The 127,138-nt window shown below is 37.8% G+C and overlaps 3 protein-coding genes across 3 annotated transcripts; all 3 read left to right on the top strand.

Moving 5' to 3' along the window:
- The first annotated feature begins 25,524 nt into the window (after window positions 1-25,524).
- Window positions 25,525-82,063, top strand: ubl3a (ubiquitin-like 3a). The gene is made up of 5 exons (XM_038278754.1): window positions 25,525-26,159; window positions 69,801-69,909; window positions 75,954-76,040; window positions 79,533-79,610; window positions 80,278-82,063. The coding sequence occupies exons 1-5, from the start codon at window positions 26,133-26,135 to the stop codon at window positions 80,328-80,330; spliced, it is 354 nt and encodes a 117-aa protein (XP_038134682.1). The 5' UTR covers window positions 25,525-26,132; the 3' UTR covers window positions 80,331-82,063.
- A 30,293-nt stretch (window positions 82,064-112,356) lies between these two features.
- On the top strand, window positions 112,357-113,431 carry LOC119779238 (olfactory receptor 11A1-like). Its single transcript, XM_038278826.1, has one exon. It carries the CDS (start codon window positions 112,412-112,414, stop codon window positions 113,381-113,383), a length of 972 nt encoding a protein of 323 aa, XP_038134754.1. The 5' UTR covers window positions 112,357-112,411; the 3' UTR covers window positions 113,384-113,431.
- A 6,267-nt stretch (window positions 113,432-119,698) lies between these two features.
- LOC119779239 (olfactory receptor 1-like) lies at window positions 119,699-121,167 on the top strand. The gene is made up of 2 exons (XM_038278827.1): window positions 119,699-120,009; window positions 120,103-121,167. Exons 1-2 carry the CDS (start codon window positions 119,749-119,751, stop codon window positions 120,712-120,714), a joined length of 873 nt encoding a protein of 290 aa, XP_038134755.1. The 5' UTR covers window positions 119,699-119,748; the 3' UTR covers window positions 120,715-121,167.
- Window positions 121,168-127,138: the final 5,971 nt, after the last annotated feature.

Genomic DNA, 127,138 nt, shown 5'->3' with positions numbered 1-127,138 from the left:
ATCGTCTGAAGATAATAAGAAACACAACGGAATCTGCAAAAAAAGTAAAGAGCACTTACTTGAACAGTTCAATACAACCTTCTCAATCCTGATACAATACTAATATTGAAAATTGGCTCATACCGATATTGAGCTTGAACCATACCAGCTTTTATTACTTATTTTATGCTGTTTAATATAAAAAAAATTAGGATAAAGTAATAATACTAAAACAGGGAACAAATGTCAACAGTAAAATGTATGAAAACAACAGACCCATGTACAATCAACCAATGAGTTACAGAAAGTTTTCACAGACACAGAATGTTCAGGACAACACTTGTAATAACATAATAAACAAATAGATAAATAAATGCTTTTAAAGAGACAAAACATTTTTTAAACAAATCAAAACCAAAAACAGCGTATTTTGCCATCACGTTTCCAATTTAATGGAGATTCATGTTGTTAAAAGTGATAATAAGAGGTAAGTCACCCATGGTACCTGGCAGGTTCCCTGCTTTTAACCATGGTTTAGATATTATCATCCGAACTGTGATACGGGTTAGTCTAATATCTTAATATATATATATATATATATATATATATATATATATATATATATATATATATATATATATATATATATATATATATACATATATATATCAGTTCCAAGTTTTACTGATATACTGATATGAATATGGAACTGATATACTGATACAGAGATAATGGCTAACCAACCAGACATCGTGTTCATCGACAAACAGCAGAAGAAGGCAGTAGTGATAGATGTGGCAATCCCAAGCAATAGCAACATCAAGAAAAAAGAACACGAAAAGCTTGAGAAATACCAAGGGCTGAAAGAGCTAGAAAAGATGTGGAAAGTAAGAGCAACAGTGGTGCCAGTGGTAATTGGAGCACTGGGGACTGTGAACCCCAAACTGGGAGAGTGGCTACAGCAGATTCCAGGTAAAACATCAGAGGTCTCTGTCCAGAAGAGCGCAGTCCTAGGAACAGCTAAGATACTGCGCAGAACCCTCAAACTCCCAGGCCTCTGGTAGAGGACCCGAGCTTGAGGATGACACATACCACCCCACGAGGGGTGAGAAAACAGTTGTTTTGTTTGTTATATATATATATATATATATATATATATATATATATATATATATATATATATATATATATATATATATATATATATATATATATATATATATATATATATTTTTTTTTTTTGTTTTCGTTTGTTTATTCTTTTTACAGAGTACGTAACTTACAACACAAAGCATTGAATACTACCAGTGAGAACAGGGGCATAATATAATACACATGCTTGTGTAGATACAAATCCAATGTTAAACAGCCAATAGTTAACAAATCCTGTGAAGCTGGGAGTAAATATGGCCAGCACTTCAAATGTAAGAGCTAATGATTAATTACAGTAAAAACAATGTTAAGGGGAGATTCCAATGCATGCTGTCCACTAGGTGGTGCTATTGCAACTGTTGTTGGGCTATAGGGAAACCTTTAGCACAACATTGTGCACAGCAATAGCCCTTTCAGCTCAGGGTCTTTACACATTTTATGATTTATAACATAAGCTGTGAAGTAGACTCATTTGATCTTTTGGTTGCATTTCCAAAGCTATGACTAAGGATGCTTTTAAAAATATTTTTAATTTAAAAGGATCAGAAATGTGCTCCTTATTTAAAGTTATTTCAAAACAGAAAATATACAAGATAAGTACATTGGACACTTAAAAATAAATAATTGTTCTTTGAGGAAATAGATAAAATTCCGTGGGACTGGATGAAGATTATTTATGAAAATCAGTTTTCAAATCTTCTCCAAGATTCTTAATTCAGTTTGTGCTGGACCTTGGATGGCCCATTCTAAAACTGGAATATTATCTATGATTCCTGTGTTTGGGATTTCATTTGTAACAGATGCTCTGCCATGATTGCTTATTATTCAGTAAGACATTTTGAAGGAATTGTTGCCACATTTGAAAGGAGCAGACAAAATGCACATTTTGCACAAATGATACAGATTAACGCTTGATAGACTTTAGTTCAGCTTATTCTAACAAAACTAAGTTTGTTTTATTTCAAAACAATTTACTCATGATAGTAAAAATCTAGATCAAGTTATCAATTCTTAGTTTATACAGAGGTGCTGCGTTTAATTTCTCTTCCTTCTTTGAATGCTGCAAGCGGTTGAGTAGGTGGTGAAACCAAATTTCAGTTCTTGTGAAATCAGATTTCTCATCTTGCACTGCATTGCATGATTCACCTCTGCCTATCTCTGTGTACAATCAAATATGCTGTTAACTTATTGTGGTACTTTGACAGCATATCTTTGTATAAAATGTCACTCTGAGTGAGTGTTTATTCACAATCCCTCCATCTATTTAAATTGTTTTGTCACTAAAAGCACATAATGATGGAGTTTAAACTTGCATGGTATCAGTATTTACCAAAACAGCGAGCTTTCATCCTCTTTTAAGAGGCAGCCCAATGTCTACAACAGAATTTAAGCAAAGCTGGGCTGGTTCGTCTCGGCAGCCAAATAATGTTGGGTGGCTTAAAAACAGTTCATGGACTAGCTAAACTTTATTTTTGATTCATGTATATAAGTTCAAGGCCTGTTGTTTACATTTCAAGTCACTAATAGGTCATTATGAGCTCAATGGTATGGGAAACAAATTATGTAGATCATTGTATTTTTAAATGATTATTCGATTTTTGGTAAGTGTTTGATTTTAATGAGAACATCAGTCCTTTTATGTGAAGATGCTGCAGTCAAAGTCAAAATAAGAGTCCTTTACACTCCTTGTAAAGCAGTACCTTAGTGAGAATGTAAACTGGATTGGACTGTTATTATGGGAAGAGTTTTTTGTTTGATTTTTTTTTTTTGTTTGTTTGTTCCCTCCCTTTTTTATTTTTTTTTTCTGTTTCAATGTGAAAATATTTTCCAATAAATTTATCAAAGTCTCAATTGAGTCAAGACATCGAGTCAAAGTCCTCACCTCTTCCATTAGTGATGCAGACAGGCTTAGAAATCTTCTCTATCAGGAACATTTGTAATTTCATAATTTTCTTTCCTTTAAACATTTAAAAAATCTTCTTCTGGTATATCATCACCTTACATCCTCATATCCTCATTAGCTTTTGAGGGTTTTACCACCAGTTTCCAAGGAAATGCAGATAATTGACCAAAGGCAAAACAAGTTTATTTATATAGCACTGTCTATCTACAAATAAACTCAAAGCGCTTTACATACAAATATTTAGATGCATTAAAAAAGAGCTTAAGAAAAGAGAAAATATATAGCGTAAGTGTTAATATAATACCATCGATACAAAACTATTCATCCTGATATGGTGTATTATACAAGTTAAAACTGTTAAGAACATACTGCCGACATACCAGGCACTGTTTGTCATCCAGAAGATTTGTGTCAGGAAGAACAAAATGAACTTTTGCTTTAAAACTTATCTCTCTTTATATATTTGAAATGTGAGTCAGTCTGAATGAAATCATCCTGTATGACAGTAAAGATTTAAAAATAGTCAAAAACATATATACAAAATGACATTTTTTTCTTTAAAAGTTAAAGTTTTAAAAAGGACTCATTTTAATCAGGCTTTTAAGGTATTGTCTTTATAATGATAAAACTGTGTCCTGAACCAAAAGAATACTGACAGACTAAAATGAATTTACTGAGAACTGTGTCTATTAATGATTTATATAAACAAATAAGCTGACATACTTCACTGAACATTGTCCTCTAGAAAAAAGAAAAAAAACCCTCTTTCCCTGCTGCCAGTACTGCCTGAAAAAATCTTCTTGTATTGTTGTATTCATTGTTTAACAACCAAAATTTCACATTAGATTTTTTTTTGTGTTCTGTCTGTGTTTGCATGTCTTTCTGGCTCCTAGATGCATTCTTGCTTTGACCTTTTATTCCTTGTAGTGACAACAGCCAAAACAACCAAACATTTGTGTTCAGTCTATAAAAAGAGTTTGAAAAAGAAGCTTTCAATTAACACGTTAAATTGCTTTCAGAGATGAATAGAGCAGCGACAAAGTTTACTCACATAGGAGCAGCAGGACCTGAAAATTACAGCACCCAAGTCAAAAGAGTGATGCAATAAAATGGCATTTTATTTAAATAAATTATGGCCTTGTGTTACTGCAACATTCAATATTGGATTATTAAAGTGTTTTTCAAATGAATTGAACTGAACTGAAATCTTACACAAATATAGATAAGTACAACTTAAAAAGTATTTTTAAGGGGTAATATTTACATTTAATTTAAGTATATTTATTCCAGATATTGAAATTATTCTTTGTTTGTTATAATCAAACATTTTCTATATTTCAAAAACATAGTTTCTGCCATAAATGTGAGCCTAACTGAAATTAATGTCCTTTATCACTTATATAAACACTCCTATAAGCAAATATATGATAACATTTTGTTTTTATGACTATACAGGTATTAATTTGTTATTAAATACAGCTGTATTCTTCCAACCCTGATTAAAAACAATTGCCTTCAAAGTGAAATCTGATCTCCCTGTCTGGTTGTTCACCATTTATAATGATGCCATATCACACCACATTTGAGGGTTAAACAAAGTCTGAGACATCTAGCAATATATGTATTTGCACGACTTAGAAATTAGACAAAAACAAGAAGCTGCTGCCCTTTGTAGAATAGCTGCTTAAAAGAGCCACTTTGCCTTACTTTTGAACCAGATTCATCACGCTCTGCTTCACATCAGCACCTGTCTTATTAGAGAACATAAACGTTTGTTCAGAGGTGGATTTAAGAAATTTGGGGCCCTAGGCAAAAACAGGCATGGGGCCTAGAGCCCTGCACTCCCGCGGTAGTCCTGCGGGACTCGCGGGACCCAACGCAAAGCAGTGCGGCACGGGACAAATATTGAAAGCTCTTTGCGGGTGCAGGCGGGAGGGAGAGCGCACAGTGCGGATGGGGGCGGGAGCAGTCCCACAAACTAAAAACGTGTTTTAGAAAGTAAAATAAAATGTAAAATAAAGTCATAAATTATCAGTCTATGTCTATCATATATATACATCATCACCGTGTCACCTAACTCAGGTCATGCACTATGAGTTGAAGAATCAGCCAGTAATGTGCTCAGCTAAGCACAGCGTGTTTAATTCCTCAAACTAATGACACGAATTGCCTTGAGCAGTAGGCGAACGTCGGAATCACTATTACAGGTGTGGGTGGGAGCAGGACTGAAAATCATAATTCAGGACTGAACACTGCGGGAGCGGGCTGGCGCGGGACTGGAAAATCTGTCCCGCGCAGGCCCCTAATGGGGTCCTTTGAATTGAGAAGACAACAAATAAAACAGACCCATTATACAGATAAAGACATTTTAATACAATAGACATTCATTATTATTTCTGTTTTGTCCCTCTCTTCTTGTCCATTTTTCTTGTTGTTTTCCTCTCAATGTTTTGTACTCAGCTTACTTTTCATGTGAAGGCAAAAGTTAAAAACACATTCCTTCTTTTTACTGTAGACAAGCCATGATCTGCTTTCCGTTCCCCATTTTTCAATTGTATGAAATAATAGCTGCATGAATCATAACAGCAGACAAGATAGAGGAGAACAGGAGGCGGGGTTATGTACTTGCTCTGGAGAGCAGAGTTCGGTTCTTTTATATGTTGTTGTCAAAGTCTCCACTAGCAGAAAAAAGTCAGTATATTTGGCACTAGCCGTTTTTTGAAATGAACGTGGGGTCTAGCTTTGGGTCTAGCTTATTTGGTTTGGATAAATTGGTTTGTTTTGGTGGCAGTACTTGGTTTGTATGTGAACTGACTCTATGGCCTACATTTTGTTCTAGCACTGTTGGCACTGTTAGGGAAATCTATATCAGTGTAAAGGTAAGGGCAGTGTTTTAGGGTGTGGGGAGGTCAAATGGTTTTTTACAGCTTTCTTATACACTGGTTTTGCTTCATCATATCCACATATTGATCAATATTACCATCATCTTTGCATTCTGCCATAAACCGCCACGAGGAATTTGGATCTCATTCAATACTCAGTTTGTGCACAATAAATGGGAGCATTCCCAAACGTATCTATGTCTCGATATTGCCTTTTGAGGCTGTTAGGACCCAGATTTCACAGAACCAGAAGCGAGACCAAAATCGGAGGCAATTTGATGGTCGCAACATGTATTTCTACTCAAAATCAAATAATACCTTTTCATTTGTTAGATTTATTTGCTTGGACAAGCCTTTTTTCAGAACAGATGCATGCTGATGTAAGGAAAATTTTCAGATTTTGATTATAGAAAAATTTCTGCACACAGAACATAAGTAAAATTAATGAATTTTCCTGGTTCTGACCACTTTAAGCACCCAGAATGGACCTTTACAAGGCTTCTTATTTTCTATAATTAAGCTACAAGCTCAGCAACTCATGCTGTTGCTGTTTCTGCGTTACAGTAATCTGAATGACATGACTGAATTAAATGGTTAAATGGACACTATTTGGAGTTAGGGTCAGCATAAACCACATATCATTAGGAATACAAAGCTAAATCCAATTACAAAATTCAAATAGTTGTGTTTACACAATGCGCTTTGGTTCCAATCTTTGCAGGCATCATTCTCTGAACGTTTAATCCTGTTTCATTCTAATCGCGGGTGAATGTCTGAGGATGTTCACTGAATGTTCATTGTGATGCTTAGCAGACATATTCTAATGTTCAGTGTTTGGCAAGTTCTCTGCATTACCAATGTTGACAAATACTGAACAAAATTACAGCTACAATTGTCTGCCAAAACGTTTGCAGCATAACTAAATAAATAATTTACTGCTTTTGGAAGTGATTGCACACATTAGTTTTAATCTAATCTATTTTTGACATTCCATAATAGCTAGCTGGGCTGTATTGCTAATGCGAGCCTTTAGGTGAACAGAAAAAAAAGGTAATTAATTTAATTTCTATTCAAGAGGCCCTGTAAACATGCATTTAACCTCCAAATTCTTTTGGATATGATTGTATCTTAACTGCAATGGACCTCAAGCTGTTTTACTTATATGATGTTCCGTACACAGGTTGCAACAAAAATAAATCAGTAACTCATCTGTATCTATTGGGATAAATTAATCTCGTTACATCATGTTAATCTCTATTAACAGAATGTGGGTGAAAGGACTGTATAGGATTAAGAGAAGGTATAATATATATTTATTTATCTATAAACTCATTATACATTATATATAATACGGTATATACAAACTCCTTATATATTATGTATGATATATAAGGAGTTTGATAAAAGAAGGGAAATCTGCCTTTAATGTTGCTTTTAACCTCACAATAGGAAACCATGTTGTGTTTTTCATTCTCATCTCCTCCACCAGTTTGGTTTATTGAGAGGCATCATTGTTGAGACAAACAAATCAAGCTTGAAATTGAAATGTCAAAGGAGCTCCAGAACAGCATCTTGATTTAATCCTTAAAGTAACCACAGAAGATGACATTACCAGAGGAAAATGAGTTGATGAGGAAACAAAATGTCTATTTGCTCTCCTCTGCCTGCACACATCAGTGCAGGCAGAGCAAATAGACATTGCCTCGGCCTCATTCTCTGGGACATGCTCATACCTTTTAACACCAACACACCATTGATATCACCTACACTGATCATACTTTAACCATGGAGCTTATATGCAAATACTTCTCATCTGGGAGTAGTAAATGAGCTGTTAAGCACATGATGCATTTTTAATTAGAAAAATGACCTATCTCTAAGGCTTGCTGAATTTATAGACTGAATAAACAAGTCATTAGAGAAAGCCATGGGAACCTTATTGCTTTTGGTACAGACTGAATGGGCAGTTTAAGTGAATAAATATGCATAAAGCGTGTTTAAAATGTTTACGAGAGTATTGCAGACCACACTAACCATTACCACTGTGCAATAGCTTAGCATTATAAGTCTTTTTTATGTAGGGTGATTGTTATTCTCAGAACTATAAATTCACATTAAACCTTTCCATGGCATGACAAATCACAGTCATCCACAGACTCACACTTATAGGCAATCCCGAACCACCAATATATTGCATCTATTTTAACTCTTCTTACATTATGTAGTGTTTTTTCTTTGTTTTTTGCTTGTTTATATGGTACTGGTAGTCAGTTCCCAGTGTTTGTTTTGGCCGTCTGTAATATATCTTTGCTTGTGTTTCGGTTGTGCGCATTACAACAAATCCTCCATTCTGATTGCTTAACTCACCTTCAGGAGCAGTTTGAGGAAGGATTTATGTTTGAGTAGTTTAGTTGAGTAAACCTGGTGTGAAATTTTGCTTTTCTTCTGGAGAAACAAACTGCTTTTCATTGATTTTTCTCTGCAATAGTCAGACTGGGAATGGCTAAGGGTCTTTAGGGCTGCAGTCCTTTTCACTGACTTCTCTAAGTCAGCACAGCTTGCTTGCAACCCCTCTACCCACACTCTGAGTAAGCTTCTGGTTACCCACCAAAGCGACGTTCGGCTCCAACTAAAGTCGCAAGCAACTCATCCCCAGAGCTGCATAGGTCGCTCCACTCAGAGCTCAGCTGCTGTTACTCCTCCTGTTACAGAATCTGTTCATGGGTGACTTATTAAAATGACATTTTGCTTCTGACACTGGCTGGATGCTCAGCTCACCGAAAGCCTTTTTCAGTACTTCCAGCCCTTGTTTAAAATGCTTTATAAAAGCAATAGAGATTTTTTTTCTATTGTAGGTTATAAAATTATTTTCTTCTCACTGTTGGAAACACAGATGAGGGTCTAGACTTCATATTTTCTGAACAAACAAGATTTCAAAGTAGAGACACTGGGTTTTAAAAACAAAAAGGATGCACACTTGATGCCTATATTTAAGTTAAGAAGTAAAGCAGCCATAAGGTTCGAATGGGCTTGATTAATTGTTCACCGCACATAAAAACTGTTTGCTGGTCCAGAGCAAATAAGAGAGTTTTAACAGCATGGCAAGATGGCCTTAGAGAAGCAATGATTTAACAATTAATAGGAAGACCTAATAAGACTTCTGAAGCAATGATGTTTGGACAGATGATTTGATATACCGGTAGAATTCTCTCTGTCAGTTTTTGCATAAACTTAACTAAGTGCACACTGAAAAACTTGATCTAAAGGTGAGTAAAAACCTTCTGGAAAAAGTGTATTTTTCCCTCATTGGAGGAAATAAAATGAGCTGCCAAGTGAATAAAGATTTTAAAAATCGGATAACTATACATACTCTGATAATAGAAAGAAAATTGTGATTTTTTTTATTTTTCTTTTATTTCATGTGCACAAATTTCATTCCATTGGCAAATCAGGATATTTGACAACCTTAAATAACCAAAGAAAGTAATTTTAAGAAAGACTTAATTTAAGTTCACTTTTTGCTGAGCCTGAGTCTGGTTCTGCTTGAGGTTTCTTGCTTTAAAAATGAATTCTTCCTCTCTACGATCGCTACATGTAAGCTTGGTGTGAGGGACTGTTTCCGAGTCAGTAAGACGATGCAATCAGCTGGTTTTCTTCTGATAGAAAACTTTTAACCAATCTGACTGTATGCTTTGTTTGAAGGATTTCTGTAAGTGTCTTGAAATTACATGTCTTGTGCATCATAGCTGTATAAATCTACTGAACTGAATTTAATCTATAGCAAATATTATGTTATATGTCAGGCGGTGGAGGATTTGGGGCTGTTTCACAGCAACAGTAACTGGGTATGTTGTTTTGATTAAAGAGATATAGCAGAAAAAAATATCACACATTTGTTTCTTTACTGAAAACATGCTACAGTGTTAAGATCTCTCAATACCTTGCTTGTAAGGAAAGCAAACCTACTCAGCTGGGAGGAAAAATAAGTTTTTGAGTGCTTTCACAATATCAAAGAAAGCTCTTTAAAATGGAACCCAGTCTGTCAGAAGCCACAACATCATTAATCTGTAGGATTATAACCCAGATTTTGGCACAGATGTTCATTAATGGATTGGTTATCAGCGAAAATCATCAATTTGATTGAAAATTTTCCACCATCATAAACACAGTGCATTTGGGTAAGGGAAATACCAGGAATGAAGTTCTGCTCTTTTACTACGGTTTAAACATTAATCTTCTGAAAACTGAGATTGACATGTGTTGTGAATTTGTGTTATATACGGTAAATAAACTGCACTAAAACATAAAAACAACATAAACCTGCATCCTAATCAGCAAAATCCTGCAATCAGCAATAGTTAAAAATAATAAAACATAAGCTTTGGTTAGTGAGTGAGGGATAACATTTGTGAAAGAAAACATTTTTATGTATTCCGGCAGGACTGCATATGGCACGTTTCCTTAACAACTACACAAGAGATGTGTCTATTCGTTAGCTTCACATTAGGGGAAGAACTTCAGTCTCTATCAATTTTGTCTAAATATTCTTGTTTCCAAAATTGTCTGTGTTAAAAACATTTGGACAGGAAATTGGCATATAGAGAAAGATGGGGGACCTGTAAGAAAGCTGAGAATTCAGCTCAGTTATTGCAGCTTGGTTTATTTTATCGTAGAGTTTGGCTGTTATCAAAAAACCTTGGCTTTAAAAACTTCACTGCTGCTGCTGCACTGCAGTTCTTATTTTGTACGAAAAGACAATACATTCCAAACTTCAAAACATGCAGAAAGCAAAATAATATTCAGATTACAGTGCAGATGAGGTCCAAAATGTACAGAAAGATGTTTTAATTGCAATTTAGAAGAAAATGTATGCAGTTAAAAAGTTGTTAAATTGATATACATTGACAGACTGAGTTTGAAACCCTAATCATAAGCTTTTTTTTGTGTTTCTGTTTTCAAGCCGTTTCTGATTCATCAATTCATGAATGAAAATTGTTTAAAACATTATTTTTCCCAACTTAATTATTTACTGTGTTCATAGGGGAGTCTGGAGAGAGGTCTACATTTTTGTGAGCAAATATTTTTGCATTAGTTATATCTGATAATATGCACATTGTTTTTGTAAAAAAATATATAGTTAATATGATTATTATGATCATAATTCTTTAAAATCAAATTATTTTGATGTCTCCTTCAGTACATGGCACCCTATGCTCCTCACACACTGCGTGAGGAGTATTGGGGCTGATGCCACCAATAGTATGGCTAAAATGGCTAAAATGGCATGTTTTTGTTGAGGCCATGCATAATACTGAGAAAAAAATTATTTGACAGAAGGAAACAGTAATGAGCTAATTGAAACTTTTACATGGATTCTTTACGTTTAATTTAAGGTTTTTTTTATGATGTTTTTTATTCACATATTATCAACATAAAGCTTAGTTAAAGTTAATAAAAGTGGATTCATGACACTTTGATTACGGCTGATTTAGACTATGATTATTTTTATTAATTTCTGTACAATAAAACTGCTTAGATCTGTATAAGTTATGACCCATGTTTCTGTTCCATATTTATCGATTTTTTATTTTAAATGATTGATTGTTAAAATGATTAGATATTGAAATTATTTAATATTTATAAACAAATCTAATGAATTAAAATAGAAAGAAAAATGGAAGATAGGTAAGATTGGACAAAAATAGTTATTTCTCATCTTTCTGTTCTAATACAATGATTCATTCTGGAAAAATATAATAGCTCAGGCAAAGAAAAACAGGAATATGCAATTTCCAACCAAAAATGAACCTTTCTTTGTCATGGGCTTCTTCAGAAACTCCTGCATAGACACTTCCTATTAAGGCTCCATTACAGCTGAAATAGCTCTTTCCAAGAACTGAAACCACATTGGTAAGGCTTTATGGAGTTGCTACATTTATTCATAATACAGCCTTATCTTCTCTTTGGCATTATGAATATGACTCATGTTTGACTGATGCCTCATCTTTTGATGAAGTTCAATCAAATTGTGTAGTTAGGGTTTGTTACAGTCATAGTAGCTAATAGCATGTTAAAGGTATAGTGGAGGATTTTCTTTGTCCGGCTGGATCATCAAAATAAGTAGTCCTCCTAATTGTCAATCATTCTGGTGATATGTTAAAGTAAAGCCGTCCTATGTCTCATGTCCATTTTCACCAACTAGTGGTGATTCTGATGGATTGGAAAAATTGCAAATATTCTTCTGGAAAGTAAGCTTGCATGAGAGATGCAAACAGCAACTTTTAAACAGAGCGTGTACAAGGGCAAATAGGCTCGTGCATGCTCTCGCTCGCATTGGATAGTCGTTCTTTTTCTGGAGCATGTGCATTTTATTTTTAAAGTGGAGAGGGCGGGTCTTTTGAAAAAAGTCTTAAAAATCCTCCACATTACCTTTAAAACTTTATCATAGTTTCAGTTGTTTACATCTAAAGTAAAAACTATGAAATACTCTCCAAAATTCCATATTATAGAGTAGCAGTAACTTATATATCTGCATATTAATATTCATAAATTAATGTCTAAATTTTCCATTAGTGTTTAGACAGAGATTTGGTCTTGATTTGATTAGGTCTCCCTCTCTTTCTCATGACGTAATTTCTCGCTATCTTTATAGGGACATTTCTTTGTATTCATTAATTTCCTATTTATTTTCATGGCTGAATCCAATTTCTTACCCTAAACATTAGGAAATCATACATAAACCTAACTTCAACCCAAGAATATTATTTTTTCTTCATATGAGCAGTTGATTGGTACCTGTAAGTCCCTACAAAGAAGCATATTCCTTGGAAATTGGCCTCACACTACCTCTACAAGGGAATGAATACATGGCCACACACACACCGACGCTGTTCACTTCTTCAGGTCCACAAACAAACCAGTCACCACCTGGAAAACAATGAGTCTAAAATAACCTGTAATCCTGTTATTTGCTCTTTAAGTTACATGTGTTCATTAAAAGAAGACTGAATAAGACAGATGATCCTCTATTCTTGTGACATAATCTGCTTTTCTGTTATGTGTCTAAAGTATCCCCCTGGAGAGAAAGATGTCTCACAGCTGCTTTTGTCTTGAGCTTTGAATGGAGGATAGTGATAATTTCTTCCATCCACATTCTAGCAGTAATGCCTTTTATACCCTGCTGATAAGAACCCCCAACCTCTTACTTTAAACCTCCCTAAATCCTCAGAGATGAAGGAATAAAAAAGGAAGGAGTGAAAGACAGGAAAGCTGTGGAAAAGAAGTGGAGGCTGACTCACAGTATGTTGGCACCACTGAGATATTTGCTACAAAGCCACCACTGTGCAGCCCCACCCAGGCAAAAAATTACACTGTTAATGTGTATGTGCCCGTACATGTAATGTTACCTGAATAAAAGTACTGCAGTGAAGAGAGACAAGACAAAATCAAAACAATAAAAGGAATTATTATTATACAGAAACATGACATACTGTAGGGTAAAAGTATTCCCATCATTTTGTCAGGTTACAACAAGAAACTTCACACAAAGCCGAAATAAAATGAAACAGAGTAATATAAATTTGAATAGCAAGGTACGCATCTTTAATCTAAATTGAACTGCATCAGCTTCCCTCTAAGAGACAACAGCATCTAAAAAAAAAGGCTTTTGCTACCACTAATTCTGTTTGTCTCAGCAGAATGTCAAAAAAAATCACAGTTGTTGATAATTAGGGTGAGGGTTATACAAAAATAACATTGGCTGAAATGAGTGTTGGATGTTGGAAGCTACAGGAAATAATCCCAACATTTAAAACATCACATGTGGAGCCATATACAGACCCACAGCCTGTGTCAGAGTGTGTGTACCACCATGAATAACCACGGAGGAGTCATGAAAATAAGCCACACCTGAAATTTTTTGTCTCCAGGTAAAGGAATTTCAGAAGAATCCTTAAACAAATCCCCCTGTGAATGAGTCTGTGAGAAAGGTGGGCAGACTAGAGAGGTGCTTACCTCCCCTCCTGATCCGCAGGACAACAGTCAACAAGAGATAAGCTCTGGCTCTGAGTGTCTCAGTGTAAGTCTGAGCCAGATCCATCTCAGATTTAGACCTGTGCTTTCAGATAGACCAGAACTTGTGTCTTTTTTTTAGGTTTTGGGGAGATTGGAAAAGGATTTATAGAGACCAAAAGGAATAGTTTTCAGATGATAACAATGAATCTCAGCATATTTCAATGTTGTTGTTTTTTTGTTGATAAAATAAAGCAGTGAATCATTGCTTTACATATTTTAAGCTAAACTACATAACATTTGATGCAAATATTAGCTTAAATATAATTGTTTTTTTAGGCAATTAAATATGCTGTTTATTGATGCTCCATGCAGACTGCTCTTCTCAAAAACTCAGTGTAACTTAAGAGGACAGATCAGTCACTGAATGAGTCATGTGACCCAGAGAGCTGCTTTATTCTAACTATAAATATAACTGTTCTGTAAATAATTAAGAGATTTGTTAGTGTACATTAGGGGACAAATGGCATGATGGGGACCACTGGGCATAACATGCAGATTATATAGAAATTAAAGGAGCCTAATCACGTATCATGCCTTTAAAAATAACACCTAAAGCCATATGTTCATGCTTATGGTGTCTACTAGGTCGTTTTTCAAATGTTGCATCAGTTGTGATCAGATCATTATTAGACATGGCCGCTATCTGCTGGCAGTACTTACTGCCACATCCATCAATTTGCCAGCTTCTGAGGCATTAGCTCCTGCTTCAGTGAACTTCAATGTTCGGAGTATATTACGAGAGTTACTTGTCTTTGTGTGTGTGTTTTTTTTCTACTCATTTAGCGCATGTGAATTATTGTACCTCTGGTCATGTGTCTTGTTATGGTAAATAAAAAAAACTGACATTTACGTTAACTAACAATTTAAGTAAAAAAAAAAAGTGTAAAACACAGAAGTAGAACTTAATAAGCCAGCAGGGTGCAATAATTCATTTGGGAGAGGCATAGAAAAGTCATGGTGCATGACTAGGCTTCTTTAAAGCAGACTAAGCTTAAAGAAAACATCCCTAGCTTTGAGCATCCCACAGAGCTCTGCTCAATCTGTCAACTAAAATTGAATGAGGTACAGCTGCAAACATACAAAGACATGTCTATTGGGAGCATTAATCAGATAAGCAAGCAAGAGCCCCATGTTAACTCTGGAGAGTTACATAGCCAGCTACATTCCAGTGGGGGAGTCATTCAAAGCAAAAAATGGCTTCTTTAAACGTCCTTTTAGAAAGAAATTCATAAGGACTCTGCATGAAGTTTGTGACTAGCCATGAGAGGATGGCTAGTCACAAACAGGGGGGAAAATTCAGCGTATGTCACAAACATACAGAAGAAAGTACTTTGGTCAAACCGGAATAAAATTTAGCTATTTGGTCTCTAAACAAAAAGATTAGTGTAACAAAAAAAGGAATGCTGCACCTCCTGCTGAATTCACCAACCTTATGGTGGTGGCAGCATCATGTTCAGCAGGAACAGATCAGTTGAATATAGTTAAAGCCATGTGGACATAAGCAGAAATATATACAGATCAATATTGAAATTAAATTAACTTAAGACTACCATTTGAATTTCTATATAAAATTGATTCAGAAATCACATAGAATTATACGCTATTATGTCCGACATTTTAATCACTCATCGAGAAGAGTTGAATGAAGTGAGTTAATTGTAAAATAAAGGCCTTGAGAAGTCCAGCTTCAATTTTGGGAAGACATACGAGTCAGAGAATGAAACGTGAGACATGGTGGTGGCAGCATCATGCTGTGGGAAAGCCTGCTCAGACATTAAAAACAGCTGATGTTTGAATATAGAAATATATAATAATATTAGGCACTTTCTGTAAAATGTGTAATAAGGGGCATGAATACTTTAAGACAGACCGTTAAATAAATAAAACAAAGGAAATTCTTCACTTTTCATAACACAACATATATTCCAGTCCATCAGCTGTGTTTGAGGTTTTCACTGAGGCAAATAACCTTTCTCAAAAACAAACAAACAAAAAAACAAGTCTTGCTCAATAGAAGTGACCACAGACAAGCAGAGAAGAGTCACAAAACACCACTGTGGGATGTTGTGGTAGGGAAATATTTGCTCTCTCCTCCAGGATATCCAAACTCCATGGCCTTGTCTGACCGAGAGCATGAAACGTCACGCTGGGTGTTTTGCTGCACCGGTGGCTGTCAGCAAAACCTCTGAACCACAGTCCAGATATCGAGGCTTGTCTGCTCCGTCTAAGAATAGTTGATGACACACAGTGAATGTTGTTGAAATGTGGCAAAGGTGGGGAGGCGGCAGGAAAAGCTGCGGAGCAGGTTCTGAGTACTGCTGTTCCAAGTCGGTGTTTATATGCGGAGCAGTGAGTGTGCCGCCCCTTCAAAGTCAAAAAGCCGCAAATGTTTTGTAGTTACAGTGGCAACAAAACATGGGCTTCTCTGAAAGGGATAATGCTTCAACTCTAATCATATCCTCTGACCTTTGCAGCAAACAACCAACAGTTTCTGAATATGTGCTACATGTCAACAACGCCTGTATGTGGCGAGCAGAAGGACGGCAGGTGCTCCGAGGAAACTCCAAACAGGAACGCAGTCAGTCGACTCACAGGGACACAGAGGCATATTGTCTCTGCTCTAAATGCAACATTTATATTTGATCACTTGAGCTCAGTGAGAGGAACTGGGAAACTGTAGTAAAGGTGACCTGGGAGTTCATATTACACAGAGCAGCACTGTCAAACAAGTAGAGACCAAACAAGTACAGACAAGTGCTGAGGAGGGAAACCTCGGCTGGCCACACAGACACACAGTCTGAACACATGCTAACGCTGTAACCTGAATACATTTAGTGCAAGAAAGTGTAAAGAAATATCAGTAAATAGTTGTACACATGCATTTTTTATGAAATGGGAGATGAAGGATATCTTGTAATAAATAAATACCTGCATAACATCCTGTCTAAAGTACTTTACAATTTCCAAAAACCACACTGTTAGGTATGGAAATTCAATTACCTCATCTAAACTTTGTCACGTTGTCTGGTTGTTTGACTTTTTGGTTATTTTGTTATATATTCAGCGTCTTTTTGATCATCCATGGTAGAATGGTCTTGCTGTATTTACTACATTTCTATGCTCATTTTAAGATGTATTAACACAAGGAAGGTCCTTCGGTCTTATGGTTTGTGTTGACAAAATTCAGACTTTTTCATTGGTTGTATGAGGAGGTCCTTTTAGTGGGTTGAGTATTAGAGGCACAATTCCTCACCAAGACAGTAAAGTTGAAATGTGGTAAATAAAGTTAAAATTTGGAGAATGAAGTTGAAATATACCATTGAGAATAATGTCAATGTTTTTTATAAGTCATTTCAGAATAAAGTTGTCATGATTGGTTTAAGGAATCTGACCCTCATGCAGAGAAACCACTCAGAGAACACGGGGAAAAGTTGAACAGGTTTATTTGAAGTGATGTAAACAGAGGTTGGATCTGGAACTCAGTGAACTGGTGAATCGGAACTGGAAAGTCTGATGGGGAGATCACAGAGATAAGTTCAGGGACCGTGGGAAATGAGACTGCGGCTTGAATTATGCTTGAGAGGGACTCATGTTTAAGGGGGCTCTTGTCAATCCTTGAATCCAGTCTGTGTGGGATGATTCAGAGAAGAGGGAACTCGTTGGAGAGCGGACAGGTAGACATACGTTGGACCCGAAGGAGTAATGGAGCAGACTGTCACTTGGATTTCAGATGGGGACTTGAACGGATCATGTGGAGGTTTTCCCCTGCTCAGTGTAAACTCAGTATTTCCTTCCAGGGGGAGAAGGTCCAGGTATCCAGTTTTCACAGGAAGGCTTCCTGTCGAAGAGCAAAGACAAAAACCCATAAGACTCAGATAAACAAAGCTAGGTTAGACTCTGCTAATCTCAGCTTGGTTAGAGTTCCCAAAACTGGCAAACACTCTGGCATGGAGGTAGTGACAGCCCACTGCTCAAATACTCCTCCAGTAATGAACCAACAAGCCGCAGGTGTGCAGGGAGGCCCAAACGAGGACAGGGCAGTACCTGGTGGTGGAGAGAGAAGAAATACTGAAACAACCCACACAAACTGGATTTCTAACAAAAGCGAATAATGGTGCCAGCGGATATGATAATGACAAATATCAGCTCAACCTTGCGCCATTTGGTGCCGTTTGTTAGCCTACATAATGCGAAAGTGAGCTTTTTATTGACAGTTCAAGTTTATTCTTTATAGTTTTTTAATTTTACTGAATTTTTTTCCCCTCCCTCCCCAAAGTAGTCTGTCATACTTTAGCCACTTCTCAGTGTATTTATTTCATTATGTTTTCCTTTACATATTATAACTTGATTATAATTCTTTTATATATATATATATATATATATATATATATATATATATATATATATATATATATATATATATATATATATATATATATATATATATATATATATATATATATATATATATATATATATATATATATATAAAGGTTTAAACACTTGTTTGCGAATATAGATATGCACATTTTGTAAGGCGCTTGTAGGTCTGTTAATTTACCTTTTTTTTATTTTTTGAGAATGAAAGAACTGGCTGGGGAAGAGGACATTGCGACCAGGATGTGGAGGAATCTGTCAGACTTCTGGAATACCTCTAAATTTAAAAGATTTCAAGAGAATTTTATGTTTTTGTGCTATAATTCTGTTGCAGTGATAATGTGTTGGTTTAATATAGATTTTCAGGTCGTTTGTCTTAGTTTCTTCCTTTCTGCTTCCCTCCTTGGTTGTTGTAGGCTCACCTTTGTGCATAAATCCCCCTTTATGTTTATTGTTAGCAGGTCAGTGTTTGTTTGTAAGCTTTAGTGACATTTGTCTTTTATGACCTAATTTGCTTTGGGCACTTTTCAAGAATTTCCTTTTTTTTTTTTTTGGAGTATTAGCTTTTTATTGGATTTTTGTTAACCCTTTTTTATGATTAAAATAAACATGGTGTTTTTTCTACTTCTTTCTTGTGCCTTACTGATTGGTCCCTCTCAGTATGGTTCGATTTCCTACTGCCCTTTTGCAGGTGAACTATGACTTGTAAACAAAGCCATGCCACTCATGCCAAATGATTTTTTTTTTTTTTTTTTTTAGACTGAATTGATATGGAGCACAAACTTAAAAATGGAGGAAAACTATCATAAAATCCTATATCTCTGCTCTGCTCCTTTGTGCTGTTATGGTGGCTGCTTAATCATGGTTAGTGTAAAGAGCAGCTAAATCAAAGCGGTTATCAATACTCGGTTTCTAATAGCGACAAATTAATGCTGATAACTGAACAGGTCAAAAAAGGACTAGGTTTCCAGCAGCTGGGTTGGATCGGAGCCGGTCTTTATTTGCACCAGATGGAACTGAACCAGGTTCTGTTTAGAAGGACATATAGACAACCTCAGAACCTGGGTCTTGATGAGGTTGCTTGGTCTGAAGCAGGGATTGTGGATTCACACCAGCAAAAAAAGTCACGACCAAGGGAGAAAGAAATTGCTGGTTAGTCTTGATGCATAATTTCATACTTAATCATTAAAGTTGATTCTTTTTTTTTTTTTTTTATTCTTTTTATTAGGTTTTAACGTCAAAATACAAAATGTGCAAAAATAATTAAAGTTGATTCTTAAACATTTTGTAAATATTTTTTTTTACTGGAATCCATACCTCCTTGTTTTTTTATGTTCAAAAGTTGTTATTAAAACATATAAACAATTATTTAACACTTTAACAGTGAAGGTGTTTCATATCAACAAATTTTTGATTTTGGACAAATATAACCCAGGTTAAAGCTGCGGTAGTGAGTTATTAGAAAACCATGGCGTTAGCCTGAAAATTTGAACAGGCACCCCTTACAGGTCCCCCTTCCCATTGCTCTCTGGTGAATTACAGCAAACAAGGTGTTACTTTAATACCTACAATGATGAATATAACTCTGATTTAGACAACATTTGGTCCCACTCCAAATTAGTGTCAAATTTACTCCATAGCTAGTGTCAACTTTTTAGAGTTAATTTAATCATTTTAGAATCAAGAAGACCACTCAGGAACTGACAGGTAATCATCACCAAATAGAGTAAAAATGAATGACCATTAACTCCAACACTTAAGCCGATTTATACTCAGTATAGTTGTAAATACTCAGAGTTGACCCTGGAATAAAGGCGGATAAACAGCTATGGTACATTCAGTGGTAGGGACTAAGCTACAACTATATGCGTCACAATGACAGTCGGCCAAAGAACACCAGCAACTTTGAACATGAACGATGGTACACAATGTGGAGAGTAGGGGGTTTATGAACAGCACATACACGGTTGATTTAACTGACTCTGCTAAGACATTCCCTCTGGCTCTGTTTCGCACTTTCTGACTCAGAGCAATGTTTTTTTTTGATAAATGCCAGTGGGGACCACTGTTGCTGAAATGCTATTGAACTACTTTATTTACTCAGATGGGTCATTTTTTACGAAATTTATTTTTCCTACAGGTCTGACAATATTTAGCTCTGGTTGTGGCTGATTGAATTTAACTCTAGCTCTTCCAAATATTGCCATAGTTAATTGCCTGTTTAACAAGCTGTTGGTCTGTCTGAATAGCTTTTCTTTTAAGAAATAAAATCCTAATATGTCTTGAAAAACGGACAATTACACTCACTCAGTCACTGCCCTATTTTTTCTTCACTGACCTTAATTTGGTGAACCAAGCAAATCAGGTTCACACCTCACTGCATTCTTGCAGGCACGTTCTGTTGGGTTTGAGCGTGTTCGTGTGTGTGAGGGTGCAGGGGACATGTGTGTGTGTGTGTGTGTGTGCGCTTGAAAGCATGTGTGCATGTAGGACTCACTACCCTCTTTTCCACTCTCCCTTTATGGCGTGGAGATTAGGTTGTTAATCCAGTAGACCTCATAGAAAGAGCCTCTCCTAAAGCCACAATGGATTTCAATCAATCCGGTGGGGAGAAAAAAGACCTGCTGTTGATAGGCATCCTGATCCTGTATACGCACACACAGGCAGAAAAACCCCAACACACACAAAAAAGTACACACAAACATGCGTTTCTTTACCAAGAAGAACATTCGATCATGTGTGTATTCACAATTACCAATATTTATTTCTTAAATGTATCATCTTTTACACCGATTTTCAAAGTACGCTTGTTATATATTTTTATTTTTGAAAATTAGTGCATAAAACCAGTACTGTACCTGCCTTAATCATACAGCTTAACTCAAACCTTTACTGTCTCACTGATAGACATTCTCCACTCATCCTGGCAGAGCAGTGACTTTCTCATTCACTTTTTTTTTGGCTCTTTCATTCACAAAATGCAATCTTTAATTTAAGAATATAATAATGTCTTATTGTCTTATTGAGGACCTTTTTCAGTACAGACTAGATTAAAACACTGTTAAAACACTTGACAGTAAAGTATATTAATGTTTACCTTTTAACTCTTCACTATTATGTTATTCTTATAAATTTTTCTAAGGTCCACATTTGTGTGACCATTTTTCTATAATCTTTTTGCTACTGTAAACACATGAATTTCCCAATTATGGGACTATAAAGGGGTTTTCTATTCTATTCTATTCTAAACTTAATAAATTCAACTTTATTTGAGCAACTCGGTTTTAAAAGTCATAAGAGAAAATCATTGAAAATATCAATTGTGAATAAATTTTTATTTGTTATTGGAAACAAAAGTTGAAGTTTTGCATTGAAGCAAAAAAAAAAAGGCATTTTATTGATTTTACTTTTTTTGGAGAAAGTGTTTCCATTCTGTGTCAAAGTCAACCCCCCCCCCCCCCCCCCCCCCCCCCCCTTAATTTTTTTAAATCTATTTTCCACTGTCTATCTCACTATCAGCCCCTTTTCTCAATAATCATGAATAGTAGTGTCCTCCGTTCATGATCTCTTTGCAGAAACACTCTGTCAGTCTGGGGGACTGCCGCCATGTTCATTAAGCAGTACAAAGAGAGAGACACCAAACACGGGTGTAGAGAGATTCCGACTTCAAAATAAAGTTCTGGTCCTAATGGTAAAAATAAATAAAAATGCTAAAATGGTATTTCTGAAACAAACACAGGTTGATGTTTATAGATATTCCTGTCAGTATTCCCATTCTGTCTGCTATTACACAGTAGCCAGAAAAAGAATATTACACACATTATAGTTTCCCCCATTATATAAAAAACACAATGAATTTGTGTTAAAAAAAGAAGTGATAAGATAAATGGCAAACTGAATTCAAATCTATAACTCTCATATCCTATTCCATATCCTGGCAGCTAAGGTTAACAAAATGGTCAGTCTGGAAGCCAAGCAATGTCAAGGAAAAAACGAAATAACTTGCCAAAAGGTGTATTGATGATCTGACAGAATTTGGCCAAATTCCCAGAAATAAATCAATTCAATTCAACTCAGTTTATTTATATAGCGCCAATTCACAACACATGTCATGTCAAGGCACTTTACAGTTTAACCAGATCATACAGTCAAACTGATTCAAAGTTTTCTATTTAAAGAAAACCAGCTGATTGCATCGATTTATTGACTCAAATGCAATCCCTCACACTAAATCCTTGAATATATGGTATTGTTGATGCTTTTGTATAAAACAGTGTGGTAATAGAGGTATATCTAGACATAAAATTACACCGTATTTAACTTTTTTTTTTACTAGTTTGTATAAATCTACTCGAAAACCAAATGATATAATTTGTAAAAAAAAAAAAAAAAAAAAAAAAATATCCACTGGACTTGGTTTCCAAGATTTGAAGACGTTTCGCTTCCTCTCCAGGAAGCTTTCTCAATTCAAATGTCTGGATCTGCAGTGAGTTTGAGTCTTTATATAGACAAGGCCTTGTATTGCTTGGAAACATGCAAATGGAAACCGATGAGTGGGTCGTTTGGTTCCATTGTTAGCCTGTAATATCTAATTCAGATTACTCACTGCGGATCCAGACATTTGAATTGAGAAAGCCTCCTTGTGAGGTAGCGGAATGTCTTCAAATCTTGGAAACCAAGTCCAGTGGATTATTATTTTTTTTTTACTTTTACGGAATGACTATGACCTGGATGACTGAGAATCTTCATCAGCAAATAATACAATTACAATTTGTGAAGCAGACTGTGATTTAGAAATACCTCATCTACAGAGTAGGGAATTTCAGCAATGTTAGTGGCAAAGCAAACAGGCACAAGAATATAAAATATAAGAAAAGATGAACATTATTAAAGAGTTAAAGATTATTAAAGACTGTGCAGCAAAGGAAAAAACCTAATCTCAGAAAACGCTTTGAATTATAAAAAAAAAAAGAAGCAAACTTTGATTAAATGAAAAATGTTCAAAATAAAAAAAACAGAAACCTGTCTACAAACAACATGGCAAATAACAGTCAGGATGTAAAAAAAACCCTTTTGGAGCAGGTAAAACTGTGCAAATAAAGGCATTTATGTACAAAAATGATTACTGTGCAGATTGAAAACTGCTACTAGTTGCAATTCTCAACACTTATTATGGCTTTTAGTAGCAGTAAAGATTTTACAGTCTGACAACAGCTTATTTCTGTACCTTGGCTGCAGTATAGTCTTTCACTGACTATCTTGCTGAGCATCAGTAATTGGTCCACCAGTTCTTTTGTTTTCGCTGCAGTTTGATACGAGATGCTACTTCTGGCACCAGTCTAAGTTAGTACTCCAAGTCACTCTCTTTTGCGATGCACTGAGGATGACAGCCTGGGGAATTGATGGAGAAGCCAGCTTTAGCAGGGTTCTTGGCTCTTAGGGCAAAATCATTGGAATTAGCAGATATAAAACACACATGTAAATTGTAAATAAATTATCTTTAGATATAACATTAGTCTATTTGAAACAAAATGTAATTAATTCATTTCAAATGAAAAATATGTTATTGAACTGAAAAAGAGACAAAATGTCTTAACTTTTTTTCAATGGGTTATTAAAGAAGTTAATAGCTGTAGATTGGAAGGATCATTTTTAGGTGGTCTGTGGAGAAGCATTTGACACAGTTTATCTTCATGTTTTGTTTATTAAATGGTCCTCGGAACAGGATAATCAGGGTTCACCATAATGTTAGTTGCTTTCTGAAAAATCCTTTTATTTAAAATCCTCTCCATTGGTTCCAGAGATTAGCCACACTCATTATTTTTCTTTTAGATTATTAATCTTCTTTTCTATATATGATTAAAGTAATAATTGCTTTAATTATCCAATAATTAGCAATTCTCCATAAAGCAGGTGAAAACATGTTGCATCCGTGCCTGAGGTATTAAGTGAGTCTCCATCGTTCTTATCCATAAAAAAAAGTGGCTGTGGGAGACAATTCAATTCAATTCAGTTTATTTATATAGCGCCAATTCACAACACATGACATCAAGGCACTTTACAGTTCACCAGATCATACAGTCAAATCGATTCAACGTTTTCTATCTAAGGAAAACCTGTTGACTGTATCGACTCATTGACTTGAATGCAATCCCTCACACTAAGCATGCTTATAGCGACAGTGGAAAGGAAAAACTCCCTTTTAACAGGAAGAAACCTACAGTACAGCAGAACCAGGCTCAGTGTGGGCGACCATCTGCCGAGACCCACTGGGGTTCAAGGAGACAGAAGCAGAGATACAAAAAGCAGCCAAAAAAGGCGGCCCCCGTCCAGGAAACACACAGCCAGGCAGACGAGCACCGAGCCAACTCCCACGCCAGAGGATGAAGAGAGCATATGCACTTAGTTACAGTCAGAGAAACAGGACTACACTGGAAAACAGGCCGATCTCCAACATCTATAAACAAAGGTGTTAATGGCAGCACAACTGATATTTCTCTCCAGGATGTCGCAGCCAAACAGGAACAGACGAGGGAAAGCTACTATGTGAAAAAGCAGAGAAAGCATAATGTTAGGGATTTAACTAATAGATTCTGCAGAGTGGGAGTATAGAGATAGAATGAAGCAGAATGATGAAATGGGGGTCCCTATGTCCTCCAGAAGTCTAAGCCTATAGCAGCATAACTATAGCGATAGCTCAGGATATTAAAAGCTGCATCAAACTCGATAATTAATAATAAGGTTTATCATGATAACTGTGGATTTGGGTAAACAAATACCTGAATTATATTAATGTAACGTAATCGTAGTAAGAGATTAGAGATTGAGCTAACAGATTCTGCAGAGTGGGAGTATAGCGGTAGAAAAGACTCTCCAACATTGATTGTCACAAGGAATGTAAATACTAGATATTTGTTTCTCCACTGGGTTTTTTATTGTATACCATGTAATCCCCCCCCCCCCCCTTATTTGAACTTCGACAACTGCTAAAGTGATGACAACCAGTACTAGTATACATTATAAATTGTTGATTAATTTGCATTTGCCCTTTCCCAGTAAATAAATAATAAAATAAAATTCAATTTTTTTGTCTTATTTTGAAAGGTATCACCGGAAGCACTAATATTCGTAATGTGAGAAACTTGATGATAGGTATGAAGGAGAATGACAGCTGAGCGTGTATAAAGGTGCAGCGCCACCTCCATAACACCATCTAGAGTTATCTGCGCACTTTAAAAACAAGAAAAGAAAACATTTGAGCTTCAGACGCAGTTTTTCTGCCTCCATCTGGACGTTTCAGAGTGAAACAGAGGAGAGCAGCCCACATTCATAGGGATATTTGTATTCTCCGCCTTTGCGCCGTCAGAGAGAGAGAGAGAGAGGAGAGAGGATCCGGATGTAGCAGCAGTGTTGGGTATTTTACGCATGGCGTAAGCACCTTTCCTTCAGCAGAATATTGTTGATGACTGAAGGGTTGAAGGAGGCCCTCGGGTCGACAGGAGAACTTCACCTTGACAGACGCGCACCGGAGGATCCATTAAAGAAGCGATTGCGCAATAATATTCAGGAAGGAGGTTTTATATCCTGGTTAACTGCCTCAGTGTTGCGACTGGACAGAGAGAGAAGGGGCAGAAGTCAGCAGGAATAATACATTGTGTTTCTGTCTGCTGCCATAAACCCCTTCAGAGGACGCGCTTCTTCTCCCAGACGGGAAAAGAGCGGATATTTGCTGTATGAACGCCTGAGCGGCTGAGAAAACCTCCAGGATGTCGGGCAGCACCTCAGCGGACACGGTGAGACAATTGACTGAATGTCACTTCGGTGTCATTTCAACCTGGTCGTTTCCAGGGGGGTCTAAAACGCAGAGGAAAAGGCTCATTTTCTGGTTTTATTGCTCTAATCTGCAGCAAAAAGCGTCACTTTCTTAGCGGCGCAAAGTTTGGACTAGAAACCAGCTTTTCAACCTGATTGATTGGGAAATCATACGTTTTTTTATAATTATGACCAACATTTACAGTTAAAGAGAGCCTTTAGGGCTCTCCACAAGTCTTCTACTCTTTTATTTATGATGTTGAAATAGACTCTGGGTTGGACTTTATCCTATCTGGCTCATAACACAGGACGCACACATTTATAAAAATAAAACACTTCCTCAAACTACAGTTTTACTTCTTTCTGTAAAAACAACTGCAAAATGAATCCACCCTGTATCTTTTCCATAGTTAGTTGTAGTAAGACCTCAAACTTGTGTGCATTTGTTTGGATTTTTTTGTGGTAGACCAAAGCAAAAAAGTGTAAAAATTGAACTGGAAGCAATATTAATCCGGATCAAGTAGGGTGTGCAATTTTATCTTCCCATTTTCCACTGATACCCTTAACTAAAACCTCAGAAGTCATTTGATTAGGATCATTGTGAATAATGAATTACTCTATAAATACAGAAGGTTTCAAGGTTCCTGAGCTTTTTTTTTTTCTTCTGAAGAACAGAATTAAATAAGCAACATAGCGGAGACACCGAATGGTTTAGAACTGGCCTTTTAAAGCTTTAATGGCCTAGTCAAAGTCCAGAACAAAATACAAGTGATAACCTCTGTTAATAATGTGGATGCCAATTAAACAGCTGAGTGACTGACTGACTGACTGGTATGTTGCTGACACAACAGGGCTTTCTGTCTTAATCAACAGAAGTGATGGAGAAACACCTGGAAAGGGAAGTTTCAAAAACATGGATACTTTTGCAAGTCACTCTGTTAGTCATGAACTGCTTGTTACTTAAAATAGTTGTTTATTTACTTCAGTTTTAATGATTTTTCTTTTTTGCATTTGCCATGTTTTATTGGCTAAATGAATAATAGAAATAGATGAGTAACTTTTTTGAAGGTGCAGCCTTATTTGGAGGATTATGGACATTCCTAACAGGCCCCCTCACTATATAGTGTTCATTTGAAGCAAACATTTATGAATAATATGTGAAGTTGTAGTCACAGGAATATCAAACTCCTTGGAGATAGTAAAATAGTCTTTACCTTCAACACGCTTGTCGATAATTTTCTTTTTTAATCTTCTGAGACAACGCTTTCCTTCGCTTTCTCTGGTCTATGCTGATTGGTACACACTATATCACCAAACAGCAAAGTTGTTACCTGTAGCCCTATGTATAGGCCCACTGACTGATTACAGGATCGTGGAAACCTTTGGTGCTAATCGGTGGATATACCTTGATTTAACATGTCCCTCTGGTCGCATTATTTTCAGTCTTCCGTTGCATTCAGACTGGATGCGGTGAGTACGGAGGATTCATATAGAATTGTTATGTAAATCACACGGGAAAGGGGCCATTGGTGAATCCCCCGAGGTGAGAACGTTCACTGCTCCGATATCACCTCATGCTATGGATAGAGCTGAGGTATTGTCAAACAGCAGCACCGCATGGAGAGAGCGGATTGGTGATCGCTGAAGTTGAAATGAGTTGAACTTCTCTGTGAAATTGTGACACGGCAGCCAATCAAGGACTGATTGTAGGCTCAACTTTTTCACATAAGGTAGAATTAAATAGTGTTCTCAAGAGATATTTAGGTGGCTTTAATAAAAGCTGTGTAATTTAGTCCTACAAGGACTGTTCATCATCCTTCTTTACCTCCAGCATAGACCCCAGTTTGCACTGCCCACCGCCTAGCATCAGTACTTTCTATGCGGGTAGATTTATAAGGAAGTACCGCCGAATCCGACTGTCGTTCAGACACAGCTCTGGATGAACAAAAATTGATTCTTTTTTTCAGTCCTTGTGGGGCTTTTCCAAGACAAAGATGGTGTCCCCAAAGCAATTTAAACGTTGTTCATAAATAAAGTAAACGTCTTATATTCAGTGCCAGCACAGGAATGACATGTGATGTTATGCGATACCTTTACTTCAGGTAACGTCTAACGTCTGCTAGGATGGTGACATCATCGACCATAATTAAAAACTATTTTAACCCAAATCAGCACAAATGACGGTTTTACCTGCACAAATTAAGTAGCACTGAAAAAGAAGGCTAGATAATTTTGTTTCAATTCAGAGCTCAATAGGGGGATAGTCGACCACTGGTTGACCTAAATAAATATGTTTAATATCTCTGAAACAACAGCAGCACACATTATCTTTTTTTATTTTTTATAATTTTAACTAATGAACATTTTAAATGCACAAACTTGCACTAATGAAACCCTAACCATTCAGTGTATTTGCTGAGTTTTTTCACATCAGTAGGGTAAGGCTCCTCCTATTTGATTTGAAATGCAGAGCTGTGAACTGCATTTGGTCTGAACACACCATAAGGGTACCATCAATTTTGTCCAGGCTTGTTTCATCCAGACAATATTTACCCAAATGAGGTTTTGTTTTTCATTAGGTTAAACTTCTATAACATGACATATGCTGCCATCTTGATTTTTATTTTGTGAGTTTTTATTTTTGGTCCTTAGGTAGGTATTGAATAAAACATACATTTTCCAGATGTAGCACTGTAACATTCAAAATGCTGACAGAGAGCTGTGGAGTCGTAGGTGGACTTCTTTGACTTTTTCCTTTTAGCATTGCAAGATCTAATGTTCATTTATGGAGAAGATTTGCGATTTCAATCCATATAGAATTGACCTTTTATCTCCTGCCAAACAGAGTGGTAGAAACAATTGCTTCTCTCAGATAATTGCTTTCATCTTTAAATCTTGACATTGTGGTAACATGCTGCACTGGGATGCTATTCAACCTGTTATTTTCCCATATCTCTTCCACATAATGGCTCTGTTTTTTTTTTTTTTTAAGATGTGACATTTAGCCATGCGTTGCCATTTACCATCAATCAGCTATATCAGATTTTTTTTAAGACCTTACCTGCTTTTTCCCAGATTTTATCAATTTGGCCTCTTATTTCCCTGCAGGCTGTAACACAGAGGACAAATAGGCTATCGGTTTTTAGATTGCTGTGCTAGTGATAAATCACAAATTTGAAATTAGGAATTGAAAGATCATCCCCATTTTTGCATCAAAGCACATGTCCTTAACTTTTATCTGATTGTTATGCATCTATTTGCATGCTTTTCTTTGATATGGTTAGATGTCTATAAAGGTCTAGATTTTAGAGTAGGTGCATTTGAATCTGTACATGAACATATTTGAAACGTATGTTTTATTCATAGAAAAATATAGCTTTTGATTTTTTATGTATGGCTTAATAAAGGTGCAGAAAAGTAAAATTGGGATGATTGGCAGAGCTTTTCTCGCAGTCTTCACACTGTGGTTATTAGTCGACCATATGAGCATTCTCAGACTTCTCCAAACACCATCATTGTGTAACATATTAACTTGTGTCACACCAGCTTACTTAGAGCAGTGGTTGGTTTTATGAGCTCTCGTCATAAAGATTTATTTTAGCCTCACATGGGGAAGAAGTTCCACAAATTACAGTCATCAAATGCATCGATTGAAGTAAGCCAGTCCCCTTCAGGCTGTCACATGTCCGTCATTTCTGCTTTTAGCAGACGTTTGGCACTAAGAATACAGCCAGGTCTATGTTTAGAAAGGATAAACCGTCTAATGTGCCCCTATGTTGAGATCAGCTATCCCAGCTGTGCATGTGTTAGTGCCCGTCCACACTCAGCTGACCCCCCCTCCAACTGAAGGTCTGTTTAGTCGTCGTAGCCGTGAGCTGACCTCTGTGCTTACATGGTCCAGTTGGTGCAATACCATCTAATAACACAGCCTGTGGAATCCCCACAGATTATCAACTGAAACATTTTTCTGTCCTAATGGATGGTCTAATTCTAATGACTTTGCAAGAATAAAAAAAAAAAAGGTGATGTTTCATGTTCTCTTAAAGTATTGATTATAAATAACAGCACTTGAGTCGGGTCTGGCAAATATCTGAATTTCCAAACGTCATTTTTTCCTTCAATTCATCAACAGTTTTCAAAGTCCAGTCTCTGAGGGCAGCTGTCCCATATTATGGTGATGTATCCATCATACCTGAATCTAATGACTGAATTTGCTTCTAAACATGGAGTCAAGCCTCACTGAGCCTGGCTAATGGTCTCTTTATTTGACCTAAATGTGGTAAAGAAGATAATCAGTTAAAAGTTACTTTAGGCTTTAAGACCCTGAAGGCACCCTATGATTTAACCAATGTCAATATACATCTGTCCGTCCGTCCGTCCGTCTATCCTACAGCAAAATAATGCCACACATTCATGAAAAAACAAATAAAAAACCATTACGTCTGTTTTAATATGTGTTTGAATATCTGTGGTGCATAATTTTGCATATGGTAGCTATGATGCTCCTTCATTTATTAACAGTTTAGGTAGTGACCATGGGGGTGGGGGGTTAAACATTTGGTTAAACATCTATCTTTATATTTTGTTTTGTATACACTCTGTGTTTACAAAATGACCATAAACTTAGTCTAAGCCTAAGTCTATGAATGTGTGCCTGCTGGATCTCTTTTGTAGTCTGACATTTTTCCTTTTGAGGGGAATATTTTCATTATTTTTACATAATCTACCATCAACACGAAGTGTAAAGTTCATTCACTTGGTGGTAAATTCCAGATTTTTCTAACTTCCTAGTTTCAAATGTGTTTTGTAATGGGTTTGATTCAGTGCAGATCATCCTGTATGTGGTTCATGGTGCTAACTTGCCTGCGGCAGAAACGTAGAGGTCAAAGTCTGCACATAAGTAAGTTATTGAAGGCTTCCCTAATCTCCAAAACTACTTCCCTTTAGGAGGATCTCTCTCTATACATCAAATGAGCTCCTTGTGTCCCCCAGGGAGCACTAGGAAAATATCAGGTATCAGAAGCTCACCGATCCAGTGCAGCTAAAATCACCAGCAGATGCACATTCTCTTTCAATTTCCTCCAAATCTCCCAGTCACTGGAAGAGCCCAGTTGTATGCACATTTTTTGAAAGACTCTATAGAGTAGGAGTTGGAGTAGGAGGAGAGAAGACTGCCGGCGCAAAAACACTGTGGTTGAATGGATCTAAGAGAAAGAAAAGGAGAAGAAACAGTCGTCTACCTCAAGAATGGAGGATTGGTTCCAACAGAGTGAAAAGAGGGAGGGGTGAAAGGATACAAATACTGTGAAGAATGAGACTGGGGGGTGGCATTAGCCAGAAGTGCTGACAGGGTCGAAACGTTTCCCGTGGTAACAGTGGGTCGCCTGGACCACAGGTCTGAGGGCGAGTATGTAGAGGAGGCACTGCAGGTATGTGACAAGTGAGAGAAAGGATCAGGACTACTGTAGACACAGGGGGGGGGGGGAATAAAGCACCTCTAGTTTGGATAAAACCTGATGAATGAACCCACAGGAGACATAACTGTCGATATCCCACAGCAGAGAGTACATTTACAGCCTAGTAGATAAGACAAAGATCTGGCTTCTGAGAACCAAAGAGACATTAGGAAATTCCACACCCACAGCAAATTAAATTATTTAACTCATAAGTTGAACTAAGGCAATGTACAGGAGTACAATATTTTTGGTTCATATTTGAGAAAAAAGTCCATGTTGAAATTATGATATTCTTCTACTCTTCACAGCAGGCAGTAGAAAAGCCTTTATTGGCATATGTGCAATCAATCTCGTATTGCTTATACCAATATAAACATGCTATTGCATGATAATACTGGAATGGTTATTTCAGCGAAAAGCTCCTGTTTTTTTTTAGATTGGATGGCCTAATCTTAACTTAAAACTTGAACAGTTTCTCTATTAGATTCAACTTGGATAAATGTAGATGTTTCTTTGCTTTATGCACCAGATTCAGACAATTCTACTTCATCAAAAAACCTTTTAATCATTAACCAATGGAAATGAGGTGTGCAGAATCCGGGAAACTTCTAAAACCTGGAGGGCACCGGTGATCTAGGAGTGACTTTGGACACCCCCTTGAGAAACCGATGGATTCAGAATAGTAAAATGGTATTAACAAACTAGAGGACGTTTGTGAAATAGGAAAATGTTAAAAGGATCTGTGATACTCTGTACCACAAGCAACAAAGAGGACATATGAGTGTTTATTCCTAAGAGAAAGAATTAAGTCCTGTTTCAAAGACGCTGACATTCTCTCTGACCATCCATCTCCAAGTTCATGGTTTGGTGGACCTGCTAACAAAAAATATTTATAGTTCTCTGAAACCAACATGTCTAAAATCTTGTTTCAATTAAGAAATTGTGTCTTAGGAAAATTCTTTCACTCGCATTACTCCAAACCTGTTGATTATTTGGCATTGTGAAAACTAAATGGTCTAAAATGTTCTGTCGTTCCTCCTGGTCTGCCTGAGTCAGGGGTGTCGCTGTCACCACCTATACAAATGAATATGTTCTCACCCCTGCACAAATGACACGGTGTGTCACTACGACCCACCCAAGTGTGCAATGACTGAGAGCCAACATGCTTTATATCCTTTTCACGATCACAATTCAGAGTAGCTTCTTGAGATATCCCTGAGAGCTCACTTCAATACAGGCTTGTCATGTTGATTGCAGATTTGTGGTCTTGAAATATTGTTTTTTTTATTCTTAGCATTTCTAATTGATTCATTACTATATAGCAAATCATTATTTTAGTCTGGGGACTAAGCTAATTTAACAAAGAAAGATGTGTACATTATCTTGGAGAACAATACATTTTATGCTCTAAAATACATTTTTCAGTCTTTTGAAAATGTTTGGACATCCTAAGAAAGTTTTTAGTTATATTTGGAAATCTATCCATCCATTTTCTGACAGGCTTAACCCCAAGTGGGGTTGCGAGGGGTGCTGGTGCCTGTCTCCAGCTGACAGTGGATGAGAGGAGGGGTACATCCTGGACAGGTCGCCCGTCCATCGCAGTATTTGGAAATAGTTTTGGTTAATATAAATTCTACTAACACTGGAAATTCCAATTAATGTATACTTGAAATTTCTCTTTTACACTTTTTCTTCTTTATTGTTAGTGATGATAAAGACCATCATGGCTGTTTTCACATTTTGTTGTGTGGACAGGTAAACCAAATACAGTTTTTTATAAAACATCCTTTATGAAACAGGGCTGGAGGTGTCATTGTTTTGCAATACTTTGCTGAAACATGGTCATATCTGCCATTCTATTCATTTCTTTTTTATTTAATGAGTAAAACAATTAAAATTGTATTTGCAATGGAATAATTTCTTTCCCTTAGATAAATGAAAACTAGAATAGAACATTGATATGTAAATATCTCTGGATAGGGATCTGAGTGTGTGTCTTCATTTTTTTCATTAGTGTGAAATCAAGTCTACTGTAATAGTCTTTATTGGGTACGTTTCTTTTCATCTGAGAGTATTATTTTCCTCAACTTTTTATAAAGAGAATTTTTAAGTATTGCATGAGAAAAAGCTTGATGAAAAGCTTGTTAAACTGCATATCGGGCAGAGTTAAATTACCTGTAGATAATGGGAAAGGTTTTGCAGTTCTATGGAAGTAGAACAAAAGGCAAGGTTCTGGGGAATTGTCAACTGCCCAAGGAGAAATTTTTGATCAAATGCTAACCGCTTTAAAGATAATTAGAAATCAAATACTGGAAAATTAGCTCAAACAAAGTCCTCTTCTTCTCCATAAAAAGAAATCATCAAATAAATAAATGGAATCTAACAAAAACTTCCAACTGTTTTTCAATATTCTTTTTTTTTGTTTCTGCATTTTTATTTTATTTATTTATTTATTTTTTATTAATTTTTTCCTACTTGCTTTGATTCTCTTTTATCTTAATCATGTAAAGCACTTTGCATTGTCTTTGTACTGAATTGTGCTATACAAATAAATTTGCCTTGCCTTGCCTTGCCTTGATGGAAATGGCAAACCTGAAAAAAGTTTCCTAAAATTCACAAAAAAACTTTTTGCCACTCACTTAAGTAGTTTTTTTTTTTTTTGGGGGGGGGGGGGGCGGTTGCAAAGAGGGTTAATGTGCAAAACTGGAGAAGAAAATATTTAACATAGTGAACTATTACCTCACATGACTGATCAGCTGTTGTCGCCATCTTCCTGGATGTTCCTGTTATGCATATAAACCTAGCTGGAAGTAACACCGGAATTGCTGCCGTGACATTTAACTTAGGAATAAGTTGCCCAATAGCAACACATTCATTAAAGCTTTCCTCCATTACGGATCTGTGTTCTGTTCTAGATTACAGCCTCTACTTCCTGTTTATTGCACCCATGCGTGACGATTTAATCGCTTGGTTAATTCGCTTCAAAGCAGGAAACACAGCAAATTCACATCTTCTTTTATTTGAACTAATCTGGTTTGGATAACTGATTCTGATCGACTGCATCGATGTGAGATGGGAGGCCTCTCTGTGTGTGGCTCACACCCCCAAGGCTAAACAGACACACAGAAAGAGGTCAGAGGTCAGATTAAGAGGTGAGCTGTGTGTGGGTCTTTGCTGAAAGAACAATGGGAGGGGGAATCCTTTCTGCTAGAAACCAGCTCTTCGTGTCCTGAATGGCAATTTCTGCTGAACTCAGAACACAACACAGTGAGCACCAAGACACAGAGAGAGATCTTCAGCCTGGGGCCGGCATCGCTGACCGGACTTTGATCGACACATTTAAACAGGAATGTGGGGTTGGACATCCGCAGAGTCAGGATAGTGCCAGTTGGACGAAGCATGTTGGTGGATGCGCTTGTATTGCTGATGCCATGTGTTGGCAGTCTGAGTCACACATCAGGGTTACATCATGCTGCCCTGGTGGCGCAGCTGATATATTGACTCTGACAGTGTCACATGTAGGCCTCATAGAGCCACGTATAGCCTTATTAGCAGTTCTGAAGGGCCAGGCTGTGCTGATACATATTCATGTATGTTTATCAAATGTGTTAGAAATCTGGTGACATGGTTTTGAAACACTGAAAGGAAGAAAACAGCTGTGAAATTTTCTTCATCCTTTCGGTGACTGCATCAATATAACATAATTGCATCACATTTTGTGTTTGTGGTTTGCAGTAGCTGGTATAACCAAATCATTTTACAGGATAGTGTCCAGCAGTTTCTTGTAATTGCTGATAGTTATTTCAGGCTTGTATTGATGCGTGTTCATAGCACCAGCAGGAAGTCCTATGTAGACACTGTAGACCATTGATTGCTTACGCAACAGTTTTTTTCCCACATATGTTTTTCATTGTGGTGTTCCTATCAGAATGTGTGTCCTATCTGATGTTTTTCAGCAAATTGAAGCCTTAACTGCAAAGATCAGTTATTACCTAGCATTCAGCACTTTTTTAGTTTTGGAATTTTCTTGTAAGTTTCCCTGTTTGAAAAGCTGTGCTTCTCTCACCTTATCCTTCTTCACAATCATAATTAGTTGATCTACAAACGTGAGATTAAGGGGAGGCAAATAATTTAAGATAAAGTTATATATACATCAGAAATGGAGACACTTTCAGCTCATTCTAAGGGGCTCCACAGGCTTTCGCAAGGATATGGGGAAATACTGCATCTAGGGAGTTCTAAGTTTCGTCCTTTTGGGATATGCCTTCAAATTCTTTAAAGGGAAGCATCCAATCTTTTTTATGCGGGAAAGCTCTTCTTTCTTTTTTCTATGCAGCTCCCTAACTTATCAAGACCTTTGGCAACATTTAAAAAGTAGAATATTCCAATAACTGAGAGCTATCCTTATAGGCTCGGTTCTTTCTTCACTGGAAAAGCACCAGTATTATAGCAGACAAGGCACCAGCCCTTCAATTCATGTCCTGCTTCATCCTACCATCAAGCGTAAACAGCAAAAGAACTTTGGCTTGAGGGAGAGACTGACCCCCAACCAGAAGGAACAGCTCTCCTTCTATTGGTGAACCTTGACCTCAGTTTAAGAAAAGCTGAGTCTCCTCTTGGCTGTTTATAGATCCAGTGCATGTTGAAGGTCACGGATTGAAGATGCCAATAGAGTCACTAAGGAGGTGGAAAGATGAGACCGGAGGTTTCCAAATTTCTCTCCATGAGTATGCTTTGAGATCCGTTCCAAAAACAACCGAGACATGATCAGTGAGCAGGGACAGGCTTTGGATAGAGCAACCTGCTCTGGAATCCAGCCTGGCTTTTAGCCATGCCATGCTATGGGCTGTTAAGAAGGTTAGGCAGGGAACCGGCTAGCCCTTAAAAACATCCCACAGCACATTAAGGGATGACCATTTCTGTGGACTTTTCTCTCTCCGATTGTTGGTACCTTAGACGTGTTTCCTGCCAAAGATTATGTAGTCGACGTTTGAAACTTAATTTAAATTTGCAGACTAACAAAAAGAAATAATTAATTTTCACTTAGACAGAATCTCATTCCTTTGTTTTAAAAGTGAGGGGAAAGCTGAATTATTTGGTGACCCAATCAAATTGCTCCTATGGAGGGTTTGTGTGTAAATGTCTATTTCTTCTTGAGAATCTCCTTGTTTTATCAGGCAATAGAGGTGTGTTAACACTACTGGCGCTGCCCAGGTTGAGGAATGTAGTCTGGAAGAAAAGTTTCCAGGATCTGTACTCTCTAAATTCTTTCCTGCATCAGCTTTGACAGTTTATTGGCACTTGTTGCATTTTCCTGTTAAAATCAGCTATGTTTGAAAAGCAGCAGATACAAAATGTGTAAGTATCTGGAGATAAGCCCCGGATGTTTGGCTTTTTTCTGAACCCTTGCTTTTGAGATCTCAGGACAGTGAAGAAGAAAAGAGAAGTGGGAACATGGTTTGTCTTTCATGCCAAAGATTTTGGAGTTTGAACATGACATACATGAGTGGGAGTGGGTGTGAGTAATATCCAAGCATTCTCTAACACGCCCACTACTGCTTGCTAAAGCCTTTAGGCCTGCAGCCTGTTCTGATCTGCCTGTGTGTGTTTTTTCCACACAATATGCATGTCCACATTTGCATGAAAACAGCCAAAGCACAACCTGTCCCTCCTGTTGAGTGTGACGTGTTTGCTGTCAGCATCACCAGTTGTGGAAACAACCACAGTGTTTTGTTGTTGCTCCAAATCCTAATACACCCAGAGCTGTATCCCTGAGTTTATCCTTGAAAGCCTTAAACATGATCATTTTCTAAAGCAGGGGTTAAATCAATTTCAATTTGCAAAAATGTTGCAAGTGCTTAAAAAAAGGGCAACTGTACTTCTTCTATTTCTTGAAATGGAAAAGTAAGTTACCCTCCGCTTGTACTTTATGACTGAAAATCTACACAAAGAAATGTTATAAACACGCATGATTTGGAAATAAAGCCAGTCTAAATGTAAATGTGTGGCCATGCACTTGTCACATTGGGAGAGACAGGCCAATATCCCAGGGATCTGATACTTTTTGGGGGACTTACAGGTTCCTGTGGGAACCAGTTGACTGGTCCCCATAAAGAAAAGTTATCCTCTTTTAAACTAAGGTGTGAATTGAGCTTAGGTTAAGTTAAAGGAATAGTACACCCAAAACATGATTAGCCTTCATTTTCTACTCACCCCCATGCTGAACAACACTCTTGAGTACTTTTTTGATATCTCAAATGCATCTGGAGATCTGGGAGGCTTCTTGCTGTCTGCTGACATTCAAATAATGGAGGTCTATTGTGCCCGAGACAGAAAGGTCCATAAAAGTCCACAAAAACGTGTCAATATTCCTCCATGCTGCTCGTCCAATGTATTCCAAGTGTCCTGAGTGGGTAGCATCCAGAATTTACTCGAAACAAAGTCATTTAGAATGTTTTTAGAGCATAAACAGTAGTGTATAGGATTTCCTGAAAGCGCGCACATGCGCGTTCATGACGCTACGGAAGCCGGCAGACCAAACCAGATGAAAGTGCGCATTCAGCGTCTGCTCTGCCAATAATGCAAGCGTAGAAGAAGAAATGTGCTGTTTACCTGTGCAAAGAAAGAAACAACGAAAGAAAAATGTCTGAGGACTTCAGTGTTGAGGAAGAGCATGAGTTCTTTGCCGAGCTGAATGCGCTGGTTTGGTCTGCCGGCTTCCGTAGCGTCGTGATCGCGCATGTGCGCGCTTTCAGGAAATCCTATACACTACTGTTTATGCTCTAAAAACATTCTAAATGACTTCGTTTCGAGTAAATTCTGGATGCTACCCACTCAGGACACTTGGAATACATTGGACGAGCAGTATGGAGGAATATTGACACGTTTTTGTGGACTTTTATGGACCTTTCTGTCTCGGGCACCATAGACCTCCATTATTTGAATGTCAGCAGACAGCAAGAAGCCTCCCAGATCTCCAGATGCATTTGAGATATCAAAAAAGTACTCCAGAGTGTTGTTCAGCATGGGGGTGAGTAGAAAATGAAGGCTAATCATGTTTTGGGTGTACTATTCCTTTAACTGTAGGTATGTTTTCATAATGTTTAGGGTAAGGGTCTGGGTTAGGCCATACAAGTAAAGATGAAGTGAATGGAAGCCAATGAAAAGCCCCTGTAAGGATAGTAGGGCATAATATGTGTGTGAACCTTTGTGTGAAGGAAAAGTAGAGGATGGGAAGGGGTTGGTCTTCCACCAGCTCAATAAAGGGGGCCTTTCAGCTGCAGTGGAAACAATTTCCAGCTGAGGGGACATTTTTATTAAAAGCTTTGCTTTGCTAGCACACGTCTGTGTGTGTGTTTTTGCGTAAGAGCAGCCATGCGGCATGAATCAAATGTCCCTTTCTGACCAATTTTTGGGAAAAGTTGCTGCTTCTAAAATGGTTGTTAAATATGTCTGGAGATTTGAACGTCCTGTGCTTGTGTAGTTAGAGAACAAGAGGGACTCAGGAAGAGGGCAGATGTAAAATGGTAAAGCACTACTGATTCCTGCCTACCACTGATCCCTACTGACCTGGCTTTACCTTGATTGTTACTAGTATAAAAGTACTAGATTTTTTATATATATTTTTTTTACCTATTACCTTTTATTCCTATCAATTTAAGTGAGAATGGAGGTTTTTATTATGCAAAAGGGATTAATTTGTCTACCAGAGTGCCTGACTATCTTGACGGCGATGTTTATTGTTTACAACAGAGAAAGGTTTGAAAAAGGAACTGCCTCTGTGTTGGTCCCATTCTTGTTATTAACACTCTTTAGAGCTTCCCAGAAAGTAAAATTGTGAATGGTCTCTGACCAGGGTGTGTGGGATCTATAGAGATGTGAGGTGAGTTGCTGTTTTTGGGTCCTGGACTTGTACATGTTATGGTTGAAGGAAAGGTCAGCCCTGATGAATCCTCCCTGGAGACCTAATAGGTCTTTGTTGTTGGACTGTATTGTAGATGAGCCAGAAAACACAGAGATGGATGTGCACAGACCAGGCTGAATGATGATGACAGCGTAGAAGATGACTCCTCAGGGAGGTTGTACTTCCTAAGTTGCAGCAGGAATCACAGTCCCTGCTGGGCCTTCTGTTGAACACAGTCTGTGTGTGAGAAGCACCTTAGGTTAGTAAGGAGGTTCCCAGGAAACAGAAGTAGTTCACAGTTCACACATTGTTGTTCTCCAGAAGTCTACCCGCATGTCTGTTGTTTTAGTTGGAAACAACTTTCAAAGATTTAAATGTTTCCATAATAGCTATGACTGTCATTCTTGAGATGCAATTTAAAAGTTAGATCCTCAAGGCACCATTTCTTTTGATTACATGACAGGAAACACCTTTCTAAATTCACTTTTCCCCTTTAATAGGCTAAGCTCTTTGTTTTTTACTCCAGTATACACCAGTGCTTTTTTTTATTTTTTATTTCAATCATTAAGAGTTATTAATAGGGGGATTATTGGCCTGGTGGTTAGAGCAGTACCCTTGTGCTCTGAAAAGGTTACTCCCTGGGCGCCGCACAATGGCAGTACACTGCTCCTCAAGGTGGATGGGTTAAATGCAGAGAGTTAACTTTGTTGCTCTGAACTTGTGACAGTTTAATGACAATAAAAGCTGGGAAAAGGAAAAGGTTTGATCCCCCACAGCCTGCACTCGGGGTCCCTGAGCAAGACCCCACATTGTTCCCCGGGCGCTGCACCCTGGCAGCCCACTGCTCCCCAAGGGGATGGGTTAAATGCAGAGGTGAATTTCTCCAGTGTGAGATCAATAAAGTTAAATTATTATTATTTATTATTACTCTATCTTGGAGTTAGGATTTTCTAATGACAATTGTTAGGGGTATCAGAGTAAAGGGGGCTGATTAAAATGCACAACAGTGATTTTCATTTTAATTTGTTTTTACTTTACATCATATAAAATCAAAATGAAATACATTAAAACTCGGTGGTTTCTCTGTAAATAAAATGTGATCAATTTCATAAAGGTTATTTATAATTTTACCAAAATATTTTCCCTTACATATTTTTAGAGATGAAAGGAGTTTAGCATGAGTCCCCTCCCTTCCTCCCTTGGCCTACATGCTGTTTTGTACAACTTTGTCATTACATGTTGTATTCTATGGAGCTCTGTGACTGAGAACGTCTACAATGATCCCAGCACGACTTGTTTTTGTGTCTCTCTTATTTGAGCAGATTCTCTGTAATGAAGAGGCAGACCTTGGACTCGAATGATGAGGGCTTTTAAACTACTCGTCTTGGAATGAGGGACAGTTGTTTAGCTAAAGTGAAGCTTTAATTTCTAAATTAAGCAGGGGACTTTAAGGGGCTGAAGTAAGCTAAATATTGATTTGCAGCTGCTTTCTCTGATTTTTCCAGTCACTATTCTAGGCTTTGTTTGCTTTTAAATGTTTAAAGTTGACACATTAAACTCAACCCTAAGGATTATAATCTATAGGCTATTGCTAAATAATTTGTATTTTATGCAATGACATCCATTAACCACCTTCTATTCTGGGTGGAACAAAGGTTCACAACAGACAAGTCTGAGGGAAATCTGTGGTGGTGTTTAAAGCTAAAATTGGTTTAAAGAAGGAAACCTTAAGCTTTAAATACTCATGGGAACTGTTTCACCATTGACAAATGGAGTGATTATGGCTGATCTGCAAACCTACCAAGTCATAATATTCAGTCTACTCAATAAATGTGTCTCAGTCAACGTGCTCGCTTCTCTCACTTTCTCATTTTCACAGTAATGGGTGTAATTTTATTTCATGTTTTCATATGCCTCAGCTATTGCTAAGTAAACGACATCATCCTCATCAAGCACACAACCTGGTCAGTCTTTTTGTTTATTTATCCGTGGGAGTGTATGAACAGAACATGCATTGTGCCAGACTTAGCTTTAGGCTTATTTCCTCCTGTGTGTTTCCATACTTTTAGCTGCCTTGTAATGCAGGGTTTCATAGAGCTTGCCTGTCTTGCTCCCCTTTTCATCACTGCTATGGTTCTTCCTGTTGTTGACTCTATCCACAAGCCTCTACTGTCTCCACACAGAGCTTCCTTTTTCCTGTTAGGCACAATACATGATGACCAAAGACTTAAAACCAATTGGGAACCCTTGTATTTATGCAAACATGAATGTGGAAGATTGTGCCTACTTCCTGTAGAGAATTAGTCTGGCCAGCAGTATGTATATAAAAAAAAGAACAGTTTTAAGGAGTAGTTTTAATATATATTTGTCACATTTTGGATCGCAATGTGTTTTCTGCTTTATGTTATCTGTTTTTTGCTATAAGGTTAGAGATAAAGGCTTTTTTAAATAGGAATTCCATTTTCGAAGATTTTAAGAAGTATCTATGAATTCCTTCACATTTGTTGGTCTAAAAAAGTTAGGTTTGTAGGCCAACTTGCTCAAAAACACCCTTTCTTCCCTTCATACATTTTTCCTGTTTTTGTAACTGATATCAGGGCATTCTTTTAGCCACATCAAACTGTTGACTTTGCTGTCCTTAAGTGATTTTGGGCCTAATTTAACAGAATGGTTAAATCATTGTTCATTAGGAAGACTTAGTTGTTGCTGTCTTTAACTTCTTGGCTTAGCGCTGGTTTTAATATACCCACTGGTGAAAACAAATTGCATTTATATGTCTGTAATTTGGCTTTTTCTTCTTGCCTCTGGCATAATGGCTTGTTAATTTCTGAGTGCCATCCTGCCCATATTGGTATAGGACTTATTTCACTGTGGATAATGAATTCACAAGGGTTTTGGAACACAGAACTCATATCCCCCTTAAAGGCTTTGATTGCAGGACATTCTCATTGTTTTTATTCTCGTATAATTATGCTGTACATAATGATATCCAAAATGTGTGGAGGTCCATATTTTTCTTCCTGTTATATTTGCTTATTTCTTTATATTTTATTTATTTTCTCAAACAAGGAAGCATTCTGTTTTAGTTGATGCATAGAAATCCATCTGGACTTTCCCAAATTGTTTTAGAGACATCAATCTTTTTAAACATTTGATACTTTAACAAAGTAATGCAAATTTATAAAAAAAACAAAACTGTGTAACATATATTTTATTTCTTGTGAATCTAGCAGTCTTTACACAGAAAGGTTTTGTTTTCAGATGGTGATAAAAAAAGTAATGATCTTTTAAACTTTGTAGTTAAAAGGTCATTAAAACAACATTGGTGTTTAATTATTTTTATTTAATCATCACTGATGTCAAGGAACCAAAACAACAACAGTCTTGTTTGTTATGTTCAGTGTTGGAAAAACCTGTTCCTACCTAATCTTTCATCAGTTTTCACTTTGAAACAACGTCAGACTGACAAAAATGATCTACATAGAAACATAGTGGAATTTTCCGTTTTTTATCAGCATAGAATCAACATAGATAAAACATAATTTCACCTCGAAATATGGCTGATTGTTTTGTTTAAGCCCCAGCAAGCCACCACCTCTCCCTTGCTCTGATAGTCTCTATGCTAGGGTTGTTATTCTGATTTCCCTGGCTGGTGAACGACAACAATTTATTTAGTATTTCTTTATTTGCAGGTTTTGAGTTTTAAATAACAATACTGGTCAAGGTATAAAAAATGATCAGCCCATGTCATATTGTTTTCATTGTGGGGTTTTATGTTCCAAACATTGGGAACTACGCCCCATTTCCTACATGTGACTTGGGCACTGAAGAATGCAACAACAGGACATTGTTGGAGCTGTTATTTCTAGTTAAAGGGGCTGTAAATAAAACGAAGCATCTAATAACTCCGATGAGTGCATGAAGCATTATGTAACCATATTTGTTTGTTCTTCCACCAAGATTGAATAAATAAATGAAAAAAATAAATCTTGGTGAAATTCCTACCTTGGTAAAGGTTTCTGTTCAGTCTTACCAACACTGGGCAACAGTGAATTCTACTCAGTGTTGCCAGCTTTGCGCTTTTAATTTCATTAGCTGTAATTTGTGAATTTTCAGACCTTGCTAGAACCTTTATATCAAAGAAACGGCTGCTAATGGAAGTCTTGGTGACAACACTGGAAGGCATTGAACGCTGAATGAGGGGCGAGTGGATCCGTGAGCCTGCTCCAACTCTCTCCCATTGCTGTCATGCAGGGCAGCAAGCTGCAGGGAGCAAACTTTCCCTGCTTAGGATCCAAATTGCAAATGAAATGCAAATGTGCAAAAGTGCTGCTAATCCCACCCAAGATTGCAAATTGGGATCATGAAAATCTATTTTTAACCTAAACCTACACAGTTAACTGTTTTTTAAATTTCTCTCTCATTCTGTCCGTGTGTCTGTGCATTGATGTTTTTTTTTCTTCTTCTTGAGTTTTTTTTTTTTTTGTAGTTGTGTATCAACTAAATGTGCATTACTGCCACCAACTGATATGGCGTGTGGGACTAAATGGGTGAATTCTATGTATTTTCTTTATTTGTTTCTATAGCATCTTTCCCGCTGAAAATACGGGGTTAACGAGTGCTTTCAAACACGGTTCTTCTTGCTAACAATCAGCATTTGGCTCCTTTCCCATTGGCAAAAAATGCTGGGTCTTACGCCTTGCTGGCAAACAGCGTGGCCTCTGTGCCCCCGTGTGGCTGCGTGTCAGGTGACGCATCACGCTGGGTTAGCGTTGATGCCGTCACCAGGTTGCAAATATCAGAAAAGCAAACAATGGGGGGAACATGTGAGGAAGCCAGAGTGTAGTAAGTGTGCTTTAATGTTTTGCTGTATTATCTGTCCATGCTGCGCCCTGTTTATCGAAAGTAAACAAAGTTGTTTTGGCTTGTTAGATCAGACATGGCTGGGACGATGTGTTGACGTCAATACGTTGCGTTCTGTGGTATCACGTAATTTAGTGGGTTTGCCTGGCTCTGGTGTTCCCATAGCATACTGATAAAAGCTGAGGTGATTTTAACACTAGTTGCTTGCTAAGTCATTTGACCCAGGTAGAGACACGTCAGAGGGCAGTTCCCACTGCCACTAAACGCTGATTGTTCCCGGTTTAAGTTGGTTTTTTGGCCAATGGGAAAGGTGTATATAACAGGTCTAAAGGCTGATTTATACTTCGAAATTAGGTCGTCTGCGTAGGTGTCGCAGTGAACGCTGAGACGTCCCCGCCCCTTCCTCAGACACTCTTCTTCACCTCTCCCAAATTGTAGGTGACCGCAGACAGGAGGCCTCTGATTGGTCCAATCTACATCCGCTCTACACTATGCGTATTTTCTGTTTGGTACCTTACCGGCTTGTTTTGTTTGTATGACTGCAATTTCGGAAAACAACTCGTAAAGTTGGACCAGCTAGAATAGCGAAGTGAGCGAGAACGCTGGGACCCTTTTTCCACCTGGATTCCCGCTCTTTTTCGCCCTCATGTCCCTCTATTGTCAGACAAACTTGCCCCCACTTCCTCACCGCCTTAACTGTATCTAGACCCACAGCTAGTTCGTGATTGTCCCTCTTGCGTTGTGGCGTGGAATATAACATAGCACAGACCACGCTTCAAAATTCAGTATACATCAAAACTATCTGCGTCAAGCTCACTGCGACACACTGCTGCGGGGAGTATAACCAGCCCTTTACTCTTAAAACCCCAAAAGATTTCCATTCCAGCTCTCCCAATATCTATCTGCACTGCACTGACAGACAGCCGGGAAAAAAAAGAAATTAGATGTATTCAGAATCTTCTCCTTCAGCTGGAGGACATTAAATATGCATATTAGGTGGTGATAACATCCAGCGTCTTCTAGAGTCTTGAAGGAAAGCCAATAGCAAAAGCAACAAAGTCTGTGGGTCTTGTGAAAACTTGAAATTTCCCTCTTTTCACTGCTATAGAAATTTCAGGTGAAGTAAACTGAAATACTGCTACGTATTGTAAGATCAATTTAAAAATGTTGCTTTTGATTCATTTTTGGATTCATTTTGGGACACAAGGGCGTAGGTTTGATTTGAACTTTGGTGGGGACACTATTGGTCTGGTGTCATTGGTGCTGCAATATGCGTGCCCTTTTTTATGCTCAATGTGAGCATCCGTACTGATAAGAGGAATTCATTGTTAAAAGAGAAAAGCATCATTTTGCTCCATTAATAAAAATTTTATAAGCACTACACTCATAAGATGCTGTTTATCAATGTTTGAAGTATCACCGGCTCTGATGAATGTGGAATTAGGACTGTTTTCCACTTTGTAAATGGTTTCATTTGCATGACTAATAGAGAAGGTAAATACAGTATTTTCTTTTGAAGATATAGAATTGTGCAGAGTTAAACCCCACTCTTATATTTTACCTACTATGCTCTCTCTGTATCAAGCAAAATAATACATTCATTAAAATATTAACTTCACTATAAAAGTTGAACATCTGGGCTGTAGTTACTCTGTACAGCCCATTTCATGTATTTTATCTAGGGCTGAAAAAATTAATCGTATTAATTGATTATTTCAATAATCGTCAACTAATTTAGTAATTGATTAATCATTAACTGGAGAATGGAGACTATAAAACATAATATAAATGTAAAATGTGCCTTTCCCCTAAAGAGCAATCCACTTAGATCAGTAATTATACCAAAATTGTAAAAATACAATATATATATATATATATATATATATATATATATATATATATATATATATATATATATATATATATAATATATATATATATATAATTTATAAGATTTAAAAAGATTTAAAAAAATGTTTTGTCTGTCAATATTCTCCATCCATGTGGAAATATTTTAGTTTCACCTGGTTTATTTAGACATCACCTGAAGCACTGAAGGGCCAACTGCTTCACCTACAAGCTGCCCTGCATCATTATTACTGGATATCTGTGTTTCCTATAATCATATAATGTATAAGTGCAATTTTAATAGTAAAGGATTAAATGTAACACAACCTTTTATCATTGTCCTATATAGCTTACTGTCTGACTGTTTAAATAGCTCCTTAATGTATGTCTATTTTCTTTTTTAGTGGCATCATCTACAAACACAACACTAAGAATGAGCCGAAGTGTATTCAAATATAAAATAATGTTTAACAATTATAAAAGACAATATAACACTATCTTATTTGTAATTTAACATTATCCAAAATAAACAGTCAGATTCAAGCATTTTTACCAGACATTAATGTTTGTTCTAATTTATTTATAGACTGTGTGGAAATCTATGTAAGATAAAATCAATGTTTATATTCTTCCTTTGTTTGTTCTTGTCTTTATCCTATTTCTAGAAGTATAAATAGTCAATAAAATAGAACTATTATTATGTGGAACCCTAATTATGCTTTTTAAACGAAAAACAGCAGATGTTTAGACGCCATTTCTTGTTGTTGTACTCTATAAGAGAAATAACACCTGCTAATAATTATACCGGAACTTTCTCAAAGAGTCATAAAAAATGAAACCAGTAATAGCAACTAAATATTGGTAAAAAGGAAACCGTTACATTTTCTTTTTTAGTTGGCTGTGGATAAGAATTAGAAATGTTGATGGCTTACAGCCTTTATTTGCCCATTTTGTGTCTTTAGAACTCCTGGCTGACTCAGAATATTTCGCTTTATAAAAGAAAAAAAAGGTTTTTGTTTTTTAGTGTACATGATATTCATTTTTTTTAATTGGGACTAGTTTTGTAGCCTTATATTTATTGTAGTAACCGCAGCATTCTAGTGTGAATCAATTTTCAATTTTGTGCTCCAAGCACACCAGGACTAGAAAACAGCCAATCAGAGAGAGAGAAGGCGGAACCTAAGGCAGAACAACCAATGAGAGTGGAGTTAAACAGCGCAGCACAGTTCCATGCGCTGCTGCATGAAAGGGACAGGAGAGACCAGGCAGAGGAGCTGCGAGAGGAAAAGAAGCCACTGCTGCAATAACTAGTGCTGTAAATTATAAACATGTTGTTCACATCCAATTATTGGTAGGGACAATTAGGTCGGTTCAAAATTTTGGTAGGGACATGTCCCTATGGTCCCTATGCAAACCTACGCCCATGTTGGGATATATCTGGTTTTGACTGTATTTGTAAGTATAATATGAAAAAAAAAAGAATAAAAAAATTTTTAAACAAATTTAGCTGACTAAGCTTAATAAAAGAGCCATGGTTAACTGCTAAGTTAGCTGGCCTGGAAAACCACTTAAAGTAAATGTTACGAATAATATGATTAAAAACATACTCTTTGGACAGCGAGTGCTTAAGAAGAGCAAGCTTAGGTTGCAGTTAAATATTTCCATGTGTTCAGAGAAATGTTTAGCTGGCATATGCCACAATGAAACATTTAAGACGACTTTGGGCAGTTTGCAACCTCAAGCTAACTTCCAAGCTAAGTTAATTTCAAGTTAATTTTATTATTACTATTTTTTTTATAAACTGGTCTAGTTGTTTGATCTACAATGACATAGAAGCAGGTTGAACTTAAAAGAGCAGTAGGCCATTTGGCTTTGCGCCTCTGCTTATGGTTGAGCTTGTGAGTAATTGTCTTGGTTTGTGTCCAGTACCATCTGGTACATTCCTGCACAAAGGGCAGTTTAGCTTGCCAGTCATCTGTGTGTGGGTACTCATGTTTTGATGTCTGAATGAGGACCATCTTTTTATTTTTACCATTAGATTGAGGAATGCCTGTACCATAGTAAGGACAAATGCAGTGGTTATCTTTAGGGTTATTTTCAGGGTTTAGGGTAAAGAAAGGGTCTGCAAATGTGAGCCAACATGTGGTCCCCATTTCATATAGCAAGACAAGAATGCATGTGTGTGTCACACTCTCAGACATCCAATAATACTCTCACATGTACAAATACACACACACTCACAGACAGTTTCCTTTTTTTTGCACACACTCAACATCACGTGACTTATGACTGCAGGGCAGTGGCCGTTTCTGAAGGAGAAAAGAAGAATGCAGTCTTGTGGATATAACTGCTGTCTTCCAACCATTCATTTGCTTATCATGGATGTTTTCTCTGTCGCTATATCCAAATTTACTTAAATTAATATACATTTGCACTTATTAGTTCCAAGTTTTTTAACTTGTAAAAAAAAAAAATAAACAGTATACCTGCCTTAACATAATTATTTTCAGCATATGTTTGTATTATAGGGAATAGAGATGCTTATCCTTTAGTGAAAGGATGAGGGTGAGCTTTAAAAGGACAGCCTGAAAGGTTACAAACAAGCTAATCCTGACAGCAGGGAATTGACTACACATTGCTGGGGAGAGACCACCAAGGAAAGAGGACACATGCAGTTTTTGGAAACATCCGAGGCAGGAATCATGGGGGTGAAGGGGAAAGAAGAGGTCAGCCGTTACTGTGCATCGGGATGCTTTACATGACTCCAGGGTTTTCACATAGCAGGGGGGCAGGAAAGCACAGAGGAGGAAGTCACATTGGTGAGATACTCAGTGATGGAAGTGAAGGAGAGCTTCCTCAGGGAGGGTGCAAATGGTGGGAGGAGTTAGAGGAAGGACAGGAGGTCCTTTTATTTAGTGATCATCAACCCTCTGTGTGGCACCTTCACACTGGCAGCATGCTGTTATGTGGCACGTTGGCCTTTGAGTTTGTTTTTTTTGCTGGTGGCTGGCTGTCGTTATGATGCTAATCCAAACAGACTCACACATTCAGGTGAAACTTGATTATTTTTGTAAACCAAAACAAGAATTCACTGCACCGATTTAAACCAAGGATTTACTTTCATTGGGAAGCTTTAAGGCAATTATCCATGTGAATAGCTTCAGCATTCTCTACAGTACTTCTAATTAATGAGTAACTAGCATGACGTCTGTTAAACATAATGTTGAGAGCATGTTCTTCAATAGATTTTTCAATCCCTTATTCCTAAATGACACTGAAAGTTTGCACCACCCACTATCTGCTTCCAGTTTAAATGCATTTATTACATATCTTACAGGCTGTTTTCTATGAAATCTGTATTTTCAATACTAGTTTTGATTATTGTGATAGTTATATCAGGTATACGACCTTCTTTGCAAAATGTTCCCGCCTGTCTTTTTAAGCTTGACAATCATAGTTACTAATAATAATGATCATGTGTGGGTATTAAGGGCGATGGCTGTCCTTCCGACTTGTAAAATAAGGAACCTGCATATCAAGTGAAGTATGATATCCTAATGCTTCATCCATGCTGAAAGTTTCGTCCTTAGAATGCATCGCTGCGCCCGACATCTGTGAAAATCTAACATTTTCCTAGATTGCAAATGTGCGTTTGTAGGTTGTGGATACATACAATTTTGGTAGGACCTTTTCAGCAGCTCATTGGGTTCTTCCTTATGTTGATTCTGCCTTCTATCACATAGCAAATACTAAGTGGCTGGCTGCAGTCGCTTTGGATGTTATCTTCCCAATAAATGGCTGTTATCAACCGTTATCAGTCACATATTAGAGCTTGGTGGTGGTGGCCTAGTGGTTAGGGCAATGCCCTTAGGTTCTAGAAGTTCTGAAGCCCCACTCCCACTGCCTACTGCTCCACAAGGGGATGGGTTAAATGCAAAGGTGAATTTCTCCAGTGTGAAATCAATAAATTAGATGTTTTTTGGTTCAGATTTTCCCAGGTGGCTCAGTAAGAGCTGAATGAATCCTAATCCTAACCTTAGAGTAATTCCTTTTTCCCAATGGCGATGTTGAATCTGTTTATGTGTAATCTAAATATCTCAGTAGATTTTCTTGTGCTGTAAATAAAATTATCCGCATGTCGCTATGATTAAACAAACCGAAAAAAAAATTAATCTCAGTTGTATAATCCTCTCCCTATAAATATTAAATTTTCTGTTAAATAATGCAGATCATCCGTTAATAAGATCCTCGTCAAAAGGAGATGCAATATTTGTTTTTGAAACTTAATGTGTCAAACAGACCTAGTGAATGATTTATTTTTATTGTATGCACACAACTACGATAAAAAAATCTCGAAATAAAACGTGATTGGCTCTAAGGAGAGCGGAGAAAAAGGAAAAGTACTGCTCCCAACCAGGTTAGCGCTGGGGAGAATGTTACTATGGCAACAGAAACGGGTTTAGTAAACTCTTTGTGGGAAATGAAAAACTCAGTTTTCCTGATTTCAGGTCTAGAGTTTCCAGTAAACCTGCTTTTTTTAACAGGCCCCAAATTTTTTTGATGAAAACATAAAAAGCCATAATAATTCCCTTTTTTGTAAGTTGTGAATAATTTTGTCTTGACCCAATATTATCATTCTATTCATTACCTCAACATTTTGTACTTTAGTGCTCTATGTATTGAAATAATTTTTTCAAAGCTATATTACGTAGTTTGGCTCTCAGCTTCTCCCCACAGTGTCTGATATTTGAATATCCGTCAATGCACCATTGTTTTGATAAACGTGCATCACTGTATACTAGATCAGTCTAAAGATGCTCTTAATTTACATTCATTGAAATTAATTTTAGTTGTAAAGATTAAAAACACTGAGTGTCCTTTAAAGGGTAACTTTGTGCTATAGTCTTGTGAAATTCAATACAAATCTGTTCTTAATCAAAAGTTTGGTATGTTATCCCACAAAATCATTTCTCTTACTGAGAAGTGATAAATGGTAGGTCAATTTTATCTGCATGTACGTTGATGTGTTACAGAAATCCTTATCAGCTCCAGATGTTCCGTCTTAGATAATTTTTCTGACTCCATAGAAAATCAGGTATAGCACAGGTTTAGCACTTGTTTTATAATCCATGGTTTTGTTCTAAGCTGCAACTGATAGCTACTGATGAAGCTCTGTCCCACTGATTAGTATCTTGGTATTCATGCTTTGTCTCATGTCTTGCTTTAAATCATACCAGGAGAGAAGGACAGTCTAGACGCTGACAAAGGATGAAAGGGGAATCGATTGAAGCATACAAAAGCAATTTCGTGTCTTGGTTCATCGCTTCAAAAAACACATCCTCATATCGCCTGCAGTCTTTTGCAAAAAAAAAAAAAAGTTTTCCCATTTTGTGCAAATTTAGCAAAGTACTCAGCAAATAACACATAAGGATTTTCCGGATTTAATGCCTTGCTCAACGTCATCCTTCATTTTCCTTTTTGCCTCTTGCTGACCTATGCTGTCCGTTTGTTGAGTCTCAATTTCTTTCATGTTTTTTTTTTTCCTACATTGGTCCCTCCTGTTCGCCTCCAGTGGTCATTAGTGTATCCTCTGTCCTTATAAAACATCAGGACTCATCATATCTAACGTTTTTCAATATGCTGTTTCACAGTGTCAGCACTTTGGGTGTCATTGTTAGACTGTAAGTTCTGTTTTGTCACTCTCATATCAAGTTGTATTTTTCTCTACTTTTGCTGTTTATATGTGTTTTTTTCTTCTTCACTCTCAGTTGTCCCTTAATTTTGACTCCAAATATTTTCATTTTTTTTTTTTTATTCTACCAGTTTTAGCAAAAAAAAAAAAAAAAGTCACTATCGTTTCAAAGAAATATGCCTTTTTCTGGTTTTCCAACTGATGATCTGGGACAGTCTGTGTCATCAACTATTTTTATTTTGTGTTATTGTTCAAGCAAAGTTGTTAAGAAGTTTTCCAACTTTACAATTAAAAATGTAAATATGTTCTTATATCTACTTACCTTTTTCTTTGATAAAAACCAGAGTTTGCTGAACTCTTTGGCTGCAGATATTAGAATCTATGCCAAAGGTAAAAGGCAGGATCTGGCGACTGACTTGAGCAAAGAGACGTGAGGCAGTGCAGGGAGCAGCATGCCTTGGTTGCCGTTTATTCAATAAGGGGTCTGTTTGATAAGATAAGAGCAAAGAGAGGACTGCCGAGATTATGCCAATTGGAAAAGACTGTGTGGAGTTGAGTTTGAAAGAACGGAGGAAATAAAGCACAAGTGCTCTAATTTAAGTAGCTTTTTGGCGTCTATCATTTTGAATATAAATACATAGATTTGTGTTTGAAGTCCAACACCATCATTTGTTCCTCTGTTAAAAACCAACATTACCAGTAGTTTGAGATCTTTCAGTTGTCTGCTTCCACACTCTGTGTCCTTTTGGTGTGAAGGTTTAAAGAGGACTTTTCTTGTTACGGCGTAGCTCCCATTTGGCATGTTAATTCATTCGGCCTGGAGGGAGTTGAAAAGCCTTTTTAAAAGCGTGAACAGAGCATTGAGAATGAGGCAAGAGGCAGCTGTGATGGGGGGATCCTGTCTCTCGCCCTTCTAGCAGCTCTGATGGCTCCTCAGAAGCAGTATGTGGAAGGCATGATCAAAGGCAGCTACCTGCCATGTATGCCAATCATGGTGAGGACGCATGAGTCTTAGAAATGAGATGACAGGCATCACCATCCTGTATAGAGAGGTGGGGCAGCTGATGGATTAAAGACTTATTTCTATGTTAGCAGGTATAAGGATGACATGAGAGCTGTGGCTGAATTGCAGGAAACAGCTGATTCTACTTGTGACAGGAAAGGTTTTTAGATGTGAAGCATATGTTTTGCCAAAGGAAGTGTATATTTGAATGACTGGAAAAACAGAAGCGAGATCTACAGTGTGTAGCAGAATAATGAGACATGAAACTGATGGTTCAGGAGGCTCTTTGTTCCAGAGGTTTATAAGCAGAAAACCTGAAACAGCATTTCAGCTAAATTCTAGGAGCGATTCATTGCAAGATAGTTTCTAATTAATTTATAGCTTCGGTCTCTGTAGAGGAGCTCTAAAAGGATAGCGTGTTTTCTAGATTGTAATTAAAATGCACCAGCACATCCAAAGCTCCTAGTAGATAAAAACCCCAAAACATTTAACATTATGAAAACTGCAGTAGGCTCTTAGCTGCTTGTGCAACAAGACACTATCAGTGAACTTCAGAGAGTGCATCTGATAAAGCTCTGTGCTGTTGTTTCTTTCCATCTGTTTTAAAGTAGATTATCTCCTTAATGATTAATGACCATACTAGATGCTTAGCGGAGGTATGGTTGGTGCTTTCTGGTCACTAAGGATGATAATGACTACATCAGAAATACAAACTCTTTAATACAAATTAGTTTAATGCAAACTAGGGCTGCGACTAACGATTATTTTACATATCAGTTCATCTGTTGATTATTATTATTTTTTTTATTAATTGATTAATAATAAGACTTAAGAAATTAAACCTGGTGAAACTAAAACTTTTCCATTTGAGGAGTTCTGGATAGAGCAGGTTGACAGACGAATATGTTATTTTTTTTCATCTTAAATGTAGAATGTTTACATATTTTTTTTTTTTTTACAATTTTGGTATAATTGCTGCTCACGGTGGGTTTCTCTGTAAGCTAAAGGAATATCTTAGTCTCTACACTCCAGTTAATGATTAATCAATTACTAAATTAGTTGACGATTATTTCAATAGTTGATTAATCAGGATTAAACCATAGAATTGTCTCAGCCCTAATGCAAACCAACCCTATATCCTTTTGTTGCAGATAAGATAGCTTTTAATTCAAAGTTTTTTTATGCCATTGCACATTCTGACAAAGAATTGAGTTTTATAACAAAATTACAGTCTATATAATTGCAATAAGAAACATCGAAACAGTATGTTAAATATTATTGTTTTCGGGCTGAGAGTAAAGAATGACAATAACAGTCTTATGATTAAGCCAAAAAGTAGACTCTGATGGTACATCCAAACAGAATGTGCAACCTGCAAAAGGTTTTGTCAGTTTTGTGTGCTTTTGCTCCCCTGACCTTCCCAGAGGACAAATTTGCGTGGTAAGAGCGAAAGGCTTCACAAAGACGCTAAATCTGATGACTATCTTTAGGCATATGGAGACCTAGCCTCATTCCAAATTGGTTTCAACTCAGCATGATTGAACTTGATTTCATGGTGCTGTATATACTTTGGAAAGCCAGACAAACCAGCAAGCATCTCTGGGTCCAGGAGATCCTCCAGAGATGCTTCCAGTTCAAGGAGTGCAAGAGCTAAGGTGCGATCATGGTCACTTTCGTCAAAACTTAAGTTGAGGTGAAACTGTGTTTTTGCAGCAGAAATCAAAGCAAGGAGCCTTGCAGAGAGAGCACCAAAAGGGGGAAAAGGCTGCTGGCCCTTCCCCTCTCTGGAGCTAAGAAACTACAGTGGTAAATTGGAGATGCTACCTGACACAAAGGGAGCGCCAGGCAGTAAAGAGGCTCGATTGACCGGGGCTAGCTCTGGAGGCCATCAGGAGTATATTGAAGAATTCCGCCAGGCAGAGAAAGCACCAGAGCAAGGAGTTTCAGTTTTTAAACGCCACCTAAAAACCTCTTAAGAGCATTTCCCACTTCATTCATTGTCAAAATAATTATTTCTAGCTGACACCCAAGTCATAGCCACATCTAGTCCCTGGTTGTTTTTTCCAATGAGAATATAAACAAAGGTTTAAATTTTCAAACCCTGTAAGTTTCGCTTACTTCAAAGGTGCAGCGGCACTCATGCTTTACTGTATTTTCCAAAAAGTGCCTTTTCCCATGCTAGAATTGCCCACGCCTCTCAGTGCTCCTAAGGACAATATCTAAATAGTTTGCTCGGGGCACGAAATTCACATTTGGTGTGAATGCACCTTAGTGAACACAGAGAGTAATCGTTGGGTCATTGAATTGCATCTTGCTTAGAATGCCCCTAGGTCTCCATATGCCTAAAGACAGCAGTTCTTCACCTACAGGTTAGACTTTAGCCTCTTTTTCAGTAAAAGTCCTGGCATTTAGATTCTCATTACTCTGAGAGGCCCCTGGACATTAATTGTAATCGGCCTGAGAAAAACTGCACTACACCTTTAGTCCAGAAGATTTCAGGAATAAGAATGCACAGCTATTTTGAGTCTTTACTTCTAGTAACATCCTGTTAACGGTCTTTTAGAGATATCTACCCCGAAATACAAAGTTTTATTTGTCAAAATGTCATGTATTGGTCAGTTCACAGGGAATTGATATCTTAACTGACTGATTATAAGCAAATATTTAGTAGAAAGTTGTAGAGTGTGAACTTGGGAGTGACCAGAATCTAAAAAGGATATTCGGGAATTGTCTGGGAGACATTTCCTGGATCTCTAACCCTGAAGTTTATTTCCATAGAACTTTAGTTAGTCCGTGCGGCACTTGAGAAATTAGGTTCAAATTCTGTGTAAATAACTTTAGCCACAATCGGCATGGGGAAGTTGCCTCTAAAAGAATAATGCTTCAGCAACTTTGAACATAATTAACATATTAAACATAATTTGAACGTCTAAAAAAAAGTACTTCCACTGTGACCGCCACAATATATTATAAACCACGTGTGCCACTGCTCTGACATTTACACATCTGTTAAAGAGCTTTCATATCTATCATTCAGTTATGTCACTTCTCAATTGCAATTTGCTAATACTAGGTTGTAAATGAAGTTTCTCTCTCAGATGAGGAGTGCTTGAAACCTTAAGACAAACTAACAATTTGTCTGATTATTATCTGCGACTTGGGCTACTTATTAAACATTTAAATTTTTTTGCTAAACGTAATGTACAATTTACTATTGGAATCAGACACTTTGAATCCTGCAGCCTGGATCACAATACATACAGACCTTTAAAAACCAGGAGGACATCAAAAACAGCAAATACTTCAAACAGGTGACAGAACTTGATCTTCCAGAAAATATACTGACCTGTATAACTTGTTTTTCATAAATGGCAAGTTTGGAGACTTGTGAGAGGATTACTCATCACATTCTTAAAAACACAACTTTTCATTATGTTTGTGAAAGTGCTATTTGGGCATTTCAATGCTGTTCTAGCAAGGAGATCAAATCAAACAGAGATGGCCTATAAATTACTATCGCAATGTATGGACAAGTCGACTCTGGATTAATATGATCTACACTGGTTTGCAGTTCTGTGAAACATATTTTGTGGTTTCTGAACCTTTATTTCAATTGTAGAAAGCTAAAAACGGGGTTCTCAGCTTTTACCAAGTATAACTACGATTGGCTCTTGATTCTTCAATACAATTTTTTGAAATTATGTATTTGTCCTTAAGATATAGAAAGATCCCGTTCAGATTATATTATTTTCTAATTACTCTAATTATTAACTCAACAAAAGAGTGGCGGCCTAGTTGTTAGGGCATTGCAATTGGAGTTCGAGCCACACTCAAACAGTCTGCCACTCTGGGTCCCTAAGCAAAGATCCTCAGTGTTGGGCACGTTACTTTGAAAAAGTAATTAGTTATAGTTACTAGTTACTTCTCCCAAAAAGTAACTGAGTTACTAACTGAGTTACTCCACAATAAAAGTAACTAGTTACTAGTAAAAGTAACTATTGCGTTAATTTTGCGTTTCTCGCCCCCGTAAACCTCACCACCCAGCCCCCACCTTCTCGCCGTGTGTTTCAAAGCCAGCTGAATAGAGCGGACGACAAAGACAAGAACCTGCAGACAGTTTAGCATTTATTGCAACTCAACGTAAATGACATCAGGGGGGAACGCCATGGGAAGTTTTATAACAGGACATTCAGATCCGGTTAGTATATGAAATTAATAACTGGGGATGTCTAATTCTGAAATCCTGTGTGTTTGGGTTGTTATAGATACTGCAACATCTATCTATCCATCTATCTATCTAGATGTATACTCTGTGTGTGACATAAAATATGAATCTCCATCCCTGCCACAAAGGCCATCAAACAATGTTTAAAATAAAAAATACAGTTGGTTGAGAAGGCAGAGCATCCATCCATCCATCCATCCATCCATCCATCCAGATTTCTCCCTTTCTCCATATAGGCATCATTTCTGGCTGTTGTCAGGTTCATTTGATCGTTCACGCTCTCCATAGTTCTCCTGTGGCGCGAGCACAGAGCGACTGTTGCGCGCCTTTAGCGAGCATGCGCGTTTCCTGTCGCTTGCGCGGTGACTCTTGCCGCCTGCGCTGTGTGGAGATGCAGAGGAAACCGTTATGTGATGGGGAAACGCAGCTCTACGTAACACCGGTATTTCCATGTGGAAAACGCTGTTTTGCTGCAGGATCATCCTCACTCTCCATCGTGTGTGCTGTACGTTAACACCCACCAGCAGAAACACCTATTCAACTGACAGACGGAATCTCATCCTCCCCTCTCTCATGACAAGGCGCGCACCTCTGGATGACCTAAAAAAATAATCTTTAATATCTCTTAAACAAAAGTAGCACAAACAATATTTTTTTCTGCACAAATCTGCACTAACGTTGCACTAACCATTCAGTCTATTTGCAGAGTTTTTTGACGTGGGTGGGGTGTCAGCTTCACACAGCTGCGCACGAGTCCTATCATGAAAAAAGGTTCATTGTGCGACCTGAGTAACGCGCAGTAACGGGGTGCCTGCAATGGTAACTGCGTTATAGTTACAGTGAAAGTAATTAGTTAGATTACTCGTTACTAAAACAAGGTAACGGCGTTAGTAACGCCGTTAGTTTCAACGCCGTTAGTCCCATCACTGAAGATCCTTAACCCCACTGCGCTCCCCTGGCACCGCACAATGGCAGCCAACTGTTCCCCAAGGGGATTGGATAAATGCAGAGTTCATTTCGTTTCTCTGTACTTGTGACAGTGTAATGACAGTAAAACACTTGGAGATGCTAAATCTATGCAATATAACAATTGATAAATTGATTTCTTCAACAATATCATTACCAAAACTACCACTGAATGCCGAAGTAAAAGAACCTTGAAATATTCAGGCTGCCAGATATTTCTGTTTATTACGGGGATTTTTGTTTTTAGAAACCTGAACATTTCCCCTGACTATCTTTAGTTCGTCATAGGTTCTTAGTTTTGTAGAAAAATGCAAGTTCATACTGACAGTTCCTTTATGAATGTGAGAAGAAATGTTTCACTTGTCTGCTTGTGAATGACGGCTTCAAGATGGCTCTTAGAGAAATCCTAGTATCATATTAAAGTGACAGATAAGGCATGGTTTTTGTGATTGTGTGATTTTTTTTTTTTATTCTATGTGCATGCCCCAAAAAACATTCAGGCTCAGAACGATCTGCAAATGCCCCATAGTACAAATAATGTTTGTTCAAAAATGACTTTTTCCTGCTTCCTGTGGTTCTGACAGAACGCACAGTGCACACAGAAGAACAGGACAAAACAGCAGAGATGACTAACTAGCTTGGTTATCACAAGTGTTGCCATGGCAACTTTCAGAGCATGACTGTCGGTACTGAGAAGAAAATAAATATATAAAATAAAGCCTGAAACAGTCAGACTGCTTGGCTGTGGGCTTCATTTTTACTCTGTTATTTTAAAATAACAGTTTGTACAAAAGTAAAGTCAGGAACCTAATCCTTTCCCTACTGTTTTATATATTTAAACATTATCATGAAAAATAGTTATCAATTATTGTCTTTAAATCCCTGATTCTAGTGCCCTGGTATCTAAAAGTTCCAGTGTTGGTTTGAAGAACATTAAGTGTTCTTCCTTTGGATAAGTCACATTTATTTATATAGTACATTTCAGTAACAAGACAGTTCAAAGTGCTGTACATGCTGTATGTTGCAATAGAATGAAGGCAGTAAAAAAATTAATGAACATAACCAATTAAGCAATTATCAATGAATCATTAGATTAAGATACTTGATGAAAAAATTGTTGATAAAAAGGGAAAGGAATGTAGGTCGGCAAAGTGAACTTAAATTGTTTAAATAACACTGTCAAAGGCCACTCTAAAGCAGAGTTTCTAATCTTGACTTTAAGCACCTTGTTGATTGTTGGAGTATAAGGACTTAAAGCTGCTTATTATTATTATTATTATTTAATTACTGCTTCTTTGTGTTGGTTCGTGGTATGCAGAGTAGACTTGAACCCGAAGACCCAAAGCTCTGGTTCGGTGATACACTAACGACAAGTCTGTAATGTATTTTGGTGGTAAGCAATTAGATTTGTAGACTAACAGAAGTGTTTTGAAGTCTATTTTGTGAGAGACAGGGAGCCAGTGTAAGGACCATAGATCTGGGGTGATGTGCTCCACTTTCCAAGTTTTAGTGAGGATGCGGGCAGTAACATTCTTGACCAACTACAGTTGTCTGATTTTATAGTTTAGGCAGACCTGCAGACCTAGGTTCTACTATAGACAAACGTACTTAGATTCGTGGATTCTAGCTGTATTAACTGAAGCTGTGTGCTTACTTTTAAATGGTTCTCCTTTCGTCCAATAATTATTCCTTCCGTTTTGTTTTGATTCAGATGAAGAACATTTTAGCATATCCATGCATTTATTTGTTCTTTGCATTTACCCAGTGCTTGATGGGCTGGGCTTGATATATCAAACTAAAGTCACTGCTCAGTTATTGAAAACAATATATAGAAATATGAATGAAAATGATTAAAATTATGAACAATGGTTGCACATGTATAAAAGGGTAAAACTGCAATTGTTCCAATTTTCTGAACTTCATGTATAATCCCTTTTAGACATGCTTAAAATGTGACTTTGGTTTGAGAACCTGGATGGAGACAAAAGGTCTCAAAATAAAACACATGAGCAATTATATGCCCTATTGAGGTTAAAAAATAAACAGAAAAAGGTGGGTCAATGGTCTTACTTTACTGGTTGTCCCCAACAGCTTACTAAGGCTACATTCACACAGCAACCTGAAGTGACCCAAAACCAATATTTATTTTTTCTCAAACACGACCTGTATCTGATATTTTCATGACAGTCTGAACACCTCAGATCTGATTTTTCCAATGCGACATTGACCACTGGGACCAGATTAATGACTGGCAATCAAGGTGTCTTTTCATAGAAATTGTTAATCTTAGTAGACCTCTCTGACTGTAACAGGATGATGTTGCGATTTGCTTTGACCAGAAGTCCTTATTCTGTTTTGTATGCCTATAAAAACGAATTGAAGCGGTGACTTCCACAAACAACAGATTACTTCCACAATTTCAGATTATAAATGGTTTTAGACACACACACACACATATACATATATATATATATATATATATATATTCATTTATTTATTTTTTTTCATAGTTCAGTCCTGACTCAATCCTTTCTGAGCCTTAAAATATAAGTTTTAAGTAAAAAAACTACTAACAGAAAAGGGGTAACAAAATCAAAGGAAATGGCATTTAGTCAAGCATGCATACTGTCTTATTTTGAATTTACATGTTGGTCATTTCAGCATTACCTCCACCTGCTGGTGGCATGCTCATAGTTTTGGTTCCTTTTGCTTGAATCCCAAAAGCTGTGCTGATGGATTTAGTTTTAAAACAGAGAAATAATAACTAATTGATTAAAAATAAAGTATTAATATAAATACTGTCTGCTAGCTTTATTTGAAAGTGAATCCCATCACAAAATTTTTGCATCATGTAGATCAAATTTTGTTTTTTTTTAAGGAAAACATTTTCAAATATTGAAGTGTTGATTTTTCAGCAATCTTTAGTACTTGCCTATTTTTCATCCACTTAGTTTGGCCAATGGCTGCCATGTGTCCTTAGCTGGACTGAGACGCATACAAGTCATGTTTCAAGCCTCAAAATAACTACTAAGTTACTGCTTTTAATGGAGAAACAAAGATAATCTTTGTTAAGCTAATTTAAAAACTGATGGAGTATCACATTCCTCACAACGTTGCCAGACACACACTCATACAGAGAGGCCCTGAGAGAAAAAACCCTCGCCTGAAGCCTTGCTTCTTCTATTTTATTCTCATTCAGCTGTTGTTGCATAACTCCTCCAGACATACATGCATAGAAGGAAGAGAACAGTAACCAAATAAACCCTAATATTTAATTAAAACTAATCAGAAATCTTTTTTTCCCCCTTGAGGATGCTTTCAATTTAAACTCGTGTGGAAGTGATGCAGCAGATTCAGATTCTCTAAAGATAGTAATGTGCCTTCTAATGTGTTTTTGATTGCAGAAACAATGACTCCCTTCATCACATTAATTCACGCGTGGCGCCAAGTTATTACAATGACAAAGAACGCCAACCTGGATGTTCTTTTTTTTTTTTTAAATACCATTTGTTCACACTTTGTCACACAAACAGCTTATTACTGTTTGCTGTTGTTTAGCAGTGCCTACCAGCTTTAGATCAGTGCCAGACCATGAAAAATACCAATTATGTGCAAAATCAGGCTACATTTATTAAGTTTACTGCTCAATATTCTACAAATGTGATGTGCCAGTAAATCCAGCTGCCTCGCTTACAGCAACACCGTCGCCCTGAAATTCATTCATACTGTCAGGCATCCACGCTGACTACTTAGACCGCTCTAATATATTCCCACAGGAAGGCTTTCCACTGTAATTTGTTGACTGCTGCTGAGTGTCTAAAGAGCAGCAATACTCCTTAATGCACTTGTAAACACAGGCACAAACACACATATGCACAATCTGTTGCCTCGAGAAAGAGTTGAGAGCTGTACTCGGGCTGGAATAATTACAGAGAGCATTGAATTTCCTGCTCTCCTCATTTTGCAAACAGTGTTTATAGTAGAGGAGCTTGCTTGCTTCCCATGCATTTCACTATTTGGCACATCAATGTCCCGTGTCTGAATGCTTTGCAGTGAGGGGTTTGCCCACCTCACAGCCAAGTCATCGGTTCTCCCTGTACCGGCTACGTGTCTCTTTACTCCCGTGGTTTCAGAAACAGCAGGACGTCTCAGCATTCTGACAAAGTTTACAGCTGTAGACACTTTCACATCCGCACATTGTACCAAAGCAACACTCGCTCTGTTCCTCCTTCTTTAAAACTCTCCACAAACTCTGCAAAGCAGTGAAACACTGCTTGACAAATGAATGACTTCCATGTGTAATTGAGTTTTGTCCATAGATATCATGTGTTAAATCATAAAGTGGAGCCTTACCTAAAACTCAAAGCTTTTGTATTTGTTGAGAAAATAGATTCTAATTGAATATCCTTCCTCGGGCTGCTTTGAAACCCTACATTACCGACCTGCTTACCGAGTAGAATCCAGGAAGAAAGAGCAGTGGCCCTCAGGGAGAGGATGAGGAAAGAGAGGAAGAGAAGGATATGTCAAGTACATTGCTGTGCAAACCTATTAGTACAGCTTCATTATTTCATTTCTTATCACATTACGAACAGAAACCTGTGGTTTCTTTGGATTTTAATTTTACAGACAATCACAGAATAGTGAAAGTGCCATAACTGGGATGTAGACGGAGAATAGAAGAAGAAAATCTGGAAATCATTTGGATGTGACATTTTTATTTTTCCTTATGAATACAGGGTTTTTTTGAAGGCCCCAGAGCTTTAAAGGGAACGTTAGCTTGGTCATGCGGTATCTCTGGAGGAGCTGCAGGGATAATCTATCTAGATGGGGTTTCTGATGACTGGAGAGCTACTTTTTTGTACTTAAATACTGTATGTCCTTTATTATCAAGTGGTAGGAAAACAATAACCCCATTCAATGGGGATGCTGCTTTTTAAAATGGAAGACTGTCAGAATGGAAGGATAGATAGATGGAGTTTAATTTATCGCATGTTTATTGTTTCAGTATCAGTCTGCATGTCATTGCTGCTGTATTCCCCTTTGTCATTTTTTCACAGCCGTATTGTCAGTAGCTCAGATTGTAGGACTCAGAATTCAAGCAGACAGATCAGGGTGATTTCAGAACAAACATTTATTAAAACATGAATGTGCAGCATGTCAGCTGGGGCGGGCTCACTGGATGCTATAGTTCTGAGTTCAGTCCAATCCCGGAGGAAAGAGTAGAATCCAAAAGGGAGGTTTCTCCACAGCTTACGCCCCCAGAGTTCTGAGCGTTGAGCTGAGCAGACTAGCGAGCAGGCTCCAGCCAACGCTGAGGAGCAGCAGTGTCTGTGGGGGAAATCCAAAGCTGGAGTCTGAGCAGAACCAGGTCAACAGACCAGAAGATCATAGAGCTGAGGAGGTACAAGAGGAGAATCCAAGCTGAAGTCAGAAGACGGGCCCAAGTTTGGGAAGCAGAATCCAGGAACCAGTCCAGAACAGATTAGATTAGCAGGGCAAAACGGGGGCAAAGCAAAACTCACAAAAACAGAAACGGGTCAGGATCAGAAAGTCAGAATGTAATAGAATCTCTAGAGTCACTCTCACACACAGCTCGAATAATCTGGAACCAGTGGCAGGCAAGCAAGCAGCATAAATGGCAGCAGGAACCAGGTGTATCAGAGGAATGGTAATGAACAATCAGGCAGATTAGACAGGTGAATGAAATGAACAATTTAGCTAGCCATTAGTGCCAAGACTATGAAGTGCAGTCAAACACCAGCCAAATGGCAGCCCACTTCCCTGCAACTCTCAGCAAAATCCCCTCGAACTTCCAGCCACTGGAGTGACCCCCTCCTTCTCATGAGCGTGTATATTTTTTTATACTCTACATTTCACTAAATTACAGGGTCTGTAAAGGAGATAAGGCTTCTCTTTAGATCTTAACGTCCACACATCATGAAAAAAAAAATATATTTTATTACAAAGATTGGTGTTTAAAAAGGAATTGCAGGGAACCAGCCAAGGACACATCAAGGAAAGTGGGGAAATTCTGAATAGCTACTACTGTACAGTCCAGACAGAAATTAGTTTGAGAAGCTGGCACAAGACTTGAAAATTAATGGCCCTCATTCAATCTGAATGAGCTTGAACTATTTTTGGGTGAATGATGGGCAGAAATTTGGATTCCTTGATGAGCATAGATGGTAAGGACATACACTTTTGCATCTCTGCCTCTCATGATGCAAAGTTTTCACTCAGTGGGACAAAAAAAAGTAAAAAAAATCACACATTAAATGCTTAATTATTCATAATATATTGAAAACTGTACTTTTCTTACATTTTGCAGTTACATGCTATTTCTGTCATTCTCTAACTATTGTTACGTATAACATACAATAGAGTTTGTGCCTGTAACCATGAAGTAAAATGGTTTAAACAGTTACATTACAAGGCAAGATATATTCAGTTCAGGGCATAATTAGACGTGGCGGAGAGGAGCTCTCGGGTTCAGGTTCAGTACAGTCTGGTGAAAATGAAACATCCGGGGTTATACTGCACAACTCACATCAAATTTGCATTACATCTGCAACCAACTGGAGCCCAAATCCTTCTTGTGATGAAATTAGAACAGAACCAAACCAAACTTACATTGAGCAATACTCAAGCTAATGGTATTCTTAGTCTTTTAGTGTAGCTGCTGTGCAGCCTGCTGCTAAGAGAGAGTAAGTTTCTGAACCCACTTCTGTGCCTCTTGATATTCTGGTCTTGCACATTGCTCTACTGTACCTTACCCAGACTGAGAGCCTGACAGAGCGAGGCAGAGTGAGTTTCAGAGTAAAGCAGGGAGATGGAGCGAGTGAAAGGATGCAGAGATTGCTGCAAGGAGAGGATGCAACTATGATGTGACAGAGAAAGTGGGCAGAGGGTGTTGGATGTGAGGAGGGGGTTGGTGAAGCTATCTTGTAGGTGTTATCAGGTTAAGCCTCCCACGACTGCCTGTCGCCATGGTGACTCCATGGTTACAACCAGGTGTTCAGCCAAGAAGAAGCAAAAGCGTCTTTGTGTGAAAGGGCTTCTTCAGTGACTTTCTTTGTTCGTATGTCTGCCAGTGTGGGCAATAGTTCAGCCGCGACATTCAGCTGTTACTTAGCAGGAATCCTTCTACATCTCTGTAGTTGAAGCTTTTATCATAAACTACATTAGAGATTTATTTGTCATTGAATTTTTGATTCAACTGTTTCTAATGGCAAAGTAGCAAACTAATGAAGTATCCCGTACAAATCAAGAAACTTTACAATAATAAAATAATATTATAATCAACAAGCAAATCCAGAGAGAAATCACTTTGGAAAAGATGAGTTTGGAAAAAAATAGGGTGTCAATAGTGAGAATGTCTTTATGACTACAGTTACATTTGTTGTTGGAAGATTTAGTTATGGACTTTGACTAGGCCATACCAACACATCATCATTCTTTGATTTAACCGCTTCCACTGTAGCTGCAGTTAAATATTGTTGAGCTGCTGGAAGGTGTCAGAGATGCATGTATTTAGCGCCATCGTCCACCCCTCCCAACTCTGATCATATAGCCTATCCTATCCTGTCCCTGTAACACGAAGCTGCCTCTACCATGTTTGACATGAGGAAGCTATATTCTGAGCTATGTCTGGGCAATATGAGCAATATCAGGTTCTATTGTTGTGATAAAAGTGATGATTAATAAAACCCATTATTTCTTTGCACTCTTTCTTAGGTAATCGTATGGTTGGACTATCACAAATGATACTCTTGAAGAATATATATATATATATATATATTAAAATTCAGCTTCTTTAGTGAAACAGTTACATAAGGAAGAAGGCATCTTAAGTTACCCTCATCCAATCATATTCTTTAAATATGTCAATTCCCCAATAGAAAATAAATGATAGAAGAAAAAGAATTGTGAAAATTAGAAATTCTAATAGTTCAATCAATTTCTGGTGTTTTTAATCATCATAGGTTGTAATTTATTATTTAGACGACAAATCAAATTTTCTTATCATGACCAGGCATTTATCATGATAACAATAAACGCCCGGATAAATGTCCACTGCTAACCAGAGCTGTGAATATCGAAAGTTTCTCCAAAGTTAATTTCATAGACCTCCTGGCTGCTGATTTTATTGAAGCTCACTCAAGTCTTGTCACTTTAGGTCTCCATTTTTGGAGGTTTAGCAGTTGTGGTGAACACTTTTCCTTTTTGAAATAACAATGAAGCTTGGTAAACTGATCAATATCTCACGCTGGTTTATGTTTTTCTTTACTTGAAACCTGAACTGTCTGACGTGGTCCACTATCTTTAGAATTCTGTTCTTCAACTTTCTTAAAAAAAAAAAAAAAAACCTGAGAATCTATTTTCCATTAATAAAAATCCCATTAAGATAATTTGCGGTTCATAATGTGATAACATGTCAAAAGAAAAAATAGAGTTAGACGAGCATCAACACTTTTTTTTTTTTTTTTTTTTTTTTTTTTTTTACAGTGTCCTGTCTGGCAATGTGGCAATAAGAATAATTGTCTTGATGCCAAAAGGAGCCCAACAGATTTTACTTTCACAAATGTAGCAGTATGGCAATTGCCATATTGCTCCACTTGTTTCATGCATATAAATTGCTTTATCATAATTATGCAGGGAGTTTTACAGTTTATATGGACACTGCAATGTAAATAGTGCAGAAAACAGAAGAAGAAAAAGGAAAAAAGAAAAGAAAAAAAAGAAGAGAAAAGATGAAAGAAAGAGGAGATAGAAAGGAGACAATGACAAAACATTTTCAGTCTGCTTCATCACCTGTAACGAGATCTAAAAAGAACAGCACAACCAAAAGACATGGTACGAGACATACAATAAAGCAACACCTTGAAACTATTGCTGAAGTAGTATTATTAAATTTGACATGTACTCTGTGTTACTGTGAGCATCAACACTTTTGCAATCAGCTGTGTAAGTCCTGCCTTTTTTTGTAAACCACATTAAGTATCAGAGGTTTATTTTTAATGCTACTCCTTTGACGATATTCAACTTTGTCATTGTAAGTGTAGTTTTACAGAGGAATTCTCTGCATTTAACCATCCCTTAAGAGGCAGTGAGCTCCTTGCAGCATCTGGGGAGCGTTCTGGTGCTAAGGGGCTTTTTGCTCCAGTCTGTGTTTGATAACGGTGATCGCCCAAGAATGAAAAAATCCTCTTATCTAACCACTAGTCCAGCACTCTTTAATTTAATAAGATATTTATATTATGTGTTTCTAATAATTAAATGACATAACTAAAGACAGTGGTGCATTTAGTTTTCCGCATCTCTGCTTGTTTAACTAAATGCATGTTTTTCTCTGATGTGCAGCAGGAGGTTCATACTGGAATAAATCAAACTATGTGCTTCAAACTCTGGAGTCTACTTGGGAAGTTATTCACAAACGTTCCCCCTTTGTTTATTTTTCAGCCAATCAGACTTAGTTCAATTATCTCAAAATATGTTCACTTTAGGATAGGCTTATGTTTGATATTTACCACAAAAAAAAAAAACATAATCAATGGTGTTCCTATATATTGATTGTCCACTGCAGTTTGTAGATAAGAGCAAGAGCCTCTGTTTTAATCTGTTTGTGTATGTGTGGGTTTGTTTACGTCTCTGTATGCCTCGTCCAGGCTTAAACTTATAAGCTGATTTGGCAACGTGTTTACAGAGATCTCGGTTTCAATCCGTCGGTGTTAGTCCTGTTACATCACCGCGCATTAGTAGTTGTATATGATTTCTGCACCCCCACATGTGCGCCCGTGCATATGTGAGCCGGGGCAGGGGGGTGTGGAGTTAAGGCCGCAGCACATGGAAAGAGGCCGCCGACAATGACACACGTGCTATCGCCATGTGTGCGCCGCAGGCCAGACGCACAGACAGTAAGCAAGAGGCAAATGTAGAGAAACACACCAGTAATTGCTGTTAAGGCATACTGAGGAAATATGTAACAGCAAGCATGCAAATATGAAAAACTTTGGATATTAATATGCAATTGCCAATCAGATAAATATTTAAATTCAATATTTAATATTCCAAAGGATTTGAAATTTTATAAAAGAGGTTTTGCATATATTTGCTTGATATTTTAAATAATTATCTGTAAAACAGGAATTTTCAGATCATCAGTTTAAACTATTAGCCATATTCCCAATGACCAATGATGTCCAATCCTGCTCCTCAGGGACCATTGCCCTGCATGTTTTAAATGCTTGCATGACCTCCTCAGCAGCCATAAAGTGCTACAAATGCCTGTTAATCAGTCATTCATATAAGTCAGGTGTGTGGCAGCAAGGAGACAACTCACACATGCAGGGAAGTGGTCTTGAGTTCTGGACGACCAATTCTAAGCTGCTTACCGTAAATCAACATTTAGACCATTGAAAAAGTAACCCAGATTGATGCTCTAACCCAGGGGTGGGCAACCACAGTCCTAGAGGGCCTGTATCCTGGGAATTTTTTATATGTCCTTGACTTACAGTAACACACCTGAATCAAGTAAATAGATAATTAAAAAGACTATAATTAAAAGAAATTGATTGAATACTGGAGAGGTAATTCAACCATTTGATTCAGTTGTGTTGGACCAAGGATGAATCTAAATGTAGCAAACCGGCCCTGTCAATGATTTCAGACACACATCCAACCTTCTTAAAGGCTGGATTACTCAGGGCACTGCCAGGACTAAAAGTCTACAGATAAATAACCCTACAGATAACTTGTAGGCTGTACTGTGAAACCATATCTATGCCAAATTTAAAGCAGCTCATCCAAATATAACAAAAGTCCTTGAAGCTTGCTGATGCCTTGATATTAATACTACTTGCTAAAAGATATCCTTTTTAAGATTAGGGAGATTTTATACATGCATATCCTGTGTGAGTTTTTTACAAAATGCTACATCAAATAAAAAAAAATTAACTTGAGATCCAACTTTTATTAGGGATCATTGAAATTATGTCTGGCTGCACATTGGGTAGCACCGCTGCCTTGCAGCAAGAAGGTTCTGGGTTTGATTCCCGGGGTCTTTCTGCAAGGAGTTTGCATGTTCTCCTTGTGCACGCGTGGGTACCCCGCCTCTTGCCCATTGAAAGCTGGAGATAGGCACCAGCACCCCTTGCGACCCCAGCAGGGATAAGCGTGATGGAAAATGGATGGATGGATGAAATTGTGTCATCATTTATTTTGTTTTAAATATCTTTAAAACGACACACCTCTTGTTACTTTAGCGCCCTCCAAGATGACATAAATGTCTCAGTACACCCATCAATATTCATGTTACTAAGATGATAATCCATTTCCTCCTATTCTGTTTATGCTTTCTGTGAGAACCTGTTGAAAAACCAGAATGGGACAAAGCTGGGAACCAAACGCACAAAAACACTAAACATAAAGTTACACTAGAGAGGAGGAAGTTTTGGAGACAGATGGGAGTCGATCCAGCGGAAGGATGCTCCGCAGGGTTTCCATATCCTCCTCCTGTTTCCTATTAAATTAATTTCCTTGAACCTGTAAGCCTGTCTATTGAGCTATAAGTATGACATATCTGTTCTCCACTGTAGCATTCCCTTCTATCTTTTCCATTATTGAACCCTGCATTCATCTCTAACATTGTTTTTTTCTATGCGTTTCAGATAAATCTGCGGCTCATTCTGGTCAGTGGGAAGACGAAAGAGTTTGTCTTCTCTCCCAACGACTCGGCTGCAGACATTGCCAAACATGTTTTTGACAACTGGCCAATGGGTGAATAGCTCTTGATTACTTTCCTTTTATTTATTATGATGAAAGTTTTATACTAATATTTAAAAATTTTATACAATATTTTAAGTGGGCTTCAACTGTAGCCCCATTTCAAAGTTAGGCACTAAAACCAAATTTCTTTTTTAAATCTTGATTTCAATGGTGTCTTGATTTTTTTTTTTAAATCAAAGAGCTCATAATAAATCGGATATTTGGACACATTGTGAGCAGTTTTGTTGCAGATACACTTTTTTCTCCATTCTTCCATTGAACAAATGAAAAAAAAACATACAGGATAAAATTTAATGAAGCAAACTTTCTTAGCAATAGTGATTCTTAGAAAGCTGTTAACTGAAACTTGGCACACAGCAGATGATCTTCCCCAAATTATGCATCGCCCGGGTCCTCTGTCAGATGCAGAGGTAGATAAGAGTATCCAAAATTTGTACTCAAGTAAGAGTAACACTACTCTACTATATTTTTACTGAAGTAGGAGTAAAAGGGTAGCCATCCAGGAAATTACTCAAGAAAGAGTAAAAAATACTTGGTAAAAATTCGACTCAAGTACTAAATAACTCATCATAGTATCTGATATTTAAAATAAGATAAGAAACAGGACCAAATGTTGAGTGACTTTAAAAAATACATATTTTCAAATAACATCATAAAAGGATAAACAAAAAAATATTGAAAAATTACAATTTCAGGCAAAAGAAAAGTTTTTCCTAAGGTATTTTCTTTTAAACATTAAACTTATGAAACCAGGACCTCCAGTCACAAGATTTATTCCTTACTGTAAAGTAGCTTGACCTCCAAATGTCATGGTGGGATCAAGTAAGCTTTTGTATAAATGAAATTGAACTGTGTGTCTTAGTCTGGGTGCTTAAAAAGAAAGGGAAAAAGAAGAGCTTGTTTTATGGTTGGTGAAGTTAAGGCCTGGTTATACTCCCAGCAGCAGTGTGTTGCAGTGAGCTTGTCGCAGATATTTTTAATTTATCCCCAATTCTGAAGGGTGGTCTGCTTCAAAATTGAGCATAAAATCATGAACTAGCTGTAGTTCAAGATATGACCGAGGTGGTGAGGAATTCGGGGCAAGTTTGTGGGACAACGGAGGGACATGAGGGCAAAAAAGAGCGGAGATCCAGGTGGTAAAAGGGTCCCAGTGTTCTCACGCACCTTGCTCTTCTAGCTGGTCCATCTTCACGAGTCTATTTCTACAATGGTGGTCATACAAACATAACATGCCGCTAGGGTTCCAAACAGGAAATAAGCATAGTATAGAGCGGATGTAGATTTGACCAATCAGAGGCCTCCGGTCTGCAGCACTGTCTGCGGAAAGCTACAATTTTGGAGAGGTGAGGCAGAGTGTCTGGGAAGGGGCATAGTTGCGTTCACACGCAGACAACCTGGTTTCTGAGTATAAACCAGCCTTTACTCATGATGGATGAGTAGCCATAGCTTTTACTCAAGTAGAGATATTAATATACAGCTCAAGTAAAAGTAAAAAGTGGTGCTTTAAAACTACTCTTAAAAGTATATACCTTTATCAAAGAGCTACACAAATAAATCTAACAAGTAAATATAACTAGTTACTTCAAGACTTGGAGAATAAATGATTTAGTAAATGGTATTTTTGTTAGGCGTCCTTCTTTTATAAATATCCATTGGTTCCATTTCCCTCAAAACTACAATGTCAAGCCAAGGGTAGGCTTTTTGCAGACATTAGTGCAACAAAAGCATTGATCTCATTATAAAATCATGTTGTCCTTTTATCAAGTCAAGAAGCAAGAATGATCTACCTAAAAAATCAGATGTGAAATTGGTTACTTATTATTTTTTTTTTTTTATCTCTGATGTTGCTATAAAGCATGTTTATTTTTTGAAATTGACAACTTTAGGGAGTGTGCTACTTAAAACTGGCAGGCAAAACTTAAAAGGCAACCCAGAGTTTCCAGAATTCTGTAGTTTAATAACAATCAGAGGTCAGTACTGTAAGAATCAGTCAAGAGGGCAGAGGTAACCAAAAACACAGAGCAGAGGCAGAGTCGGAACACAAAAAAAGTAAAAAAAAAAAATCCTCTAGAGGCTAGAAAGCTTGGAAAAAAAATGGCTGAAACGCTTGCTGGAAACAAAGATGGACTGGCATAGGAGGAAGGAAACTTCACTCTGTGTACTCCGACGTCGAGGTGCTAACGTCTCTGTTAAACACTTTAAAAAACTCTGAAAATGGAATACGAAAGGTGGATTCTTGATTCTCGACGTCGGAGTACACAGAGTGAAGCGAAAAGACTACAACTGTGTAAACAGGCCCCATTTCCGTTTCCGGTGGCAGCGGAATATTGACTATTCCTACAGAACTCAATGGGATTTACAAAATGCTAAATAAAACACTACAGGAACGTTTTTTCTTCACGAAACTTTTTTTGGAACGTCATTGAACAGCGCTGACGACACGGTGAGTAGCATATTTAAAAAAAAGAACGTTTAAGGTTGTTTTAAGGACATTATCTGACATGCTCTATGGAAGCCATTCTAAAGCAGCCAGGGGTGGATTCTAAATGAGCCAAAAAGCAGAGACAGGAGCAATTGTCAAACTTTTGGTGTCGATCATTCGATTTCATCCTGGACACTACAGAAAATGGGCTTAAAGTGTAAAATACCGAACTTCTCCTTTAAATACGCAGGAGGAGATGATTAAGGACAGGTGTGTTCAATCAGGCTGGCTTGGGTAGAGGTGTGGCAGAACACTTTTCACAGCTACTGGTTCACCATTCATGGTAAAGTTAATTACAAATGATCAGTTATAAATACTTGACAGGAAAGTTATTTAAAAATGACACACTGTAGTTTAGCTCTTGACAACAAAAAGAAATTAGCTTTTTATCACAGCTCCTTTTTACCTTTACTTTGATTTTTTTTTTTTGTGTGCTTAAAATGTGTTTAAATCCCGTCCTCAGGGGCTTGTGTCCCACATAGGTCTGTCTGTACTCCTGACTACCTGATTTAGATAGTAGAATTACCTCATAAACATTGGCAGCAAGTTTCACAGAGCCCTTTTAATGGCCCCCAGATTTAAATGAGGTGAGCTCAAGCAGGAATGCATTTAAAACATGTAGGTCAGCCAGCCTGCGAGGACTGCCATCATCCGACACCACTGACTTTAAATTATCTCAAACCCTTTAGGTTAGCTTGATGTGGTTTTGTTATGCAGTTCAGCTCAGCTTGTTTTAGCAGCGTCACCACAATTTTAATTAGCCTGTCCTGGAAAAAAAGTATTTTTCAACATTGGTTAGACTCTAAACAAATGGAAAAAAAGCTGCATTTTTCTCAAGCATGATTATTTTTCCTTTATAGTCACCAAAACAAGCTGCATCCTCAATCATTACATACAAATTATTGTCAAAAATTACAAAAATATCTTTCATTTTAAGATACATGGCAGATTGATAACTATATTGTTTGTCTTTGCGGTGAGATTTGAAACTTTATTTTAGAGGGTATAGCATTATTTTGCTACATAACACACCAAGCCTACTTATCTAAGGAAATGTGACAATGAGGACTAAGAATAGCCAAGCTGTGATGAGCATTTACTTAATTTAATTTTAATGGGGTAGGATAAGTTGATGTGTTCAGAATGACTAGTATTGTGTTATTACTTCATATAGTGGTGCTTATGTTCGAATTATCTTTTAACACCCTATCTTTATGCCTTAGAAGTGGAGTTTGGGGCTGACTAGAAAGTTGCAGGAAGAGTGGGAGAAATTATCCATGGTCTCTATGGTGTAATTTCCTGCATATTTGTGATTTTTCCCAGTTTAAGCACATTTTATTTAACTGTATAAGCTCCTGTTAAGACCCCGGTTATATGGAAAGATTATTATTTAACAGAGTAATACAAAAAACAAATAAGAGTGCAGGACAGGAGAATGAAGGGCCTTTTATGGCCCAACAGAGAACAATAAGATGTTATGTATAATCTCAACCTCACAGTTCTAATGTATTTCTGCTGACCTCAAAAGTCACCTGTAGTTTCATATCCTGCTTGTCTTTTTTTGTGTCATTTAAATGAAATGCTTTTTTTTTTTAAATAGGAGATTTAAAGGACAGGAGGAGTTTAAATGTTTTACTTTGTTATTTGCTTAGTATGGGATGACATGTTTCAGCAGCTAAAATCATCAAAATAGTGCATGAAAATTCACTACGAGTATTTCTCCAGATAATTACAGAATATTTTAGTCATGTGTGGTTTAAGTTTCTGTTCTCATATTAAATCCTCACATCTCTTTTTGAGGACTCTACAAATCAGCTGCACAGTTTTCACTTTTTTTCATTTCATTTGCTGTTTTTACATAAACTCATAGGTGGGTAGAGCACCTACAATTTGTACTCAAGCAACAGTAACACTAATTTGCAGTGCTGTACTTTAATAGTCCTTTTTAAAGGCAGGAGACTTAACTAAAGCGCTTTACACTATATTCAGTCATTCACCCATTGACACACACACTCATACTACATTGTAGCCACAGCTGCTCTGGGGCTCACCAACACATGCGAGGCTGCCGTACTCTGGCGCCAGTGGGCCCTCTGACAACCATCAGTAGGCAATGAAGGTGAAGTGCTATGCCCAAGCACACGACTCTGAAAGCAGGGCTACAAGAAAAAGTAAAAGTAGAATGTAGCCATTCAAGAAATTAATAAGAGTCTCAAATAAGAGTTAAAAAAAAGAACTTAGTAAAAAGGCCACCAAAGTACTGAATAACTGATCTACTTACTAGGCAAGACAAAGCAAGGGAAATTTATTTGTATAGCACAATTAAGTGCTTTACATGATTAAAATATAGGAAAATAAATCAGAATCAAAGCAAGTAGGAAAAAAAAAAATGCAGAAACAAAAAAGAACAATAAAAACAGTTGGGCAATAACTGGATAATAAAGTTGAACTAATGGTGTTTCAGTTGAACTGTTTAACTAGAACAGTCAAAGGCAATCCTAAACAAATGTGTTTTTAGTCTTGATTTAAAGGACATCGGGCTTTCCACACTTTTACAGTGTGGAAAGCCTGACTAGTCATGATCATAACATCTGATAGTTTTTAAATTGATGTAAAGTTACACAACATATAACTTTATAAACACATTCTGGTGTTTCAAAGAAAAAAAATAATATAAACATATAAAATACACTAATTACACAAAAAATATTTCATGTAGAAGGAAAAAAAATCAAAATATATTTGTAAGTAAAAATGTTTTTGTTATAAAACGTGGATTCAATAGTATAGTTTATGTCTATTGTAGTATCTAAATAATACCATCCACCTTCTAAATGCTGCTGCTGGACCATAGATGGAATGCATTTGAAACACTCCTGATCATGAACTTAACCAAATGTGGAGTTTTCCCACAGTGCTGGGGGTGCAGTGCTGTTCTTGAGGGTGTGGGTTAGCCAACCGTCCAAGGAAAAAGAAAATATTCCCAGATGATGTTGGATTCTCCTGGAGTTTTCTGTTTGGGAAGCGCCCTGTGTTCCTCCCAGACAACAGATCATCCGGTTAGCAACAACACCCTCGATTCAGCAAGAGACAAACATCTGGTTGCCAGACTGCTGCTGTGAAACCCCCTCCACTGTTTTTCCCTTATAATGCTCTTTCAGTTCTTCCAAATCCACACCTAAGGCTCCTCTGTTAGCGCCTTTCCTACTACTGTGCTGCAGCATATTTCTTAAAGGCAAATCATTTATATTTTTCAGAGAATAGATCAATTAAATAAATGCAAACATGTAACATCTTAAGCTGTTTTATGACTGTGAAAAGCACTGATTGCCATTTCCTTGTAATTTTCTTTTGCTGGAGTTTTTGCCTTAACAAGTACTTCCTAGGTTCACATGAAATGTGATTTACAGGGTTGGAAAATTGGACAAATAGTGGTAAGGTTTTAAATAAAGAAGCGTTTAGAGAAGAAATGTAGCACACAGGGAGATATTTCCTTTCATTTCAACCCATAATGTTCCTTTTTTTTCCATCTGTCTTATTTTGTTTCTGTCAGACTGGGAAGAGGAGCAAGTCAGCAGTCCACACATCCTGAGGCTGATCTACCAGGGACGTTTTCTACACGGCAACGTAACACTAGGAGGTGAGAAAGCACCAGAGCTGCAGGCGCCCAGGGAAAAAGCCCTGGCGCTTGCAGGCGTACACATTGAAATTACAGCATTTTGCTGCTGGAAACCTCTGCTGTTGTCGTCTTTTTTTTCCTGAGCATCAGAACTGAGATACATCAGTGCTCTGGACAAGCATTGTTTGATAGAGGGAGGGAGTGAAAGCGAGGGCGAGGGGAGTGATCAGAAAAAAAGTAGACTTTTAGCAAGAGAGAGAAGAGAACAGGGAGCAAATAGAGCTGTAGAATAAAAAAAAACACTTTTATCACCCTTTTTTTAAAATTTTCATTTGTTTAAAACAAAAATTCAAGCAACAGTTTCTATAATACTTTCCTTAAAATCCTGTTTCATCGGTTTATCATGTTTTATTTTCCGTGTGCGTGCAATGTCAAGACGACGTTATGAATTTCTCCTAATTTTAAGGAAAATTATTTTCCCTCATAGGGTTTTTAAATTGCAAACACAGACATTATTATGCGTGTGGTTTGCCCAGACAGATTTCTGAATTCTCAATACAACTTTAAGATAGTTATTCTTACTTGTAAGAGTCAGGACCAGAAACTGGGTCCCGAGTCCTTACAAATGTGCACTTGCCTGTGAAAGAAAATTGTGTGAATTGTTTATACAATTTACAGTAGGTGACAATATTTATGGTGCCCAAGGGGTGGAAAATGGCGTGTAAATGCATAATTTCACAGCAAATTCAAAAGGTCCTGCAAACCCAATAATGAGACTGACACAAAAAATGCTCCAAAGGAGAAATGCTGCAATCGCAGAAAAGCATTCATAAATTATAAAGTATAATCTTAGGATAATTCTGCAAGTAGGAAAAAAATGGCATAACTCTCTACATAATAGAAGCACTCCAGATCTCTGGCGGAGACGATCATGATGTCATATGGGACCAGAGCCAAAGGCATAAACGGGGTGCTAGGGCCCAATCCAAACCGGCTCTTAAAAATTCGGGTGTTAATGCTGAGCACTCATGTAGAGGGACACATTAAGGGCCATCCCAACCCGTGTAGTGGGTAGGGCCAGTGGACCATTCAGCCCTTAAATAGTGAGTCTGCATCAGTTGCAGGCTCGCTGAAGTTCGGCAGCAGGCGTAACAGCAGCCTGTAGGTTCCACTGATTTGCTGCATCTTCATCACACTGACTGAAAATCACAAGTAATATATATATATATTATAATATAATATAATATAATATAATATAATATAATATAATATAATATAATATAATATAATATAATATAATATAATTTAATTAACTCCAATAGGAATGTTACTCTTTGAAATAGTATGGTTTGGCCATATACATTTGTTTTAAGAAAGGGGCAAATGTTCGATTTTATGTCACCCTGCATCACAGAGCTAAAGCCACACACGGGGCGTCACCGTGTTACCATAGATATGACGGCTTTCCTTTCCCTTTGGAGGGAAGAAGCCATCCCATTCTCATTTATACCCCCCCACCTTTGATCAAGGCGTCTTCCACAGCTGCAAGTGTGACTTCATTGGGAGTGACCCTGATAGTTAAGGGTTAGTGCTTAGGGACCCGTTTGGAATTCAGCCTAAACACTGCCCCTACAAACAAGCCCTCTGTTTGCCTGTTCCTGCATAGGCTCCGTCTTAAATAGCGTCTGCATAAGTGAAGACTTGCTGGAATTTGCCAGTAAGTGTTACTGCGGACCACTGGTGGAGCAAACATCTGCATTTAGATGTATAACTTACACTGGTTTTCTGCACCTTTGCTTTTTCCTTCTTTTATTTAAATCCCTACTTAAGGTACTTAATGGTTAAAACTAAATAGCAAGAAAACAATAAAATAAAGATAAAATGATAAATAATAAAAAAACCAAAAATTTAAAATTAAAAGCTAGTTACAAAATGAATGTGTCTATTAAAAACGTTTAAAGTCTTTAAAGCCTTTTCATTACCAGACTCTGAGATTTAGAGTTTGAGGTCATTTATAAAGAAAAAAAAAAGTGATTTCCTTTAATTTATTTTGCTTTTCTGAATATTTAACATTGCTTACAGCAGAATCAAAGTCTGTAAAACAAAACAAGACCTTGTTAGAGTATAAAACAAAATTAGATTTTATGCTTTTAGATATTAGAGCAGTAATATCTTTGCCAAAACTTTGTGACCAAGGACACCCCCCCCCCAAAAAAAAAAAAATGAATACATGTCTCTGGATGTAGATCAAAGAAAGAATAGGAAACATTTATATTTGCTTTTTATTTCTGTAGGAATTGTTTGGAAGGAAAAAAGCAATGAATTCATTTGAAAGAGACTTCTTTACCTTGTTGCATCCACAATTCCAAAAGGGAAGGTCGTCTACAAAGTAACTTTGTTTGACAGTATAAATAAATGGGCAAATATTTGATTTCATCTCAGCTTTCTGTGTTGCCATGACAACGACGGCTTTCCTTTTTCTGGTGGAGGGCATCCCATTCTCATCCGCACCCCCCACCCTTAATCAAAGCACCCTCTACAGCTACGAGAGTGATGTCATTGGTAGCGACACTCAATAGTAAAGGAGTAGTGCATAGCGGGAGTAAACTTCCCTTCTCCTCTCCAGATGCTCTCTGGATAGCACCCCGTTTATATTTTCACTAAGGATCTGGTCCATAGATACTAATTTGTAGTAATGTTCATGCTCTGGTACTATAAGCATCGATGATCGTCTAACTATTGCAACTAAGTCGTAAACATTTACTGGGCAATATGGGAAGCCCTAAAGATTAGAAAGTCCCAGCTGGTGGGACAAAGGATCTATGTTAGAGCTGCGCTGTGCGGCTAGGGTGCCGTAGTCTTTCACCCTATAATAGCTTCATAGATGTATTAAATAGGGTTCCCCCTTTGTCATTTGGGGTTATAAGGTTCTCAAAGCCAGATTAGATCAGATCAACTAATTGTTTTATCTGGTATTTGCTCAAAATAAGACAGACACACAATATAGTATAAAGTTCTTAAAATTCACATCTTATATTTGCTTTAATGAGTAAATGTAGGAAAAACTGTAACATTCAGTTAATGAGATTTCTTCTCTATACATTTATTTATATATATATTCTCTATAAATTATATATTTTTTGTTTACACTTTGGCGGTTTTCTAATGACTGAACATTGAATTCAAATTGAAAGCAAATCATTAATAAATAACTAAGTGTTATATTAAAGGCCATTCATATACACAGAGCTAAAGAGAACCTGAGTCTATCGATCAGCTGCGCTATCTGAATTCAGAATGAAATTATTTATAATTCAGCCTCAGATAGACCTGTCAGTCATTTTTGTACTGTACTTGCAGAACCAGCCTAACGGTGCTGCACAACCTTTCAAGTCTTTCTTTTAATTTGTAATCAGCCCTGGGAGCTCATTGAGGAGTGAAATGATACTGATGTTGCATGACATTGCACTGACTGAAAATGACCTCTACCTCCTTCTTTTTTCCTCTCACCAGCTCTCAAGCTGCCTCTGGGGAGGACCACAGTGATGCATTTAGTTGCCAGAGAGACTTTGCCTGAGCCAAATTCCCAAGGTAACCAGCTCTTCATCTCCCTTGTTTCCATTCAGAGAGCTTTTCCACAAGCTGAACAACTTTCAAATGTTCCGCTCCCAGCCATGATTTATTTCTACACATGGCTTCTGTTTCAGGAACAGCCAGCAGTGCAAATAATTGGCTCCTTTAGGCTTTCCCCCAGACACTGATCATTGTTCAGATAATGCCACTGATATAAATCATATAGGCTGACATGTTTCCCCTGGATTATTGTGAATTGGACCCAACAAATGTTTGTAATACATCACCAGGAGTGAATCTAATATTTTTTTCTGCCAATTAGCTGGAATCAGAAAGATTTTTAAAGAAAAACATCACAATTTATTAAATAATTTTTGTTCATTTTTTTTACTCTGAATTTGTAGGAAAATGTAAATGTAATGGTTATGATTTTATGGGGAACTTTAGATGATGAGTAATTTACCTCATTTTTATAAGGTAAAATGATTTCAATCTAACCACTATATATATTTTTTTTTTTTTTTACCTCGATGAAGCAACTTTTTGAGTCCTCTCTGGTTTTTTAGCTTGGATGGTTTATAAAGAGCTACCAAACTGTTTCTTAAAAAATGCTGTTTTTCGGAGACCCTTTGTGCTGATTTATTGTTTGTTCATTATATGATAATATGAGTGTGTTTGTGTTTAGGTCAAAGGAATCGAGAGAAGACTGGAGAGAGTAACTGCTGCGTCATTCTGTAAATACACACCTGCGCCGTGACCCTCCGTTCTTCAAGTCCGTTCATGCCATCAATGTCCTGGACCCGCTGGGCTTGTCCTCTGTCCTGGAGCCTGTCCGTCACCCGGATGTACACCTAACCCACCCACAACCCACCCCCCTGCCACAACTCACCCCTTCAGACACATATACATGTTAAATAGGATGACAGTAGGCTCAGGCTAATCCGAGACAGAACTGGGGAGCAGGAAGTTGATTAACAATAGAGTTGATTCCTATGCTGTACTTGATTTGTTGTTATAACTGAATAGTAGCGGAAGGAACTGGATTTGCATGTTATTTTTTTTTTCCTTTTATCTTTCCTTCTTTCCTAAGCCTTCTGCCAAACATTGTCACTCCTCTCCTCGCCATCTTTAGCTGGTCTGTGGGGTCACTTTCTAGATGACTTTGACATGTTTGCTCCTCGTTGCAACGTGGCGGCCAAGTTTATGTTTGTGGCCTTGTTATCTCATACAGACCGGCTGAGAGTTTTAACCACTAAGCTCATCGGAACCTAGGTGTGATGCTGGGCGTAAAACCTTAGGTGTTTGTGTGAAAGCACCTCAGTGCGGCAGATGAAGCATTAAACGTGCCTGAATAGAGGACTCAAACTAAACTCGCTCACTAAAACAGATGAACACAACTGTGTCCTTTTTAACTGCCCTCCTCTACATGTGCCCTTAAAGGTTGCAGGACAGATATCCGACCTGTACAGTTTTAGCCAAATGAAGCCTAACAAGCAAACAACAAACCAGTGCTAGTGGTCCTTTGTCTTTGGAGACTGGGTTCTTACAGTCTGTGTATTAATGACCAACTGAGCTGGTGATTTATTAAGCATTGTGTGAACTTTTCTCCCTCTCCTGCAACATCCCCCTTTTCCTGAACTTTCCATCAGTGTTGTGAAGGATCTCTCTGAGACGTCACTTTAAGTTTGAAAAGGCTCCCTCCTTGTCTTACTTCTCCTTCAGGATTAATACGTCTATTTTGCACACAAGAAGCATGTGCTCTTTCATCAGATTAATGCAAATGTATGAAATAGTTTTATTTTATGTTTCCAATGGAAGTAATGTTCCAAACTAAGGTTACCACGTGTAGAATATATTTAATATGAATCTTTATCTAGAACATTGAGATTTTAGATCTTGGTGATATTCATGATATTGGTGTTTAGTCTATGATTGTGTACGGTTAGCTACTAGCCAGTTCACAGTCACTTGGTGATGACGTCTTTGTGTTTAACAGCAGCAAAGCCTCCCTAATCATTCATTCATGGACTGATGGGTTTATATTCTCTTTTTCTGTCGAAGTTGTTTTTTTTTCATTTGTTTATAATTTAATGTAATCCTTTTTTGTGGTTTTTTGCTTTAAAAAAATTTGCTTTGTAACAGCACTAGGTCTTAAAGAATATTGTTTATATTGATCAGGGTTCAAATCTGTACAGAGAAAAAAAAAGGTTTTGAAACCAATTGTAAATAGCACTAATGCTCCTTCTCCCCACTCCTTCAAATCTTCAAAATGGAATACATCTGTAAACTAAATAAAGGTTATTGAAATGCACTTTGTTCTGTCATGGCTCATTGCCCATTAACTTCTGGTTATAAACAGGTAACCTCTTTCTAGAAAACACTGGAGTTTGTTTTGAGTTATCTTTCAGTATTTAGAAAGTATTTAAAACTGATATAAGAGTATGGAAATAAAAACACGATCTGTCCATTCAGCTACTGTCCGCTTTCATCTGTTTACACTTTCCATACATCCACCCTTTTAACCATCTCTCCACCCATCTATTTCCTCTTTATCTTCATTTTCCCATATTTGAATCCTGACTTCTTCAGAAATATTTAAATCAAATGTATCCTAATTTGCATTATTGGATTTATACTGTAGAAAAGGAGCTAAAAGTTCTGCAGGAATGCAAATGAAGGTGTGTAGAATTATGTCATCAGGGTGTGATACTTTTATCCTCTAACCTTTGGTTGTATCCTTTTAACACACCTGTATTACCCATTTAGCATAACTTGATTAGCTGTGCAGAGGCCTGATAAGAGCCTTTCATTTCATTAAGGATGCATCTAAAAGATGCAAGATTGTAGATGTGGATCTGAATGATGTTTGGCACCCTTAAAGACCCTTGACTGTTGCTTTGTAAAAGATCAAATAAAACTAGTGCTCTCATCATGATGCTTCAGATATAAATTTAAAATGCAGTTTACTTCTCTCTTAAAGCAAAACATTAAACAAAGAGTTCAATATATATATATATATATATATATATATATATATATATATATATATATATATATATATATATATATAATATTATTATTATTATTATATATATATTTTTTTTTTTATTTTTTTTTTTTTTGGGTAATTTCGGGGGGACTTTTTTCACCTCCATACAATCTTGTATTATTTCATGGCATATCTGTTAAGAAGTGTTTTGCTATTTGGACTCAGATATTTTTGTCATACTACCTCCAAATACGTCATTTAATTAATATTGTTTCATATTTTAACAAAATATCCTGCAAAGTGGATTTCCCTTTTTAACTAAATTATTACGTCTACTTTATTATTGGTTACCTATCAATGCAATGGAGAAACATTTACATTAATACAAAGTAATTTCACAACACTCGATAATTTCATCCATCAGTCAAAACCATTGTTATACTTAGTCTTTCTAAGTGGTGGGTATTTTATGTTTACAACTCCAAAATCTGGGGAACCTGCAGTTCAGATACTATCTGAGGCTGATGGCGAGGAGATCTTTAGACCTTACCAAAAAATAAAACATCCTATCAGAGAGCATGCAATAATCTTCTAATCAATTGTTGAAAGCCTTGTTTTGCTTTAATAAAATCTATATATACACATTAGGATTTTTGCAAAAAGGCTACCGTATATATTTTTTCACTGGAATAAAATAGAGAAATTGTTTTATTTTCCTGTATTAAAAAAAAATAAACACTCTTTCTACTGTCCTGCTATCTTTTAGGAAATGTTTGTGTTGTTTCCTACCAGAAACAAATTTTGTGGTTCATTGAAAGGTACTTTGGCTCATCCAGCCCAAAAGATACAACTACTTTACTTCAGAAGAAATACATCCATCTTAAAAGTTACTTTATATTTCCCAGGATTATAAATACGCTTTCATTAGACTTGCTATGAATATAAACTAACAATAAAGATATTTAATTAAAGTTTTGGCATTTCATTCCTATAATATTTATAAACTCTAAGGGAGAGATGTTACATTATTTTAGGTCTTTAACAAAAACCAAAATCACAGAAATATTGCCCCTTAATTTAAATTTAATTTATGTTTAATCTGTAAAAATCGACCCTCTTTATCTTTCTTAGAACATATTACTCAACAAGAAATGACACCGTAAGCAAACTGTTGTGAATTACTTTGAAAATTAGTCATTTATTTACCCTACTCAAAATGTAAAGCATAATCTTAAGGAAAAACTGTAGAAATGTGTTTGCACCAGTTAAAGCAGGATATCTGAATGTAGAAAACTGGGTGTAGGGTTGTTTTTTGTGTCGTCTTTATGTCCGTCTAACCTGGGAGGAAATAAGAAATCAGATTAAGTTAAGTTGACCTCGGCAGATGGACGCTCACACTGAGCCTGGTTCTGCTGGAGGCTTCTTCCTGTTAAATGGGAGTTTTTCCTCTCCACTGTCGCTACAAGCATGCTACTTGTGAAGGATTGCATTCGAGTCAATGAGTCAATCAGCTGGTTTTCTTTAGATAGAAAACAGTGAATCAATCTGATTGTATTATCTGGTTGAATTGGGGTGACTTGCTTTGTGACTTGGCACTATATAAATAAACCGAATTGAATCGAATTAAGTTTTTCCTGCTGAAAAGACTCTGACAAACTACTGAAGAGGGAGTGGGATGACCAGGATGACAATGCGGAGATGGTGGGGCAGCAGAACCGTTTACTCGTTTTGCCATAAGGCTAACCTGTGTAAAACAATTGCAAAGCTTGTTTTTTTCCTGCTGGTTGTGTTAACACTCCTGTTCTTTGGACAACAGGCTGGATTTTTCTACAGCTGAGAGCAGACGTGCAGCATGTATCCCAGCACTTAAGAGACTCGTGTGTTTTTATTTCCACCACCTCAGAAGTAACATCATTAGCCACTAAATGTTTGTAAAGCGCAAGTCGGTTTGAAGCCTACCACATGTATATGACAACAGTGTTGACTACTTTAAAATCTATTCCTGATACAGTGACAGATATTTGAGTGAAAATTATGGAGACCTGAGTTAGAGAACAGTTGGTGACCATGGAGACTGAGTATAGGCTAGAGGATGTATATTACTGACTTATGCCTGGTATACTTTCTTAGGCATACTAAAAAAAAACTTGTGACCAAAGATAAGCTGTGATAAATATCTGACAGTGTCATATAAATGGAACGGCTACCTCATGGTCTGACAGCTGCTAATCAGCCAAACAAATGGACACTTGTCAACTGAAGTAGGCCTACTCTTCTAGTAAGTAACATTACAAATAGCTTGTCTTTGTCTCTTTATTTATTTATTTTTTTTGCCAAATGTACAATATAAAAAATTGATTGGAGTAACCAATGTTATAGACATTAAATACTCAAACATACATAACAAGAACATATTGCCAACTGTTTTTCAAACTAGTGTCCAAAGTTTGCCTCTTTGCCACAACTGCATCCATGTACTCCTCCTTTTGTTCACATATCTTTCAATTCACTTAAATTGAATTAATGATCTTCATACATTGTGAATGAAATAGCTTTAAACATCCGCATCCTCAATGGATTGTTCCAAAATGCAAAAAGGCTGCTGCTTTTGCACATGATTTTATAATTCACCATCCTTAGTGTTTATTATTCAAGCCAATAAACACTTGAATAAATCTGCATTTTCAAGAGATGATTCCGTTGATCATGACTTAGTGGGAGTAGAATTTTTGCTCCAAACCCTTTTAGCAAGAAAAACTGGTCCTCTGGTTGTTTGGTACTGTAGCAAAAAAACAAAACAAAACAAAATAAAAAGCTTGAGGTGTCTTATCATTGCTGAACCTGTTGCTTTAAATAATGATTCATATCCAGGTATTTATTTATTTGGCCTTAAAAGCACAACTTTAACAAGTCAGTAATGTGAGGTTATTTATAGTGTTTATCTGATTGCTAGGAGACATGATGAAGAAAAAAAAAAAAGCCTTGGAAAATGCCAATGTTGTTCATACAACATACAAAAAAATTACATTAGAACTTTGTTGATATTTACTTTTTACCTTTTTTCTTGCTGTTAAAGTTGAAGATGTGAAAAAAAGTTTGTCAAGATTATTTACACTCAAAACATATATATATATATATACATAAACACAACACTTTTGGTTTTGCTCTCATTTTTTATGAGAGCTTAAACGTCTCGTCTAAAACTTTTTCCACATACACAATATAACCATTTCCCTCAAATGTTGTTCTGAAACCAGTCTAAATCTGTGATAGCATTTCTCCTTTGCTGAGATAATGAATCCCACCTCACAGGTGTGCTACATCAAGATGCTGATTAAACACCATGATTAGTGCACAGGTGTGACTTAGACTGCCCACAAAAAAAGCCACTCTGAGTGTTTTATTTATATTTTGTTGAGTGTTCTATAGTAAAGTCCTCCATTTTTGTGTTTTAAAGGGGCCTAGTCACATTCTGTGCCTATTAAAATACACCACAAACCATATTTCTACATCAAAATAAATCAATATATACCTGCTTACCTTAAGTTTATCATTAGAGTGTTTAACTGGTCTGTTTCCAGCCTAAAAAAATATGTTTTTTGCACTCTGCATGTTCAGAAAACATAAAGGTTGCTGTACTTGCTTGCCATCTGCTGGCAGTTCAGCTTCAAAGGCTTTAGCTCCAGCTTAAGTGAGTCCCAGTGTTCATATTTCACTCATGTTTCATCCCTCTTGGCATCTAATTATTTTTTTCTCTCTTACATATTTTCATTAACGTTTCTTTTTACACCTCTGCATGGAAAATGCAGAGGTGTAAAATGAATCATTACTTCATTGTTTACAAGTTGCATGAATGAAACGAAACTATTATATCATTAGCCAAAAGGGCAAAAATATTTGTTGGTGTAGAAATTCGTAATGCCATAGTACCTAATTAATTTCCTTTAAAGAATTTTTGACTTTTTTTAATAAACTGGTTGGTAACTAAGATGCAAAATGGTTGACAAAGTTTTCATGTGCGACAGGAGTTGCATTCCTGGTCTTGCTTCAAATAGCTTTGTTTTAAGTTGACCTTCTTATCAGATAATTTAGGAAACAGTATTGTAAGGTTGAGCTTAGTCGTGTGAAGAGCATTTTATGAACTACTATGTGAGTATGAGCAACAGCATCTGAAAGAGAGGCCTTTGACCCTGACTCTTTAGTGCGGATTCAGCTTGGATAGAAAAACATCAAACTTCTGCTTTAATTTTTTTCTTTTTTGCTGTCAGGTTTTGTCCCATGTGCTCACTAAGCAGAACTATGCTGACCAGAGTACATCTCAGGCTGCCTTCCTGACAGCTATTTTTGCAAACATGTAATGCTTCACAACCTAAGTTAATGACAAAGAGAACAAGCAAGGTTTAATTTTTGTGTGGGTTGATTTATGAAATCTCCAATAATAATGCCAAAACAGAAGGAGAGCGGCTTTAAAAGGCTAAGTGATTTAAAGAGGATGATTGTACGTCCTGTCCTGACTCTTTTGTTCCTTCATTTATGTTCCTCTCTTACCGAGTCAACAAAGCTGTAATAGGTGTGATATATAAATTATTCTTTCTTCTCTGGGACATTGTTTGAGAAGACTGACAATAAAAACACACTTTTAATTCCCTGTTTGTGTTAAAACCAGATAGTGTCATTGTTGGTTGTCAATGTCAGCACAGCTGAATAAATAGTTATTTTACCTCTGAAGAAGTAATTCTCTTTGACTGGGAGGATGACTCTTTTTTTCTCTTATATTGGTGCTCATACACTATAAAGACATCCACCTATTTGAATACCCATTCTAATTTCCTTCAAACCTTACTTATATTTTCTTACTGATCTTAAAGTTTGAGGAGACTGCCATCTTCTGGCTAAACATTATCAAACCATTTCTGCTTTTATTCATTTTTACATTAAATCCTGTCTTTGCCAAGATAAAATAAAAAAATCATCATTGTCATTGTGGGTGTGCAAATACCATAAAGAATTATTTCTCATCTCTTTACTTTTTATTATTTTTAAAACAGCTGTATCAAATAAATATAATATTTATGTATATTCAATATATTGAAAAGTCCCTATATTTCATTAACTCCACTCAATTAGGAAAACACACAATGACAAGACAATCATTAAAAAAACACAAATGTAGTTTTAATCAACAGTATTTATGACACATGCTGAAATGCTTTTTTAAAGGTGTTTTTAACAAACCAATATTTTATTTACTGAAGATAAAAATACGGTCAAAAGTTCAATCTCTAAAATTATTCATTACTCATTTGTAAAATGTTGTCATGATTATGCCCTTTTGGGACTGTTTGGTATTATTTATTCCTTGTTCTTGTTTTAGTTGTTGTTTTAGTTTTTTCCCTTTAGATTCACTTAAGTTTATTTCTAGTTACAATTTGATCCTGTTTTCCCTGTTTTTTCTTTGTTGCCCCTTACCCTGAAATCCCACATAGTACTCCGTCAGCGCTCCGCTCCGCTCCTCCCCGCTGCGCTCCAGACCGCCTGCGCAAAGCAAAGCCTACAGCCGCCGCTGTGGTCCCGTCCGCTACGCTCTGAGTTCCTTGGAGATCCTAGAGGGCATGCGCGAGATGAACGAGGGTTTCCGCGGATCATTAAAAATAATTACAATTCATTCATTTTTTCTTTAAATCAAGGCCTTAATTGGCACTAAAATTATTTAAATAAGTTTATCGAAGTATTCATAATTCTTTAATAAAAAATGCTTATAAAAACAATTTCGTCCGATATATTATATCGCTATTAATTTGCGTGGAACTGATCATAAAGCCGTATGTTCAGAAAGGAAGCTCGAGGCGGAGAAAAAGCTAGAGGATATAGGCTATATATACGTATATATGTGTGTGTGTGTGTTTACATACATACAGGAGTCATGGAACTCTGCTTACAGCTCCTTCATATTTCATGTACACTAATAACTTGTGTACATGGTTCTTGTTGATGGCATTAAAATAATTTCTAATAGCATTAAAATAGCATTAAATTAGAGTCACTCATTCCTGTATGAACCCTGTGAGCGCTTAATTTAATATGACATATTAAAAAAATCCCACCATCATCCAGCATATGTTCAGTTTCTGCCCAAATATATAAATATATATTTGTAGATTTTTGTAACGGGGATAAGGATAATTCAAAACTGCTTTTTTTGAATGAACTTGTTCTCTATTCACAAACACAGCATCTCTTTTTATTCCTGTAATAAGAAGTTTCTTTTGAATGGATTTGAGTAAAGTTTAAGTCCCTCGGTATAAAATAAATATTTTGATGGGGATGAGAAATCTGCTTCCTCGTTGGTGAATAACCAATAGTTTGGATCCAATCATTTAAATAAACGGTGTTAGTTTTGCTGCTGCTATATTTTCATATGACGAACCGGAATTTGTCGATGTTCTTTTTCCTGTTTGGTGCGATTGCAATTGCGGATCTTGACCTGGCCGGACCGGAGCGGAGCAAAAAATAGCTCGGCTCCATAATTTGTCGGTGACGGACAGAGAAGACGTACGTGGACGTGCGGAGAAGTAGCGGTGGATGCGGAACAGCTCTCATTGATTTCCATGAAAGACAAGCGCTCCGCACGACGTACGTCAGCGGGGCGGAGCGGAGCGGAGCGCTGACGGAGTATGTGGAATCTGGGGGTTAGTGTCCCTTTCCTTTCCCCTTGGCTCCTTTCTAGTTGCTTCTGTCCACACCTGCTTCCCATCAGCTGATTAGCCCGCTCTTTGTTCCATCTCCTATATATGCACCTCCTTTGCAGTTCCTCATGGCTTGAGTCTTTTCATCCCTTATGTTTGTTTTCCCAGAGTGGCTCCTAGTTTTTTTTATTCCTGACCTCCTTTCCAGTCCTTTCTGGGTTAGACATTTCAGGGGAGACATTTGAATAACATGATCTCAGATATGTTGACTGAGGATGCCCAGATTTGTTACAGCAGTTAATGTTTTGGAACCCTGGTGTAAAATTAAGATAAACAGATGTATTGAAAGGCAGCCAATAGCACCACATATACATTTTTGCACATTGCACATCTCATCATCCCAATGAGTGTTGTTCTATGAATTTTATATTTTGGTATCCTTAATGGTATAGTGGAGGTTTTTTTTTTTCCGGGTGGATCGTCAAAATAAGTGATCCTTCTAATTGTCAATCATTCTAGTGATATGCTGTAAGGCCATCCTACATGCTCGTCCCCATTTTCATTTACCAGTGGTGACATAGTGGTAAAAATGCAAATCTTCTTTTGGACAGTAATCTTGTATGAGAGGTGCAAACAGCAACTTTTAAACAGAGCGTGCACAAGAAGAAACGGATTGTGCACGCTCTTGCACCCTGTACCTGCTCCCAAGAGCAGGTACAGAGGGTAGTGCATGTGCATTTTTTTTTAAGTGGAGAGGGTGGGTCTTTTCAAAAAATGTGCAAAAAAATTCTTCACTATACCTTTAAGCTGAAGAAGGGGTCCTATCAAGCCTGGTTGGCCTGTGGGGCTAATGAGGCAGCAAATGTGTACTGTAATTCTACGTTCACACCAAAAGCAGCAAAGGCAGCAGAAGCAGCTAGTTTACATGCAAAGTCAATGGTTGATGCATGTCAAGGCACAGCAAAATGTCCCGCAGCGCGTTGTGAGCAACAGGCGCAGCTGTCTGAGCAGCTGAAGTAGCTGAAGCTGCGTTTGCGGCAGGAAACTCAGCTCCTGATTGAGTTGGTAAAACTGAACTTTTGCTGCTTAACGCACCACATCAGCCAATCAGAGAAGCTGATCTTGGAGCTGGCAGGGAGATAGAAACATCGCTGATGATACAGATCACTATTTTTGTGCAAAATAATATCCTGCAGATAATGAATAAGTGATTAATTAGAACTGGAGTTATAGTTAACTATTTAACTTATTAAAAATCGGAGGTGAAATCAATTTAGTGTTCTTAGGTGAATAATTGTAGCTTTAATTTGCTTACTAACCAGGGTTTATGCCTTTCACCTCTGGATGGTTCCTGGACCGGCTGTTAATATCCAGGTATCCACACCAATTTAGTGACCTAGGCTAGGTTATCAGCAGAGCTATTAATTATCAATCAAAGATCTATTTGTCTCTGTTTATTCACACTATTACCAAAAGAGGGTGGATCTGGCCTGAGTGATAAACCATCCGTATATGAATCACAACCATTGCAAGTTAAACAATGACATCTTTATTCTAATAATGGAGGATTACAGAAATCTAATATCTATGCAAACACTACATGCCATAAAAAAATAAATAAACATGAGGTAGACTAAGGCTACGTTCACACTGCAGGCCTTGATGCTCAATTCCGATATTTTTTGCGACATCCAATTTTTTTACATTGCCGTTCATATTTCCAAATATATGCGACTTGTATATGATCTCCTGTGTGAACTGGTCATACACCGCAAGTGTCCCGCATGCGCAGTAGAGGACGCAATGACGTCAGAGGCCAGCTTGCTCTTTTTTTCCTGAAGCAAACATGGATGGTAGTGCCGATGCGCATCTAGCAGTCTTTTCCAACCATAAAAACTAGTGCTGTCAAAATTATCGCGTTATTATCGCGTTAACGCGAGGCCATTTTAACGGCGATAATATTTTTAACGTGAGATTAACGCTATGTGGTTTTATGGTACAATTTTCCAAGTACATCCAGCTGCAGCCCACGGGAAGGCGGGGCTATTTTCCCCCAGTGTATGCATTTCTCATAGGCTTCGAGAGCGGAGCTCCTCAAGGGAAAAAGACGCTCATACACTGGGTAGCGCTAGTGCCTTTTCTTTAAGCCCCACCACCAACCAAGTTGAGTGTCTGGTAACTAGTAGCAACCTGAAATACGCTGAGAAAACAGATTACTGAGGTGAAATGGAATCTGCTACGGCACTCTTGCCGTCTGTGTACGCCACAGGTCGGTATCGTGTGTGTGTGTGTGTGTGGGTGGGTGGGTGCTTGTGTGTGTTCTCATTTTTGTTAAGAGGCTGAAAAGACTACCTTTATAGCAGTAGGGTAAAATGCTTGTCTTTGTTCAAAAGACTGTATTAACTGTAAAGACTGTCTTTTACATCAGCCTGTTTTCAGGGCCTTTTTTTGGCTACATATTTGTTATTTTTGGCATAAATCAGTATCTGTGACCTGTTTTCATTTTAAAAAAAGAACATTGGCACAAACCTAGCCTGTATGTATTTTTTTGTATGTCATCGAGAGTATTTAAATGATTTTCAATCAGGAAAAAAATGTGCGATTAAAATGCGATTAATCGCGAGTTAACTCAGGCATTGATGCGATTAATCGCGATTAAAAAAATTTAATCGATTGACAGCACTAATAAAAACACAATCTTTTCAATATGGTTGAACATAAATACTGCTCTCCGCATCATCGTCTGCCATGGTTGTTTTTTTTCTTGCCGCTTCTGCGTAGCAAGATGCATAATGGTGACCTTTTTCGGGTATTAATGACGATCAGGTCGGATGAATGCGACCTGGCCATTCAGACACAGGTCGCATTTGAAAAGATCAGATTCGTATCGGATTCAGGACCACATGGCCAAGTGGCCTGGGTCGGATTGGAAAAAATCGGATCTGTGTTGTTCAGACTGCCATGAAAAGATCAGATCCAGGTCACATATGGGCAGAAAAATTGGATTTGGGTCACTTCAGGCTGCAGTGTGAACGTAGCCTAAGTGACTAGTTTAAAAGGAAAAAAAAAATAAAACCCTAAAAGTCTGTTTAACTGGCTTCTGAGATTGTCCAAGATAGGCCAGATGTTAATACATTCAATAATGTCCATTTGGAATAGTAGCAGGTATGATGATAACAACAGTGCAATTAAAATAACAATTAAGATAACACAAAAATACATTCAGCTTAAAATGATAAATGGTTAAAATGCATTAACAGCAGCAGCAGCAGAAGTCGTTTTAGCAAGACGGCATCAACAGAGTTGGGTATGTGTGGGGAAGTAATCTAAATGTGAGTGTATCGATGTATGAGAGACCCCTTCTTCATGTGATGAAGGGGGGGCAGCTTGTAACAATAGGTTGTCAACCACGTGACCACATGAGGTTGAATGCATGTGAGCAAATTCTCTATTAACTACCTTAAAGCAGGAAAAGGAGGAAAGCAGGATAGAAAGAAAGGAAGAAAGAAATATCACTTGCAGCTTTTCACAGCATACTTATTTCAACCATTAACCAGAGTTCTTATAACCAACACAGATTAAAATCAGCATTAATTAAAACTTCTATCTGCCTGTCTCTCGCCCGAGCACAGCCCCTCATAGCTCCGCCCAACGTGCATCAGACCCACTTGTCCACCACGCAGCTGGAGCAGCTTTGCGTCAGAACTAAACTTGTACAAGCATCAAAAATGAAGAAGGACGCGCGTTTTTGCTACTCTTTGTGCTTTTGGTGTGAATGTAGCATAAGGCCAAGAGTGTCTCTGTCTGGGTGGTTGCAAAGGCAGAAACTATCCCGAGAAAAGTTTTGTGAGGTCATTGAGAAAGACTACTGATCGTCCTCAAAGCAATTCTCACATACAATCCAGTACCTCTAGAGGAGGAATCTGTGCTTTGCTAACACCTTTTACAGTGCAAGTGGGGAGCATCTGACCTTGAGTGAGGACATTGTTAGACAGTAATTTTTTTTTTTTTTTTTTCACGGGGGGTTCTACCTAGTGTACTTTAGATCTGGAAGTTTTCCTCTTCAACATCCAGTGGTGATTGGGGATATACCTCTGCACTGGTAGACTGGAGTTGTGGTCTCCCTTCACAAAAAGGAGGACCAGAGTGTGTGTTTCAACTAAGAAGGATCATATTTCTCAGCCTCCCCAGGAAGGCCTATACCAGAGTGCTGGAGAGTAAAGTTTGGCTAATTGTTGAATCTCAGTTTCAGGAGGAGCAATGTGCATCTGCAGGGTGCACAAGCATGGGAGTTTGGTCAACTGGTCTCTGTGTGTTTTGTGGATCTGAAGAAGACATTTGACCTATGCCTTGTGCACTTTGGACTCCAGCAGGGCTGTCCCCGATCACTGGTCCTGTTCAGAACCTTCATGGACAAAATGTCTAGGTGCATCCAAGGGCACATAGATGCACCTCATGGACCATGCATTTTGTCTCTTCCTTTTGCAGATGATATCTTTCTGCTGGCTCCCAAGACTTACAGCTTTGCTGGGGTGGTTTACAGTCTATGCAAATTGGCAGGGATAGAGAAAGGTTCCTCCAAGTTTGAATCTTTGGTTCTGGACTTGAACACGGTGGCTTTATCCACTTCAGGTTGGAGACTTCTCGTCTTAGGTTAAGGAGTGAAACTGTCTGGGCGTCCTGTTTATTAGTGAGCGAAGAATAAAGAGAGGGCTCTAGAATGGATTAGTGCAGCCACTTTCATAATGTGGATGCTGCACCATGTTGTGTTAAAGACAGAGCCGAGAGCCAGGTGTTAACAACAAACTCGACTGGAGACACAACTGTGAAGCCATCTACAAAAAGGTCTGAGCAGATTGTACTTTCTAAGGAAACTTAGGTCCTTCCAGGGGCGTTGCTAGGCACAAAGCTTTACTGGGGCACTGGCCCCCTATCGTATATGCCCCTCCTGCCATACACAAATACAGACAAGCACACTGCCCCACCCTGATACATTTCTACCAAAATTACCAGCTGAGATATTAATGAGTGTAAGAGCATATTTGTTTTAACAAACATGAACATTTTCAACATTGCAGCTATAAAAAATAAAAAGTTTCCTTATACACATTCTGAAGTAATCATTAATTCCTAGGTTTCAGAGTTTTAGTTCAGGGGAAGTTTAACTCAACATGAACTAAGTTTTTCTTTTATTTTTTGAGCATTAAAGTGTACCTCCTATTTTTCATTTTTGCAAAGCGGTCAATCACTTGACTCTGATTCAGCTTAGAAAGTTCTTCCTTTTCAACTGATAAAATAGCAAGATGGTGGAGCCTGTCTTGTCCCATTGTGCACCTCAGCCAAGTGTGGAGCCTTCTCAACACACTGAATGACCTTTCACAACTACAGCTGTTGACTGGGATGATGAGGGAGATCTGGATGACCTGCGTTAGTGTTGGGAATATGATGTTATCAAGCAAGTTGAAAACACACTGCATATCCTTGATGACAAGGCTTTATTTTTCAACCAGGAAAAGCTTTCAAATCATTTTGAATTAAATGAACGTTTTTTTATTCCAAATTTGTGCTGGGGATAGTGGGACCATCATGCTTTTCCCCTAAGTCACTAATGTCCCCTTCTTGTTTGTGGACGCTGTTGTTGCTCCCTCATCACCTTCATGGTCCTGTCTCTCCTGTCTCTTGCCTGTCAGTCTCGCCTCCTCTACCCTTTCCTACTCCAGCACCTTCATTCTCATCCTCTACAGCAAAAAACGTAAATTCATATTTACGTATTAACGTTCCTAATGTAACTGGTTAGATTAAATCACAAATTCATCACGGGACCTTACCTCCCTCTCTCTCATCTTGTTTTACTGCTTCCCTGTCTCTGCTTCGTGTGAGGAATTTCCTGATATCCATCTACAAACCAATGCAGTCATTTTCAGTTAGTAGCCTATAAATCATGTGGTTTCACTGGGAAAATAATAAAATTGACAGGTAAGAAACATGCGCTGACGTGGGGGCGCTATTACATTTGGTGTTAAAGGCACACTATGCAACATTTTTCAGTTAATTAATGTGTTCCATAACGTTATGGATGATTAAATGAGTCATTTCAGGTTGAACAAAGGTATTCTCGGCCGCCCTGGTGGTCTGTGGGGGAAATACTGCACTTGCAACTGCAGGAGCACCGACCCGCACCCACAGGCTCAGAAGTCTCGTGAGAGTCAGTCTTGCTTTACGGCGAGAACTGCTACACCCCCCAGTTAAAAGCATTCTCGTTGCTAGCACAGTGGCGATCTTTGTGCAGTTATGCTACGTTCACGCAGCAAAAGCAGCAAAATCGCGTCTGCTGCTTCCTTTTTGCTGCTTGTACCAGTTAGTTCTGACGCGGCTGAAACAGCTTTGCTGCCCTGGCTGCGCGGTGCAAAAGTGTGTCTGACGCGCGTTTGGCGGAGCTTCACTATCCTTTCTCTGCCTTGCAGCTATATTTGCTGTGATCAGTGGGAATAAAGTAGTTTTAATATGTGTTTAAGTGAGAAAATACACCTGAAAACGTAATCAGTGCAGTCAGTTCATTCAGATTATTATCCTGCCTTCAATATTTTTTCTGTCGGAGCCGCTCAGACCCCCACATACCAGGGATGCGCCGAAAGTAGGGATCCCTTCATCAGCAGCCTCTCGCCGGGTTGCCTCCTCGCGGTTCACCACGGCAGCTGGTAGGTGTTTTTCATCTAAATAATCCAAACTGCATATTCTGCCGGCAGATTTCTGCATTTTAAGTTAATTTAGGCGTCAATAAAAGAGGATTGATCATCAGCGCTGTGTCTCTCTCCCTGCGTCAGATGCTTAGCCCGACGCGCTGCTTCAGCTGCTCAGACGTGCTGCGCCTGCAGCTCAAAACGCGCCGCGGGACCTTTTGCTGTGCCTTGACGCGCGTTAACCATTGACTTTGCATGTAAACTCGCTGCTTCTGTCGCGCCAGCTACGTCCAGTGTGAACGCAGCATTAGTCATTCGCTGCTAAGCTCAAAACAACCGCGCCTGGCTTGACGGAGAAACCAGGAGAACAGCTGTGCATATTTACGACAGTGCACTTTTACTTTCGCCCTCTGGGGGGAGCCTCGCTGGAAAATCAACACCGGTTGCATAGTGTACCTTTAACGAGTCGACACACTTGCTGCGCATTTGAGTAGAAATATACGTCTCCTCCCGTTGGAGTTATCTAAATTGATGCATTAAAAAAATGTATCACTTGCAAATATTCATGAGATTTATACTGGGGCACAGCTCATTTATACTGGGGCACGTGCCCCAGTAAATGGGGTCTGGCGACGCCGATGGGTCCTTCTGCATTTCCAGCAAGATGCTACATATCTTTTATAAGTCTGTTGTGGAGAGTGGGATTTGCGCATGTGTGCGCTTTCAGGAAATCCTATACACTACTGTTTATGCTCTAAAAACATTCTAAATGACTTCGTTTCGAGTAAATTCTGGATGCTACCCACTCAGGACACTTGGAATACATTGGACGAGCAGTATGGAGGAATATTGACACGTATTTTGTGGACTTTTATGGACCTTTCTGCCTCGGGCGCCATAGACCTCCATTATTTGAATGTCAGCAGACAGCAAGAAGCCTCCCAGATCTCCAGATGCATTTGAGATATCAAAAAAGTACTCCAGAGTGTTGTTCAGCATGGGGGTGAGTAGAAAATGAAGGCTAATCAAGTTTTGGGTGTACTATTCCTTTAAATGAGTTTCCTGTGTAGAAAAACTCTGCAGATGTTTAACCCCTTCACTCTGAGACTGGTTGAGGGGGTTGGCCATTCAGGAGAGAGCTGGAATAGAGCTGCTGCTCTTTCATGCCTCTTTTATGTAGTCAAGTCGGAGGATCTGTAAGCAGTTATAAACATATCCTCTCATGGCTAGCTGTGCTTTGGAAACCAAAGAGCAAATAAAGTGTAACACGGGCTGCTCTGACATTTGTTTTGGATGTCATTTGGACATTTTCTTCAAGAGTTGTTCCAGACAAGTCCCACCTGAAGGAGGCCCAGGAGCCCTTGAAGGGACTACTGTACAGGTGCTGGTCATAAAATTAGAATATCATGAAAAAGTAGATTGATTTCAGTAATTCCATTTAAAAAGTGAAACTTGTATATTATATTCATACATTACATACAAACTCATATATTTCAGATGTTTATTTTGTTTAATTTTGATGATTACAAATGACAACAAATGAAAATCTCAAATTCATCATATCAGAAAATTAGAATATTACTGAAGACCAATAAAAACAAAGGATTTATAGAAATGTTGGCCAACTGAAAAGTATGAACATGAAAAGTATGAGCATGTACAGCACTCAGTATTTAGTTGGGCCTCCTTTGGCCTGTATTACTGCAGCAATGCGGCGTGGCATGGAGTCGATCAGTCTGTGGCACTGCTCAGGTGTTATGATAGCCCAGGTTGCTCTAATAGTGGCTTTTAGCTCTTCTGAATTGTTGGGTCTGGTGTATTGCATCTTCTTCTTCACAATACCCCATAGATTTTCTATGGGGTTAAGGTCAGGAGAGTTTGCTGGCCAATTAAGAACAGGGATACCATGGTCCTTCAACCAGGTACTGGTAGCTTTGGCACTGTGTGCAGGTGCCAAGTCCTGTTGGAAAATGAAATCTGCATCTCCAAAAAGTTGGTCAGCTGCAGGAAGCATGAAGTGCTCTAAAACTTCCTGGTATGTGGCTGCGTTGACCCTGGACCTCAGAAAACACAATGGACCAACACCAGCAGATGACATGGCACCCCAAACCATCACTGACTGTGGAAACTTTACACTGGACTTCAAGCAACGTGGATGAAGTGCCTCTCTTCTTTTCCTCCAGACTCTGGGACCTTGATTTCCAAAGGAAATGCAAAATTTACTTTCATCAGAGAACATGACTTTGGACCACTCACCAGCAGTCCAGTCCTGTTTCTCTTTAGACGCTTCTGACGCTGTCTGTGGTTCAAGAGTGGCTTGACACAAGGAATGCGACAGCAGAAACCCATGTCTTTCATACGTCTGTGTGTGGTGGTTCTTAAAGCACTCACTCCAGCTGCAGTCCACTCTTTGTGAATCTCCCCCACATTTTTGAAGGGGTTTTGTTTCACAATCCTCTCCAGGGTGCGGTTATCTCTCTTGCTTGTACACTTTTTTCGACCACATCTTTTCCTTCCCTTCGCCTCTCTATTAATGTGCTTGGACACTGAGCTCTGTGAACAGCCAGCCTCTTTAGCGATGACCTTTTGTGTCTTGCCCTCCTTGTGCAAGGTGTCGATGGTCGTCTTTTGGACAACTGTCAAGTCAGCAGTCTTCCCCATGATTGTGTAGCCTATAGAACTAGACTGAAAGACCATTTAAAGGCTTTTGCAGGTGGTTTGAGTTAATTAGCTGATTAGAGTGTGGCACCAGGGGCCATCAATTTTGAACCTTTTCACAATATTCTAATTTTCTGATATGATGAATTTGAGATTTTCATTTGTTGTCATTTGTAATCATCAAAATTAAACAAAATAAACATCTGAAATATATGAGTTTGTATGTAATGTATGAATATAATATACAAGTTTCACTTTTTAAATGGAATTACTGAAATCAATCTACTTTTTCATGATATTCTAATTTTATGACCAGCACCTGTATGTCTCATGGCTGGCCTTGGAATGCCTTCAGCTTCCCCAAGAGGCGCTATAGGAGGTGTCTGGGCAGAGAAAATTTTAGGAATCTTAGTTGAAACTGCTGCTGCTTGAACTGGTCCAACTGTAGTTAAGAGGAGGATGATGCGAAATAAGGAGGATGTTTCTTTTCCTGGGCTCTGACTACATACCTTGCAGTCTCTGAATCCACCAGTTGAATACTACACTGATCTCCTTGGTTCCAAAACAATCAACAAACAGATTTATCAGTACAGGGATGAAGCTGCAGAGTGATGTTGTGGCTATTTGGCTGTCTGGGGTCACCTTAGACTAGGAATCTGTGGTTCAGAGTAAATAGAGAACTACATCGCATACCATTCAGGAAATGTGAGCAGATTTGGAGCGATGCAATATTAATATTAAATCTCAGGTATTGTCATTCCACTTTAAGGGCACCTCATTTCTAATATAAAGTCAGAAATGGAATGGTATTACCTTTTATCCAGCATGTTGCACGATGTATTCAATCAGAGTGAATGTTACTCATTTTATGCTATTATTTTTCTATGTTTTAAATGTTTCAAATATTGGCCTCAACACTAGTTGAGGCCAATATTGTAGATCACCCTTCACTAAGTGAGTTTATGATTCTTTTCACGATTTTTTTTAAAGGAGCAATAAAATAAATTTCATTAATTTAGATACAAATAACCACAAATATTTTTGTGAAAGAAATAAAGGTATCTTTTCAGATGGACTATGATAAGATGTCATGCACAACCTCTCTGTGTTGTTCTCCTGTTTTTTGTTTACATAGCCGGGTCAGTCACTTGTGTGCATACATATATGTATGTGTGTGCATGTGCCTGCACTTTTAACGAGACTTGTACTGTAACAGTTGAGGAGAATCTGTTTTTGTGGCAGGAGGTTTTAGTCATGATAGACCACAGCTTATGTTCAAAGTTGAACAGTTTGTGGCCACCGTGGGAAGGGCCAGCTGAAAAAAAATGGCATCAGAAATACCAGTAGATGAGTCTGAATCATGCAGACTAGTACTTGCAGTTGACATGCTGGACTGTCATGCTGTTTGCCGTAATAAATGCCGTAAAACCTGATGTGTGAGTGAACAATGCTCTCGTTCATGTTCATTACTTCAAAACTGATCCGTTCAGTTCACAGTTCACATATTCAGTGAATGCCACCATTCATTGAACACTGTTGGTTGATATCTCTTCTAGAAAGTCTCCTGACCTGCCTTGAAAGTTGGTGGTGTTCAGACAACCTAGTGGTGCCAATTGTATGGCAGCGTTAGTTTTGTAAGTCTGCCCCAAGAGTGGTGTGAATTAAAATGTAACTTACCACCATAGAAATGTGAACTGCTTTGCGACTTAATGAAGTTCTATGTAAGTACAGGCCTTTCATCAAAATGGAAAAGATCAGGGTGAGAAATTATATTGAACCTTCAAAGTGGTCCTGTTGCCTCCTCTGCTTACCTTAAAGTACTTTGTTTGTATCAGGCCATCTAATCTTCAAGTGATTTTTTTAAATGTTGTAAATACTGAAAGAGAGTGATATACTGTATTAATTATTGCTCAATATTCACACTTAGTTATGTCTGCAGCTAACATATTCTCAAATATAAAGATTAGCAACAAAAGACCCAGGTTTGCTGTGTCACCGCAGATGACTATGAAATCATTAAAGCTTTGATAATTTAAGGTGAGCTTATCCTCAAGAGCAAAAAAGGAAATACACATCAAAAAAACACTTAAGCGCTCAATATCCTAGTTGGGTTCATGTTGAGGCATTAAGTATTTTAAAAGCAACACTAACCTTAGTCCAGTAAAGATGAAACAAAGCAGAAGCAGAGCATTTTGTATTGCATATGAGGCTGGAGTGTCTAGGAGACCTTGTACTATTTTTTCCCCACCACAATTACCCAGTTCCATATCCCAGTTTTCTTTAGCCAAATACATGTAGTCAGAGACTACATGTATTCCGTTCCGGTGCGGTCAATCACTACAGAGTCAGGTGGGTTTAAGAGGAATTTTTCATATCTTTATATCTGCAAAGAGATGTCTTAAGGGCAGATTATACATCTGCAATCACACACATCAAATGTCGCGAACCAGTTTTGCTAGTATGCTTCTGCACCGTCGGTCTGGAATTTCTATGGTCCACAGCAGTTTCCCACCAAAGCGCAAGGGGGAACCTATTCAAGAACTCGCAATAACTTCGGAGGTGCCGGCGGGAGTGTTTATTTTTCAAAACAACAATGGCGCATCTGCAAGATATCACAGTCACGGAGATGGATCTAGAGTGGCTAGACATTCAAAAGGAACAGGTTCTGTTAATGGAGTTGGCAATAAAGACCAATTAACCTTTCAAAACACAGCTAATTTTTGTCTTCTGCACACTTCCGCAAGAGGTCTGCGCGGGTTTGTGGCTGTATGACGCATAGTCAGGACTCTTCACTATTATGTTATTCTTATACATTTTCTCAGGTCCATATTTGTGTGACCATTTTTTTCTATAATCTTTTTGCTGCACCAGAATCCCCCCCCCCCCACCCCACCCCCCACCCCCCACTGAGAGGACAAGAGGGTGTAGACAACTGATGGATGGATTTCTGTTTTTCATCATACAAAAGGCAGAGAGTTGTTGGTGTTAGCTGAAAGTCTCCCAGGATCAATTAGTCAGTTTAACATAACAAGTTTAACTAAGGCTAAGGTCTTGTGGGAAAAGGAAAAAACAAAACAAAGCAAATGACTCTCCTGAGATATGGAGAAGGTACTGTTACATTGTGATAAGATGACAATATGTGACAGTTAGCATTAGTCAAATAAAAGTTTTCTGTACAGCAAAGTTTAGCAAGTGTGCAAATGTAACCGAAACTCTTCAAAAAGTCATTGTGCTGACACACAAGTAGCAACATTTTAGAAACTAATTTCTCAAGAATTTTAGATAAGAGAAAATTAGATAGAGGTCTTTAATTGACTAAGATGTCTGGATCAAAAGAAGATTTCATAAGTAAATGTTTAATTACAGCTACTTCCTAAGCCTGTGGTACATATTGCCGGCAACAGTGATTGATTAAAAATACCTAAAAGTGAAGGGAAGATTTAACCTCCCTAAATAACTTGGTTGGAACTGGAGCTAACATACAAGTTGAAGGCTTAGATGAAGAAAATATTTCTGCTAATTCTGAAACCTCAGCTGGATCAAAAAAGTCCAAACACAGCCCAGGATCCAAGCCACCCCAGGTGCTGCCTCACCCTCCGGAGATGAGAAAGAGGGGTGCCAATGATCTTACTCTTGATAGAATCTATTTTATCTATTTAAAAAATATCCATAAAATAAAATCAGGGGGAATGGAGAGATATGGTTGTGCGTGAGTTTGGCAAATGTATCTAAAAAAAAGAACTAGGATTATTCTTAATCTCTTAATATAAATATGCTGCTCTAGTTTAATTTTAATTAGTATTAATTAAATAGTTTAATTCTAGGTTATTTTATACAGCAGTAGACTGTTTATCCAGATAATATTGGATTCCTGTAGGCATGTACAGGCCCATTTTCGCTCCAGTTTCTTGGCATTACGCTTCAAAGTAGGCATCTCTGTATCAAACCAAGTAGACAGCCCCCTATTTTTTGAGTTCTCCATTTTCAAAAGTGCTATATGGTCTAAAGCAGTGCACAGAGAGGAAGTAACCCCATCAACAAAATAATCAATTTGTGAAATGGAATTGTGGACTAATCAATAAATCAGACTGAAAGATTGTTGTAACTCTTCCTCCTCGGCCAGAATTTCGTAGCATATGAAAATATGAATAGTTGGAGGGAGTTGCCTCCTTTATGTAAACATAATATTCTTGTTGCAGCCGGGTGTCTGTGGTTCCACTGAAAGTGGATGTGGCACAGACGTGCCATGGTTCAGATGCACCGCAGTGTTCACTGACTCCATATTCCACCGGGAGTGTTTTTAAAGTGGAGTGTCTCTGTGCAGTTGGATAATGATAATATCAGGTTTGCATTAAAACCACTATAGTAGTCAATTTATATAGTTTTAATATAATATTAAACCAGTAAAGAGTTGACCTGAAACTCGCATGGCTGCTCTTAAACGACTCAGAACAGAGGGACCCAGTATTTAGGGCAAGATAGACAGTGGGATAACTCAAAAAGCGTTTATTAAAAAACTGATGTGTAGTTGCAGTGGCTAGAGCATCTGAGGCAAGAAACTCTGGAGAGAGGAAACGCAGGTTACTGACCACATAAATTTACCCAAGGAAGATTATGAATGTGAGTCACTAACTTGGTTTACAAGATCAGTCCTTAGCCAGAGAATGAGGTAAGATTCAACCCGTGGTCTGCCAGCAAGATGCAGCGGGCACCGCCCAGAGTGTCTCAGATGCTGCAACCCAGGAGAACATGCAGGAGTCTGAAGCCATGTCAGGCAAACAGATCAGAACAGGAACAGAGATCCATGAGTCCAAAGACAGTTTAGGCAAACCGTTCGGACAGAAGCAGGCAGGTTCATTGATTGAGAGGCAGAACAGGTCAGGATTAGAAAATCAGAAACACCAAGGTACTCTAAAAACACTCTCACCACTGGCTAGAGAGAACACAATAATCTGGCTCCGATCATCAGTGCCAAGATCATGTAGGTAATATTTAGGGTTTTTTTTCAGTTATTTTTTTTATGTAATGTCATATTTTTTAAGCATGTCACTTAACTGCATGCACATGTTGTTTATTGGTTATATACATGTATCTAGGAAATATGATCCAAAGTCCGCACTTGTAGGCTTTCAAACTCACCCGGGTCTGCTTTGCTTTTTATCAACTCATTTCCTGCCTGAATGCTCTGCTCTGCTGCAGACTATTGTGGATTTGAAGCGATTTTGATTAATTTGATTGTTTTAACATGTTTCTTGATTGGAATAATTTGAATTTAAGATTTTCATGATTCATTCCTTTTGGATTGTTTTCTAACATATTTGATTTTGACTGTGGGTAATACAATACTCTAGGTCAGGAGTCAGCCACCCAGACTGTTCAAAGAGCCATATTGGGAAAAAAACAAAAAACAAATCTGTCTGGAGCCGCAAAAAAAGTCATGTCACATCATGTGACTATTCTGCTGCATGATATCCGGTGCTTTAAGTCTAAATTTGTTTAGAATTTGTTCCAAAGTAATTGGTATATTTTGAATTTTTACCGTTTCATACAACTTTTGCACAAATTAATAATAAAAGTAATGCTTTTGTACATGATCTGTTAACTTTGGCAAAGTTTATAAACCTATAGAGTAAGAACTCTAAAGAGAAACTATTTTATTGTTCCAAGTCAAAAAAAATCCCTTACCTATGTGTCCTCAGTTAAATATATTAATACAGCAAAAAGCAACATTATTTTATTAGAGATTAGATGTGCTGTATATAATAGATGTATTTTTTTCATCACATAAAAACAAAGAGGTTGCAAGTGTTAGCTAAGAGCCTCCCAGGATCAGTTAGTGAGTTTCTCATAACAAGTTTGATTAAGACATAGGTCTCGTGATAATAAAAACAGGCTTGTATGAAGAGGAAAACATCAGGATTGTCTTGAGGCTAAATAAGATCCTTCCTTTGGAGGAAGTTAAATAACTGTTAAGAAACAAAGTAAAAATAAGCGAGTCTGAAATCTATGATGCAATTCTTTATTTATTTATTTAAAAACACAGGATAGTTAAAAAATTAGCACTGAAGAAGCAACCGATGTGTCCCACCAAAGCATTCTTATATCTTTTTTTTTTAAATCGAATAGGTAAATTAAAACTGTAACATAACAGAAACTGTTGGCACCCAAGCTTAGCTGAAAAGTTAAGAAAAATAGCCAAAGTTTAGAAGGATAGGCTAAACCCAACACAACGCAGGAAATCATATATGACCAATAGAATTAATTTCCCTATTCATAGCTTTCTAATTGAATTTGTTTTATTCTTTGCTCATGTTTAAGATAAGGTACTACTGGGAGTAACATTAAATTGTTCCTAGGGAGGGAATTTCATTAATCTCAGAGGAAATTTAATTTATTTAGCAACACTACCAAATCAGTAAATCCCGCTGGATAGAAAATGATGCACTAGTGAGACATCAGAAACCCTGGGACCATAATAGTCACTTCAGGTAAGTCTGGATACTGTTGAGCACACCACTCTCTGAACCACATGGGACTAATAAGAATGGTGACTGAATGTATGCGATCTACATAAGTTGTGCTCCTAACTAATTTGGATATGATTAATCCTATTGATTCAAATAATGTACAGATTTTGCAAAAATTCTCAAACTACAACATGTATTACAGTTAGAACCGGGACAAGACAAGATGAAATAAAGACGTTGTTGATCATCTGTTGTTTAATGTGGCAGAGGATTACAACAGATTGCAAAAAAATAAATAAGTTTTTCAAACACAGAAATTAGGAAAGCAACCAGAAAGCAAAACACAAAATAAAGAAATTAGATTAAACAAACAAACTGCCTCAACATTAATTGATGGTTTGCCTCAGCTTTTGGGACTCCTGTGGGCAACGCTAGTTTGCAGCTTTTTTAACTTGCAGTTGTTTTTGCTTCTTGGAGCATTTTTATTTCCTCTGTAATTGTTTATTGGCCACGTTAATGTGGCTGTAGAGCATTTATGCATTTGTGTTTACAATTAGTTTTATCTTTGTTGTCTTAGACTAATGCATTTCTCTTTTATCACATTTTCTTTAGTAGTTTTTTTTTATTAGTTTAATTGTTTAGACATGCAGGGCATTGTGTCTTAAAGGTATAGTGGCGGATGTTCTTTTTTCCTGGTGGATCATCAAAATAAGTGGTCCTCCTAATTGTCAATCATTCTGGTGAAATGCTAACGTAAGACTGTCCTATGTGCTCATCCTTATTTTCACTTACCGGTAGTGAGTCTGAAGTCACTGTCACAGCTTGACGATTTAGCCAGCGTATGTATGATGTCCTACAATCTTCTAAACACTGGCATATGCTGAACTTTCTATGGATTTTTTATTTTTATTTTGGGCATATAAATAGAGTATTCATAATGAGTCCAGAATTTATGTCCAACCACAGCCTAACTTATACATAATTCATGGCAGGGTAATTGCCCATGAAATGTCACAAGAAAGTGCCCCTGAGGGGGTGGGCAGCAATGCATCTGAAAGTGCCCAGCCTGCATGAAAACATTTCTTTGATTATGGTATTAACATAGCTGCTGTTTACTGCCCACCAATAAAATAATAAATAAACAAATAAAAAGAAAGAAAGGAAGAAAGTAGGTTTGCAGTTCAGCAGATTCAGCATCATGTCTGTTAGGAAGTTTGTTGGGCTTGAACGAAGGAAGGATACATCACACTCGCATTTTCGCTTAGCCTACAACTGGAACAGAGTCAAATTGATTAGATCATGCTGATGTTGGTGGACAGCTAGTATGTATTCCATCTCAGCCTTGCCGGATCCTCCATCTCTTGTGGAAGATCTGAAGTCTTTTGATTTAATCACCAGGTATGGCAGTCTATCAACTGGGGACAAGAAGAAGATCAAAGAAAAAAAAAAAAAAACAATTACTGGTAGAATTATGGAAGTTGGATAACTCAATTTTGAAGAAAAAAGTTTCTTTAGAAGATCCTTTTGCCAAGGACCACTTGTCCAAGACAAAAGGTGTCCCTGAAAATGTCCCCGATTTCAACATCTGAACCCCCAGTTGACCTAAGAAGAAAGCCAGTAACTCTGAGCCTTGTTCTTCTGGTTTCCCCTGGTTTAAAGGGAGTTTTTCCTCTCCACTGTTGCTGCATGCATTCTTGGTGTGAGGGTTTGCTCTGGAGACAACGACCACAAGCCTGTATCTATTGTTACCATATGTCCATCCAGGAGAAGAGTGTCCTGCAAGTCATTGACTCTATGCAACAGTTTTTTCTAAAAAAGAAAACTTTATACCAATTGTCTGTATGATCTAATTAAATTGTAAAGTGCTTTGAGATGACATATGTTGTAAACTGGCACTTTAGAAATAATCTTAATTAGGTTGACCTGAATTATTGAACCAGACTCTAGCTTCTCCTCCCCTAGCCAATGTGTGTGCCTCCACCCATTTCAAATGTTTTTGATCCCACTGCTCCTGTATGTGGATGTTCTTTTTTTTTATTTTATTTTTGCTAACTTCAGTGTGTAATTATTTCTGTGTACATGGGTATTGTCTATGTTTTCTTGTCCCACATTGCTGTATGGAGAAACTCTCTACTGGGAGACAATAAAGTGTAACTATACCTGTCAGTGGCTCCTGAACAGGGGTCCGTTTCATGAAGCAGGTTTAAAGTTTTCTAAACCTTAAATATGGGAAACTCTTAGTTTTAGTTCTTAGAGTTTCCTCAACCTCTATTTCAGTCACCGTAGTAACATTCTCCTATTTTCTCTTTGTTTAATCACCTGTAAATGAGACATGGGGACATTTCATGTTTACAAATGTCCCTCAATGCCTTTATGTCACACAAATACGAACAACTGTATTTCCAATTTATAGTTTGGGACCTGTACTTGCTTTAATTCACATATATAATTTTTGGTGGAATTTGCTTCTAGGACCCTTTAGTTAATATGAGTGACATGCAAATCATTTAATTTTATGAAGTTACTTTCAGATTACACATAAATAGATTAATAAATTCCATGGTGGGAAAAAGGAATAACTCTAGAATTAGGATCTGGTGATAAAAACCTACCGTATTTTCACGACCATAAGGCGCACCGTACTAAAAGGCGCAGTCTCAGTTATGTGTGCCATTACTGTATTTAACACACACATAAGGCGCACCGGACTATAGGGCGCAGGTTTTATATTCAGGTACATGTCCTCTACTACGTTTAAATACCTGTACTGCGTATTTAAAAATAGAGCGGGAGGATCACTGAGTATGATTGTGTTTTATTCATGTATTTATTACAAAGTATTAATCAAACCCATCAAAGTCATCATCCTCTGTTTCTGAATTAAACAGCTGCGCTAAATCAGACATGCCAATTTCCACTTCTTTGCTGTCAGAGTCACTTTCCGTGCCGGGCGGCACCTCGGAAATGATGCCGGCTTTTTCAAAAGCTCGAACAACAGTGCCAGCAGACACGTTAGCCCAAGCATCAACAATCCATCCGCAAACCCTGTGATTCACCGGGATGTCGAAAGTGAGCGGCACCTCGTCCATGTTGGTGATGTAGCTTGGCTGGATGCGTTTGTCGCCTTATGTCCACGGAAACTCAGCTGCATCTTCTTCACCTGTCGGAGTTCGTTTTCCATCTTCCTCCACTTGCGAACCATCGGTTCATTAATCTTGAAATCTCTTGCGGCTGCTCGATTTCCATGTTCCTCTGCGTAGCTGATAGCCTTCCGTTTAAACTGTGCTTCATAGGGGTGTCTCTTTGCCATTTTCAGGGTTGGTATGACAACAATGTTCTGCATAAAGCACATTTGGTTTGGAAGTTATACCTCTAAACATAGTGTTTCTTGTAATAATGTCCATTAATTGTGTAGGGATCTGAATGTTTGGTAAAATAGTAAATGGCCTGTACTTATATAGCACTTTTTCAAGCCAGGAGACTTGACCAAAGCACTTTACACTACATTCAGTCATTCAGTCATTCACACATTCACACACACACTGATGGTGCCAAGCTACATTGTAGCCACAGCTGCCCTGGGGCTCACTGACAGAAGCAAGGCTGCCGTACACTGGCGCCACCAGGCCCTCTGACCACCATCAGTAGACAATGCAGGTAAAGTGTCTTGCAAGGACACAACACTGAAAGTCAGAGCGTGGGCCTTGAACCGTCAATCCTTCGATTTCAGGGTAAACTCCTACACCCGACACCACTGTCGCCCCAAATGTTAGTGATTTCTGAACTTGAATAACTAAACAAAAAAAATTAACCCTCTAAATACATGTGCTGGATGTGATTTAGTGAAAGCCATAAAGTTATTTGTTTCACAAGGCAGTGAAGTAATTGTTATTGTCAGTTAAGTTACAGAATGTAAACTTCTTTCTCCCTTGACTTTCTAGCGCAGTCAGGGCTACAGTTTTTTTTTATGTTCATGACGCCTCATCATACTGCTAAAGCAATAACAACAAACAAGTCATTAACCCTCTCTAAAGACTGAAATTCCTCCAGGGAGTAAAGAGTAATTTCAAGTGTAGGCTTAGAGCAACAAAGTTTTTTCCAACTTTGAAGTAAAAAACATTGTTGTTTGTGAAGGAAAGAAGGATCAATGTTTTTTCCTTGAAACTTTTATTTTTATTTATTTTTTTACAATTTGTCATACAAAACATTCTTCATTATATATATTTTGGATTTTATGTGGGGGACCACAAAAAAGTTATATGGAAGCAATAAATGTTTGCTTTCTTAGAGATCTCTTCTATTTTTGTGTTTTTCCCAAAAGTGTTTAGGACATGAAACAGATATCAGATAAAGATAACCCTTACTAACACAAAGTTTCATTTACAATGGGATAAAGTTAACAAACTCAACCCGTTTGGTATATCACATTATTGTTGGTTGGAACATACAGACTAGTGAATGGGGAGCTTTGATTTTAAGCTCAGCTTCTTCATCACCACCACAGAGCAAAATAGCCCTAATCAATCCTCTTTCATTCCTCTATAGCTATAAGACTGCAATATAATGAATTTTGAACTGAATGATCTTAAATTATTATTAGTTTAAGTCACATTCTGTAAATTATTATATGTGACAATTTCAGTTGATTAAAACTTAAAAAAGGTGTCAGTCAGTAATTTTTAAAACAGGTAACCGTTACAATTTCAAATAACCAGATTCCTTACTGGACAGATAGCTCTTGCCTAGATAGTACAACTGCTGTATGCAGACTACTACTTTGCTTTTAGGAAAAAGCGTCTAGGAAAAAGTCTGTGTCAGTTTAAATAATTTTAATTAATGAACAGATATCACTGATGTGAATAACAGCATTATACATAGAAAACAACTGCACAGTCAAACTTAGTACTTATTGTTTTGTCACTTAGTATTTATTGTGTGATGTAGGACATCATAAAAATGAGGATCATGCACAGGCCTTAGCTCTTTGAACAATGTTTTTATACTTTCTTCTCAACTGCTGCCAGGTGTGTTCCTCCCTGGGATTGCAACTGAATAGAATACATATATATACAACCATTCAAGCAATTAACTAGTTGGCTACCAAAATGTTATTGTGGTTACAACAGACCACATATAAACCTATGCATTAAATAGAGCAGCAGTCTTCTCCAACCCCATCTCTCTCTCGTTTGCAGCATTATTGCTGTTGCTCTCTCTTCTAAAAACATTCTCCAATCCGCCTTATGGCTGCCAGTTGGGAACCGGCGTATGCCAGATGAAAAACTGTATATACAGTTTCGTCAAAAGTCCTACATGGGCGCTGAATATCCTAACCTGGTTTTATTGACAACATATTTTTTTGCCTTTCTAAAAAAGTTATGTTTATATATGTAGTTGTAAACGTGTCTAAGTCTTGAAAAATACATCAAACAGTTATACCATTTGCTTTGACAATGTGAGTAAATGTTCTGAAAATGGCAGCATATTGTCATTAATACAGTATGAAGTGGATCGTGAGTTATCTGCTAAGCATTGTGCATTGGTGCATTATGTTGCAAAAAATATTTGCTCAGCCATCCAAATTTTCGGAATCAGGTGCTCCAATTACTTCTATGGTCACAGGTGTATAAAATCAAGCACTTGGCATGAACCAAGAGGAGAGCCACAGATTCAATGACAGCGTTCCTACAGTAAAGCGCTACTGAAATCAATAAATGTTTTCATGATTTGTTCATTATGTGCGGTAACAAAGATTTTATCAACATTGGTTAGAAGTTGTATTAAAGAAGATTCTCACATCAGCTACACAATGACTAACGGCTGAAACGGCTTTAATCAGCACATGTTCTGCTAGGATATTTTATTTTGGAATTTTGTAACCTCTGTTTAATACTATTGCAAAGTATATATTTTATTTTTCTTGGAATTGCTTGTAAAGCATTATTTTTCAGGTTCATACCTATTTTATACCCAAAACATCTAATTTTCTTTTATTATAAACAAGAAATATTTCATCTCTACATAGTCATATTAAAAATCACTTGATAAACTAAACACCAAAATGATAAACTTTTTTTTTTATATTTTCAGATGTGTAGACCTTTCAATTACTTATTTATTCCATTCATTAATAACAAACACCATATATTTCTGAATTGAACCTAGTTGTATTTAAAATTCAAACAACAGGAGAGCTTACCAAACTCTTGAACACTTTGGATCATAAAAAATTACTTTGGCTGGTAATGAGCTACTTTCACTAAGCAGTAACTCAGTTACTTACTCACTTTTTTTGGAGAGGTTAGTAAAGATAACTTTTTCTTTTTAGAGCACTAGTGGCTTGTTTTTTTCAACAATAGGCTGACAGGAAAGGGACTATGAGAGAGAGACATGCGGGAAAGGACCACAGGCCATATTCGAACCCGGATCGCCTGCATCAAGGACTAAGGCCTTCGTACATGGGTCGTGCCCACTAACCACTGCACCACCTGCACGCCACTAGTTACCTTTTTTAACTTACTTGACAAACACTTATCGCCACACAACTCTGACTACACGTGGCCTTCAGATTATCTCTATAACAGTCAGTATAGAGCCTCATGGAATGGGTTTCCATAGTCGCGCAGCTGCCACAGGACTTCGAAAAAGTGGAGACGCTTTGTCTGGTGGTACTTATCCCATTTTTTTTATCCGGAAATCTGATGGAAAAGTCTGGGTTTGTGAGTTGGCAGGAGAGCAGTGCTTGTCTGACTGCATTTTGCAGGTGGAGGATGGATTATGGTGTGGAGTTGTTTTTCAATAGCTGTGTTTGGCCCCTTAATTCCAGTGAAATTACCTCTAAATTTTTCTGCATACAGAGACATTTTAAACAATTCCATGCTCCCAACATTGGAGCTGGACTCTTCCTTAACTCTGCACAAAGCAGGGTCCATTAAACCAGTGTGATGTCCTCATCTCAACCCACAGAATACTTTTGAGAGGAAATTGAAAGCATAGGCTTGGAGCCAGGCCTTCTCTTCCAACATCACTGTGTGACCTCACAAATGAGCTTCTTGAAAAATGGTCTAAAATATCCAAGAACCCCCCCTAAACCTTGTTAACAGACTTTCCAGAAGAGTTGATCCTGTTCTAGCAAGAAAGTGTGACCAAAGTCATACTGAAACCCTATGGAATAGGATGTCACTTTAGCTAATTTGTGAGTCCAGGCAGGTGATTAGATACTTTGGGTGATTGTATATAAACAGCAGGAACAGAGGAGCATGGCTTCCATTTTAGTTAAGTTTTGCTACACATAGCTTGCTGAGGAAGACCACGAACAGATACATAAGGAAGCAATCAGATGGAATTTTTTAACCCAGCTTTGGAGGACAACATAACTTTTGTTCGTCCTGCATATTTTTACATAGGAGGTTTTGTTGGCATCCCAAATATTAACTACTATTTCTTCTTTCTCTTTTTTGTTTATGTTTTTTCTGTTTTAGGAAATGCAACTGTTATGGTTGTCATCATTTTTGATCATACTCTCAGAGGTCCTAAATATGTTGCAGTTTTTAGTCTTGCACTAACTGACATTTTAAGCAGCACTGCTTTGGTACCAAAAGTTATTGACATCTTTTTGTTTGATCATCGTTATATTTCCTACAATGAATGCTTGACCTTTATGTTTTTCTGCTTCACATTGCTTTCAATGCAATGTCTTAACCTTGTTGCACTGTCTTATGATAGACTAATAGCTATCATGTACCCACTGCACTACCAAATCAAGCTGACCAGAACATTTATGATAAATTTGATTATTATGTTATGGCTCATTGTCATAATTCTTGTTTTAATTGCTGTTGGCCTTATAACAAGACTTTCATTCTGCAAGTCTGTTGTTATTAACAGCTATTTCTGTGACCATGGCCCTATTTACCGGATTGGCTGCAATGATGTGACCCCCAGCCGCGCAGTTTCAGGTTTGTTGCCGATTCTTCTGCTTTGGATTCCTCTGGCATTTATCTTGGCAACCTATGGCTGTATCGGTTATGCACTTTCAAAAATTTCTACAGCACAGCAAAGAACAAAGGCATTTAAAACATGTTCTGGTCATCTTTCATTAGTTGCAATTTATTTTCTCCCAATTACATTTGTTTATGGCGCTGGGAGCAAAACACATCCAAATGCCAGGATCATTAACCTGTCCCTGACTACAGTTATACCGCCGCTATTAAACCCAATTATATATGTTTTTTACACACAGGAAATGAAACAATCTTTGAAAAAGTTGATGCACATAAAAGGCAAGACTAAAATAATGGTGAAAAATTAAATTACTCAGAAAAAATGTTTTATAAAGTATAGTAAGGTCCAATAAGGAAAGAAGGTGTGAAATAATTATTTTTTAATTTTTGTTGTACCTTATAAAGATGATAGATGGTAAAAAAAAAAGAAGGTGTTTCTTATAATGCAACACTGGGAACTGCACACCCTAAAACCAGTTTTAATGGCTGTAAATATGTGACACTGTAAAATTAACTTGAAAATCGAAAAAAAATGGAAATGTGCTTTCTTGCTCAAGTATTTTACAGTTCTATGTGTGTAAAGCATGTCTTAAAGTTTAACTGAAGCTGTTCTATTTGTTTGTCAATTCTTTCACGTAAAATTACGTGAACTTACAATGATATTTGAATTATTCATACCGATTGGTTTAAATACGGAACAAACCAGAAGGGAAAGCCAGTTTGAAGCATTTCAATATGGGGGAAACAATAAAACCCTTACATTCCAGATTTTTATAATTTTTGTGAAATGTGTCAATTTTAAATAAATAAAATCCTAAAACATGATATTAACCAACAGAAAAATTAAATTGTTTTTCCTTTTTACACATATTTTTCTGAATACAGAAAAGTCCCAGCTCTTCCTTAAAAAATTTTAATTTAAAAAAAAGTTGCGCAACAAACATTCCAAATCAGACAAAATATATTTAGAGTGTCCAAAACCTCATTTTTGAAATATACATTACAGTTCTTTGTGTGTACAGTCTTAAAGTTTAACTGAAGCTGTTCTATTTCTTTGTCCTTTCTGTCACTTAAAATAATTTAAAATAAGTATATGTTAGGTGAACTACGATGATATTTGAAATTATTCATACCAATTGGTCTAAATCCGGAGCAAACCTGAAGGGAAACATAAAAGATGGAACAGGTGACATTCTGATAAATATATTTTCCCTTAAATAAAGAAATGAACACAAATGCAATTGTTGAACCAAGTATTTACTTGTTTATAACCAGTGAAGGGACACTTCTGCTTTGGGCTCTCCTCACAATGATCCTAGGAACTTAAATAATTTCCATAGCGCAGGAATAAGCAGATCCTATAAAGCCTGCATAAATCATCTTTTAAGAATTTCTTACCCTTTTTAACAGTTGTTTTTTTCTTTTTGTTAGAATAACAAATCTGAATCTTATGATTAGAATAGGGTGACCATATTTTCATTTAGGAAAACCAGGACACCTTGGAGCGGGGGGGGGGGGGGGGGGGGGGTTGATTGAAAGAACAAATGTCTCATCATCGGGAATTGGAAGTTCAGTTTAATATAATACAATTCTGTGAATAGTTCCGTCTGAAATGAATGAAAATAGTTGTTTTAATGGTTATTGAGTCAGATATGTGGCGGTAATGTTTGATTTATCTAAAGGTTTAATCTGTTACTGTGTAAATGAGTTTGGCTGTAATTTAAGGACAGATTCTAATAGATCTGCAGAGTGGGAACTATAAATCTGATAGGAGTTAATTTTTTTTATTGTTGTTTTGCACAATATGCTTAACTAAGTATTTTTTGTTGTTGAATATTAGAGATTTTGCAGATATATTTTTATACATACATTGTTTAGATTTACTTATATATTTCTAACCCTTTTATAGAATAGAATAGAAAATCCCTTTATTGTCCCACAATGGGCAGATTTACAGCAGCAGAAAGATTATTGAAAATGGTCACACAAATGAGGACCTTAGAAAAATGTATAAGAATAACATAATAGGGAAGAGTTAAAATATAAACAATAAAATACTGTAAAGTGTTTTAACAATATAAAACTGGAGAATAAATAACCAATATGCTGCTATGGACATTTTTACAATAATGGATATTTGAAAATAGCAGCAACATCAGAGATGAGCAGAATGACAGCAGCAGGTTTTTAACTGACTAAGGTTTCTATCATTACATTTGATTTGATTTGTTCCTGCTCCCGGTGGTTGGAACATTTATTCCACTCTGGATTCTTGTGAGTCTTTGTTCACTTTACAATAAAAAATAAATAAACAAACAGTTTTGAAAACCTCAGTATTCATTCTTTTCCTGCTTTGTGTGTCAACTTTCACGGTTGCTAAGCAACAGAGCATACGGCGGTAAAACCCGCTGAAGGGAGGACTTGTTGGAATTTACAGCCAAAACTCTTCTGGCCTCCTCATTTTCAAGGACTTCGAAGGATCCAGTCTAGGTAGACCGCGTCCTTGGAGGATGCAGCCCAGGTTTTCTAACAGAGCCTCTGATTAAGAGCAGGGCTGCCCGCACTGACGCGACTCAGGCATTACGTCACACGGAGCGTCGTGCGCAGTGAAATCAGGACATTTCCTCAAAAAAACCCGGGACGCCCGGGACAGGACGTGAAATACGGATATGTCCCGGGAAATACGGACGTTTGGTCACCCTAGATTAGAAACCTGTATCTTGTTATGGTTGTCCCTTCACTTTTAAACCATTTAATCTTTGTGTTTTAGGAAGTAAAACAATTGTAGAAAAAGTTGACAAAGTTAAGAGTAAGTTTAAAGAGTCAAGGAAAATATAAACCATCCAAGCTAAATGTTTTTATTACCCGCCATAGAAATAATTTGCCGCAGTATATTTTTACATGCGGTAAATCCATGTATTGAAGCATTTCAATATGTAGGAAACAATATAACCCTTATATTCCAAAATGTAATAATTTGTGTAAAAAAAAAGTAAATTTTAGATACATAAAATCCTGCAAAATCCTGAAAAATTAAACCGTTTTTCCTTTTTACACATATTTGTCTAAATACAGAAAAGTCCCAACACCTCAGAAATTATAATGTAAAAAAAAGTTGCACAAAATCATTCCAGATCAGAGAACATATATTTAGAGTGTGTCCAAAACTTCATTTTTGAAATGCACCAACTCTTGTAAGCAGAGACAAAAATGGAAATGAATATGGTGAACCATTTGAGAAATATATTATATGTACTTCAGTGCAATGATATCTTTAATTTTAATTGATACATATGAATACACTTTCAAAAGTTCACAAGAAAATATTCAGCCAATAAAAAGTGTTAGGAACGACAAAAATTCTAATTATTTTTTTTACTATATTGAAACTTTATAACAGATACCCTCAAATTCAGATAATATTATTTATCAAGATATAAACAGCAGAGTGAACTTAAAACTGAAAATCACCAGAAAACACAACAAAATAAGACAAACAACAAAATAAGTACATTTGAATTGAGAAAGCTTCCTGGAGAGGTGGCGAAACGTCTTCAAATCTTGAAAACCAAGTCCAGTGGATATTTTTTTGAATTTTTACGGAATGACTATGACCTGGATGACTGAGAACCTTCATCAGCATACAACAAAATAAGAATTAAACCACTAAAACCAGGAAACAAGAAGCAAAGTAAAACTGAGGACTCAAAAGAAAACATAACAGAACCAAAACTGTAACACTACCCCCCACTCAAGGGTGGATTCCAGACGCCCGAAAATGGGGGAACCAGGAAAGGAGGGCAAGAAAACAAAAACAGAGTCCAAAAAACAACCCACCCAGGGTGGGCGAGGGCAACAGAAAGTCTCTGGATGCTGGCCGAGGGGCCGGAGGCGAGGCAGAGTCTGGAGACCCGCTAAAGGCTCCGACTCGGGATCTGGCCCGCTAAAGGGTTCCGACTCGGGATCTGGCCCGCTAAAGGGCTCCGACTAAGGATCTGGCCCGCTTAAGGGCTCTGACTTGAGTTCCGGCTGGTGGGGAGCTGATGGAGGTAGAAGGAAAGGGAATAGATCCTCCCTTTCCCCATAAAAGAAGTTTCATAGGTTAGACTCCTCAATATGGGGAGCTCTGACTGTGGGGTGTGTGAAATGAGGACCTGGTTTAAGTCTTTTCAATGACGGGGCTGACTTTTGGTCATAGAGGTTAAGACTGAGGCCGCAGGAGAAACTGACCTGGTTATGAGGGGGACTGAGGCTAGCAGCTGGCTGACCCACCGGAGGGGAGGAGGTGGCGATAGGCTGACCCGCCGGAAAGGGAGTGGAGGCATCAGGCTGACCCGCCGGAGATGGAGTGGCCTTCTTTCCCCGGCGGCGGTTCCGACACCTGGAAGAAGCAGATGGCAGGAGGGAACCAACAGCTCGTGAAGGTGAAGAAACAGGATTAGAGGTTCTAGATTACTGAGGTATGTCACAGAATGATGGTCTGGGTGGTGAAGGTTTACTGAATAGCTTAGCAAAGGCATCCTGTATGTTCCACTCAACTTGGGCAATATGTCCTGCCTGAAAGAAAAAGGTCCGGAGCTCTGGATATTGTTGGAGTCCACTGAGTACTTTTTCTGTGGTTCCCACCTGCTCCCAAGGTGAAGAGATAGTGGAAAGAATGTCTATATATTGTCTGAGTTGTTTAAAGGTACACTATGCAACCGGTGTTGATTTTCCAGCGAGGCTCCCCCCAGAGGACGAAAGTAAAAGTGCACTGTCGTAAATATGCACAGCTGTTCTCCTGGTATCTCCGTCAAGCCAGGCGCGGTTGTTTTGAGCTTAGCAGACAGGCGAACGCAACGAATGACTACTGCACGAAGATCGCCACTGTGCTAGCAACGAGCATGCTTTTAACTGGGGGCGTGTAGCAGTTCTCGCCTTAAAGCAAGACCGACTCTCGCGAGACTTCTGAGCCTGTGGGTGCAGGCCGAGGGCTCCTGCAATTGCAAGTGCGGTATTTCCCCCACAGACCACCAGGGCGGCCGAGAATACCTTTGTTCAACCTGAAATGACTCATTTAATCATCCAAAACGTTATGGAACACATTAAAATGTTGCATAGTGTGCCTTTAAGAAAGTCACTTGCCTTTACCTTAGGTGGCTCTGCTGGGTCCATGTTGGCTGCTTCCTACTGTCAGGATTAGGTTGTGATGTGAGGACCCAAATGCAAAGACAGGGAGGCAGAGGTGAGTTTCTTGACGATTTAATGAAGAGTAAAGAAACAACTGAGGCAGGAATCCAAAATCCAAAAAATCCAAGATGAAAACAAAGTCAAACAAACCAGAAACCTTGGAGAAGTCAGGGGGGGAAACTATCACGAGGAGGAAGACTCAGAGAGACGGAGTTAGAGGAAGTTAGACGAGGAACCAGCACCAAGGAACTGAACAGAGAGTGTATTTATGGGAGACTGAAACAAAGAGAGGACTAAGGAGGATATTGGGAGCAGGTGTGAACAGAGCAGAACAGGAGAGGAGCTAGGGAAAAAAGGAGAACACAAGAGGGCAGCAGAGGGCAACAAATAAAAACCTGAAAACTGAAAATAACCAGAAAACACAACAAATTAAAAATTAAACCACTAAAACCAGAAAACAAGGAGCAAAGTGAGGACTCAAAAGAAATATAATGTAAATATATATGTATATATTTATATTATCTTAGGTGGTTTGTTGTATATAGTATATACATATAAAAATGTTTTTTTTTTCTGGAGCGTGTAACAAAAGTAATTTCCCTCTAGGATTATTAAAGTATTTCTGATTCTGATATCTGCTCATTCACCTAGGTTCTTTAGACTTTTAGTCACGGGTTGACTCCTAGACTGGCTGTTTTAAATCTGAAATGTAGTAACTTAGACTAAGATTATTGGGTGGATATAGCTGAGGTGAGGTAGTTTGGACCTAATGATGCTAGACAGTCCTAGCAAACTCAAAAGTTTTGGGAACTTGGCCAAAGTTTGGGTTAGGTTCCCAAAACTTTGATTAAAGTAGGCATAGCAACTTCTTAAACTTTTTTTTCAATTTGTTAATCAAAAGTAGAAAGTTTATTTCAAAGTAATTGCAAAGTAAGGGTAAAAACATAGTTAGCAAAATGGCAACTCAAATACTGAATAATTATTCTGTTGTAACATCCAGCTTAATGTTTATAGTGATACAATCACAGAGATTAGGAAATAAATGAGAGTACGAAATAATCAACTCAGGAAGCTCAAAAAAATTTCGATATATTTTGTGGTGTAAATATTGATAGGTAGTGCATGACTGTCAGGACAAGATAAAGAATTTTGAGATATAATAGCTACATTTTTCATCTGCTCTTAGAATAATTAAAGTTATTAATTGGGGATAGGGTAACCGGACATTTTACTTAAGTACTGAAAGAGTAGCGATACGCTCACAAATTTAAATCATGTTAAAGTAAAAAGTACAGCAGCGTATGACTACTCCTAAAAGTACATTTCTTTCAAAAATTACTCAAGTAAATGTAACTGAGTAAATGTAGCTAGTTACTACCCTCCTCTGGAGAAGTATAAAGCGCCTATAAATAGTAGTTAAAGCCCGGCAGAATTTACTGACTGCTGGTGTGGAAATGTTCCCGTGTGTGCTCCTGCTGACAGTAGGCTGGAAAATAATCCAAACATGGATTTATTCAATCCAGCTTCTGTAAAAAACATTACCTTCATCCGACCTCCCTATTTTATTATCAGAGGTTTCACTGACTTGCCTGAAATAAGATTTTACTACTATTTTCTTTTTGTTGCCTACATATTTTTGGTCCAGGGAAATACAGCTGTAATGGCTTTAATATACCTGGATCGTAATCTAAGGACTCCGAAGTATGTTGCCGTGTTTAATCTTGCATTTGTTGACCTGTTGGGGGGCACTGCTCTAGTACCAAAGGTGCTTGACATATTTTTGTTTAATCACTATTACATCCCCTACAATGACTGTCTAACATTCTTTTTTTTCTGTTACATTTGTCTTTCCATGCAGGCTCTCAATCTGGTTGCTCTTTGCTATGATAGACTAATGGCTATAATGTTTCCTTTGCACTATCATGTGAACGTTACCCATAAGATTATGTTTTCTTTGATTGCTTTTTTCTGGTCAGTTGCTTTATTAGCTGTTTGTATTGCGATTGGTTTTCTGACAACACTTTCATTCTGTAATTCTGTGGTTATTAACAGCTTCTTTTGTGACCACGGTCAAATGTACAGACTGGCGTGCAATGATAATTTTCCAAGTTTTGTGATTGCAAATTTGCTTCCGGTTCTGTTTCTTTGGCTTCCTCTTTTGATAATAATATCCAGTTATATATGTATTGGTTATGCATTAGCTCGGGTTACCTCAGCTCAGGAAAGACTTAAGGCTCTAAAAACGTGTGTAGGTCATCTTTCTTTAGTGGCAACATTTTTTTTTCCTATAATAATCACATTTATTATGGGTCCTAGACTACATCCAAATTCCAGGATCATTAACCTCTCTCTGACCTCAGCTATTCCACCAGTGTTGAACCCATTAATTTATGTTATGCATACACAAGAAATGAAATTATCAATCAAAAGTTTGATAAAAAGAAGGAATAAATCTAAAATTATGAATTAGTTTTTCAAATGCCTATTTTTTTATATCCATACTAGAAAATTAACTGTCTGGAATAATTTGTCATACGTTTGGCTTTGTGACTCAGGAAGACTCAGTAGCCTTAGAATTCTAACTTTTGTTTCAATAAATTAGGCCTGAAATTATTCTCCTCCTACTTGATTTTCAGTTGAATTCCTCCCTGTCTTTAATGTCCATATATGATGGGATCACTAAAGAAATCACAGTTTGAGAGGGATTTCATGTTTAAAGTAACACGCATGTTTGTTAAATGTAAAACTGTTTTCTGTAAAGAAAAATCCCATTTATGGTAACTCCCATTCTAAAGTAAGTATTCTAGCATCATAACCCTGTCTTTGTTTTCCTACAAATGTAAGAGACCATAAGATGTCTACAATTATACATATAACAATAATGCACTCAAGTTAAAATAATAAAGCTATATTACATGTTGGGTTTCCTCTTGTTTCTATTTCATTCATGTATTATGAAATAACATGAATTGTTTTTTGACAGTACAACATCATAACAAAACTGCACTATCCTACAACTATCATTAGAATTAATAACAGCTTGGACAATGGTCCTTAATTTAAAAAAATTAATACACAATTTATGGCTCAATAGACATGACCTGAAAAGTGCAAGGGAGTATTTTATTGTGAGATCTTTAGCAGAAGGTTTTAACAAACAATGCATCTACCCTTCTGTCTGAATTTCACTCTAGTTGGACCAGGACTGAATTGAATTGAATTCAGTTTAATAAAATAGCACCAATTCACAAGACATGTCATCTGCACACATGCCTATTTGACAGTATAGGTGGATTGTATAATCCTCAGCACTAAGGCCAATGTGCTATTTACAGATTCAGATTGTGTTCTGAAGTTTTTTCCATTATTTTTGGATTGGATATGATTCAGTTTATTCAATAAGATTTAATTAATAAAAGTTCAAACTTGTTAAAAACATCAAGTTTGATTCTTTGAGCTAAATAAAACTAAATGGATATCAGGAAGTGTGTTGTTGTTGTTTGGGTGTCTTTTACCCTGGGGAAAACCTCCTTGTTGTCAGGCCACAGTCAAATATCCTTCAGTATGTTTCCCAATCAACATTGAGCAGCCAGCTTACTGACCTCCCCTTCCTCCATTGACCCTATAAGGGGTTTAACCTCACTGGAAGTGACGTATTTTCGCGTATATTTTCTGGCTGCTTACTGTAGTTCAATAGGTGGAAGCTCAAACCTCAACAGGGATTTCTTATGGAGGCTAACCGGTGTTCTGTTAGAACAGCATGTCAGCTCTGAGTGGCCATGGACTGCCACTCTGGGTCCCTGAGCAAGACCCTTAACCCCAGACTGCTCCCCAGGGGTAAACAGTGGCAGCCCACTGCTCTTCATGGGGATGGGTTAAATGCAGAACAGAATACAGAATGAATTTCCCCATTTTGGGACAATAAAGGATTTACATTATTACATTAAATTAGGTAAGATATTGTTTTCATTTTTAAAATCATAGAAAACAGAATTCCTTTAGGTTTGATTAAAATCACAGCAGCAACATGCTCATGCTACCCCAAAACGGAAGGGAGATGGTGTCCAAGAGCGGAATAGACAACTGACTGATGTGCAACATACTCATGAAATGAGGCACATTTAGATGCATATTTAATGCGGTTTAATGACTATGTTGCACTCCCGAAACAGAAAGGACTCCGTCTTCGTTTTTGTCAACTTTATTTGCCCCTCGTACACGTTTTTCTGATTGTTCTCTCTGGAGCAGCCGGGCATGAACACGCAGATCAAAACCATCACAAACTCTAGCCTTCTTCTTCTTCTTCTCCGAAAACTCCCGCCACTAACACTGACGTAGAGCCTAGATCAGATATGCGTAAACAATAGTAACTAGATGCAATGTTCTAAATAACAGCATTGACCAAAAAAAAATAACGGTCACATCGAACAAATCAATAACACAGCGACCAAATATTATATATCTAAATAAAATATGTTCAGGGTGCAACACCCTCCCCCACAAAAAAAAAAAATATAAAAATGCAATTGTCTAACATTAAACATGTTTTTTTCAATACAGAGGCAACATATATATCCAAGACCTAGTATTATGGCAAGTTAGCAGGCAAGTATATTAACAAATATTACAATATTACAAAGTTTGTATCGTCCTCATTAGCTGAGATCATCTTCATTCCTGTCTCCCAGACGAAGAGTGTTGCATGTGTGTCATACAGAACTATCTAGAGTCCATTAGTACTGAAGGGTGAGCAGTCCATAGAAGAATCGGTGGGCCCCCCAAAATCTTCACCAAGGGACAAGGAAATAACCCCATACACCCAGAATTGTGTTTTCACACCTTTGAATTACATGCAATAAGAATTTGCTACTTAAACAACTATTTCTAATAAACCTTTGTTTACCTATAGCTATCCTCATCAGTCTTTATCCAAGTCCACATTAACAGCTAAACTCTGTTTAAGCACAACTGGGTTTTGGCCAGTAACTGTACAAATTTACAGTTTTTACCGTATTTACAAGTCTCAACAGATTATTATCTTATTAGACTGAACTGTAATATTAACTAGCCTGTAAAATAACCAACTAGGAATGAACATCAACAGTTTGTTTTTTTAGTAAGCACTGCTATAAAAAGGATACATGGATGAGGATAGGCTGGCAGCGTTGACGTGGTTTTCTGGGGGTCCCTTTTCTCTGGTGGAACAGTTCCTCAGGACTTGAAAGCTCGGATGACCCAACTGGTCATAAGTGTAAATCCTTCTGGGCCGTCTCACCCTTCTTGGGTGTTCTCCAGGTGCCTCTTCATTCCTCCAGCCATCAGTAGCTTCATCAGCATCTGGATCAGCCTCCTCTCCCTCAGGCTGTATCTCCACATTCTCTTCCATGATGTCATTTGGCACAATGTTCTCCTCAGTGCTTGGATGGAATTCTTCAGCTCCTACATTTAGGGTTGACTCAGGTTGTTTCACTGCAGTCCATCCGTAGTATTCTTCCTCACTGGAACTTTCTGTATTTGATGCATGAGCAACTTGTTCACTTCTGTGATTCTTTGCTCTCCTTACTTTGTTTTTTTTGGTTTTCTCCTTAGAATCTGAACTGCTGAGATTGGTCTTTTCCACCAGGTAAGGGCATGGCAGTAGCAGGTTGCGATGTAATACTCTTTCCTTTCCCATTCCATGCAGGGGCCTTACAACAAACACTGGACTGTTTGGCCACTTCTGAGCTTTGACAACATAGATAACATCCTCCCAGTAGCTACGCAGCTTTCCAGGCCCCCCTCTTGGTGTTAAGTTCCTCACCAAAACATGATCACCTGGACTCAAGGTAGAGCTCCAAACGTGCCGATTGTAGTTTCTCTGTCCTCTTTTTGCACACTTTTCCATGTTATCCATTGCAATTAAATATGCCTCCTGCATTGATTCTTTCCACTTCTCAGCATAGCTGGAATGTGATTGGGTTACATCTTTTTCTCTCTTTGGAAAAATCAGGTCCACAGGTAACGTTGGTTCACGACCAAAGAGAAGAAAAAAAGGAGAAAATCCAGTTGCCTCATGAACAGTGGAGTTGTAGGCATGGATCACTTTGTTTAAGTGTTCCTTCCATCTTGATTTCTGTGTCTCCTCGAGTGTTCGCAACATTCCAAGAAGGGTTCTGTTGAAGCGTTCTGCAGGATTGGCTTGAGGATGGTAAGGTGAGGTGTGAGAAGGCTGGATGCCACAGAAACTTTGGAGCTTTGTAAAGAGCCTATTTTCAAACTCCCTTCCCTGGTCATGGTGTATCCTGGATGGGAATCCAAACCGTGTAATGAAGTCATCAAAGAGTTTCTTGGCTGCAGTTTTTCCAGATTTATCCTTGGTTGCATATGCTTGTGCATACTTAGTGAAGTGATCCACCACCACAAGTATATATTCTTCACCTCCCTTACATTTCTCCAAGTGCAAGTAGTCAATTGAGATCATTTCAAATGGTGCAGATGTCTGAATGCTCTGGATGGGCGTTCTGATCACTCTGTTGGGTTTCTTTCTTTTAATGCATCGGCATACCTGGGTTATATGGTGCTCAATTTCCTTTCGCATTTTTGGCCAAAAGAAACGTTCTCGAGCCAAAGAAACCATTCTATCAGAACCCAAATGTCCCATGTCTTCATCTAGGTGTTTGTAGATGGTTGGTTTTAGCGATTCTGGGACAATCAGCTGTGTTCTCGATGCTGTCACTCTCCTGAGGATCCCGTCCTCATCAATCTGGAGTCGAGACCATTCTTTCAGAAGCTGCTTCACAGTTTCATCCTCTTTCAGCTTTTGTTTGTGCTTTAGAGGCAGTTTTGTTTTCTTAAGGGTCAGAACTCTGTTTATAGCTGGATCTGAGTTCTGGGCTGTTTTTATAAACTCCTCTGACAGGGGCTGGATCAGCTCTAACAAACAGCTTTCCTCTGGTAAGGTATCTGTGTTACAGGTGACAGCGGTAATCCAGTTTACCTGTCCCAAACTTTCTCCTTTTATAGTCTTACTGATGGTCTCTAGGATTTCAGGCTGGCATTCAGCTTTGCACTCCTGAATGATTTTCTCAATGGAATCTGGTCGGCGGGACAAAAAATCTGCATCTCCATTGGATGAGCCTGGCCTGTACTTGATGGTAAATCTGTAGTCTGACAACTCTGCCACCCAGCGGTGTGATGTGGCATTAAGTTTGGCAGTTCTAGTGACATAGGTGAGCGGATTGTTATCACTGTATACTATGAAATGAGGTGCATGAAACAAATAATCACGAAAACGCTCTGTTATGGCCCATTTCAGCGCCAAGAATTCGAGCTTGCCAGAGTGTAGCTTGTAATTTTTCTCAGCAGCTGTCAATGTTCTGGACCCATATGAAATAACTTTGAGTGCCCCCCCTTGTCTTTGGTAAAGAACTGCACCTAGGCCCTCCTCCGATGCATCAACGTGGAGTTCGAATGGTTTCTCCAGGTCTGGATATGCCATGACAGGTGGGTTTGTCAGCTGATCCACAATTCCCTTGAGGATGTCTCGATGGACCTCTGTCCACTGTACTGGATGGGATGGTGACAACTGATTTTGTTTTTGTTTCATCCCTTTTGCTCTCTTTCCCCCTTTTTGTTCCAACTTTGGTTTAGCTAATAGGTTATACAGAGGTGCTGCGGCCCTTGAAAAATCCTGAATGTAAGCCCTGTAATAACTAAGAAAGCCCATGAGTTTTCTAACCTCTCTCACTGTTGCTGGTGTCTCATGCACCAGGGCTCTAACTGCTTCCACCTCCTTGGGATTCATTTTATATCCCTCTGCCGAGATGATGCGACCCACATAACAGACTTCTTGCTTAAAGAAGTCACATTTTGTTGGCCTTAATTTTATCCCACATTTTCTCTGTTTTTGTAGGACCTGTCTTACATGTTTGATGTGCTGTTCAAATGTGGGACTAAACACCAATACATCATCCAGGTATGGGACACAAACTTCATCTCTGAGCTCCCCCAAGCATCCTTCCATGTAGCGCTGAAAAGCAGCTGGGGCGTTTGTCAGCCCAAATGGGATTCTAACCCATTCGTTCAGTCCCCAGGGTGTTATAAAGGCTGTACACGGTCTGCTTTTCTCACTCATGAAGCCTTGGTGGTAGGCCTTTCCCTGGTCCAACACTGTGAACCAGGAATTGCCTCCAAGGTTTTCCAAGATTTCCTGTATTCTAGGAATTGGATGACGGCTGGGATTGTTTTTAAGTTCAGCTGTCTGTAATCAATGCACAAACGAAGACTTCCATCCTTCTTCCTCACACACACCACAGGAGATGAGTATGAGGAGTAGGATTTCTGGATCCAGCCTCTGTTAAGTAGATCTTGTATGTGTGTTTTTACTTCCTGGTAGAGATGTCGAGGAATTGAGTTGTATGTTTTCTGGACTGGTATATTGTCTTTAAGCTGAATGTCCATTTCTAGATCTGTGATCCTTCCCGTGTCCCATTCATCTTTGGCAAAGACATCACACTCTTCTCTGAGCATCTGTTTTACCTGTGCTTGTTGACTCTCTGACAGGTGATTCAGTCCCACAGGTGGATCCCATGGCTCGGTTTGTGCTGAAGGGTTAATCTGCTCTGCCTGGTCGGTGGCACCACTGTCCAATGTCAGCAGTTTCTGGCTCATCACCTGCTTGGTTTCTAGTGGAGAGACTGAATCAACATTAAACAACCAGCCAAGTGTTGTTCGGCCACACAGAGTAATATCATGGTCAGTTAGATTTTCTACTGTCACTGTCACCTTACACTTATCTTGGCATGGGATCTGGATCAGCTGCTCTCTGATAACTAGTCCTTCAGGCCATGGTGCCTCCTGATTCGGTTCCAGTACTAACTGTGAGCCACTCATGGTTTCCATTTTAGGGTGCCCGC

This window comes from Cyprinodon tularosa, unplaced genomic scaffold (assembly GCF_016077235.1).
Source record: "Cyprinodon tularosa strain WSP-4 unplaced genomic scaffold, ASM1607723v1 ctg144, whole genome shotgun sequence".
Lineage (NCBI taxonomy): Eukaryota > Metazoa > Chordata > Actinopteri > Cyprinodontiformes > Cyprinodontidae > Cyprinodon > Cyprinodon tularosa.
The sequence above is the reverse complement of the archived record's forward strand: the minus strand, read 5'-3'. Positions and strand labels throughout refer to the sequence as shown.

Excerpts from the sequence above, each read along its gene's own strand:
- LOC119779239 (XM_038278827.1), top strand. The coding sequence starts at position 119,749 with ATGGATTTATTCAATCCAGCTTCTGTAAAAAACATTACCTTCATCCGA. Across the intron at positions 120,010-120,102 it reads GCACTGCTCTAGTACCAAAG|GCTCTCAATCTGGTTGCTCT; the intron begins GTGCTTGACATA and ends CTTTCCATGCAG.
- LOC119779238 (XM_038278826.1), top strand. The coding sequence starts at position 112,412 with ATGGAATTTTTTAACCCAGCTTTGGAGGACAACATAACTTTTGTTCGT.
- ubl3a (XM_038278754.1), top strand. The coding sequence starts at position 26,133 with ATGTCGGGCAGCACCTCAGCGGACACG. Across the intron at positions 69,910-75,953 it reads TTTTGACAACTGGCCAATGG|ACTGGGAAGAGGAGCAAGTC; the intron begins GTGAATAGCTCT and ends TGTTTCTGTCAG. Across the intron at positions 76,041-79,532 it reads CGGCAACGTAACACTAGGAG|CTCTCAAGCTGCCTCTGGGG; the intron begins GTGAGAAAGCAC and ends TCCTCTCACCAG.